The sequence below is a fragment of the Aphelocoma coerulescens genome, chromosome 3 (genome assembly GCF_041296385.1).
Source record: "Aphelocoma coerulescens isolate FSJ_1873_10779 chromosome 3, UR_Acoe_1.0, whole genome shotgun sequence".
Classification (NCBI taxonomy): domain Eukaryota; kingdom Metazoa; phylum Chordata; class Aves; order Passeriformes; family Corvidae; genus Aphelocoma; species Aphelocoma coerulescens.
Window position 1 is genome coordinate 64,717,974 of NC_091016.1, and position 144,179 is coordinate 64,862,152.

Consider the following 144,179-nt stretch of genomic DNA (forward strand, 5'->3'; position numbering starts at 1 on the left):
GCACTGAGACACTGCTGTCTGCCCCTATTTGTGTCTAAATGCACTGGTACAGGTGCCACAGCAGCGAGCACTCTGCCATCCATATGCGACTACGTAAGATGCAGGACAACAGTGATACCCAACTAAAAGGTTTCAAAGGTCAGATGTGTTCTGTTCAGATATGTGCTATGAGCTAACCATAGTGGGACTAACCCCTGCTATAATGCAGCATGGCTAAGGCAGCCTCGTCAGGACCACATTAATTTTTAAAATGCAATGTGCTGTTTTTGCTCCCACAAACTTAATTGTTACATGAAGAACATTGTTATAATTTAAAATTTTCTCTTCCTTTGGAGAAGGAAATAAGGAGGAAGTAAAATGAATCTGATTGGCTTTTGAATTCTGCTGTACAGAACAGCTGTGTGTTCAGCACAATATATCACACACAGCAAATCAAAGCCAGCTTAGACTCAACTTTTCTGCAGCTTTTTCCTCCAATACTTTTCCTGGATTACTAATTAATAGAGACTAGATGCCAAATACTTGGACATGGCCTTAAATCTGGGATGCAAAGAGCCTGATCTCCCTATTGTCCCAGGGGCTCAAGCAAATTGAATTTAGGCATCCCTTTTGATTTGCTAACATTTTGTATCTGCCCTCTAATCTGTTGTAAATAATAATACAAAGGAGAACAACGTTCAACCATACATATACCTTCCTCTCTAACATTTTTTGCCAAATATTCTAACCAGTGATCAGCAATGAGCAGGACTCCAATTAAAGACTTGCAGATACAGCATAAAAATAGAGAAAATAATGAGAAAAAAAATTTTAAATTTAGATCTTTATTATACAGGCCCAAAGCTGTGGTCACCATGCATTTACACTGTAAAGGGAATGATTTTGCTGAAAGGATCTCACTAAACAAGTGTAAAGAGACCACAGACTACAGCATTCCGAATAACTGACATTTTAATTTTTGAAAGAGCAAAAATAAATAAAGGAATGGCAAGTATGTCCTTTTCACATATGGTGGGGCATATTCATATTCCTTCTTTTCTATAGCTATTCAAGAGACAAAATTAGCAAATACAGCCCAAAAACACAGACCCTTCGTGTGATGCCTCAGCTAACTATTAGCTGTTTCTCTCTCCTTGGATATTAGATCAAACACACATTTAGATATGTGCATATGCCAAAAAAAGAAATGCAATGTGGGGTTTTTTGTATTTAATTTCTACTTCCTGCCTTTTCCTTCTCCTTTTAGGACACTAACAGGAAGTAATTGGAAACATCTAGTCAAATAAAAGCCCTAGAAGTTTTCCCTTCTAGTTTTTCATTATACTTTTATAATTTAAGGATTCATCACAAATTTTAAAAGGTTGAGGTGTCTTACAAGGAATTCATCATCTCTGGAATACAGACAGCCACAGTGAAGAGCTGCACATAGACTGCACACATAGTGTTATGTAAAAGTGGTTATCTTTAAAAAAACAAAACTTCTTTAAAAATCTGTAGATCAAAACAAAGCATGTCTTATTCCCTACAGGATTTTCTTGCCACCTGTTCTTCAATTATTTGCACTAGGAGATTCTACAAATGGTATTAGTTACAATATACAGTCCACTGTCATCTTCTGGTCCAGCAGAAGAACCTGTCTCTTCGATGGATGCAAAACTGTTCATCTGAGCAGATCATCCTCAACAGCACAAATATGGTCTAGAAACTCATAGAGTTTATTGCTTTAATTTATAAAATTAAACCTGCCCCAGACAGGTAATACTGGTGTGTAATATTGCCATCCCTGGGTTCTGTCAAAAACGGGGTACTGAGGTGCTCAGAGCCGTCTCAGAGCGCAGCGCTGGGATCCTTCTGGCACTCCAGACCCAAGATCGATGTGATGTGATGCGTGCTAGAACATGGGCGCACTTCTCACTTAGCTCTGCAGAGCCCGGGACATGGTAAGCTGCCAGAACTTCCTTCATCTTGCCTGTTGACAAAAGGAACAATAACTAGTCATCACTGGTTGCTGGAGTTGAATTCCAATTTTTAAAAAGCCCTATAAATGAGACTTTTTTTTTAGCCATGCAATAGCAAATGTTTCATTAAGAAAAGATCTGGGATAAATTTTACAGTCTCTCTGTTAGCCATACGATGCTTATGAGGGAGAAAAGCCTTATACTGTATAATTCCTAAAACATTACCCAGGATTAAACATACAATTATTTAAAAAATAAGTGTCCAGTACCGTACTACTTTGAAAACATCAATAAAATGTTATCCTTGTAAAAATTAATTTTGTATAGCAGATTTTCTGGACTAAAGTGCTGTATTGTCTCTCACACACACCGTACACAAGACACAGAGTAAACAATCTAGAGGATTAACAAACAATGAGTGAGAATCCAACAGGTTAATAAGTGGCCTATATGAGTCTGGTGTAGAACTATCTCTAACACATATTGGTCATGTTCATTATGTATTGATAACAACTATAAAACCTTCATAAATGACCCATTGAATGGGTTTCACAGAACCAATGGTCAAAACAGACCTCTACATTATCTGTTCTGATTTCCTGCCAATTATAATTTTTTCAGATAGTCCTCTGTGAAGTCCAGAGAAAATCAAACTTTTAGTATCACAGACTAAGATACAAAAGACCAAGAATATATCTCCAATACATATTTGCTGCAGAATATGTAGAAGGAGAGGCAAAGGTACCTCCAGAGGGTGATTCCTCCACTCCCTAGATAATCTCAAGAAGTCCATCTTTTTCCATGGACTGTGAGTAGGTTAAAGACCAACATTTCTTATGAGTATGAATGCGTTATATCCTACCACAGACATTTGACTATGTTCATATATTTATTGCACAAAGACCATTCACAAAGCCATCAGACCCTAGTAATTTTCAATCAGTACTGAATGGGCAAAATATAATTCTTCAATCTAATGTAAATACAAAAGCCATGCAATAAATTCCAGAACCAATGCTAGGTTTTTGGCTACATACCCTGAAATTTTCTGGAGCTATACAAATTACTTTTTTTATGTATAATTATTATTCTTATAATTATCACATAAACAGAAATCACTAAAGGAACAGAGGTAGCAGGTGATTTGAGAGATCGCTTTGCCCACCCTGACCAATACAATACCTGCTGATGTTTGTCTAACCTATTTTTAAACGTGAATGGTTGATGATTCCATTAATTCCCCCTATACTACCTATTCCAGGGCTCCACTTTCCCTTGATGCTTACATTTTTTCCTGATGTTTATACTAAATCATCCTTGTTGAGATCTAACCTATTACTGCTTTCCTCTACCAACAGCACACATGGCAGCTGAATTCTTTACTCTTCACAGCCACCCATTGCTACAAGGAGGTGTCTCTGATGACTTTGTTTTCTCCGCTCTACACTAAACAACACTTCAATCTTTCCTTGAAGGCCCACATGCTTTAGATCTTTGAGCCCAGACTGATCTCTTCTTGGATCCTACCTGAGCTGCAGTTCCTGCAAGTGGGGGAAGCTCTTCCACTGAGGCTTTACCGGTGCTGACTGAAGCAAAATAACTACATTTGATGCTTTGTTACTCCCCTTTCTAGAGCCTGGCCTTTGAAGTAGCACATCAACAGCACATGTTCAGCCTGGGACCGGGTCATTTGTACAGAAGTGCTGCTTGGCCAGTTTTTTCCCATCTGCAGCTGATTTGTTGAGCTCTATGTGCAGTTCTGCATTTGCTCTAATTTAACTGCTGGAAACCCCATAGTTTCTAGGGTGCTCCACTACTTCATCTTTACTTTCTTGTTTTCCATAGCCTTGCTTCCAACACACTTGTTCTGCTCTATGAATTTATTAAGTGTATGTTCTAACCTTTTATCCAAGCTGTCAGTGAGAATACTGAATATTACTGGAACAAGAGAACAACAATTTAAGAACTTCACTTAATGGTGTATCATTGAGAACTGCTGTTTGTATATGGTTTCCAAATAATTTCATGTATCATGTAATTTCATATAATTATCATGCAATGATAATTTATTCTAGCCCAGTTTCCCTAGCACACATAAGAATAATAACAACTGAAATGTTTTGCCATACAGCCTTGTTAAAATAAAGAAGCTAATATTAGCAAATATATAAGAAGAATTGTATAGACTTTGAAAATAGAAAAGATGGAGAAAAGATTTTGAGTGATAACAGTCTTGCTAACAATTGATTTCACATCTATATGGCTACTTTTGTGAAGTATGTGCTTTACTGAAATATTGTTCAGACTTAATGGAAGTCTTTCACAGCCTTTTAAAACTGAATTTTGCTCAATGAAATGCTCCACTGAGAAAACAACTGACACATACACTACAGTTTAGAAACAAATGAGTTGCACAACTTCACAAAACTCCAGGCTGCAAAATTACTGTTAATTGCTTATCTTAAAAAAGATATCATGATCAGAAACATACTGAACAAGACTGCTAAGACCAACAGGAATGGTCATATTGGGCTATGCAAAGAAAAAGTTACCATTTACATTAATCTTTATGGAGGTACAGGCCAATTTCACAAATACAGGAAGCACAGATTACTCTTCATAACCTAATCTGGGTTATTAGCAGACTTTTTCTACTGTTCACTCTATGATATATTTTGTTTGTGCCATCTGTGCTACTCAGAAAAGTGAAATAACTTGCTTCCCAAGGTGGAAACAGAGCCCCCAGTTCCTTCTGAACTGGAAGAATTGGAGGCCAGCAGAAGCTGAAATACAATAAAAAGCCCACCTTCAATTAACACAAAATTTGATTTTATATTTAGGGATATATCCCATTGGATTTCCAGTAAAAGAAAAGTGAGACTGACCTCCTCTGAAATATACATGGTGACAGAGAGACAGCCACATAAAGAGTGCACACAAATACTCCCACCTTTCTCCAGTGGAAAAGAAGGAAATAGGATAAAGGATGGGTGAGCCAGTCTGACCCAGGACTGCTCATTATGTACAGCCTGCTGTCTGACCAAGGCAGAGAAAGACTCCCACAAAAAACCTGCTTGTTACAGCAAGTCAAAAGTCCTGAAGCTGAGACAAAGCAGATGTCTGCCCCTTAATGAGAACAGATCTAGGGATTATAAATTATTGAGATTTAAGAGATTTTATCAATAATTTTAGACATACAGATACCAAAATTACTTTTGTCTTTTTGTCAAAAGGGCTAGGACTTCTGAGAGTCAAGATTTTGCTAACAGTGACAGGGAAAGAGACAAACTGTTCAATCAGAAGCATAACTGAAAGTCCAGGCAGCAGCTTGCTCAGGACCAGAAGAGCTGATACCTTGTTGACATGGAAAGATGTATCATGGTGACTCCTGTCTTAAAAGATCATCATTGTTCTCTTTGCAATCCATGGCAAACAAACCCATGATAAATGTCAGTATCCAACCAGAATTATCTGGAGCCACTCAGTGATGGCAGGAGAATTTGTGCCAGGCTCGTTTAAGTGCCTAACACAAGTGCCAGGAGCAGCCATGAGAGGTGTGTTGGTGTCCCACCCCCACTGCACAGCTCTCACTCTATACTAGAGGCAGAAGTCAGCTTAGCAGTGTAAATGTACTGCAAGAGTAAAGTGAGATGAGTCCCACACCTTTTTTTTCAAAAGGAGAAACAGGAGCCTGTATTTAAATAGTGAACGTTAGTGAGTTGGCTGATGGGGAAAATTAGTAACATTCAGTGTAATTAAGACTGCAGTTATCAAGTAGAGATTAATAGAAAGTGCAAAACTTCTTCATTTTAGCAAGCAGCATAAAACCTACATAATTTAACTGACTTTAAATTTCAGTGAAAGTTTATGGGTAGAGACTAGATTCCTCATAATGAAATACCTCAATCTGTTTGTTCCTTGAGGTCAGACGTCTTAAACTTTACATTACAGGAATGCTGATCATTGCAATACTTGAATTACATTATGAAGCCCTTGTCCCTGATGTTAGAGAAGCCTCTATCAGGATAATAATAATACTTGGAACATCATATGATGTTTTATATATTGTGCTGTCATACATGAAGAGGCAGTAGGAAATTTGAAAATTATGAGGGTGTTTTCTATGACTCAGCCTAAGGGGTCTTGGGGGAAAAAATTGCAGTGATGTTCAATATCTGAACTGCTATATTATTTCTGTATCTGTATACAAAAGATTCTTATACTTAATTGTTTAAACAAATTAAAAGACATATTAAGTATTAGAATATATCTGAGTCTTGATATCATAAAGTCACTGGGGATATAAGACTAAAGGGAAGTAACAATATGCTTAATTTAAACTATACTTAATTACAATGATAACAAAGTCTCTAAACTTTCAGAGGATTTATTTAGAAGTGTATTTTTAAATTAAAAAGAATCTGCTAAATTAACAATCACATGAAACAGTTTAAAAAAGTAGCATATAGTTTAAACACAAGCAGTGTGCCATTTAGAACAATTTAAAACCATTAGAAAAAAATCCTATGTAACACACTTTAAAAATGTGAAGAACTTTCAAGGCTTTTCTGCACTGAATATGGTGGTGTATGTAGTGTCAGTTAGAAATGAACACTCCAGTGGCACACTGCATTCTGTAGGTAAGACCTGATTAGTGTACCAAGTGATAATCCAGTTGCCAGTCCTCCAAAATAGGCTGGGATCAAGTAACTTTTTATGGGAGTGGGTGAGTTCTGGGCTGAAGGAAGAATTTGACAGCCTTGGAGCAGTTTCCCTGGTGTGTGACTGAAATGCCCGTACTGCACTGCACAAGACAACAAATGTAGTCCCCTCTGACCTTTTTACTTTCTTCTGTTCCTTTCAGGTAATCTATACCTGGTGTTTTTCACTCCATATGTATCTTCTGTCAGCAAGAATTCTGTAATCTGAACTATATCATTCTTGCAGCTGTGCAAACTTGGGCCACTTCAGTCCCTGGCTTTATAAAATCTAGCGTTATCAGCTCCAGAGAGCATCTTGTGAGCTCCACGATGTGATGTTTTTCTGCAAAACTCCTCCTTCTGAAGAGAGTTGTTCATGTATGAACAGGAGTTCAGTTTTAGTTCATTTTTGTATGCTCATAGATGCAAAGTAAAGGTGGAAAATGTGATTTTTAGGAGCTGATAGGCTCAGAAGGATCTGAGAAAAGCAGAAGATAAAAGGGATTTCTAGAGCCTTAATTTTAAGATTACACTATTTAAAAGCCAGTCTCATAATCTTGGAAGGCACAATTTTTAAATATTTGGCATTTGTATGACAAGAAACATCCAAATATACTGTCTTTCAGCTTTACTGGCTGATGCAGTTATCCTGCTCTTCCTTGCCACAATGGAGAGAAAGATTTAAGTTTGTTTGGGGGTATGTCTACACACTTACATGACTGAAACTTGGCCATGAGCCAACTCTTGACATACTTGCTAGAACACTTCATCTACATTCAAGCAAAACAGTGCTCATTGGTGTGGCTACAGAATGGCAGACGGTGTGAGCTGGAAACTGCAAACAACACTTCAAGGTGTCAATGAAGAACAGCCTTAATCTCTCCTCAGCTGAGCTTGACTGCGGGAATGCTTCTGGTTTGCTTCAAGGAAAAGGCACATCCATAACACAGCAGGGGCTGTTCAAGAGAACCCTTTTTGTATGCACTGAAGCTGTGAAGCTGTGAGGACAAGCTCAGGGTGGGGTGGTGCCAAAAGCTGGCAGGAATGGTGACAGCATCTCCACCACAGCCACACGTTCCGTGGGAGGGCTGGGAGCCGACAGTGTGACTGCTGCCACGCTGCATCAGTCCTGCAGGAGAAGCCTTAAAATAACCTGTACCTCTTCATCTTCCAGGAGGTGGGTCAGCCTACAGGTGCCCGTGGCTGATTCAGGGAGCTGTTTGCTGCCAGGTTCCAGAGAATGGAATTTGTCCCAAAGTGCTGTTTTTGCTGGGCTGTGAGCCAGCAGGAAGAGAGCGCTCAGCACCAGCACCTCTCTCACCCAAGAGGTAGGTTGGCTGTCGCTGCCTCCCAGCTGTGGGGCTGGTGTGTTCCTATACATGGGCATGCTGGGACAAAGCAAATAAAAAAGCCACTGCACAATCACTGAATATCAGCTGGAATTGGCTAACAAATTTTTGCCGCCAGGACATAGCAGCTCCCTGTACTGTCTCAAAGTAAGAACTCCTGGTTGGGCTTCAAGCAGCATGGAAGAAGAGAGATGAAACCCAAAAGCAGTACCCCTAGCTTGATATGGACTTGAAGCTCTTAAACCTCTCTGGGTGTTTGTCAGGGCTGCAAGACACTGATGGCTTGTGGCAATCCTGAGACAACCCAAACCCCCAGGATTTTTCTTCTTTCTCACAACTGAAGTCTCTTCATTTTTTACTGAATACCTATGAGCATCTGGTTCCTGACAGCAAACTCTGGAACAGGCAAAACAGTCCATAGTCCTTTACTATGTGGAATAGGAGAGGTACAAAATAGGGGAACAGGATACAGAAAGGTTGCATGCAGGCCTCTCCTATTCCTTTCCATTAACTGCATTAACTGGCCAAGCTCTATCCAATTTTTTTTTTTAACATCTTTTTGCTTACTGTTCCAGAAGTTCATTGCTCTGATGACTAGAATAATTTTTTCCTAATTTGAAGCCTACATTTTCATGAACAATTTATAACCCTGATGTTTGTGTTTACAATAAGGATATTTTCTCTTTTTTTGGGGGTGCACTACTTGGAGGTTCTTAGAGGGACTGTGTTCACAGTCTCTTTCCCAAGTTTTGATTTATTAGGTTAAGTCAACATCTGTTAGCATCCTCTTGCCTCTTGGCTTTCCTGTTCTTTCCCTAGCTTCTTCTGAGTGTCTTCCATTTTGATTTAAACTTACTGGAACATGAGTCTCAAGGCATAAGAGTGATAAGACTTTATCCTACACACTTCTGTTTAGCAGACTGGTTGACAGAGTCCCTTGGAAGGCAGTCGTGAAGAGCAAAGGAATTCAGGAAGGCTGGACATTCTAAAAGAAAGAAATCTTAAAGGTGCAGGAGCAGGCCATCCCCACATGTCAAAAGATGAACTGTCGGGAAAGAAGATAGGCTTGGCTGAACAGAGAGCTTTGGCTGGAATTCAGGAGAAAAGAAAAAGTTTATAACCCTTAGAAGAAGTGGCAGAGAACTCCAAATCACTACAGGGATCTTGTGAGATTATGCAGGGAAAAAATTAGAAGGGCCCAAACCCAACTAGAACTGACTAGAGCTATAAAAGACAATAAAAAATGCTTCTTAAGGAGAAACTCCATCTTTTACTGGATGTGGGGTGAAACATAGCAACAAAGTATGAGGAAAAGGCTGAGATTCTTAATGTCTTCTTTGCCTCAGTCTTTAATAGAAAGACCAGTGGTTCTTGGGGAACCCAGACTCCTGAGCTGCAAGACAGGGATAGGGAGCAGAATGAAGCCTCTGTAATCCAAGGGGGAATTGTTAGTTACCTGCTTGGGTTAGACAGACCCCAGTCTATGGGCTGGATGGGATCCATTCAAGGATACTGAAAGAGCTGGCAGAAGTGCTTATCAAGCCACTTTCCATAATTTATCACCAGTTCTGGTTTACCAGTGAGGTCTCAGATGGCTGGAAGTTGGCAAATGTGATGCCTGTCTACAAGAAGGGTCCAAAGGAGAATCCAGGGACCTAGAGGCTTGTCGGCCTGACCTTGGTCCTAGGGCAGGTCACAGACCAGGTCATCTTGAGTGCCATGACATGGTATGTGCAGGACAACCAGGGGATTAGGCCCAGCCACTGTGGCTTCATGAAAGGCAGGTCTTGCTTGACCAATTTGATCTCCTTCCATGACAAGATGCCCTGCTTAATGGATGAGGGAAAGTCTGTGCATATTGTCTACCTGGACTCTGGCACCATTTCACACAGCATTCTCATGGAGAAACTGGCTGCTCCTGGCTTGGGCAGGAGTTCTTGCACTGTTCACTGATTTAAAAACTAGCTGGATGGCTGGGCCCAGAGCAGTGGTGAATGGAGTTCATCCAGCTGGTGGCTGGTCATAAAAGGGTTCCCCAGGGCTCAGTGTTGGAGCCAGTCCTGTCTAATACCTTTACTGATGTTCTGGAGGAGGGGATCAAGCACATCCTCAGTCAGTTTGTACATGACATCAGGCTTGGTGGGAATGTTGATCTGCTGAAGGGCAGAAAGGCTCTCCAGAGGGATCTGGACAGGCTGGATCGATGGGCTGAGGCCAGTGGTATGAGGTTCAAGAAAGCCAAGTGTCACATCTTGCACTTGGGTCACAACAGCCCCTTGCAGAGCTACAGGCTGGGGCAGAGTGGCTGGGAAGTGGCCCAGGGCAAAAGGACCTGGGGTGCTGATTGACAGCAGCTGAACATGAGCCAGCTGTGCCCAGGTGGCCAAGAAGGCCAAAGGCATCCTGGCCTGTGTCAGAAATACTGTGGCCAGAAGAACCAGGGCAGTGATTGTCCCCCCTGTATGTGCCACTGGCGAGGCCACACCTCAAGTCCTGTATTCAGTTTTGGGAGTGAGTCCAAAGAAGGGCAACGGAGCTGGTGAAGGGTCTGGAGCATAAGTCCTGTGAGGAGTGGCTGAGGGAGCTGGAGGTGTTTAGCCAGGAGAAAAGGAGGCCCAGAGGGGACCTCATCATTCTCAACAATTCATTGAAAGGAGGTTGTAGCCAGGTGGGGTGAGTCTGGGCTCCGAAGTAACAAGCAACAGGACAAAAGGAAATGGCCTCAAGTTGTACCAGGGAAGGTTGAGACTAGATCTTAGGAAATTTTTTATTATGAAAAGGGTTGTCAAGCACTGGAACAGGCTTCCCAGTGAAGTAGTTGAGTCCTCATCCCTGGAGGTATTTAAAAGACATGTAGAACTCGTCCTTAGGGGCATGGTTTAGTGGTGGACTTGGCAATGCTGGGTTAATGGGTGGACTTGATGAACTTAAAGGCCTTTTTCCAACCTAAGTGATTCTATGATTCTATGATAAAGACACTGATAACTTCACTTTCTCTGCTGGAGTTACTTTGCTTGATATGTCCTAAGATAGTATTTCTCTTTTTTTTTTTTTTTACACAACTGCACCAATGGCTCAGAAGTACCTCACAACTATGAAACACACTTTTTTTTTCCCCCTCCCTTGTTTTGCTGTCTTCAAAAAGTAATTGCAGAAACTGTACTTATTTCATTGAATGCTTGACTTCATATTTGTACAACTAAATTTTATCCTGATCTTGCAGCATCTCCTTTGGATGAAAGGTACCCACCCATCTGCAGTTGCCTGCTAGGGTTTTGTCAATCTGCAGAATGAATTAGTTTCCTGTGTCCCTTCTGCTGTCTAAAAATTGTGTCTTCTTCCTGGGCTTAGCCATGCAACAGAGACCATTAGCCTGCTTTCCACATGCCCCTCACAGTTCTCACTTTACAGTGGAAATACTGTTTCCAATTGCTACAGTGCAGGAATTATGTCCCTGATGAATTAGAAATGCATGACTAGGCAGGACAGGTGAAGCTTACAACATGGAGCTTCTCTTAAAGATCCTAAAAATTGCTTGAAAATATCAGTCTACATTTAAATGCAATCATTTATACTTAGCTTTAATTAATGACTTACACAATCTTATTTTAGGTCCAAGTTATGATTTGTCATTACTTGTGGTTTCTCTGTGACCTCAGCTGCTATTGATCAGAAAGTCAGTAATTCCAGTCTGATTCTGTCTTGTTGGGCCTGTCACTAAAAATATTTTGGCAACTTAAATAGAATTTATAAATTATGTAAACAGAATGCTTCTTACTTCCATACTCTTGTTATTCAATAAATGTCTCTGTATTGATGGTAGATCAGTCCAGCATTAAATAAGCAGAAGATAATCTTCCTGTAGGTCATTTTGTTTCAGATCATTAACTCCATTTTCTAGTCAGCTGCCTCTCTGCAAATTCTAAAAACATTGATTCAATCTACATTGGTGTTACTGCTCGTTCACTTCAGTTATTCCAATCAAATGCCACAACATATAAAAAATGCCTCAGATAATCATTATGGGATGACAGAGCTCCAGAGCACTGCCAAGGCTCTTCCTGTTGAAGACTGCAGGCTGCTATGATGCCAGCTATGGTCTCCCAATGACTTACTATTAAATCCATCCTGGGGGGTTAACTGGATGAACTGTTAAACAGATTTTTTTTTTTTTTACATTCTCTCATATTACATTTTAGACATTTTGGCGTGCTTAAATCTGTCTCTTAAAAGAAAATTGTAATGGTCTTTCTTAAAAAAAACAATGGAAATCGTTCTGTATAAATAATTATCAGAATCAGCAAAAACCTATTATTTTACCAGCTACCAATCCCATCTTTCTTTTCTGAGCTACAGACCCAGGCACTCTCCATATCAAGAAACATCTCCATCACCATTATTCTTCTCCCTTAGCTCTGACAAAGACTGATCTGTTTTTCAACACTGGTAGTTGCATTCTCTTGATACCTCTGCTTTTAAAATGATCTCTTTTGCACATGTCCACTTGTAAAATTTTGTGACGTTTCAGAGTTATCAGGCATTCAATATTAGGCCCTTCAAAATTTGTAGTTTTCTCAAACATACTATTGTCAACAGACACTATTTTTTCCAAGAAATAGGGAAAAATATTCAACTTCAGTTGTGAAGAGACAGTATTCTTTTCTAAAAAAAGACAAGAGCTAGTGTCTGCTCCTTGGCTCCACCACAGACCACCCAATTTACAGAAAGTTATACATCCGATCCAGTCAGCTGGGGAATGCAGCCTGCTCTGGATGCCAAGGATCTCCGGAGAGCAACACAGCCAAATTCATATAATTCCTGTTCACCAAAGGATTTAAACCAGAAATATTCTTGCAAATTACTATAATATCTTCTTACTGTAACCACCACCATTTCTAAAGAGATCTGACATTAGAGAAATCATGAAATATATTAGCAAATTGTTTGAGACAGAGAAGATAGAGAAACTTCAGAGGATAGTTGGTTTCTGATCAGATTCAACTGTCAAGAATATTAAACTAAAAAGTAATCTGAAGATCCTTAATGCTATATTGAAGAAATATTCTGTTTCTTGTTTTGAACAAAAATTCATCACAAAGAAAAATTCTTTCACTGTAACTAAAGCTTTCAGTAGGCATTGCCATAGAAGGTATTGCAATAGAAGGTTTTTAAGATTTACTAAAAAGAACAATCTATTTCAATGCCAGGACAGTATTAAAAAAAACCCATAAGTAAAATATGGTAAATAACTTAGTATCTGTTAGGTTGAGTTCTTTGGCTCATATCACTAACAGAAAAATCTTGCTGTCATTATTTCATTAGTAATTCTGTTGTTATAAAATGAACAAGTATGTATTTTTTTTCTCTAATTGCAGAACATATTTCTTCAGTGATCCAAATACATGGGAAAATGTATGTACTGCAGAGAACAAATGCACCTGACCAGAAGTAAGTATGCACAATAAAATGGAGATAATTGAGTGAGAAGGCTTAATCAATCCATAGAAAACTTCATGCCCACAGATACTTTGATTATTGAATTCCTACATATGTTGGTATTAGATTGTTAAAATGCAATATTCACCTAAATGATATACTTACTATATTTCTTGTACAGTTACAGCCTAGGAAAATTGAGTCTGGTGCCTTTAAATACCATTTCTTTGGAGATTCCTAGGAATGTAGAGGACTTTGCAAATGTAAAGTTTTGGGGGTTCTTTTGCAAGTGCAGTGCTGCCAAATATTTTTAACACTAAATAAATGCTATTTCAGCTGCATTTGAGCAGTAATAGTGGTAGCTAATGGCCTATTCAGTTAATCATAGTTATTCAATCCTTGGAAATGCCTCAGAATATAATAAATGTTTTGTTTTCATTGTGGACTCTTAAATTACAGGCATTATGTAACACCCATGATATATAACCTATCTGAATGAATACAAACTGAACCCAAAATCACTCCCCTAAAGTATTTCTAGTATTTGGAACCTCCAAAGAAAGAAAAATGCTGCTGTTATCCACAGAGCTACTGAAATAGCACTAAAAGCAGGGCAAGAAATGGTTTTAAAGGAAGTTCTGGTTTAAATAAAATGTGGCTATTTGTCATCCATTTACAGAGGTCTGAAATAACTATTACAGAATATTTTTTAAACAAAGAAAATAAGAGACATGATCAAATAGCTGAACCACAGCAATTCTTCCCTAAAGGAAAAACGGGCTGCAGATGTAGGGTTTCAATCTGCCCCATAAGAGACAGATCAACCATAAAGTCTTCACTCTGAGACCAATGCTCTCTTTGTGTGTTGTACCAATATAAGATTTATCATCTTCACCTCTTTTTTACATTTATATGTTATATGTTGTAGAAATCCCTGCCAGTCTTAGCTCTGCTCTGTTCACTGCTCAGGAAAGATTATATGTATCATGCTGCACAGTGACAGCCTGTCCCAAGGGTATTATGAGACATATATATATCTCTCACAATATAACAGCTGGCTCTGTCTCATCACCTTGTGGTTGCCGTTATACTGATGAGGCACAGAATCCCCTGTAGTTTCTTCAGGAAGTATCTTCCAGATGTGTTTTAAAAAGCTGCAGAATATGTTTTAAAACAATGTTCAGCTTCTGAGGTCAAGCTGTGTTTTTCAGCTGCAATTGCTTTGCAGAAAGGATTAGATTAGTAGGTCATAAAAATATTCCCCCAGCTACTTCAAGGAGTGAAGACAACCTTTGAAACAGTCTTCTGTTGGCTTCCTGGATTAAAGAACTCCTCCATGAGAGCATACAAAAACTCAAAAGACTTTCAAAATTCGAATATGGACGAAGTTTGGTATCAAAACGTCTCTTTTATTTCTCCTGGAGAAAAAGATACTCAAGTATTTGCTGAAGAAGTAATTTGGCAGGCCATAAAAGACATAGGAGGGTGTTCTAGTTTCAACTTTAGTTTTGTAGAACTTTTTAGAATTTAGTGATGAAAAGGAAATCAAACCAAAGTGATTATAAAATGAGAGATTTCAGGATTCCTAGGAAGGAAAGAGCAGACCAGTGCCAGAGAACCACAGGGAATGCAGCCACAGCCAGCTCCAGAGACTTATCAAGGACACCCCCAGGCAAAGGCAATACAGAGGGGGAAAGAGTTCAAAAGAGAGGACTAGTTTACAGAAGGGCAGCACTAAAGCACAGCAGCAAATTAACCCAGTGCAGAGTAAGTGAGCAGTACTCTACACCAGGAGATAATTAACTACCTTAGAGCCCTAAAGGAGTAATTTAAGAGGTATTGGTAAGTACACCTGCTGGGAGAACTGCAAGGAATTCACCATGCAAACATTCAGGGAAAAGAACGATAGAGAAACATAAGAAAAATCCTGAAAATGTGTTAGAAAAAGAAATGCAGCACTGAACAACCTTGCTAGTTCAAAATAAACTTTGCATGTGAGAATACTGCTGCCATCACCCATAGCTCCGCAGAGATCAATTTAGCACCTAAGCACTGTCTTTGGTGGCTGAAATGTCAGTGGCCTCAGGTCATCATATGCTGGCACAGTGACAGGCAGAGAAAAGTCTGACTACATCCTACAACATAATTTCTGCATGTTATTAATCAGACAAAGGCCTTTCATGAGGTTTCTCAAAACAAGTGAGTTGTAATTGTGATGCCTTGTATATTTGACAATCTCATACTTTGGTGATAAAGGAGATTTGTTACATCTGATATGATATATTAAACTGGGTGAGGTTGCAAGCAGTTTACAAGATTGGGTTAGAACTCACCCTAATTGCAGTAATTTGGATAAACATTCTGAAATTAATGCATTAGATCCACAAAGAGAAGGGCAAATTACTATAGAAAGGTCTCCAAGGGAGTTACAGTGGTCTACAAGCAAACCCTAAGTCAGGACGCTATCCACTGGCAGAAGAGGGCAGCCTGATACATAGTCACAGTAATACTGTGTAAGTAAATCGAGCAATTATTTTTCCCCTACCAGCAGAGGTAAGGCCCTGACTGCATTACTGTATCCAGCTCTGCCTACTGGGCTGTTGAAGGATAGAGACAGTTGGAGGGAGTCCAGGTAAAAGCCACAAAAAATTGATAACAGATGTAGAAGAATGGAAGGTTGGAAGAAATAGATTGTTTAGTCTAGAAAGAGTGAAGACTAAGGGAAGACATGATAACATATTTAAAATATGTAAAAGTTTGTTATGAGAACAGGATGATAACTAATTGCTTTCCATGTTCATCATGCAGAAGACAAGACTTAGTATGCAGTTGTGGAGAAAAGCTTTCTAACACAAGGCCAGTCAGCCAGGCAGCAGGTTATCTACAGGTATTGCATGTAATGGCGTCACAAGCAACGATGGGAGCGGCTGAGAAAAACCCATGTGGAGATGAGGAGAGGTGTGCTTAGTTCTCCCTGAAAGCAGGCAAACAGCCCAGGTGTGAGATCCCATCCAGCCTCATGCTCAGCCACAGAAACCAGGCACAGATCGGAGCTTTCCATCAAAGAGACTGAATACTATGATGCAAACGATTGTCATTTGTTTCAAGATGCTTGCCAGGAAGGATGGAGCCTGTAGGACAAGGGACGAATCTCTCAAATCCATTTAGCTACCTAATTCAATTGGCTGGAAGTAGCAGAGAGCACCCACTCAGTCACCACTGGATACTCTTCTGTTTGTTTAACATGCTTATGCTCTGTCGTACCTTTACTCTACCTTTGCTGTCAATAGCCCTTTCCAGTGGTTTACAGGAGTATTTACAGGTATACGGGAGTGGTTTATCCAGAGGATTTAGGTATACATGCTGTGGGGCCACTGGAGGGATGAGTTAGTGAATGCTTTAAAAGCAATAGGCAGGGCTGAGGCTGCAGCAATGCAGGGACCAGGCTGGTCATCAGGGCTGTACCTAGAGAAGGCAAATGGCAAGCAGACAAAAAGGGGTGACACACCAAGAGCTTGCAGTGTGGAGATTCTCACTATGGCGACACAGCTAGTGCCCAGCAGTGCCAAATCTCTGCCAGGGAGGAAAAGCTGTGAAAGGCCACTGCACTGGCCCATCCCAGCCACTAATAGGGCCGCTATTCCCAGCTGGTTGAGCAAACAGGATCAAAAACCCCAGTATGACAGAGAGATGGAAAAATGGTTTTCAATACTGGAACACCCAGAGCGAGGCCCTCAAGTTTTACTGCCTTTAGAAGAGTCTGAGGAGTAGAGATTAGGGAAAAAGATAGTGAAAAGTCCTATCCCTCACAGAAGGGCAAGCCTGAGTGTGCAGACCCTCAAGTGGTTTGACTTGTACACTGGTGGATTCACAACAGGTCTCTTACTATTATTAATTTTTTTTTGTTAAGTAACACAGTATTTAACTGACATTAACTGGAATTTTCAAAACCAAAATCCTCATGTAAACTGGCAAGTGAGGCTCATTGATTCACAGAGGGAGACCCTGCATGGCCAGCAGGAACAGTTTGGGTGTGCTGGGTCTTGCACGCTGCTGCCAGGCCTGTCCATGGGTTTTCCCCTGTACTACAGTCAAACACCCTGTGCCTGATTACAGCAACCCTGGCATAAGGTGCCCTGCCTCTTCTTGAAGCTGCTCCTTCCAATGGAGCTAATCAATTTTCCAAACTACAGCGTGCACAGAGTGCAGAGCAAAACATTTCCACTTCTCATCTCTTAACCTTAAACAAAATTATCTATAAAAACAAACTACTCTCCATTAAAACAAAAAAGCGGAGAGCAAGGCAAACATAGCCAAAGGTCTGTTCTTATGCTTGATCACATATAAAGACTGGATAATATACTGTGTATGTTGGAACATTTTTCTTGCATGACAATGCAGACCATAACTATCATCCTGGCAAAATCATAATCATTGATAAATGGGATTAAACAGATCCTGTCAATTACTCAGTTGTTCTTTCTACTTTCCTGTCAAGCCTAATAGCTTTCTGAAAAACTTCCTCAGGTTAGAGTAAATAAAGGTCATACTTCAACCATTTTTAATGATGATTTGTATGATTTTCCTGGTATGATGTCAAAATCGCTGCATATTACATTAGCTTTTACTTATAAATGTAGAAAACTAATGAGACTAATGATTTACCAACATTCAGATTTGAATTTTTTTAATGATGCCTGCAGGGGAAAAAAAGTAAAAGAAATAGTACAATACGGACACAGAAATGTTTGTAATGCAACATCCTGGTTACTCTCTATTTATTTTCCAAATGTACTGAGGTAGCTTTAACATTTCATTGCCTAATGCCCTTTGAAATGAATTTAAATTTAATAGCTGTTTTCACCTCTAACTGCTTCAGTGGGGTGGGGGTGAGGGGGGGAAGGGGGAGGGAGCACCTGTAATTATAGAAATTACCAAGAAAGCAACATTCAAAAGAGTTATTTCCTTCTTTGATTCCACAGTCACTCCAGAGCCTCTGGAGACTGTATTGTAAGGATGACTCATGAAGTAAAATAAATCTGAAGGTGACTTCTCTATCAAATGATGTAACTAAGTGGGATATAATCAATTTCCACAAAATACTTGCTTTCCTTCATTTTGTAAGAATGCCCTATTGGGCATCTACTTAAGTGTCTCCACTGAATGGCAGCACCAGCTAAGTGCTATGAATGTAGTAGATATTCTCTTTCTGCTATGCATCATGCCATCTTTAGGTTGCTGCAAGTTGAACAGTTATTACAGACATTTATAGCAGCATAAACACTGAAGAAACTATGTTAACTAGGGACTGAGGATACTGAAGGATACTGAAAATAATTGTGAGCCTCCAAGGACAGAAGAGTTGTCTGTAACATCCTAATCACACGAAAGCATCCTTGTCATTATTAAACAGTTATTAAACTCTCCCTGAATGCACACAGGTTAACAGAAAAGGCATCACAAAACTTCCCATTACCAGTAGTAGCAGCAGGGCCCAAATCTGCTCCTAGCACTTCTGTTATGAAACCTATCACACTCAAAACAAGTAAAAGCAAGAATTGGAAAAAAAAAAAAGTAAATTCTATCACCCCTTTATGATAAATGGAGAATACTGAGACATAAAGCAATTTGTCCACTATCACACAAAGCCTACAGTAAGCCACATGAAATCTTAACTGCAGAGCACTCAATCCAACTTCCATTAAACTGTAATTAATATAATGGATCATATTCTTATGAATTAATGATTTATATGCGAGGGTGTCAGCACAGATAGAAATTCCTGATTCCCCTGGCTTTTCTGAAATTTTATCATTGATGTGTTTATATGAGAGGTCCAGATCCTCTCCAACAAGTAATAAACTGGGGACACATCTCATCTGGAATAAGAAATGCATAGCATGGAAACAGGAGCATGCTGGTCAAAATGCTCAGGTGATTAGATACAGTAAGAAGGAGAAAAATAAAGTTGCAATGAGACATCATGGAAGGTTTATGGAAGTTAATATTGTACTTTCCTCTGATCTCCACAAAACAAGCAGAAGAAAGAAGGCATTTACAGACAATCTGCAGGCACAATAATTGTCACCATAAAATTCCATATTTTGTGACTTTACTGGTTTATTTTACAAATATCCTAGCATGAGAACTTGAAGGATAAGGTAGCACATTTTTACAGCTGACCGTGATTCAAAAAGAATACAGCCTTTCTCAATATTGTACTTAACTATGACAAGTTAAAATCTCTGGACACAAAGTTAAGTCCTGGCTTAAGTGCCTTGAGAAATAAGGTGATGGTGTGGGCAGGAGCTGGGCAGTTCTAGAAAAGAAGGAAGCTTGAACATAAGAGATATTACACTGAGTGGGAAGAGACAGGATAATCCCAACATGAAAGACTATGGACATGCATATTTATAAGCACACACAGAATGCTTATTCAGTGTTATTCTAATCCTAGGTAGGTTGATTTCAGCACAATTACCAAGAACAATCAAACATTTTGATTCAAAATGTACATTACTTCCCAGGTGCAGTTACATTGGGATTTACACCCACCTGCTGGGGAACAATATTTGTGTCTTTGAGAACTCGTGCTTCTATACAGTGCACTGTTTCACACTCAGGATGAACATATGCCTCAAAGGAAGGGAATGATGGACTTGGGTAACCTCTGAGAATAAAATTATTATTTTACTTTTAGTACTGAAGGCCAGATTGCCATGTCTTATAATTGATTACTTTCCATAGTTATACAGTTATAAGCTAAAGAGACAAAATAAAGTCAGAACCATTTGTTTCCTGTGCAGAAAAAAAAAAGATTTTTCAGAAACCAGGAAATAAACTGGCACTTTCATTTCCTGCAAAACAAAAATAATCTATTATGGTAGAGGAGACCTATTTTGATGTGATGACACATTGATTTTTGAATGCAACTACAAGACAGCTTTATTTTGTATAGCAACTTCCATACAAAACATGTTTTTGTTTGAGCCTTATGTTTAAACAGTGCAGTAATTTAATAATACAGTTTCAATGCTCATATAAAATAAAAGCAAATAAGGAGACAAATTAAGGATGCATAGTTATTTACATCTATATCCTGACTGTCCAACAGAGACTTGATAGTGCTGTAAATTTTAGTCTGTTCAAAAGAGTCAAGCTAAAATATCATACTGGACTAAAAGCAGTCAGATACCTGGAAGACTGTAATTGAAACTTCAAGGATCTTGGTGACGAGATATTTACTCATATCTGGGCTCATGGACACTCATGTGCAGTTATTAAAATATGGTTTAATAATAAGTAATCTGTCTCAGTTAAAAGCTTGCAGCCTGGGAAACATGTTTCTTGAAAACCTAATTAAAAGCCAAAGAAGGTATCATATCTCACAGTGCTAATGAAAAATCTACTGTCTGCTTCTATCAAAAAAGTGAAGTGCCACTGAAAGCAAATGGGAGGAAGAAGAATCTCAATAAATTATCTGTGAAAGATATTGTACAGAATATTTCAGAGGATTAAACTCCTTTATGTGAATTATTTTGAAATTCTTGAAAGGTAACTAACTCCACCAAGTAAGAGCTTGGTGGTAGAAAGGTAGTTTCTGTGTAACATTTTCCTAGCTTTTAATATGAAACTTTGGGAAATCAACCCAGTTTCAAGAAATGTCAAGTTTTTAAAAATATTTGAATAACATTTCACATTCTAGGATAGAAAAAAATGGTTTCATTAGAAAAAACAGAATAATCTCACAAGCTCCTCTACCTTGAACTACAATGTCAGGAAAGAAAAACCTAGGAAACAGAAACATTAACTGAGCAAAAGGAAAAACTAAAGGCGTGTTTTAACATATTAGACTTTAAAACTTGTCACTGCTTTATCAATCGTGCTTACAATCAAGGAAGCAAATGATCACATTAACATAAGTGGTGTTACATTATTTTCTGTTTCTCCATTTTTGCCTTATTTCTTCCTTTTCCTTTAGGCACTAACACAATGATGCTCCCACATATGCTTTAAAAGCACATCCAGTTATTCTAAACAGACTAATAATATTTTATGTGTTTTGCTGGATTAGTATCTACATTTAAATTTCATAATAATCATAAAAAGGAGTGGTAAATCAATGGGGGAAGCAATTCAATCCACTTTTCAAAGTATTAATGAGAAATCAAAAGCATTTATTATTATAACAGTTAAAGCACTCCTGAGTGTGTAAATGAGCACTCTCACAGAGATTATCACAGAATATCCTGATTTGGAAGGGATCCATGAGGATCAGTGAGTCCAACTCTTAAGTGAATAGCCTGTACAAGGATCAAACCCATGACGCTGGTGTAATTAGCATCATACTCTGACCAACTGTGCTCATCTCAGGGTCTGATCATGTTTCCAACAGACATATTCCAGTGGATTATTTTTATGATTTCTCTTTTTGGCAGTGCTGCTGTTCAACCTCTTCAAATGTGTTTTGATCCTGAAGTCTGTCAAGGATGATATAAAAGGGTAGAAAAGAAAGCAGGAGAGCTTTAAATTACACACCACATTCAAATAAAGTTTAATTATTGCTTTCAGATGGTCACTATTGAGACCTTAGATACACAAAGCAAATGTGCAATCAATAGCTACCAAAGCAGCATCCATCTCATCTACTTACAAAGGAGACAAAAGGAAAAACATGCTATCTGCTCTGTAATAGTAGCATAATTTGAACTGTCAGGAATTTGTCATAAGTTTTCTTAAATCGACCTGCCCCCTGACAAGGAATGACATAATACTGTTGAATCTAGCTTTACTAGAAGAGAATCTAATCTATGCGTAAATACTTAATCTTTAAGTCTATTAATTTCTTAAGTTATTTTCCTATCTACCTGTTAATTATACCTGGGCAGCATATTTTTTTCTTATTACTAAAACTAACTGTAGACTCTCTTGAAATGAGTATGGATGGGTACTGCTTGTGAGTCAGAGGTGACTGCTTGGACTCGGCTCTCTGGTCAGTTTGAGGGGTGCCTTCCTCACCCTCTCAGGGAGCTGCTGAGCAGGATGAACATCTGCTCCTGACACCACAGTTGATGGTCTCATGTGCCACAGGAAATTACCAACTGCTTCATTTGACATCCAGGAATTTGGGAAACAGGTGAGGTAGACATCTTGCCAGTCCAGGGACAACTTCTATCATAACTCCACAGTGGTCTCCGAGTTAATGTAAGTTAGTGTCTCTAGCTGTGTCAGCATTGAATATTTAAGAATGTTTTAGAATAATTGTTTTAGGGATACAGAACATGCCTGGAGCAACAATGGGGAACCACAGTGCCCTGATAACCACAAAAACCTGAGTGAAGCAGACCCTTTTCTGTGTCGGTTCCTTTCATACTTTCACAAGAAAGCACAAATTTTCAGAATGACAGTGAAAATCAGGACCAATATATAGAAGACACACACAGCTCCTGCTCTCAAAATTTCACCCTATTTCTAGGCAGTAAAAGGTTTGCCATGTTGGAGGTTGAGAACTGGATACAACAATGAGTAATTTTGTTGACTACTTCCAAATGATACTATGATTTTTCCCAAGTCTCTCAGATTTTTATGAGCATCTTAAAAGAAAGCTAGGAGAGCTATAAAATAAAATCAGAAGCAGCAGTTTTTTCAAGGTTTGCTAAGTTGCCCAAAGAACTGTTTCTCAGCAGGATGAGTCTGAGGTTTTGTTTCAAGCAACTCCTTTGGGAGACGTCACCTTGCCTCATTAAAGGCATGCCCACTTGGAGATAAGAAACAGTAGAGTGGGTGGCCCATAACCTAGTAACATGAACATCTGGAAAAAAACTATTTTCTTGATACTTGAAGTATCTTTATTAAAGCTGACCTTTGGAAACAGATACTATTCACCCAGCAGTGTATCCTCCCCTGGAAGAGCCCAAGAAAGCCTGTACTTTGCTCTGACAGGAATGAGAGCGTTCTGTACCTGCATTTACTTGGCCAGCAAAGAGGTGGACAGAAGACTTCCTCGTCCCTTCCCACCCCATTGCTACGGCAACTTTCACACAGAGTCATGGAATATTCAGAGCTAGAAGGGACCCACAAGGATCAATGTGTCCAGGCCATTAAGTAAATGGCCAACAGAGGGATTGAATTCACGACCTTGGTGTTATCAGCACCATGCTCCAACTGCCTTTTCCCAGGACAGCCCATGAACCAAAGAAGGGTGGCAGCTGCTGAGCAGCCACATCCACAGCAGTGGCACAAGGTGCACAGGGTGCCCCTCCTGGTGCTGTGGCCTGACATGGGGGCCAGGAAACCTGGCAGGGAACCTGTCCACCATTATGCTGACACAGTGGCAGCATAAAACATGGAAAACTTAAAATTACCTTTAGAAAGACTGTTTAAATTGAAATTATTTTAATTTTTATCTTCAAGTTGTTTAAATCAGAAAAAAAGAGAGTATTTTGGTAATTTATTTAATCTAGTTTTCCATTTGTAATTTTTTTTTGGTTTTTTTTGTTTTTTTTTTTTTTTTCCTGTAGCTAGGTTTACTCTTACTAAAATGACCACCTAAACATTCTGATCTGGAATGAAATAGAACCATTATATTTTTTGATCAGAGAATATAGTATATCAATATAAATTTGTTTAGCAATGATATAGTTTAAAACATATTCAGATCTTGATTTCTTATAAAGAGAATTCTAGATATCACGTATCTTATTTTCAAAGTGACAATTTTTAGTTATCTTCAATTCTCACCCTTTGAGTCTATATGCAGTCATAATTTGCAAACAATATTTTGAAGACTTAATCCAATCTCCATTTGTTTTGTAGTCACTTATGCAATGAAACTTGTCTTTTGCTTTACATGTGCAACACAGTTTCCTTTGGTACACCCACAAGTATTCCTTCATCTGCCATGTGAACAGAGCAACTGTACAAAAGCCCATTCACCTCCTTATTGCCCTGACTCTGCTGTGGAGAGCAGCCTTCATGCTCCCATTATGAATGTGGCTGCTGTGTTTCTCCACCCAAGCTGTCTTTGAAGCCATCCCTCTTGCCACCTCTCCAGTTACTATTCACTGAACATTCAAATGAAGCCTCTCTTCCATCTCACCAGGAGCTGGATAGCCTGAGCTAGAAATCTGGAAGCTGGGAGACTTTCCCTTCTCTCTGCTGCGAGAGGAGTGCAGAACTGGAGCTCTTTACAGGCGAAGGGACCACGTGAGATTTACTGACATGCCCTCTGCAAGACGGTGGCCAGTTGATAAAGGAGTAGTAGAATCCAAGATGGACAAGTGACAACATGAGGTTATGAATGACACATGCTACCCCTGGCTCCACACACAGGGAGACTTGTCCAGAGGTTCGTGCTGGACCAGCTGCACTACCCTGATAAAGGTAATTCAAGCAGCAATCAAACAGTGTAACTTCTATGGGATCAAATCCAGGTATTGCTACATGGAAACCACTCTTTGACCCATCTTCACACAACCGATTCTAACAAGAGAAAAAGGACTTAGAGAAGTTTCTTTTTTTGCTGATATAAATAGAACTGAAAAAGACCCTCTTTCCTACTGTTTGGGACAAACTAGGATTTCTGTTAAGAGATGCAATGAAAAAATCTACTAGCTTGTTCTCTTTTTAAGCAACAGTTTTAAAAAACAGCTTATTGAACCTGTGTTTGATGAACCTCATGTCCATGTAAAAACTGAAAGGGCATTTATACTGTAAAAGCCCCAAAAGGTAAAAAACCAGATTTGCCTTTACTTCCTTCCTTTAATTCACAGTAAAGAACATAATTTAATCCATACTCTGTGTCTGCAGAGAATACTACAACCACATTGTCCTTGAACAGAGTGAAAAGATATTCACTGTAGTACAGGGAGAAAAAAACAGAAATGAAAACTTCAGAGAAGAACCAGGAAAGATTCTTAATAGAGAGATGAATAAGAAATTAGTCACTCATGAAGAAGGTTATCACATGAACATCTATAGCTTTCTGGGATTTCCTTTCACATTTTAACATTCTAAGGCTAAATCCCTGGCTTCCTCTCAATGTACTGAGTACAAATCAACATGAAAAAACCGAAATATAAAATCCAACTAGTGTACAACAGAGGGTGAAAACTACCCCCAGTGTGCATGTAAACACAGCAATTGTACAGAAAGCAGTGTCCTGAGGCACAAGAGTGAATTATTCTGAGAATTGTATTGAAGATATAAAGCACCTCACCTGTACAGGGCTTAATGCAGCAGCTCTCTGGTTTCCATAGAGCTGCACCACAGTGGGCTTGGAACAAACAGGCACGGCTACACATGTCCCGGGCACCCTCTGCTGGTTTCACAGCAGCAAGTCACCAGGCTTGGGAAACATATTGAATGAAGTGCAAGCAAAATCCAGGGAAGAAAAAACATCATAACTACAAGCAAGATTAAAAAAAGAGGTATTGAAATTTCTTTCAAAAATTAAAATAAATAAATACCTTTTTAGATTTCAAACTACAAAAAGAAAATTTATTATTGGGTAGTGTCCCTTGCTCAAAGGTATTCATTGCAGGTTGCAAATTACTGCTGCTAGGTTTCTACAGAACTTCTTAATAGTTACTTAAGTCTGCTTGCAGCTTTCAAAAATACTTTAAAGCATTTGGTTAGATCTCAGTTCTGTGTTCGTTTTCAAAAGTCAAATAGACTAAACATAGCATTTTAGCAAAGAAACTGGTCAGTGATTTTTTTTTCCCTTTAAAAAGTAAGTCAAGTATTTTCCTAACAGCCATCTCAGCTGTTTCTCCTTGTAGCTTCTGTCAAACTAAGAACGACACCCTAATCTCATAAAAAAAGCATTCAGCATTTCTTGCTTTCAAAATCACTTTTTTTCCCCTCTTACATAACTCTTACAAACATCATGGCTAGCAATAATTACTCCTTAGTTTACAAGACTCCTCCTGACTGTTGACAGGGTTACATGTGACCCTTCATGGTCTGCAAAACTGACAACAGAAACAAACAAAACTCACGTTTAAAATTACCAAAACCAAAAGCAAAACAAAATACCAAAGTATAATAGTGTTAGCCCTCAGCAGCAGCCAGCTAGTTAGGTACCAATTCTATATTATAACCAAGTGAAAACATATATAAATCCCAGTAAATTCACTTAATATCCCTCCTTCAGTTTCACCGTTCTTTAAAACCACTGTACTCTCCCTTTGGGCATTGCCGCCACTTTTGAAAACATTTTCAATCAGTACTAAACCACTAAAGAAAAGAATATAAAATCTCAGGTTTGCTGCATTAGTAACAAAATCAGCAAGTGCTAGAAAGTTTTTCAAATCATGCAACATTTGCACCTTTGTGAGAGGAGTTGCTACAGTGTTTAATTTTAAATTTCACAAAAAGAGGTTCTCTCAAAAGAAAAATCCTACAATACTCTGACATTTGACAACTTGCTACTTCCTATGGTTTTGGTTACAAAATTGTTCATCATTTTAGAATGCAGAATAAAATATTACATCAATAACCACAGGTAAGGTGATTGAGGTTCAAAGATCTCTCCTTTTCTTGCCCACAATTCACTCAGTCCCACTAGAGCAGATTTCCCAGTTCCTGTCCTGTTGTTTGGCTGCTCATTTTTGCATCCTCCTCTAAGTCCATTAGGTTGTGATACATTCAGATGGAAATAAATGCAGAAAACATACTTTTTGAGAGAAGAAAATTAATAAAGTACTAATGTATTTTTTCAAAGAGCACACTGTACACAGAATCAATGTACAGGTACACAGGATACAAAGAATAAAGATAAAAGATTAACGATTAAAAAAATATCAAATTTCTTATTCTGCAGTTTATACAGGCAGAAAATATGTGTTAATTTATAGAAATACCATGATCCAAGAAATATTTGTTAAATTTTCCACCACTAGAAACCAATAAAATTAATGGCACTCTGATGCACAGCATACCATCCTCACCACTATCCATGAGCAGGGGATTTGAACTCCTCCCACCATTTTTGCATTCATCAAGCTCTCTGTTATGCAGGAGAGAATGAAATAGAGTGGAAAAGCCATAGTGTTGTTTCCAAAGAAGCGACAGAAAAAGGCACATGTGAAAGGGAGCATTTGCTACATATCACAGACAACACCTAGCAATTCCTGTACTGGACAGGTGCCAGTGGGGTTTAGGGCTTTGCTTGGTATTTCAAGTGTTCAAAACAAACACGTCAGAAGTGGCCACCCTTCACAAAAGGCACAACCAGCTGCCGACCTTGCAATTCATGTCAGCTCCCTGAGCACCAGTACAGATGATAATTAACAAGGTGATCACCTCATCCAGCTGCTATTCTCGTCTTCCTAAATCCAGAGACTTGCTGCAAAGAAGTGTTCAAAAACTGGATAAGGTGTCCTGGAAAGGCAGGCTTATTCTTTTTGCATGCTCCTCTCACTACACACAACCTGAGAAGGTGCTCTTTGCAGAAAGTGCCAGTATGTTTTGGGGACACACTGGACTTTCTTAAAAAGGTGACAAAGTAGACTGCACTGGCAGCCTAGACACCACTGCTCTATGTAGGCAAGAAAAGTGTAGAGGAATAGTAAGAGTACATAGAAACTGTTCCTTCAAAACCCATCAAAACTTCACTTTCAGACTGGAAACCATGATATAGTAACCAGCTTTGAAACACTCACTGCAAAGAGCTTTTGCCAAAGGAAAGACATTAGGGTGAAAATAAAAATTGGGGAAGTATTTAATCACTCCAGTAGAGGTTTTGTGCCTAAAGAAAACACACTAAATTTCCTATTTCAATGTCTTTAGAAACGGATAACAGTGACATCTGAAGGATTCAAAAGAGCACCGCAGGAGACCCAAGAACATCCTTGTTAGGAACAGTGATGACAATGAGATGTAGCACGTTTGTGCTGGCTGTTTCCTAGCATGGTCAAGACTACATGAGGAATGGGAAAACAAATGCAGATGGTAAGGTGTATTTGAGGTATCAACCTACTGATAGTATTTTGGAAAGTCAGAACCATGAAAAGGCTCAGGATTAACTTCTGGCCTTTTCCCAGCAAGTGAGACCTTGAAGTAGGAACCACCTGCCTATAGTATCCTTAGATACAATTCTGTTCCAGAGCAATCCAAAAAAGCACTCACGGTGGTTTTATCATCTTTCATTTTTCTTGCTTGTAACTGGGTTCCCTTCAAGTAGAGCACCTGGTTCACAAATCTGATTTGGCAGTAACTATACTCAAAAACATACCAACTTTAAATACTTCTCCTACTTATAAATATTAACCATGTGACAAAGTTCAGTATAAAAAGACTATTTTGGAGCCTGCTGTAGTAGTATCACTATTGTGGCTCAGGTAGAAAAGACAATCTTGAACTCTGGCTGAGCAGGGGCCTTGTGTCTATATGGCTCAATACTATCCCACTCTCAAGGTGCCTGCCTGTGCACCTGGCAAGACACAGCAGTTTGCCTGGACTATTTGCACTCCCTGTGCTACCTCCCACCCTGAGATGAAAGGTTGTGGTCGGTGTTTTTTCCAGCCAAGTGTCAGGGTACTTAAGGTTTTGCCCATCACAGTTCACCAGCACATCATTTTTTATAGTATAAGACTGGGAACCTTGTATTCTCTCATAACAAAATCAACCACCAACAGGACTGAACCTTTCTTAAATATGCAACATTTTGTTTTGCTTTACTTTAAAAAAAATTAGACACCACACAGTGGGAAAAAATCTGGTGTAATCAACCAAATGTTTCAGAGCAAACTAAATTTAGAACCCCAATTTAATATTTAGATTTTTAAATACTCAACTGATTTTCAGAGATTATGTGCACTTAAATCTGTATGTGAACACCCCCGTATCTAACTCTGACTCCTTTGACACAGCAAAGGTGGAAGGCAAAACAAGTACGTGTCAGCTGTGGGAACACCTTAAGTGTAATATGTACAGCAAAAGGAAGAGTGAATACTGAAGTCTGTGTCTCATTTCATAGTGTAACCTGTAAATTCTCTAGCTAAGCTTTCAATAAGCTTCTGTAAAATAGCTATATAAACATACACTGAATAGTTCCACAATAATAAATTTTAATGTATTGCATGTTGTGGGCTATGTCGCTCAAGTCAATGCCAAACTGTTACTGTAAAACAGGATGTGCCATTTCAAAGCTGCATTCTAAGACACTTAATAGGTCCCAGTTTTGAAAAAAACAAACAAAAAAAAGTGAGACAAAAGAATAGTGATGAAATTTCTTGAGAAGGGCCACTAAGAAAATGTAATTTTCAAACAGCTGTTTTTTTAAAAAAAAGCCCAATCAGATGGTAAAACAAATCATGAATTAAAACCTTTCCAGTTCTTTGCAGACTTTATTCCTAAAAATGCTAAAAATATTTTAAAAATTGCTTAAGAGACCACTAGAACAAATTAATTCTTCAAGTTGGGAAAAGTGAAATTCTTCATGGCTTTCAGACAATTTGTTGGTTGGTTAAATTTCTTCACTCAGAATAAGAAAAATTAGAGTATTTGGTGACAAGGTTAAGAATGGAGAAGGAAAAATCAAGACTTTGGTATTCACTACTATGTACAAGTTGCATGGGACAGCTTCTGAGGCTGCCCTAGCTTGTGCACAACTTTTCCAGTTGCATATTAGAGACAGGATAATCTGCTAGGATGTGTGAAAAATGCCATTTTAGTTACATTCTTGAACATGCTAGAACCAGACTATCATGACAAATATATATAATTTTGAAAAAAATTTTATTTCTCTCTCTTTTTCTTTTTACATGTCATTCATTACTTCTATTCTGGTTAATACAGAAATATAAGAACTTTGCATGGAGAAGGAAATTTATTGAGGAGAGTTAGGCAGCACATTCTAAAATGAAATAAGAAAACTTTATTAACCTAGTGCATTCATTTCTTTTTAATCCTTTGAAGAAAAAAAATGCTATTTAAATAAAACATAAGCTTTCAAAAAAGCAGTATGCAGATGAAGAAAAGAAAGCTAGAGGACATCATGGATTTTGAACAAAGAACAGTGACCATGTATTAAAGGGCTGCTCTACATGCTACAGTGAAAAGATCTACTTAGAAAGTACAATTGTTTTGGGAGAGCCAGAAGATAAGACCAATGCATTTAAGTAGCTTTAATTTGCTCACTTTCTTTCACTCTATGAATTACCTAGCACACGACTAGACAAGTATAGTGCTTGCAATTTTTTTCAGACATTTCATACAATCTATTTCATCATACTCTTACAATACCAGTAAAATCTTTATAAGGGCTGCCTACTCATAAATACTTGCATAGGGAAGAGAATTTGAAAGGAAAAAAAGTTATACCCAAGAAGGCTTTGGGCTAAAAGCAGTAGAAAAATCAAGGAAAATAGAACCATATAATCTTCTATCACCTGCTCTTCTAAAGAAGAAACTGAGATATCCAAGACAAGCGTTTGAAATCCTGGACCTAATGAAACAGTCACCTCCCATGGGTAAGCAAGTGAGGCTGTGATACTGGTTTAGACTAAAGCAGCATTATTTTAAATTCTCTAGCAATAACATGAAAGAATGTAGTAACTTTAATCAAGAAAATGGTACTTTCTGCAGATAGCAGAAAGCAAGTGATACTGCAGCCAGCACTTGTTAAATTGGGATACTATTGTGACATCTACCCTTTCAGCTACCGAGATACTTAAAAGTAATCAGTCATTATCTCTGTACTAAGTAGACATTACTCAATAGTGATGTTTGAGATTGGTGATTCCCATGATTGGGTAACCTTCCCTTTTGCTTCTTCGATGGTTTTGCCCCAAACAGCATCACTCCCAGCTTCTCACTAGCATCTGTATTATAGTGATGCAATACATACAATGCACTACTTATTGAACAAGTTACACAGGCATTAATCAGAACATCCTCTAATCAGCATTCAGAGTGGAACCCCAAACAAGGGCAGTATTTGGACTGGGAGATAACAAACAAGGAACAAAATAATTTTGGATTTTACACTAACACCTCAGTTTAGCACATTCCCTGCAAGTGAGACAGCTCTTCATCATGCTTTTGGCTGGGTTCTAAAGTATTTACTACTTAAAGAAACCCAAACAGGTATATTAACATCTGTGTCAAGCTGTACCTCCAAGAACCTTGTAAGCTTACAAATATTTACACCTACCTGAGTTTTGTGGGGTTTATTTCTGTTGTTTGGACAGGGTGAAGGGGTATTCATTTTTAATTGAGGTATGAGCAATACTTAAGAAAAATGCTCAGGAGTACTTAAAATCTTTGGATGCTTGCTTGCTTGTTAATTAGTAAATATTTAATCAGAATGCATGCATTAAGTTCTACTGAATCTAAAAGAAGGGGTTATTCATGTTTTCTAACTGTATATTTTCCTCATTTCAAATTAGCCTAACAAGCTATTGCAGCTGAAAAAAACATCATCTATCCACTGGTTTACATACAGATCCAGTCTGTACAGTATTTTTGGTGTCTGCTAGAATACGCTATTTCATGCCACTTTCCCATTTTCCACAGTGCTCCTGATCATGAAATGATTATTGCAGGAACAAAGCATGTATGAAGTGTACACACAGAAACTACAGGCAGTATACACACAAAACTTAAGAACTGCACTTCAATATTTTGTAGAAATAACATTTATCCTAATCACTTCAAAGTTTTACATTCTAACAAAAATAATGGGTGCCTCACTATTTTATCAATTCATAGAAGTTCAACCCTCCAAGTTCATAATTTTAATATGGTGTTGCTAAATCAACATGGAATTTGAGAGATGCCATTGTTTTGCTTTTAATAAATAGCAAAGTTCCAAAACAATGAGCAATCATTTAAATTTGTTTTCAGTATTTTACTTTTAATCACAGACAGCTTTACCATTAGGGTCCTCAATAGTTAATGACCTACATTGATAGTCATATTGTACAAAAAATACGTGAGATTCAAGATAAAGTCTCAGGGTTGTCCTAGATTTAAACATCTCAGTGCTGTAACAGAATGACATAATTCAAAGGGATTTCTAACTTCCTGTAAGTGAAATTCTGTGACAGAACTGCCTGACAAAATAATGTAATACAAGCATGTGAAAAAGAAATGAAAATGAACTGGACAAACTACTACAACCTTCAGTAAACATTTTTAAAATTAAGTGTACACTTAGTATTTATGTATTTACACTACTGAAATTACAAAGATTTTCTGGAAGAAAATCACAGAACCCAAAATTACATTTCGAATTCTACAAAAATTTATTGATTTTCTCTATATTTTTGTCTGAAGTTTGAAATGGGTGGTCCTTTTCAAAAGGAAGAACAAGGCACACTTAAAAACTGCATTGCACTGCATTGCTGAATGAGATCTGATTACCTCAGAAACAGCATGAATCCAAAGTATTTTTTCCCTTGATCAACTGAAGTGGCAGTGACAGAGCTTCCTTTGACTAGACGAAGGTGAATAGATTTTTAGAAAGGACTTTATAAAGTGAGATTATTTCTACTTAATTCCTGGTGTTACCAAGAAAAACTACATTACTTACAATACAATCTCTATTTAGTGTGGAAGTGACATTCAGATCCAAAGTCCCTGCAACCATGGCTTAGGCGAATCCTACTAACCTACATCTGAGTTAACAATTCTATATCCATTTAACACTCTTCACCTAGTCACCTAGTAAGGATTTCTTGCACTGGCTTGCACACAATTACAATGTTCTAGTGTATGAATCAATATGGCTGTGAAGTTACCTGTGAAGTGTTTGAGAAACACATCAAGACATCTGCCTTAAAGAATCTGCTTTCTGCATTTCAACAGAAACCTTGGCACACGCTAATGGGAACACATATCCATTATGACACAGATGTGCATAGACAAAATCATTCAAGAGGAACTTTACAGCATTAAAACATTAAATCAGGGAGGAAAAGAATCTTCAACTAGCCTATTTACAAGTTAAAATGCTCTCTGACCATGTTAGTTTTTTGCAAAGCACAAAAATAGTCCCTTGTCTAAGGGCTTTAGTATGACTTCATTAGATAAGAAAATTTAAAATTAGCATTAGTGACTTAACTTTATAAGAAAAATGAGAGAGTACAGAATAAGATTAGCAAACCAGTGACACAACTAATATCACTGTTACTATGCAAGTGCTGAAGTGTGCATCTTAAACTCTCTGAGAGAGAAAACACATTCATCTGCAACTGTACAATGTATCTTAACAACCTCTTGATTTTTAAGTGCTTAGACTGCTAGAACTGCCTCCTCTCTAATCTTTGGTAGCAGAGCATCTAAAAGATACTAAGAATAGGATATTCTTTTCATCAAGTTTGTTCAAGATAGGAATAAAAGAATAATGGCAAATACAATTTTACAGCTTACCAACTTCAATGAAAACCCTATTAACAGACTCTCATCACTGACAAGAATCACTTTTCAGATCCTATATGGAAGTTATTACTCAGAGAAATGTCATGAATTTTCTTTTTAGTAGCTCTACCTGACTTTTCTTGACTATGAAATATCATGTACATATACTAATTGAATTATGTTTATGGTGCACCCAAAGAACGTGTACCAAATAAGTGAACATCATCTTTATGACAACCCTACAAGGAAAAACATAAGACTAGTAACAATTAAGGAAAGATGCTTTTGCCATTCTTGTTCAAATAAGCAGCTTCAAATCAAAAAACATCCTGCCTTTATGCCTTTTAAAACAATCTCTCATCTATACCAGTAAATGGCTTCACACTGCATGCCTGCTTGTGGAAGCTCAATACTTGAAAGGAAAATGTGGCTACTGCAAAATTCAAAAGAATCAGCAGTAGATGTCACAACAGGGAAAGATCCTTTAATTACCTGAAACAACAATAACAAAAAAGGGCAAGAAAGATTCTTTAATAACATGAATTAGTAACAAGAATTTGTCCAAGTTACTCTTGATGACTCCTGATATTCTTAATAGGCTTCAAAATTATAAAGCTGGAGTATGACTTTTTACAAGAGCATGTAGTGATAGAAGAAGGGGCAATGGCTTTAAACTGATGTGCAGCAGACTTAGATTAGATAGAAATTCTTTACTGTGAGGGTGGTGAGGCACTGGACCAGGCTGCCCAGAGAAGTTATGGATGCCCCATCCCTGGAAGTATTCAAGGCCAGGCTGGATGTGGTTTTGAACAACTTGGTGTAGTGGAACGTGCTAGCATGGGAGTTGGAACTCATTTTTAACCACTTGATGATTCTGACTGTTCAGCTCTCATTATCAAGCAACAAAAACGTCACCCTTATATTATTTTTAAAGACATTACTGAAGAGACAGAGAATGAAATTTAGGATCAATTTCTATCAGTTTAAAAGCAAATTACCCAGAGATGTGGGGTAGGGGAAAAAGTCAAGAGTACTTTCAGTTTGACCAGCAGAAAATACCCTTGCACATGGTCAAAACTGCTCCAACTGTATATTCAGAGACTTCTGCAATCAACTGGCTTATCTTATAAATACCTTCTACACATAAGTTCATTTAATAATTTTCCAACTGTGCTTAAGTAATGCCTGTGCATGCCACACTAAGGCTTGATTACAGTACTCCCATCTTGACTTACTCAGGCTAAAAGTTCCTTAACTTCAAAAAGTCATTTAAATCACTGAAGTGGCTCTAAGTATGGTACAGAGCTCTACTGAAGCAAAGGAATCTAACAGAATATATTCCCCTGAGTCTGTAATGAAAGGAAGTACCACATATAAAAAGAAAGCGTACCAGTATTTCACAGAAAAAGGCTTCAGCAAAGAAATCATGTCCTTATAGCAAACGAAGGCTACATTTCCTCTTTATGGATGGAGTGTTCTACTCAAGTGCACTACAGTGAAAGAACCACAGCCTGTTTAAAAAGGTAAATACATCTAACAACTTACTGATGCATAAAGTTTTCAAGTAAATGTATGTGCCTAAATACGTTGTGTTGCTTGCAAAGCTACCCGAAATGTTTTTCAATATATCTGTTACTTATGTGAATCATACATCAGCTTCTTCAGTTGCTAGAATCCACAACCTTTCATCACTACAGCAAGCTTTAAACAGGCGTAAGCCACAACTGCTACCCCAATGCCTGGACCCCATCTTCTTTCTGTCCCAATTTCACTCTCTCCTTTGCAAAAGCAGAAATTAAAAGTCACTCCCATGAATAACATCAAAGAATTGGTCTGGGTGTCAGGAGAGTTCCTTTGAGTGCACACGTTGGCTTATGATGGCATAATCTACAATAAAAAAAGGAAAGTCTTCACTCCAGCTCTGAAACATTTAAAACTTCCTACTGGTAAGAAAAAGAAACCAGACTGTTTTGCTAATATAAAGTCCCTTCAAATTTCTAAATATGGCTATTTTTGGTAATACATGTCTGCATGCTACATTAATTGAGAAATAGAATAGTTCTAGCTGTAAACATGATGCAACTGAAGACTGTACAACAAACTTTTATTCTACAAAAAGACAGTGTTTAGAAATTGATGATGTAACACATATGTACAGTAGCCAATTTATTCATGTTTGAAAGATATTAACAAAGATAATAGATTCATTAAATACATTGTTCTATAACACTACCAACCAAATTGTTTAAACAACTCTCACCTGGTAATTTACCTAAATCTTCATACTATGAGCAACTTGGCACACTGCCAGTCCCAGTTTAGAAGAACAACAAATTAACTTCTAGTTTCCAGGAGGTTTTAAACAAAGTGTTTAAAAAGTAAAGCTACTGCCAATATGTGTTTGATTGTAAGTATTTATTTCTGTGGTCTTTGACTGAAGCCCTTTCAAACTGAACATATTAAAATGAAATAAAACCCCTTAAGTTCATAAAATATCCTTAGAGCTATTTTGTGCTTTTGGACTCTCACACAATCAAATCTGCCTGACCAGAACACTACAAGTAGGTGATGCAGCAGCATCGGTCAAGTTCTTTGAGCCAGAGACTGCCCATGACAATACATTTACCTTAAACATTGCTCATCTCAACTCCCAAGACACGCTCTGGTAATAAACACATCAGCAAGGTCCATTACAAAGCAGTAGTTATTTAATGCATACCTAATGACTACTATTTGCACAATAGATAGCAATTCATTCAAGTCTGCTCTTTCCAAGGGCTACCTTCATCAAGCTGTTTACTACCCAGAATAAAAGTCCCTGGAACTGAAAAATTGAACCATAACACAGCATGAAAAAATACCCCACCTTCCAGAGGAAGAGGACAACACACACATGTGTAACTTGCTTCTAGGTTCAAAGGCATGCTAATACTTTACACTCATGTGATATTTTCATACTTTCACCCCTTTGAGGGAAGGGGAAATAAAACTTGCATGTTAATGCTTTAATGTTAAAGATCAAAATTCTAATCTGAGCTAAAAGTAGTTCTTTTACCAAAGGGGCATTCATGTAACAGAATCTACCCTTATTACCTTATTATGCAAGAGAAAAACAACTTTCTTAAAACTGAGTGAAAGGATGCTTTCAGACACAGAATTTTAACAAAACTTATTTTGAAAGAAGTTGGTGAAATGCACTTGAATGGAACAAACTGAAAATCTGACATCATCCTACAGCTTAATGTTTCACCAATTGAAAGGATACACAAGCAGCAAAGTAGGTGAAACAGGAGAGAATAGCACTACTAATTTACCTAAGCAGCCAATTCATCTCAACAATTTAAAAAGAGGCTCAACTTCAATGTTATTCCATCAAAGCACAACCCCCCAACTCTTATTTCTGTTAAAAACATGTAGGGTTTTTAGACCAACAACAGCTTTTTACTTTTCATGCAACATTTCTGAACTTTGAGTCATTAAAATCAATTAACCACAAAGTACTCAAACACTATCTATCCAGAACACCAAATATATTACAAAATAAGAAAATGCAAATATTCGCTTAAGTTTTGGCTTCATGCATATCTGCATTTTAAAAAGTAAGCTAGAATCCTACTGCATATTCTTACAGTATATATGTTCCACCTTCTAGAAGTAGTAAGAACATTGTAACAATGAGCATGAGCAGATAAATACAAACTTGACAGTACTGCAGTGAAGTAAGTTTTATCCTACTACCTAAAGAAGGTGAAAGGCAAATTTTCACAACCTAGTTTCATTTCAATTTTATTGAATTGCCTACAACATTCTGTGAGTGCTTGCACATACACAGGCACGCACAGAAAAAAGTGGTATCTACAAACAGTTTACACAGATATTTACATACATGTTATTTACATAAACTAATAGGACTGCATGATCTTTGATGTAAAAACCGTATGCTTCTTGCACATGTAACTGTTGCACTGGTTTTACAAAAGTAATATAAACCTTTTGCAACAACTGGCTAAGCACATATCATAGCTGATTCCAAGTTTTTAGAGCTTGCAGGTTTTTTAAAAAAATACAATACCTAAAACACTGTTATCAAACAAATATGCTTTATTGGCATCTAAAAACAAAATGCACCCAACATTAAAATGTACTTTTTCATTCTTTAAACCCACTGCAGTACGAGGAACAAATCACAAACACTTACTTTAGAGAAAACAGAGACTATAGTGTAGATTTTACAAAATCACTTTTAATCTCTGTGTTATGCTCCTTAAGTAACATGGGCCATTTTTTTTCTGCCAAATTGTAGGAACATAAAATATCACAGCTTTATCTATACTTTAAAATTCTGCAGCAGCCTAAAAACACGGACAAGATACACCAGCACCTGTTTTCAAGTATGACAATTTCGATAGCCAAACTAAGGGTAGTATCTAAAAATTCCATTTTCTTCCATAGGAAGTCTTTGTTTGACAAGCTGTTAATTTATCATTGTGAAATTAAAAGCAACTGGGGGCAAGTTTATGCTTTACCAAAGAAATAAAATAAAATTTTAAAAAAGAAAAAAAAAAAAAAAGCAAAAAAACGTTTACCTACCATGTTCAAATTAAGAACAGTGTTCTATACAAGTCAGTTGTACAGTTATTTAAGTGAAAGATGAACATGAACATCAGATTAACTTAATTCTGGCAGACAAAAGAGAACTGCTACGGTCCAGTCAGCCATTTATCTATTACAGAGAGATGACAACTTTACAAAAGGTATCTTTTACCTACTGAGTGATGATTATGTCCCCTCAGTTTCTGTGCTTTCTACCACTGGTTCACTCTCTATATCAGCTTCTGTGTCACTCTTCTCTTTGTTTATCTCGACGGAAGATGACAGTTTTTCATAAAGTTCTGGATCATCCTGCACCTGTGCAGTTGGTGGCTGACTTTCTGTCTCTGTATTTTCACCATTTACCTGGGGCATATTATCAGCTTTGCGTTGAGAAGTGGCCCCATCAAAATATTCAAAAACCCGTGGATGTGGAGGCGGGATCCAGTTGTTTGACATTCTGTCTCTTCCAAACCTGTTCCCATTAATTTCTCTGCAAAAATTAAAATCTCTGTCATCCCTATCCCTCTGTCTTTCCCAGGGTCTTCTGCGGTCATCAAAATCTCTGTGAGCATCTTGTTCAAATCCTCTATTCCAACTGGGACCACTTCTACTATCAAACCTATAGTTCACATGCCGAAACCTCTCTCTGTCTTCATGGAAGCCTTTAGGGCCACCATAAATAGGGAAGGCATGGTGCTCTCTTTCATCATAATCTCCTCTCTGTCCCCAGTGCTTGTCTGAATTGAAACCAAAATGCTCTCTTCGGCCAAGGTTATCTATACCTGGCCTTCCAAAATTTTCTCTCATGTCTATATGTGGTCTTGCAAAGTGCTCTCTTCCATCTACTGGAGGCCTTCCTATACCCTCTCTTGGATCAACTGGTGGTCGTCCAACAGAATCTCTGACATCCACTGGAGATGGTCTGTTAAGATTATCTCGGTTTTCCACTGGAGGAAAGCGATAATCTCTGTCTCCCTCCTGTTGAATGTTATCACCTCCAAGTGGTAGTAGTCTTTTCTCTGGATTAGAAGAAATGTTATCGATATTTTGTCTTCCTGGTGTTCCAAAAGGTCTTTCTGTTTGATTAAAAATATCTCCTGGAGGAAAAGGACCTCGAGGTGGTGGTGGGTGAAGAGATGGATCAAGGATTGCAGGAGGAGGAATACTACGCTGTGGTGGCATTCCTGGCTGCATTAATGGAAACCTTGGTCCAGGCGAATGGGGCATTAGGCCTGGACGGATATCTATAAGAGGCATTCCTGGCATTCTTTGATTACTGATATTTAAATGAGGCATGTTTGGAACTGCAGCTGGATGCTGCATTGCCAGAAGTCCAGAATTACTTGAAATATTTGGTGGTGGCACTCCCATAAGTCCAGAACTAGTTGAAACATTGGGTGGTGGCATTATGAGAAGCCCAGAGTTGCTTGAAACATTTGGTGGCTGAACTCCTGCCAGAACTCCTGAGCTGCTGGACACACTGGGTGGCTGCATTCCTGTCAGAAGGCCAGGGCTGCTTGAGACACTGGGTGGATGCACTCCAGCTAGAAGCCCTGAGCTACTTGAGACATTTGGTGGTGGCACTCCAGCCACAAGTCCAGAGCTACTTGAGGCATTAGTTGGCTGAATCCCGCCAGCAAGAGAAGAGCTACTGGAAACAGCAGGTAGCTGCATTCCTCCTGCAAGACCAGAATTGCTGGAAACAGTTGGTGGTTGCACTCCTCCTCCAAGACCAGAGTTGCTTGAAACACTGGGTGGCTGTACTCCCCCTGCAAGTCCAGAGCTACTTGAGACAGTGGGTGGTGGCCCTTCTCCAGAAAGCCCAGAATTGCTTGAGACACTGGGTGGCTGCACTCCTCCAACAAGTCCAGAGCTACTTGATACATCACTTTGCACTAAAATGCAGCAACAAGAAGAACAGTTAACAGAAAATACCAGTGTAACACACAGCATTCAAAACAAAATGCAGTTTAATCCATGTTTAGGTAATGCATGCAGTGAGGATACTGCTGACAAGGTCTGTTCTAGTTTCTATAATGAATATATATTACTTCAAACACACTGATGATACATAGACATTATGCCACAGAAATGAATGTCTCTACAAAGTAAAGACTGTACAGCAGCTTAGAAGTGACAAACCCCATTGCCATCACCCCATTTATGCCACGAAACTATTAAAATCTTTGATCGAATTCTATAGATATTACACAATCCTACTCTCTCCCGCTCCTTTCCATTGCTACTCGTGTAATAAAAATGCACTTTTAAGAAGTTTTCTAGTGGGTTACCAGACTCAGCTTTACTTCTTGAGACTGTGAGAAAAACACATTTGAGTATAAGCTGCTAGAAGTCAATGATCAGATGATGACAAAGATGGTTCTCATCACTTCCCCAAATTAAATATAGAATGATACCCTACCCAGGCCAAAACTTCCTACTCTGTAGTTACTAGTGCAATGGACTATGATTTGCAAAAATCTCTCAGGGTGTGATGCTTCCTATACACAATCATATCAGACAATAAAGACATTTCTTACCAGATCTATTGTTTTCACTAGAAGAAATCTGAAGGTCTGTAAGATGTGATCCTTTGTCATCTGATTCTGGTTTGTTGATTGGCAGGGGATTAAAAACACTTCCAGCAGATAAAGTTGGAGTAGCTAGATTGCTAGTAACTGTGCCAACTGGTAGAACGAGGCTAGTAAAAGGAACATCCTTCATCGTCTCTTGTGCAATTGGTAGTGGAGGCTGTACCAAAGCTGTAAAGAAATAACAGAAGTGTATCACAGTAATCATATACTGAACCCTTCAAATTTAGTTTGGTAGAAGTCAGCCAGGTAAATCAAAAGAAGTGAAATTAATTATCCTAACTGGTATATTTTTGGATAATAAATTTCTTATCCTCAATCAGCAATGTAATATTTAGGGGTTTTTTTCTAGAGATCCTGAGCTGCAGGCAAACCTAAGCAGTCTAACATATCTTTAAATGTTAAATGAATACAGTTAGAATGCTAAACTAAAATAAATTATTATATATTATCAGTGACTAAGACCAAATAACTCCAGTAACAGCTACATGTGTTAAAGAGGTCCAAATATTGAAGTATGCATACAAATAATTAAGAATTTGCCCTAACTTTTTTCAGTAACTCCACGTTAGGTATAATTTTTCACTCTATAAGCTCTGTAAGTCTTTTTCTCAACGCCTGCTTAAACCAGCTGAACAACAGCTTCTGTGTTTCTGTTTTCCATTACACAGGATTAACTTTCTTTTGATTAAATAACAAGGAGTATACAAACAAATTAAACTTTTCATCACACACAAACAATTGTTAGAGGAATCAAACTTACGTGTTGGAACAACTGGTGGGACAACAGGTGGTGGGACAACAGGTGGCGGGACAACAGGTGGAACTGGGGGAGGCATATAACCTGTATGGAAAAAAATGACAAGTAATTACATGAAGAGCAAACAAACTTTTGCAGTAAAAGACTGCCTGCATTATTTATTCCAAAAAGTTGCACCATGGAATACTAGCAAACAACAAATTAATAGGAAGAGGTAACAGTGGTTGTTGTGTTCAAAAACAACATCTCTTCATTAGAGATGATTGCAGGCGCATCTTTAAGTGATTTCGGCCAATAGTATCCAAAGAAGAAAAGCAAGAGTTTCAAACTTTTCAAAAGCAAGGAGATTGATTTTAAACATTTTTAAAGTTTAATTTTTAGCAAAGGTAAAAAGCTGTGATTCCTATTCTCATTGTATTCCTATTTACATTGGTAAAAATTACACCAAGTTAGAGATAAGTAATTTTAATCTAGTTTGAAATTTAAGACTCAAAGGTCAACTTGCTCAGACAGTAACCAGTAGCTGACAGAAAACTCAGATGTACACAGATGTACATGAACTACCTATGCTCACTACACACTGCATGTCGTTTTTACTGACTTACCTGGAGGTGGCTGTGAAGGGTTGAAACTTGCTCTCAGGAAGGGTGGAGGAGGAATTGGGCTATAACCAGGAGGAGGGACAGACATTGTGACAGGAAATGCAGGTGGAACCAAGCTAACAGCAGGCACAGCTGGAGCTACTGGAATCTTTTTTCATGGAAAGAAGAACAAGCAGCTTCAATACTTAACAGTATTCAAGGACATTAAAAAGGATAAACTGATTTAACTGCAACTCACATTAAGCACTAAATGTACCAAAAAGCTTTGTATATATTTCAAACACTCTGAAGAATTAGATTGCATTCTGAAATGGTACACCACAGGCAAACAAGGACACTGGAAGAATCCTATGTTATCTTTATTCTCAGATAGCAAAAAAGACAGTTTAACACTATCTCTTCAAGAGTAAAAATTTACCTATCGCAGAGGGGTGAATGCAGAAATGCAGAGAGAGAAAAGAAAGAAAAATGTAGACAGCGTAGCAATTTGAGAGCACTTTGAAAACAGTGATTCTAGTCTCACTAGAAAAACTTACGTATTTAAGAACAGTACTGAAAAATTAAGTTTAGTGTGTTTAATTATAAGGCTAATAATCATGATGAAATCCTGAAAATTACTTAATATTTCTCAAACTTGTTTGAGCTATGCATTTTGTTACAGTGCATCGTATTTACAATGATATAATTAGAAGCAGTATAAATGCACTATATACATGTATATTTAAATATATACTGATCACAGTGTACATTAGGAGACAGTTGAAATAAGACTGAAGACAGTATTCATGAGGAGGAAAAAGCTCAAAATTCAATTCAAGTAAATGCAATTATATTAACATTCATACAATTTTATGTCAGTTCAAGAACTGGAAATGTCTATACACGTTTGGAAAGATAAAACACTAATAATATAAATATAAAAACTTTTGTATTAAGCAACTGCATGAAACTAAAGATTATGATCAACCATGGCAAACGATTCTATTCAAAATATTTCAGAGATGAACACTGATGGATGCAGGACTTAAATAAAAAATATTTTATGCCTTAAACTCAGCAATAAAGTTTACCTGTATTGAATAAAAAGTCTGCCCACTTGTTCTGTGGGGCTTTTGCAAACAGACAATACCAACCTGCAGCATAGTGACTGGTTGTGTGTAAGCTTCTGTCTGTGTTGTAATAACGGTACTCTTATCAACTGCAGCACTCTGCGTCGTTTGAGTATTTTCTTTAGCAGCTTCTGAGCTTCTGGCTGTTTCCCACTCTTTAAAAATGATGTATTTCATTATAGAAAGATAATTAATGTGTTATTTTTATTTAAATATTAAAAAGCCTTCTTCCTTCTTAAACAATAAATTTGAATCTAGTATCTACATAGATTTATCACAAATAGCCCTCAAACTTATTATGAAAAGAGCAGAGTGCAATTATTTATTATTACGTATTTTAAAGAACATAAAATATCTTTATCTACCTGCAATGCTGTTTAATTATGCCTGTATACAAACTGATTTTTCAAAACATGCCAAGTTTTTTCACCAGTCATTCTGTTAACAATTTGCAATATAGAGTACGCTCCTGTTTTCTAAAAACTGCTGTAGCCAATATGTGTGTTATCACCTGGCAACTGTACAATGAGAAAGAATCCTCATGTAAACAAACCTCACCACAATCTCCATTTCTTCCATCTGCCCTCTCTTCAAAAAGTTTTGTACTTTAACTGTAACACAGTGCCTGTATTTCAGTAATGCTACATGTTTTAATTTTTGTCATTTATACTCATTTTCTCTTATATCAAGACTGTATTTGACCTGAGGAACACTGTCACTACTGTAAAAGTCTTAATCTACTGTTTATTTCGGTATAGTCCAGTCATTTGGTGTTAGATCTGTTTCAAGGAAATACAGTACAAGTAAATCTTTCATAAACCTAACAAGCTGTTCAATTGGATTTCAGAATAAGGTCTGATTGTTTTAGTACACAAAACAACCAGTACTTGTTTTTCTGTCACTCTGACTTTATGGAAAAAATACCATAAGGTTTTGCTAAGCTGTGCCTATCTGGACAAGTTCTAATTTCAACTTAAGTCTTATACCTGAATATAACACTTTCCTAATCACAAGCAGATAACAATTTCTACACAAATTAATATTTCACATATCAGTGCACAAAAAGTTCATAACTCTTAAAATATTAACTGGCCTAAACTAATTACCCTCTGTCACCAGTTCCTCATTGTCAAGACAATCAACAAGTTACTAATCTAAAAATACAGTCTAGATTTCATTATTACAGTGCCATTTATATTATAAACAAAGAGCTAGAAAAATTTATGTAAATGAAAAAAGAGTATGTATTTCCTAAATAATAAATTTTCTAAGAATTTGCAATTACCAAAACAAACACATTGTCTAACTATCAGAATTGTTAATGCCTGTACCTGTATTTACTGTTTCCTGGTCAATCATGCCACCTTCAGCAAAGCCCTCCAAATCATCCAATTTCACTTTCTCCCATGGAATATAGGAAACTCCCAGATCCACATCCCAGAATTGCTTGTATTCTGTTTTCACACCTTTATTCAAAGCCCAAGCAATCTGAAAATAAAACCCAATCAGACAATCTGGTTAAATGATATAACCTGGGAATAGAATATTTCAGATTATTTCCTTCAAGTGTCTGTCACTGCTTACATCAATCCTCAGTGTTTATTTATTAAATTTTTAACAATGTTTGGATTTTTAAATGAACCTGCAGGAAGTTTACTTAGCCTCTGCAACAGGTATGTGTGAGATTAATTACATCAGAAAGCTTAGATTTGTTCTACATTAATTCTAATATAAATATGGGGAAATTAAAATACAGTATTTCAAGGACTTACCCTAAAGCACCAAGAAGGCAGGAAAAAACCCCATAATATTTAATAAAATACTTAACTCTGAGAATACTAAAAAAATTTATATTAAGTGGCCCACATGGTCAGTTACAGGACTTAGGCTGTACGTACAGAAGTGATTGTCCAAGTGTTTCCTAAATATCAAGTCAATGTCATTTTTCTATCTTTCATAATGACTGTTAAAAGCTGCATTTTACACAGAGAGAAAGCAATTTACACCTTACTGCTTCACTCTTCTTCTCCACATTGTACATGTGAATGAACACCTACTAAAAGACAAATCACCATAGTAAAATTGTACTGTATTTCAAATAGACAGCATCCTTAGATTAAAATCACCTTACCTTAATAATTTTAGATCCAATTTTATAAGACCCAGAACTAAGTTTCTGAAGAGCACGATATGCATCTTGTCTATGTACCATACAGACATAAGCACATCCTCTTGGGGGGATCATCTATGGAAAAACAGCAGTGGTCTTAAAAAGTAGGAAAATCAGTACTTCAGATTATGTAACTACACTAACTGAATACTAATACTATAGGAGGAAAAGCTTACACTGTAAACAATTGCTACCTTAATCGGCCATATTAACAAGTTTGGGCATCAAGAAAACTTAAGAGTGATAATGGCAGGCTACTCCAGTTACAACATTTTCAAGAAGCAGCAGCAAGCTGAAGAATGTGTGTTATAAGTGATATGAAAGATTTGAACAACATGGAACAGACAAAAACTGGGAGCCACATTATGACAACTTCAGAAAAGCAGAGGTTGCTACCTCTTAAGCTCCAAATTCTCTGTGAACTGAGCATTAACCTTTCACAGAGGAGCAAAATAGTGATCAAAAGTATATTGCATTTTTGAACAGTAGAGTCCTCATTCCTGAAGGTGATTTTTTTTTAATGTTTTATTGTATGTATGTATACCATGTTTTATTTATTGTATGACATTGCATGTAATTTTTGCAAGCTTACATATTATGTATGACAATTGCTTGTATCAGTTTTAGTCAAAAATCTTGGTGTGCTTTTACACTGTTTAAATGCACTCAATAACGTGACAAACACAGGTAAGATGACAGATTGTAAACATATTTTATAAGAACTGCATTAGGATATACATTGTTACTCTAGGTACTTCAGCTTTGTGGAATGCGTAGGATGAACTATCTACAATATGGTTTGCCTTTGAAATATAACAGGCATTGGGACATTTATGGTCGTTACATTACTTTCCTTAATTGATAGTTCCTGCAAAACAAAATTAGGTTTAAATGTCTGTCTACAGGGTTTTTTTTTTAATTTCTGAAACTTTTTAAAAGATTCTGTAAAACCACAAAAAGTATTCCTTATTAACTACATATTTGAATATATTAACATGACAGGAGAACAGTAAAAGTATTATCTGAAATGAGTGAAATTGCACAAGAAGCATTCTAAAACTGCTGAAGCAAGAGGAAAACCCAGATTTCTCTCATGCAGATATGCTATTTTAGGAGAAAACCACTGTATCTTGAAGCTGAATTATATGCAACTGAAGTAATTCTCTAAACACCTAACTCTAAATAATGAGAACTGTATCTCCCAATTATAAGCATCTTTTTAACTGTCACATTTTAGAATAAACTTTTGTTTATAGTATAATTTCTTTTCTTCTAAATGTTTTATCGAAAAGGATTCTACTTAAGGAAACCTCTGTTTGGAAGGTAACCAAGAACAATGTGGATACACATCAGTAGGTGTCCTTAGGCTAAGGAAAAGTGATACCTGCGCCATGATACATCACTAAACCAGAACCCCCATAACCTTTTGATTAAACCCTGGTGTAAAAACTGCATAAATTGCTAGAGCTTAGGAAGGAGCTTTTTACCATTAAGTGTACTGTCTTCAGTGCTTCAAAACAGAGTAGATCAAAACCAGGTGGCAAATACCATGACCACAGTTTTTAAACTGTGATAAAAAAATCTCATAAATACAAATTTAAGCAGCTACAAGGAATTCAGAGGCATAAGCATGCTTAAGTTTCTAGTCTATAATTCCTGAAAAAGCATAGCAACATGCTTACTTACATTAATTGACTCTATTTGCCCAAATTCTTCAAACAAGTTCGTTAAATCCTGCTGCGTAGCCTTCTTGTCTACTTGACCTACCCAAAGAGTAGTACTGCAAACTGCCAAGAGACACATTCACATCAATCAAAATACTGAATGTTAGCTCTACAGCATGAATGTAAGAAGTTTTAAAATTACACAGAAATCACTGATAAAAACCTAAGAATAGTACATCTACTACTTACGGTATAGAGATTTAGTACATTAAGAAAAATGTTAAAGGGTTAAACAACAACAAACATATGCATTACAAGTGTTCATTCTTGTTTCATGTTCTTTTAAACAAAATAGTTGTTTTAATAGAAATAAAACCATAGAATTCTGTAGATTATCAGCTAAGGTAAACTGAACTATAAATTAATTCTGGAAAAAAACCCAAAACATTTCTCTTCTACTTTCCATTAAAAAACCCACGCCTTTAGGATTAAAGTCAATTTTAACAAAGTAAGTTTAATTTCTAACTGGCTGAAAGTGTATTACAGATGGAACTTAATACTGAAGTACTATACACTGCATTTTCACCTGAAAGAAACAACAACAATACTATTAATTTACCATGGGGAACAACCCAGAAAGATAAACTTATCTGTGGCCCATCAGGCTGAAGACATCCATGATACTTCTGATTCTTGTCAATTCCACCACAAGCCCAGATCCCTGCAACTGCCTTCCAAATGTCCACCATTGTCCAAGCCCAGATCCCTGCAACTGCCTTCCAAATGTCCACCATTGTCCTTGCCAAATACAAGCACTCACTGACATGAGCTAAGACTTCCTTCTCCCATATGTACATGGTTCCAAATTCCTCTGTCTCCCAAACATTGCCCAATCTATGTGTCCAACTTTGAGTTCTTGGCCTGCCCTATCCTTAACCAAGGAAGCATTCTTTCTTCATCATCATCTTGATACATCAAATCTTTTTCCTGTACCAATCCTGCTGCACCAAACTGGAAACCAGAGATGTGCACTCCTCTGTCAATTGACATTTTCTTTTGACATCAGTACCCTGCAGTGCTGAGAATGACCAGTCGTAAGAGTTCTTTTGGACAAAACGTGTTCCTTACATGCTTGTAGATATCCCTTTTGTATCTCATGGTGTTAAGCTCTACGAAAAAATTCTTCAGATCTCAGCAAGTAATAATAGTGGCTGTCACTGAACAAATACCATTAAGTAGAACACTTGTCAGGTGAATTACTTATTTATTTAATCATTTACCTCCCCTCTAAGTTTCCACACTTCACTCAGCCTTCTTAATATCTCCTTTACACTTCACAGGACCTCAAATACTGCTGCTGTTCATTAGGTTACGTTAAGTAACATCTCTGTTTCTCAGCTCCCAACTATTCTGATTATAGCTCCCTGTCTTGTGGACTACTGGGAGAAATCTACACCATAAAACCGATTTGCCTTTTTTCATGTGAAAAACCAGAGAAGAAGGAAAAAATGAAGCATCTAAACCGTAGTACAGTCCCCAGTTTAAAGTCACCTTGGAATTATGTAAAATACTAATGTGAAGAGAACAGAACACTTTCCTTTACAAAAATGAGTTGTGAGCTGCTTGTCAAATCAACAATATAGTTCTAAGACACAAGATAAATGCGAAACTACATCAGAAACAGGTTATAAACTATATAAACAAAGTTAAATTCTCAAAATATATCCCCTTTGATTTAAGCAACCGTGTGGAGGAAGTTGTTTTTCTCCTTACTACCTTCCTTTTTTTAAAGTATGTAAATTCTCTATGGAAATGCAGGTGTGCAGCAGCACCCTGCAGAAGCTGAAATCCCCTTGGTTTTTGAATACTTTCTTAAGATACCACCATTATGGTCTGTCTTACACTAGCAAATTCCACCTGCTTTGGCACTACATTCCCCTGAAAATCTATTAAAAAAACACTGTAAAGGTTTTAAAACATGGGCTTTTAAGATATCCATCAAAGTGTTCAAAGTGTGTACTACACACTTTAATGTTTTCCCAGTCTAACAATTTTCAGATCAGCTGCTGGATATCTTCAAATGTCCTGTTAAAAATGGCATTAAAGAGAAAGAAGACTGTAACTTAGAGACAGCCCTTGCTGCTCTCTGCTTAGAAGCAAAATCACTGGTGCAACAGTGTGAGTAAAAACATCAGTAGAATAGTATGACACTTGCTCTCGTCTACGATGACATGATGTACCTTTGTAAGTCGTAAGAAACATCAGAAATTAAATTTATAAATAAGTAGCCAACATAAATCTTGTTCTGTCAATGAAAACTAAGCCTTTTTCCCATTTAATCCTACATTATTAAAACACCAAGTAGGTGCCACTTACCGCTTAGTGTTTTTGACCGTATAGGAGGCAATCCCTTTTTCTGGCGTTCCTTTTCCCTTTCCCGAGCCCTTCTTTCACTGGAGTATGACCGAGATGACTTTCTCTTCCTTTCTCTTGATCTTGAGCGTGAACGCTTTCTGTGTTTCCGCTTACGAGAACCAGACCGTGATCTAGACCTTCGTTTCCTTGGTGACCTACAAAATACTTAATTTTAGTATGCTGTGTTTAAAAAAAAAAATACTCTTAGTTGTCCTTTAACTACAAACTTTAAGCACTACACGGATATTTCCATTATATTCACTAAAACTACTTCAGGAAATAAACTTAATGCCATTTGGGTGAGGAATAAAATGTACACCTTAAAACAAAACACATTCAAAATGTTCTATATTTCCACTACCTAATTCTCTGGCACAGAAAGCCTGCCCAGCTGGCTAGTGTTAGTTATTTCTGTAACCTAAACAGGTCTTAAAGAATTTCAGTTAAACCACAGATATGGCAAATGACCTGTCATACAGTCTGCATCTAACACACAAATACTTAATGAAAGCATCTTTTCATTGCCAAAAACTACTTATGACAATTTTGGAAAATACAGAATTGAGACTGACAATCACAAATTGCAAATTTTTTTCAGAAAACCTTCATTTACTTAATACAAGGTAATTACAGAACCTTGAACGAGATCTTGAACGAGTTCTTGATCTTGAACGAACAGCTGATTTCTTTTCTTCTTGTTCAAAAATCTCTTCTTCAGCAATATCCTGACCTTCATCTATATCCATGTCCTGAGATGAGACATAAAAGATGTTCAATAACACTTAATAAATATACTCACAATATATACAACTTGAAATCATGTTAGTATGTGTTTTCCTTTCAATTTCTGTAATAAAATTTTAAATAGTTTTACCTGTTGTTGAATATCCATTGAATCATCTACATTAGCTTCCACTTCTAAAAACTGCTGTTGACTGCTCCCTTGTGATGGTGATGCAGAGTGCTCTGAACCAAAATTTCCTTCTTGATTTTCCTCAGGGCTTGCCTAAATAAGTTAATAATATACCATAAAGCCCCTTACAATTACAAATGCTTACTGTCAAAATGTGATACTATATGAAAAAAATATTCCCACTTCTCATTAATATGAAAGCTGAACTGGATATCAATCCATTCCATTCCTTCTTTTATGGTATCATCTTTAAACACAAAACATTGAAATAATTAATATTCCTGATTATAAAAGATTAGTATCTATTTGCTGAATCAAAAAATCACAGTACACAGAATACACAAAGTACACAACTTACTGCTTAATTCAGCTGCTTCAAAACAAAAATTCACAGGACAAACTAGCCATATGTAGTGACCCTGAAAGATACCCACTTGTCCACCATCCATATGCATTAATAAATGTTATTTTGATACTAACATAATAAAAATATTTGCTATACCAATTGAACTAGTTAAAGAATTAACACTAGTCTGAACTTTCTACAGTGCACAGTTTCAGAGAGGCAATTTCTGAAATGGAGGAAGTTATGCCACTTATGTCAACATGGCAATTTCAAGAGACCTAACAAAATAAGCAGTTCTGAAAAAACACCAAAATTAAGGAATGTGGAATACTAAAGGTGTTGGTGACATGCTAGAGAAAAAACTGTAATTTGTGCATTGCCTGAAAGTACAGATTTGGAATAAATATCTCTAAGGTTAAAGATAAATTCAAGAACTAGAATAAATGAAATTAAAATATTAAGAAATTATATGAGAACAATTCTGATAAGTAATTTAAGATCTACAACCCATTAATGCAGGTAAACATTTCAGTGATCCTCACTACACTTTAACTTTTAATTAAACAAATCCTACCTGTTGTATCCACCCAGAGAACGACAGCAAGTTAGCAGAATGACTAGTAGTAACAATTTTATACTCCTATTTTTTAAACATATTATAACAAGTATGTAAAAAAATATTCTCCTATAATTCAGTTAATTTATTTGCCTTCTGGCAGTATATTTTGTCTCGTTTTCCTTATATTTAATTATTCTTCAACAACCTGTTTCTTGATATCAAGGCCTACATTTCTTGTTGCTCCTTCTGTTTTTATCTCTGTCCTCTCTTCCTATCCCTCTGCTCATCAGATGCCTAGTAATTTTGTTTTGTGCTTTATCTTTCCTTCTCTTTCTCTTTGATCTTTCTCAATGAAACTTACACATGGAATTAAAGAAAATATTACCAATAACGTGCTGCAGTCATTACAAAGTAGTTCCAGCAGAAGTTTGTATCTTTTAGCTCTTATTAAGGTGAAAAGAAAACTTTCTCTCCATACTGGCTAGACAAGAAGACTGGATCTGAAGGGAAAATCCTTCAGGTCTTGGAATAGAAAATCAAATAGTAAGGGGAGAGTCAAGTAAACATTCTTCCGATAAATGTATTGTAAACTTTGATTTTGCTTATTTTACAATAAGGTAGACATTCAATATTTTTATATTCAAATTAGACAATTACTTTTTGACATGACATATCAAAAGCTCCTCAAACAGATGCAGTCTTCAATGCTTTATTCCTTTACAACATTTTTAGTGTTTAAAGATGGAAATGGCTAGATATCCACCAACATCCAAAACTATTTAGTCTGCAGCTATGTTGTATATTCTTTTTCATTTACTACACTTAAATGAGAAATGAAAACAAAACAGTAAAATAAATTGGAATGGATTAGATTGCTCAGGGAGGTGGTGGGGTCACCAGCCCTGGTGGAGTTCAAGAGATATCTGGATGTGGGCTGGGTGATGTGGTTTAGTGGTTCAGGGGTTACAGTGGCAGTGCTGGTTGACAACTGGACTTGAAGATCTTAAGGTCTCTTCCAACCCTGACTATTCAATGGTTCTACAACTTTGCCTCTGCACAGCTTAAACTAAAATCTCCAGCAGATGTTTGTTAAGTTTGTGATCCCTTGTCTTTTCTTTCAATCTGAGATTCTTATTTTCCTGTGAAGCCAGATCCAAACACTCCACATGAAGTCCACTTTATACCTTGCCAGTATCAAGACAAAATACTTCTGTTCTGTTTCGTTTTGTTTTTTTAAATGGGATCAGGAGGGGAAAAGAACAGTTAAGTACTGAGGACTAACCTCAGTAGAAATAAGCCAAGTTACTTCAGCGTAGAGAAGACACAATTCATATAGTTAAGAAGGAACCTTGGGCTGTCTCAAGCACCAGTTCTTAATGAATCATTTCTCAGGAAATATATACCTGCATTCTTTAGCTCAGATTCTTCAACAGAATGAGACAATTATTAGTCAAGACATAAAACCTGGGGAAATTAAAGTTATCCATAGTCTCTATTCTGTCCTCCCTTCAGAGACAGGAGCATAATCCCTTCAGTGCTCACCTTATTCTTTCTGCTAGCATAGGAAAACTTTTTTTCCCCCCATATAAAGAGCTGAACAGCCAAAGCACAGTCATGTCTAACTCAGCTAATGAGTACTCCCTCCTAAGAGAAGCAAAATGTATACCCCACACATTTGGTTGTGGGTTTTTTTCTGCTTTAAGCACTTTTTTCCACTTATCCCACTTACTCTGCAAGCTTCTGTTACATGGTCAGCTAGTGACAAAGACTTTAATTATAAGAAAACTGTCAGTAACAACACAACTTTTTTTGTCCTGGTATATTTTGTTTTTAATCAGCGGAGAACATAAATTACTACAATGGCCACAAGATGGAGCTCCTACCTTTTGAGGCTGCTGCTGCTCCAAAAGCTGTTGTCTGAGATGTTCTAAATTTTGTTGCTGTAGCTGTTCAGCTAGTTGGTGAAAAAGTGAGTTGTTCACAGATTCTGGTACTAATGGCCTAAAATGAAATAATTTTAATTTTAAAAAAAAGCCTACCGTTTTTCTCTTGGTTTAAACAGTCAGTAAATAGGTCTTCACAACTGGGTTTCAAGTTTAACTAAAATGTAAAATAATGAGGACAATGGATCTAGTTCCACCTTCTAATAGTATCATTATACCATCAACTGTATAAATATAACTATAAAAAGCAAAGAACATGCTAACTTGAAGATAAAGTCATCAAAAATTCAGGCACACAGATTTACAGTAAAGTGTGTATGTTTAATTTAGTAAACTGTCTTTTCTCTTCGTACTGTTCTGGTGTACTTATGCCCTGAAATAAATATTTTCCTTACTTAATCCTAATGTTCAACTAACATCTTGCAAATTTTAGCATTTTCCGTAAGAAACATAGCTTGGTCTTACAATTGGGAAGAGGGAGTTTCCTTTTTAGGCTCTTCATTTTGTTCTGATTCTTCGCCAAAGTCAAACCTGTCCATCAGCTTCTAGGAGAAAACAAAGTAAGCATTACTGAACACTTCTTATATGTCCCTTTATGTATGTTTCCTTTTTAATAGGAAGATGCTCTTATTCTCAATTTAAGAAAAAACAAAAAAACTTTGGCAAATAACCTGAATAGAAAATCCAATGTCATACTGCTATTGCTATCAAACTCTTGAGTGCATCAAATCTTGCCCCAGCTTTGTTGAGCTCTGCTGCTACAAGTACATGTTCTTTCCACAGTAACTAAGAGCTACTTTGGAGTAAAGCTTAAATAAAGATTAATTTTATGTAATGGTACCTTTAATTAGAAGGAATTACTACGAAGAGGCCAACTATTCAATCCTTTGGTTATCAGCAAACTGCTCTGCTCATATCAAGAGAAGACCTACAGCTTGATTACTTCACAAAGAATTACTGTATTTTCACACACGTGTAATTTAGACAACCTGAATTCCTTCAAATATACTGCTCCTTGAAAACAACTTCTCACATAGTCTGCAAAAAAAATCAAAGCAAGCAGTTATCATGTAAGAGGAATAAGCCTTATAATCGATAAAAAGAAAGGTATCTGACAAGGAGAAAGAGGAAAACTTGAATAAACTTCCTGTTTTATCTGCAAAGATGTCTAAACTGGAGTTCTGCTTAAGTAAAAAAGTTTATCTATTAATTTTAAAAAGTCCGGAAGCATTTTAGTAGCACTTCACTTTCTTGAAGAGAAAACTAAGGAACAAGCATGAAGAAATACAACAGATGTTATTTGTCAGTGAGACTGCCTTTTTTCACTACGTAGTGATAGAGCCGTGCTACTAAAGCCATGTCCATGCATCTTTGCACACCTTGGAAGTCTTCTGAAAAGCAGAGCTAATGCTATACTACAAACCACCGTAACTTCTTCTCAAACCTTAATCTCAGAAGAAAAAAACCAAGAGGATGAGAACATAGGGCAGTCATTTTGAAATACTAAGGCAAAAACATCTTCAGCAGCAAGCTATGGTGATTCAGTAGCCCATTTTCTCTCAGGATGTTCTATTCACTCTCAATTACTGGAGTCCAGCAAGAAGAACAAAGCCTAAGCTAACTAGAAGACTGATCAATCAAGAATTTTTAGAACCACTTTTCCCAATACAATATTTATGAAAGCAGGACAGAAAATGTCTCTGAGAAAACACAGTAGAAACACAGACCATCAAGCTTATGTGAGACGGGATGTTAAAATCCCGAACAACTTTCACCATATATACCTAATCTATATAAAGCAAGGCGACTGCCTTTTTTGTTTGTATTGTTAGAATATTTTCCAGTGAAGCACTTATAAAATGCTGCTGCTCTGAAAAAAATCGTGCATTTTAAACAAATAACCTCAAACTTAAAACACTACTAATCATCATGTATCTTCCATCATGACAAAGTAGGAAGGAAAATAACAAAATATGTACTATTTATATATCTGAGAAAAGAAATAAATAGAAAATAATCAACAGTTCATGACTAACAAAACAAACATTTAGATTAACTGAGGCCAGAGAAAACCAGAGAACTTCTAGCCAAGACAGGTAAATGTCCAGCATGATTTTTGTTTACATTTGTTTAAAGTAACATCGTACATATTGAAAGGCAAAAATCTGAACTGAAAGATCTTGATTTTTACACAGTTTGTAAAAGAATACTCTCTACAATGAAGTAATAGGAATTAAATTAAATTCTAGGATATCAAGTTTAATGTCACACACACACACACGCAATATAAGAAACATAGAACCTTCCCTTTATGCTACATATGTTACTTTAATTAACTAAGAAGAAAATATGTTCCAAAAAAGCAGCAGAAAGAATTAAAGACATGAAAAAAGCTTTTTATTTGAAAGGAAACAAATTTTTTTGTAAGGATCAGGATATTCTGTTTGGAAATTAAAATAAAAAGAGTAGGGTAGATGCACAGGAAATGTTGATCAACTTTTTTTTACCATAACACAGGGATATGGTTCTGTAGCACGGTCAAAAACATGCACATTTGATGTTGCCAAAAGAATTTTCCACATAATGCATATTAATTTGCACAATTAAGTAACACAAGATAGTACAGAGACTGAAGAGCTTGAAAACAAAGGAATGGAAGAACTGTCAAATGTATAAGGAATAGGGTTTTTTAAAAAAAAGATAAACTTGATACTTATGCATTGATCAAAACTATTTTCCTGCATGGTTCATATTTTTTATGCAATTCACCAACATTGTGTCATGGAATGAAAACTGTGCTTCACTGTTTCCTTTGGATTAGAATACTAATAAATGTTTTTTTATCCTAAAAGCTGCCTCTTTTTTTATGTCTGTATATAAACATCTCATCAGAACGTGAATTCCTTTAATTTACTTCATTTACGCTGTGCAACATTCAAGGCAGCCATAGCTATGAGTACACCTATGCATGGAAATGCTGGAATTGAAGTCTGCAGAATAATGCCAAATTACAAAATACTTTCTGTATGTAAATATTATGGCACTCCCTATTAGCTGATGCATTCATTCCCTGGGACCACACCCTTCTTGAGTTGATGGTATAGCAGGAGTACAGGCCATTCTTTTCCTGACTTATTTTTACAGCTGCATTATTTTCAATAAGAAGAGATTATCTGAGTAAGAATAAAAAAGGTTGTTTTTCTTCTCCAACTTCCTTATTCTTAGTATTTATTCACTCCAGGACAATGCTACAGAGATTACATACTCACAAACTGTTTCTTCCAAAGATAATAGAACAATGTTTATTTATTTATTTAGTTAGTTATAATTCTTTGAGCAGAAGTTCATCCTTTTTTTTATGATAGGTATTATACTACTATGACTGCAATTGCCTGCATGGTTGTTACTACCTGGTATGCAATTACATTAGTTTTCTTAAATTTCTGCATTCTGGTTTTGTTTGTAGTTTGGTTTGGGGGTTTTTGGCTCTTTTTTCTTTTTTTTTGGAAATATAATTTCTGCATATTTTCCATTTATTACCTTGTAAGAAACAATTCTCACTGCAGTGTTACAAAGGGTGAGAAAACATATGTAACAATGGCTTACCTTTGCTAAATCAAGTCCATTACCATATTCAATAAACTTTATGGATCCCTCCCAACTCTAGATATTCTACTATGTGCCATTTAGTCCTAAACTAATATGCAACTAATATTTTCATTTACTCTACTCTATTCTGTCTAGACACTTTTTTTGTATTTTCAACATGTAAGCACTTTAATAGTATATTAATGTATTTTTAAAATGTTCAAAGTCAAACAATAAAATCCAGAAGAACTTCCCACATACATATATTTTAAAAATAAATACTTCTTCAAATTTCTATTATTCTACTTCTACCTTATTAAAAGAGACACTCTGTTCCAGTGGATTAAGCGTGTTAGCAGCAGCAGCGGCAGCTGTGAGTTGTGCCGTGAGGGCCTGTAACTGGACGACAAGACCGGCATCCAGGGCTTGAAGTAGTGAAGGCTGAGGTTTCTGCTGCTGTATCTGCAGTGTCTGTATCAACTGCTGAAGCTAAAAGAGAAAAGATAACAAATACATTGAACAAGAGGTTTTTTTAAGCAAAAAACAATACAAACAGACTTTTCCCCTTCCACTTAGTAAAAAAAAAAACCTCAGGAATGAAGTATCATCTAACCTATGGCTATTATTTTGTCTTAATTTGTTTTCATTTACATCAAATTTTTTTCCCACTTACTGGCTAATTTGTTTTCTGGGGCTGATAAGATAGGCAGATGCTTCTTCTTCCTAACTTGCTCTGACAGGTTGCATGATGATGCCAGTCACCACTCAGGATTTCCTGCTTTCTAGGGTTCCCCCTCTTCTGTTTCTCCAGTTTGATTCCTTTTGACCTGAAAAAAATCTGTTAGCCTACTCCAGCTTCCTAAGGGCCCACCTATATTAGGAGAATCTGTATCTTGTAACAGCATTTCTACAGAGAAAAGACCTCCTGCACCATGGCAAGCTCCACTTCAGGCCAATGCAACCTATTCATAGGGAGAGCTTGCACCAGTGTCTCTGCACAAGACACAAGCAAAATCTCACAGTGAAACTCAGGTTTGGGCTGATAGAATGCAATGCCCTTGCTATGTTAACAAAACATAAAAAGCAAATGTACAAACCAATCACCCGGTCTATCTTGATTGCCTTACTTCCTATCTTTCTTTACAAATCCCTATCTATACATAATCTTCTAGGAAGCTGTCCTAAAGAGGAAATCAAAGGCTTTTTCATGTGCAGATCAACTTATCTGTTGAATAGCGATGCTTCAACAAAATTTGCCTTAAGAAAAAATATTAACCCTATGGGAAGAAGCTCTCCTAAAGCACTGTGGAATTAGAGGAAGCAGTTCTTTGACATTCAAAGAGAGAAATCCCTGGAGCCTTATCTTCAGATATTTGTGGAAAAAAGGTTAAGCAAATCCAGGCAGTTCAAACTATGCTGACCTAAGTCCCTGATTACCCTTACATTCATATTCCAACTCCTTATAGTTCCCTACTGAACTCTTAGAGGGTTCAATCCATCCCTTCTTACTAGCCTCACTAGAAACTTCATAAACTTAAATTTCTTTTCTACAATGCATCAAAAATGTGTGACTCTTTTTCAAGATTGTTTTAAGAGTTACTTTCTGATAATGTGAAACAATTCTCCCTATTCTTTTAAAAACAATTATACAGATTTCTTATACAGCAGAGCCTCTGAAAAGGCTTCAATTGTTGTTCTACCTCAGCAAGAGCTTTCACTGATTGCTGCAATAGGCAAAGCTGAAGAGTTCCCCCACACCCCCCCATTTGGCTGATACAGCTGGTCCACCTTGTGCATTGCTCTCAGTAGGAAGGAATCAAACTGAAGAAGCAGAGATGGAGGCCCGCAAGTGGAAGAATCCTGGATGGGCACCATTCTTGCTGTTTTCACATTCTTGTTGGTCACATCTTTCTTAGTCTGCCCTCTCCTGTGTCTGGACTCTCAATTTACCCGCATGCATTCTCACCCATAAAACACAATTGTAGGATTAAATCAAGGTCTTTGGAGCTGTGGAGCTGGGGAGAGGCTGTAGCAGATGGAGTGGTTTGGAGAACAAGAATAAAAGAGATAGACAGCATGTAAGCAAGTATCATAGTCCATCTACCAATCCTATGTACATATTTATTGTGTAACCAGTCTGTCTCCACACTTCTGCTTAAGACTATTTTGACCTAAATAGCCAAATGTTATTTCTTCGTGATCTGCTGTCTTTAAAACCATAATTGCTTTGTCATCTTCACTTTTTTCTCTTGCTTCATTTTCTTTTTTTGTATTCTCTAAGCAACAAACTTTGAGTTACCTCACTGACTTTCCATGCATTTACCATTCTCATTTCATTTCTTTCCCTTGTTTAAGAGCTAGTCCACTATTCTTCCTCCGTATTTCACAAAGTATCCCAGAAACTCACTTTCCTTTGCTTTTCAGTTTCTTCCAGTGTAATCAGATGAAAGTATTCCCTCCACTTCGTTTATGAACAACTACAGATAACTCTGGTTAGCTAAATACTGTAAAACATTCTCACTAAGTAAAGTTCTTACTGCCAACACCAGAACTTTCACTGGCCGCTGCTTCTCATTCATATGTGTGTATTTTTGTTTAGTTTGCCAGCAGGTAAAACAACCTCAGTCCAAATAAAAAGCATAATGCAAAGTTATGCAGGTGCCATAGTTCTATCACAGATTGAAAAATTATGATCTACATTTTTACAGAAAGACAATTGTGTGTGACTGCGTTAAGAGGACAAGCGGTTCTTGTGATGCTGAACATCAAGACACTTTTTTGGAGTTGAGCATTTAAAAACTGAAGAACATAGTAACTTCCAAGTTCTTATTTTTGAATGCTGCAAAATGAAACCTATGTTTAGCTGATGGAAAGATAAAAAATTGAATCAACAGACAGTACAATTCCTGAAAAAGTTTGCTCCCATCCTGTAATTATGTACAATGTTTAGCTCCTCTTCAGGCTTCCAAAAGAAAAATGTGCTTTAACTTGCATACTATTTTATATCTGTATCCATGAAATATTATTGTTGCTCTTGATTTAATCATCTGCAATAGAGCCATACTTGTCATCGATATAGACATGTATTACAGACCATCTTATCTGAAATCACCTGAGACAGTTTTAAGGAACAAACAGGGTTGGCTACAAAAGGTAACATGGAGTTTTAACTGACCTGGAACTTACTTGTGATGAACAGCCTCATTGGACAGTTAACATGGATACTGGACACAAATCTAAGAGATACTCCTGAAAGCACTCCTTACCTGTACCTTAAAGACACAAAGTATCAGACAGTCTACAGTGTCTACAGTGTAACTGTCTACAAAATAGTTACCTGCTGGCCTTGAGGACTCTGTAAAATCTGTGCAACAGCAGCAAGGGTGTCTGTGTTAGCAATCTGGGATACCCAAGGATCAGGTAAACTCTGCGCCACATTGGCTGGGGTAACTGGAGTCACAGGTGTACCTAAAAAAGAGAAAAACCAATATGCCAAAATATTTTAACATCGAAACTTAAAAATAGTGTTAGAGAAGAAAAAAGCCTGCTGTTATTAAATACTGAGAAAGCACATCAATTGAAACTATTTTTCTGACATACACAGAGAGCACACAGAAATAACACAGACTCACATGAACATTCCTAAAGTAGCAGAATTACTTTGTATTAGTGTAGTTCACAGATCTTTTCATTATTGACCTATTGGGGCTACTAACAAAAACACTGATGAAGGCAAAATAAATAGGTTTCACACAGTATTCCAAAACATTCAGTGGAAACTACATATACCAAAAGATAATTGTTAGCGATCTACTCGTCTGCTAGTCTGAATCTCACTGGACTTACACTTTATCCCCAGGAGGAGTCTTAAGGATTCAACTAAAAATTTCAACCTACGTCAGCTGGATTCATGAGGACTGCTTGTTTTATTGCTTTTTCTCAAGAAAAACACAGACTAAATCAGCATTCTGATAATTAGTTTCATGCCATAATCCAGAAGAATCCTCTATACCTGCAAATACTTTTGCATTTATAGCTCAGAAGCAGAGATACATCAACGAATGCTAAATATGACTACATTACTGTTTTAAAAATCAATTTGCATCAGAATCTAAGAACACATTAGAGCAGACTTATGATTCCAACAATTTAATGAAGTCATACTAAATAAATAATACTGAGCTAGAAGATGCAGAAAAGGCACTCCAGGATTTGAAAATTTCACAGATTTGCTTTCCCCCTGAAAACGAAGGTGAATGTGTCCATCCCATTGCTTTTCAGCATGGGATCAGCTAAAGGTGGGTTTACTAAGGCAGGTGCCAAAAGCCATTCCTATCTGGCCAACTTCCCACATATCCCAACCTCGAAAGAAAAAATTTTGATGAAGTGACAAAGTTAAAAATCTATTTTCCTGCCATCTACCTACATAAGCAAGGCAGATGTTCAGAGTACAAAATGATTAAGTCCACATTTATCATAATGTTTTCCTGTTTCCCTGATCTTGATGATATCTGTAATATACTTCTTTCTAGCACTCAAGTGAGATACTTCAGCATGTTAACAGGCAACATACCAAAGCTGACAGAAGTGTTTTGATTCAAATTATGACTTCCATCTGGTTTTGTTTACCTGGCGTATTGTTGCTCATAGCAGCTGTAGTGCTGGGCAAGACAGGGGTCACAACGGGAGGAGGAATTCCTGCTGCCATATCCAAGAGAGGCTGAATAATTTCACTCTTGAACACATTATTCTTCTGCCATAAATTTAGCACTCTAACAATTTTACTCTAAAATGAAGAAAAGACAACAAAAGACCTGAGTCATACTTATTTTTCTTGTTGTTATTGATTATGGAATTCTTAGCTAGCAATGTTAATCTGTCTAGATAGAAGGACCTTTAGATTTGCAGACAGCAAGGACAGTTATACTGGATCACACCAAAGATGTCTGAACCATGAATCTGAGACTGACCCTAGGCAACAGCAAAGAGCTACTACACACAGGTGACAATGTTCTCTCAATCAAAAACATGCTTTTACTCTTGGAAGATGACATGGAAGGAAAATTATTTTAAGGAAGCATTTTAAAGCATGGCTAGTAATTAAAATAATTAATTACTAGTCTCCTAATTTTTTATAGTTAACATATATAAATGCGATTCTGTTCTGCCTATGAATCAAAATCATTTATGTGCACTGAAAAATGGGCATATACTAGTAAGACTGCTAAATACTTTTATTAGAAAAGCAGCTTAATATTTTGCAAGCTCATTTCTATTCTCATTTCCTCATGAAGTGAGGAATTTAAAAGTTTAAACTGGAACACAACTACCTGCCTATTGAAAATACATAGTAATACTAAAAAATGTGGATTGTGGGGAAGGAAAAAAAAATCAGAATTAAGACTTCACATAATTCCATTAGCTGTAACTCATTGTTCAGCTTAAATTTTCATTATATTTTTTTCTATTTCAATAGAAGCATTCTATTACATCATAAACAGATCACCATTTTCATCTGCTTCCAGACTTTTTTTTTTAATAAGCTTCACTTCCACCAAAAGGAAAGATTTTGCTTTATTTTGGAGAAAAAAGTGAGTTGTATTACAAACAGCAAGAAATTCTTCATAGGATCTGGTGTTTGCTTTCACAAAGATGGTTTAATTACTTGAATTCTATAAAACAAGAACATGAAGTACTTAGCCACAGTGCTCAAAACAAAGAAATAGAAGTCTGTTTGCCCAGAACTACAAGAGGATATTTAACTATAATATAGAGAAGTGCTGAACTTTCACTGCATGGAAAATGCAGTTTAGAGTTCCCTTAAAGAAATCTCTGATGGCTTCCACTCAGCATTACAGTATCTGAGCCTTTCTTCTTTGAAAGTCTGTTTAATAAGCAGTCCTTGACAAGTCCACCAGAGGCTCTAACTTCCCTCATTTCTCCAGAACAGAAATGTAAAACTGTTTCTGTGGCTCAGTATCTACCTGCACCTTGCACTTTCTCTGGGCCAGACAGAGGAATCAGTGAGGTGTTTTTGTTGTTACCTTAAATGAAATGTTACTGAATTTCTGCTTGATTTAAAAATAAATTCCACATTTGCTCATATAAAGAAGTTTATCCAACCAAAAAAATGCAGATCCTGACACATTTTCCTGCAGAGGTCCTAACTACTCTAAAAAGGCAGGAATCCTAGGATAACACAATGCCTGAACTTGCCTTAACCACCTTCCATGGATGGAAGACCTGATGGGTTTTCAGGTCTCTGGTTGAAAAAAAACACTGTAGGAAGGCACGTAACTATTCAAAATATAATTCTTCTCTTCCTGTAGCATCCTGTCTCACTTACTACTTTACTTAATGACTCTATCACACAAATTTCTGTGAAGACAAAGCCCTTAGCATTCCCCACTTTTTCATAGCTATTCAATAAGAAGAAATACTACCAATTTTACAACCAGGGACAAATACGAAGGAAGTTAAACTGCCTGCACTCTGCTATTTCCAGCCAATCTTTTAGAAACAGGATTTGGTAGCTATCTCAACTACTGGCATCCAAGGGAACAGCTGAACTATTGAGTCAAACTATTCAAGTTAAATCTTATTTAGCTGCTGGATGATCACAGAATCAAAGGGAAGACCACTTTCTCAAAACTCTAATCTCATGGAATGTATCTTTCCAATCCCTACACTAAGACAAGCAACATTAAGAAATACATACACAGGGCAAGTTTATAAGTAGGTCCCCACCAGCAAGTAGAAAGAGATCAGAATCTTTACTCTTTATAGATGATATGCTAAAGATTGTTTTAAGTAGAAAGATCTGTAAGTGGTTTACCTTGTCATCACCAGGACAACGGTACAAGTTCTGGAACGTGCTGATGATGTTATTGCTGAACCTTGGTGCAAATACATCCTTTTCTTGTCCAAACTGATGCCGGGACTGTCTCACAATGGAGTCAATGACATACAGACCAGGCACCTTGTACTCTGGTTTGCACTATAAAGAATGGTAATTTAAAATGAACATACGTGAAAAATAACCAGAATCATTAACGGCAGAGTAAATATGAACAATCCTCTCTAATTTTTAAATGGGTCCAACTACACTGAAATGTTCTCTTATTTAATAAATTGTCCTGGAAAATGAAACCTTCTCAAAAACATCTAACATTTAAACATCTAATGCTTAAATTATCACATCTGTATGCATTCCACAGGTATGTAAATGGTGTAAAATCAATTTCTTACTGCTAAAAAATTAACTATTTAAAATCTACCCATTAAAAAAATTAACACACAAACCACATATTCTTTTAAAATGCACACTCTATTTTCAGAGTACTGCATAAATAGTAATAGTACATTTAATGTACTTAATAGTACATTTGGACTAGCTGTAAATGTAATTCAAGATATTTTTGTCCTTCTTTAGCATCAAAGTAAACATTAAAGTTAAAATTTGTTTACGTTATTTTATATTGTATTTATATTGTTATATAAATTATTGTATTAGATTTATTATTATGTATTGTATTATTGTATTATTATTATATTAATATTATGTATTATAAATTATGTATTATATTTATTATATTTATATTGTTGTAATTAGGGTGTTGTATATCCTCCCCTGCAGAAGAAAAACATTTATGGGGACATCTGTTTGGCTGAGAATATACCAATGATATTTATTTTAGAACCCTGGAAAACTTGCATAATTTGCAAACAGCACGATATTTATAAAGCATGTCTGCTAACTAAAATACTAATTAGTTATGTAATTTTACTTTTTTAACAACTAATGCTAAAATCTTTGTCTTCTAATTGCAAAGTAGTTACACCACATTACTGCAACCAGTTTTAAGACAGAACGAAAAGTGGTCCAAAAATAGAATGAAGTCACCATCAGAATACATTATGTTATGGATTCACTTAATAAATATTCGGTGTACACAGTTATCACACACGGTACTATGGAAAACATGGGAAATTACACCCTTTTCCTCTCTATAAACAAATTATGCAACACACTAAGTTAATAATCTTTAATAAAGTGCCAAACACTTCAGAATATTAATTTTACTATGCCCTGGATACAAATGTTCTGTTTTGAAAAGTGTTGATTTGCTAACACTTGCAACCTTGAGAAAGCACTTCTTTAGTTTCTAGACACGGTTCAGCGTAATTAGGTATGGCATTCTTTATTTTTAAGAATGTGTGTGGAATACATGTGCATCATTAAACTTAAATTGGATATAATATGCTGTCTTCAGAAAATCACTTCAATGTATTGTAGCTTCTGAAATTTAATTTAAATTATTAAAAAGGAGTATTCTTCATACGGAACAGACAGATATACAACTTTTCACAATATTCAAATTAATAAAGCTCACAGATATTCAATAAGAAAACTCAGGAAATACATTAGGTGAAGTATTTTAAAACATAGCACATAAAGAAAGCAAAATATGATAATTAGTGTAATATAGATTATATTAAAAAGGCAATAAAATACAATTAAAAATTAAATAAAAAGAACACTGGGGCTGTGAACCCCCATATCCCTAATCTTAGATGGGATATGCTTTTACACACAAATATTTACTTATTTTCTGAGTGGGTAATCAATAAGGTAATTTGATTACTCAAAGAAATTAAGTCTGGCTCTCCAATGGAATCACCTCACATATATGAAACGTGATCATTTGACCCCCTAAAGTGATCTTCTGCCAGAGAATAAAACAGTCAACCAAAGTAACAAAAGACCAATGAGTTAAGTATCACAAAATGAAGAATGTCATGGGCAATTATTTCATCTGAAGTTTCAGTAACCTCATGAAATGAGGAAAGAAAATACTGGGGCTGTAAAGGATGAAGAGCAAACTAATTGAGATGGCATTGACATCACTCTGGTCAGGTCTACAACAGATTTTTATGAAAGATTCAGTCATCTTGAGCTTTAACTTGAAGTGACTGCTTTCAGAAAAATACCCAATTGTTCTCCAAACATACAATTTAAGTCCTTTAATATTAAATACCTAGCTATCATCTGCTTATCTCTCATTCTACTAAACCAAGAAGTTATTATTTAAAATTATTAATAAGTTGTACATTTCACTAAATTGTTCAATAAATAATTTAAAAACCCTCATCAAGACCACCAAAGGGAATCATCTAATCCAGAGTGATCATTAAGAAGGATATCAATAAGAATAGACATCTGCCTTCTCTAACCAGCAATGAACAGCGCAGAATTTCCTCATCGAGCAGTACTGCACACTGAAGGGCGTATGTGAAAGGTAACTCAATAGTTTTGGTAGCTTGTGGAAGGGTCATGAACAACCAGTCCCATTCCTGACAAACTGCCATTCTTCCATGCACAGGATAAAACTTCTCTTGTGCCTATGAATACTGAACTGCCAATCGCAGCCACTGCAACTAAAACGCAGTGTTTGGAACTCAGACAGTTCTGAACTAATTTCAGGATGTGGAACTGCAAAGTGCTACTTGTCAGAGATGGATAGGATGTATACCTGCTCTCCTCCTCCTGTGCTCACCTGTAGCATTGAGCAGGGACCAGAGGATAGTGATCCCTTTCTCAGAGATGGAAGAAGTCAGAGTCAGGGCCACAAAAGACAACTACCTGACAAAAAACTAGCAGTGTTCATAAAGTATACTACTAGTTTTTACTACTGCTTGAAACATATATGACTCTTTTTTTCACATAGGACTGATGTAAGAGTACCTAAATAATTCATTCAAAAATACTTCTGAGACAGATAAAAACACCAGGCTGAAGCTGAAAGCTGTTTACACTGTCTAGCCACTGGCAAAAGGCACTGCAGAGTACACTGAGCACCAAGGAATAAAAGTCAATGAGCAAGACAGCTTACTAACACAGAGCAATCCAGACTGCTTTGTAAAAAAGGATAGCAGAAAGAAAATTGCATCCAACATTGCAACACTAACAGCCTAACTTTTCTGGCTGGTTTTTCAAAACTAAAATGCAATTTAATAATAATTTACTGCTATTTACAAAAAAAAAGAAGAAATTCAGTACCAAAATAACCAACTGAACAATCAGGTACAACACAGATAAGCAGGGAAGACTCACAAATTTGAATCCATGCATTTCCAACTGGAAGCAAAATGTAGTTTTACCCAAGAATAATTAACTGTTGCAAGAAAAGAAAGTGCTATAAATTTCTTTGCTATTCAGAATCTTTAAATTAATATTACCATCTTCCCAAAAAGTAATTCTAGTCTAGCCAAAGAAATACTTTTTGTTTTAATTTACTTGCTAGAACCATCAACTGAAATACTGCATCTCCTGCTACAAAAAAGATGAGGCTGGAGGTCGTCTTCCCTTCAGCTTTAAAATCAATGGGAAAACCTGGCATAAAAGCAAAAGCAACTGTCACTAGCCAAACTGTCAATTGTTTTGCTGTTAGCTGTTCACTGACAGTCTCTTTTAACATTAAATAAATACAATACAGAAGCAGTCTTAAAACAGAATCAACAGTGACTCAGACCAAAGAACAAAATGAGAACAAAGTATTTGTCATTCTGCATGGGTTATGATCTGCTGCTGATTACTAGCAGAAATTGAATGTGACTAAAAATGGAAATAAACTAATATGTGCTAAAAATATTAATCCGTATGTGTACCTAAACCCCCACTTGACTGACTTACCTTTTGAATGAATTTCTCAACGCTCTGTACAACATGCTTGTAGAACTGAAAAATAAAATAGTATTTCAATAGAGGAGAAAATCTGAAGATGCATATACTTGTTCAAGTATGTTGATACATTGATAGCAAAACCAGAAGCAGAAACTTTGGATCATTAAACAGCAATCCAATACCTACAGGTAAACATGCAATCTTCCTTAAAACGCTTAACAACATACAATGTCAGTGTTTCTTCTTTTTCTTGAAGGTTTTTTACACTGGATGTTTTGAGTAGCAAGCTTACTTATTGAGAACTAGGAGAATAATATAATTGTTGCACCAAAACACATAGTTATTTCAGTAAGCACAACTGAAGACATTCACCTAATTTTACTAAACATGTAACTTCTCTGCCTTTCATTAATTAATAACATCTACTGAATACTTTTTCTTTAAAGTTGGCCTGTCTTTTGTGGAATTGCTTTTTAAATCTCACGTATAATCACAATGGCTCTAAATCATGACAGTAATTGAGATAACCACTCTACACAATTAAATGATGTTATTGAAATGATAGGAGTGGAAGTAAGATTTCCAAGCTGAGTACATGATAAAACATTTTGGTATCATTTAACTGCTTAATTAACAGAACCATCTATTATGATTTATTACTTGTTTAAGTTCAATACAAGTTCTCAGCGTTTTCACTATACAGCAACACACAGGCTTTAACTTACACAGACATACTTAAGAAAGCCACTGAATTTCACTCTTGAGTCATCAAATTGCTCTTTCCCACTTACACAAAACAACAATATAGGTATATGAAAATATATCTGCATTGTCAGCAAAGGAATGTAGATAGGAAGAGCATAAGTTTGGTTTGTCCTCTTTTCTACCTCTCCTGCTCTCACTGAGTTTCCATTTGCTTTAATGCTTAACACTAGTGGCATACTTCTTTCCTTGACCCTTTTTCAGTGACTTTTCTGCTGTGCCATTGTTGTTTGGCAATTAGTTTTACTTTGTGGCAGGAATCATCTTTAATAAGTGCACTAAGACTAGAACTTAAAAACAATTTGTATCCAAGCAACATGAAAACTGAAATCTATGAACAATATCCATGAAAAGCTATGCGAGGAATTTAGAAAAATGAACAGCTGTATTGATCCAAAGGCATGCATAAATTTTAGGGAGGGAGGAAGGGAGAGAGGGCAGAAGGATGGGTGAATTGTAGTTTTCTATTTATTCATCTGTTAACAGGCATGTCAGTGTCTCCTTTTTAAACTGAAAAAAAAACCCCTGTCTTTCAAATCTGATAGAAGAGTCAAATTTGTATAATTCTTTCTCACATATGACAACCAGCAAATGAAAGTCACACAACAAATTAAGCCTTCTGCTGCATTCCTGAAAATCCCCTATCACATTTGATTATAACTTGGAAATTGTAAACACAACAAGGGAGGTGGAAAGTTCTGAAGCAAATTCTTTAGACTATTCCACAAAATTATTTTGATATATATGAGAAATGTAAAAGAGGTCAAAATAAGTTAACTGATTTCTTACCTTTATAGCCTTGATTGCTGCCTTGGTGATCTGCGTCATTTTAGCTTTAGAAATGGGTGGCTTATAATCATTTAGCGAGTACAACTGCCAAAAAAAAAAAGAAAAAAAAAGTAATCAGAAATATAATCTGCAGTTATAAGCAGAACACATTATTTTTCCACAAGAAAACACCATTTTAAATTTTCACTGGATTTTATGTATTAAGCAAAAAAGGCATTCCCATTTAAGAAAAAAATTTTAAAAACCTCAACAACATATAATGTAAGATCCAAAATGCTTAAAAGAGGTCCCTATATAAACACCTAGCTTTACTAGCACTAAGTACTGGAGGCACTTCAGGTGAAGTTACAAAATAAATACGTACAACATACAAATACGGTAGCTCTTACTAAGTTTCCCAGAGCAAAGACATTAATATACTTGAATACCTTTATGGAAGCATAACAAAATCTTAACTTAGTATATTCATGATCATATGCCTGCTGAATCAAGTCTTTTCATTTTCCACTAAACAAACAAACAACAACAAAATCAAGCCCAGCGAGCACAAGCATGTAGCAATTTTGCCACTTAAAACAGATTGGTAATATATCAGAAGTATCAGAAATACTTAAGCAAAAATCCAGCTGTGTTCTCAATTTCAAACACAGCTTCTTAACTTCACTAATATCTAACCAGCAAACCAACCACAGCACACAGGTAGTGAAGTTTTGCAACGATGTTTTCTCCCTGGACGCAGTATTAACTCAATTCGTTTGACTGGTACATACATCTCCCAGCAGAAGCAATCCAGCATGACAAGTATTCATCAGAAATTTGCTACACAGGGAAACTTTACACTAACTTAATTCATAGCTACGACTGATGGGTGGTAATTAGAAACAACTTGTTCCCAAGGCTATTTACTTGCTGTGAAAATCTCCAATTATCCACAATATATGATTTTGAACAAAATGTTGCTCCTTTCTCCTGCAGGTCTAAGTGTTATAAGAGAAGGGACTGGCTGGTACTTGCTACTTTCAGACATAAAAAGACCAGACACAAAATGCCAAGCCAGATTCAAGGACATTCTTGACTTACATTTTATTTTTGTTTACAACATGTTTAGAAGCATGTTAGTTCAAAAATGGAGTTCTGATAAGGACCATCCATAAACGAAATTTTATTTCCTTCCTAGAACAGGAAGAATTGGAGTTCTTCCATAAAACACTAATTGAAACAGAAACAAAGCCCAAACCCCCTCTCCTCTCCCACATAGCCTGAGAAATGCAATATATTGAACCAAATTAATGCCCATACAGATATTTACAATATCTTTAACTTCCTAACATTTGCTATATTTGTGGCAAACTGCTAGATCAGAAAGCATAGTTCAGAATTGTTTATATTTAATAAAGCAAACTGTAAAACAGGATCACACAGTGGAAAGGATAAGACAATCTTAAATATAGGTCATGTTCCCCAAGTTGCTTATAATAATTTGTCACTGATGATAACAAGTAGATATTCTTTCTTCATATCCGAGTTTCCAAGAGACAAGGATTTGTTCTCCTTCCAAACATGAGGTGCTTATTTTTCTATACTTTCCTGTCAAAACCGGTTTTAACCAAAACTTCCTATAGCTGTCAAAACACAAAGTGAAAAAAATTGGTTTGTCCATGCATAAGTGTCTGTCTTCTCAGCTTGAAAGGATTTCCATTAAAACTGTAAAATTATAACCAGTTCACAGCTAGACATCCGCTCTTAAAACAACCGTTACTACTTCTCACTAATGCTAATAGTTGTTGCAAAATATTCTGATTTATTTATGTGCTGCTCACACAACAAAAACCAATACATTTCTAAAATGTAGATATATGAATGCTCTTCACCACCATGGGGGAAAGGGAGAAAAGAGGCAAAACCTCAAGAGTCTCAAACCAGTTTCTTCTCTGTTTTATGCCTCACTGTTCAGCTTCCAGTTACTCACAGGTAATTACCAAAATGTAATCACTCATCCTGGCTACTGTTTGGCTGGATGTTTTGCAACTACAGCTGAACTACTTCTGGGAACACTACAGCACCAGAAACTTTTTGTTTATATACTGTTTCTTAGCAGAGTCAGTTTGGGCACTCCTGGTCAGCATTCTCAAGCCCAAAACACTAATTAGTAAAAGCAAAACCAATTACAGGTATGTGTGTGATGTCAGCCTAGATTCAAGAAGCCACCTTGACAATCTAAAAGCAATCCCAGATGAGACTGGCACAGGAGCTCCTTCACCTACAACACACACAGCTGTAAGGAGGCAGAACCACTGACTCACATAGATAGTCACAGGGACCACAGCTGACCAGGCCATCAGCTTTGAAATAATCCAGGCTTTAATGGGGCAGTTCTAAGTATCAAGGAGGCCACTACACAGGACTGGGAAACAAGCAAGAGCTGCACACAACTGACACTGAGACATCAGCTGTGTGCAGTCAGGTATCTTAACACCACTTATCAGGAATATGCCAAAAGCCAAAAGGATAGCATGGGCGGTTGCTAACATCCCGTTACTTTACTCCAGGTAGCAAAGAGGCAAATTTAGCCTTAAGGACTGAACATCCAAGGGGGAAAGGTGGTGGTGGTAAGGAACCAATAAAAAGAGTTAAACTCAGTACTTCTGCAGAGAGAGGCTTTTTGGACAATGGATACACCTGTTACAGATTTTAACAGCTATTTAAAAAAACCCACAGATCCCAAATTTAGTACCTGGAAGAAGCCAAGAAAAGAAAACACTCTTCTAAATTATTTTTCTTTAATTGTCTTCAAGAAGCTTTTCATTTACTGTAAAACATTTCATTTTGAAAAGTTTATTCACTTGGAAAAACTGGTGATTGCCTTGACCCAGGTGCAGAAGGACCATGCAGTCAGCCTTGTTCAATACAGAGTTTGCATGGGCTCTCTCCTCAAGCCTGTCAGGCTCCTTCTGGATGCCATCCCTTCCCTCACATGTATCAAATGCACCTCAATGCTGAGGTTGCATCCAATCCCACTGTCTTAAGTCATCAAAAAAGATATTACACAGTATCTATCCCAGTGTGGACCCCTGAGGGACATCACTTCATACTGGTCTCCATTTGGACACTGTAGCCATTAACTACAACTCTTTGGATGCTGACATCCAGCCAGCTCTTTATCCACCAAACAGTCCTTCCATCAAAACCATTTTCTCTACTGCTAGGCTGACCAGAGAAGCAAGACCTGGCTGCCTCCCTAGTAATGAAAACTTCTAGTTTTGATCCAGCAGAGACGGTTTAGGACACTCGGAATTTGAAGAATAAGGAGTTAGACATACATGTATTATTTTTTAAATTTGTGCTTATATCCTAGGTCAATTTTTCCTGTATGCCCTTTTGTACAGATGTTTAGTTAAACCAGTTTGCTCTCATTAAATCCTGCTCTTAGTTTTGTAGGATGCTCACGCTCATTTGCAGAAGGTAACTGCTTGCCCTCACACAAAATAAGTCTTTAAATAAACCAGAAGACAAAAAAGGCAACACAGCTAAATAGCAAAGTCGAGGAAACTCTCTGAAGTAAAATTATACACTTCAGAAGATCAGTAATAATATTCAAAGGGGATGGGGAGGAGTGGGAGTGACCATAAAATCTGGCTAGTAATGTACATGCAAAAGACAGTGCAATCAAGTTTAAGAAACAAACAAGAGAAAGCATGAAAATCAGCACTTTTCAGAAGAGAGAAGGAATAGCAAATCTATTAAAGTGCTTCTCCAGGACAATCAGCACTTAGAGAAGGACTCATAGGAGATAAAGCCCTACAGCAAAAGAACGTTCCCCCCCCCCCCTTTTTTTTTTAGCTCTACATACTAAGGAAAAATTGATTCCACACCAGAATCCTCCTGAAGTGTGTTTACAAGAAGGTAAATTTCCACAATGTGAAAAATAATGAAGTATTAGAACAGAATTGAAGGATGAAAAACTTGGTAGCAGCTGTGATTCATGAACTCTCATTTAAAACAGTCTCAATCTTACAGCTCTGAAAGACAGGAAAAGCAACATGAATTTCTGACAAGGGTTCAAGGGAAGAACTAGGAAACAATGGATCAGTTAGGTTAAATGTTTGTACCAAAAAAAAAAAGCAAAAATTACTCGAAATAGAGGTATTAGTGGACACACAGAAAATTCCATGCAGCTGTTCTAAGGAAAAGACACATCTCAGCATACTGTTCTTCCCTGAAAGACTCTATAAGCACAGTGAGACCACCTGGACTACCAAAACACATTTACCAAAGATCTCTCACAAAAGGCTCCAGAGAAACCAAGCTGTCCTAAGCCGGCCCTTGCATAACAAAAAACCCAACCAATTACTCCTTAAATACAGCCAGCAAACAATTTGAATGAACAGTCATTTGGTGCATGGTAAAGGGAAGTCCCAATAGAGCCCACTTGTGCCTCCACTGTCACCTATATTCTGGTTAGGACAAAGTCAAACTGTCAAAAGCTGAAGAGGAACATCGGCGACACTACCGAGTAATCATCAGGCAGACAAATTCAGCACAAGTACACACACAGTGGACACTGGCTTTGAAGCTGGCTATTGCCATCCAGCAAAGAGATCTGGTGATACGTGAGAGATTGCATTGAAGATATCAACTCAAGAGTAAACCAGAAAAATCTCAGTAGTAAATGCAGTAAATGGACGTTCAGACTCACATTACTTAGGTGACGATACTAACCTACAGGGCACTCTCGACTCTATAATCTCCAAGGCTGGCATGAAATCATTAGAGATAACTAAAACTGTGGAGAAGCTTTTAAGCGAAGAACAAAGGTTCTTCAGCAGGTGAACAGGATTACTAAGGGGAGGCATACATCAATACAACCTCAGTAGTGAGGATCAGCTGGGAAGGATGGGACCTGAGGAGCAAACCACATGAGATGAGCAGGGAACAAGCAAGAGTCAGGCTGGTGGATGTGGTTCCAGACTGCCCACTGCGGTTGCCCTTAGCCTGGAAGGCCAGCTCTGGCATGCCTTAGAGGGAACTGACTCACCCCTGAACTGTTACCATGAATTTGCTAAGTCTGTGCCCTGATACCATGATGAAACACACCCACTCTTTTAAATAACTGTATAAATTACAGTCAGCTATCTGTACGTTAGTATAAAATGTAGCTCTCCATATAAAAGATCTTATTCAAATGAAGCTTGAGCCTTATCACATCAGGCAGCTGCATTTTTTTTGCAGTAGTAATACAGTTCATTTCAGAGGGTCGAAAGTGAAACACTGTAATCTTCAAGTGTCAGATGAAACCAGAAGTTTCAGAGGTTTTGAAACAGGCTAGTTCACATTTACAAGCTGGAAGAACAAAGAAAGGGAGCAGACAGAAACCTTTATGGAAACTTCAAATAAACATGCTTTAGAGCTGAGCTACCATATGATTCTGTGAATTACGAAGAAAATCTGTCACTTACTAGCCACTTGCTTCTTTTCTGAATAAAAATCAACTCATATGAAGCATTTGCTCAAAAAGACAAAAACTGATCAGTATCTTTAGATGTTTGATTACTACTGAAAGATATTTGACCACCGACTAAACCTGTTTTTTCTAGTTATCTTCCTAAGTTCCCTGTTGTAAAGATTTGCAAAATGAAAGTATTTGCACCATTTCTTATGTGAAAACCCAGTAAGTACAGACATTTGCTGTTGAAATCTGAGTCATTGCTGTGGAAAGCACCACAGTTTGTGGAGTCTCTTTAAAATGTACATTAAGAATTTCTCTCCAAACACTACACATCTATCACCTGCTGGTGATGTACGTACATAACAAAACCTAATTTAAAAACCACCTTAAAAGTTGATGGATCAATGTATTTTTCCTATTCATTTAGTAACTGATTTTGACCAGAAAAAGAATACACTTATCTCAATCAACCCAAAATTTATCTCCAATCTATCCTACTATCTAGGGAGAAGAAACAGCCTCCTGATATTTGCCCAGAAAAGTGCACTGCTCCAGTGATCTATGTATTCACCCAAGAGACACTCTGACACACTCTCCTAAGCAGTCACCACAACACAAACACATCTGGGAGAATGCTGCTTTAGTTAAGATGGAGTGACTTGGAATAAACTGAAAGGTTAAACCCTGATTAAAAAAACCCCAAAACTTCAAAACTGCAAATATCCATTAAAAATTTATACTAAGCTTTTTTTTGTACTGTCCATTCTTGAACTATGGCACATTACTCAGACAATTAAAGGTGAGACATTCCCCTTCTAAATGTAGATGGCATTATCACACAAAGATAAAGAAGGAACAAAGACTAAAATTCTACAGAATGGGGAGGGGGGGACAACGGAGGATGAGGCCCCTGTTATGTGTTACTCAATCAGTGACAAGTCACAAGGAGTCTGACTGTACTGGTAAGGTAAACCATTCTTAAAGTCTTAGCTCAGGTTTTGAAAAAACAAGTGTTAAATAGTTAAGTTAGAAAGAGCATTAATGCATGATTCCCATACGACCTTTTGGGAATAAGTTTATTTTCCTCTGAGAGAAAAAGCATAGCCAAAGTAAAGAGAATACTTTCAAGTTACTGTAAAAAATACCAGTGTTTTTTCCAAGTCAGCACACTTAATAGTAGCATACATTTGATTTCAATGCCAGCAAACATTTAATGATCTATCAGTTTATTCTAGAAAGCTGTGGACAAGACTCTATACTGCCTCAAGCATTCTAGATGACTGAACATGCTCAGCTCCAAATACATTGCCAACAATACAGGAAACTACAAAGTAAAAATGAACATTAATCTTCTCAACCCATTTATAGCTAAAGAAAACACCAGATTAAATTAAGAGTGAATTTGTGTGGGGGGAAGCTGTTTCACTGGTTTTCTGTGTGATGATTCTATCCAACCATGTCCTACACACACTGGCATTTTGATAATTAGGTAGGGGACAATCAGTAAACCTTTGATAGAAGTATGCATGTTTATTTAAATGCTGAATATAAATCACAGGAAAACCTTACAGGGAAGACCTGAATCTGAATGGCACTTCAGGGACAAAATGAGTCCACAAAGATATACTTACTACAAATCCTAATCTGTCTCAATGAAAGTAATTCCCAGCGTCATGTTCTTGCAAAGAATCAGATGACAGCCAAGTGTCCATGTAAAGCACATAACAGCTTATTACACAGGCAGCACTGGAAGTCTTAAAGATGATCAAAGTTGTAGTGTTAAAAGTGGATTCTAAGACTATTTCTAACCCTGTTTTGTTATTGTCTGAATTGTAAAAATATATGTTGCTCTAAGTTTGAATTGTTTGGTTGTTGTCTCCTTATTCCTCTTCCTTTTCTTTGTGCTAAGGCATGGTAGAAAATTCATTGCTTTCAGATGATGCCACCAGTTCAGAAAAAAACCTAACAGAAACAGCCTTCAACAGAGGATGTTAATGAAAGGTAACATGCAATTGTTCTTATAGTGATACTTTGTTTGCAGATTATTTTAGCCACCTGCAAACTACAGTTCAGTGATTCCTGAGAGAGCACCAGCTGGTATTTTCATAAAAATCTCTGAATTCCCTCCATATAGGGAATTCAAATCTATTTATTTTTCAGTACATGTAAACCTTCAGCATGTCCAACATCTTTTAGCAAAAGTGCACAGTTTAATCAAAACCTGTGCAAAGACACTCCCTTTTCTTGATTTGAACCTGTGCTCATTAGTGACACTGGATTTACTTAGCTTCTGCACTGGAAAGCAATGATTTGCCCCTTCTGTATCTCCAGTACAACAGACCCCTATACCCTCATCTTCCAGTCATCTCTGTTCTAGCCTGAAAAGAGTATTGATATTTAACAATTTCTTATCCAGACCTGTTCCATTTCTTTGACTCTTTTGTCCTCTGTAGATACAGTTCTGCCAACACGGTCTTATGAGGTACAAACCAGACAGCACATGGAGTAAGATAAAATGGTACAGGCAGTATAGTGAGCTTCTATTTCATTCCTACTAGTTTCCAGGACTCTTAACTGCTATTATGACTACTGCTGATCTTTAAACAGGCATTTCTATTTCAGTTGCAAGATTATATTAATTAACATATGATATAATTTCAGTGCCTATAAAGCCAGGGTTGCCTTTGTCATACTCTTTACCCAACCTGCACTACCACATTTAACTTTATGAAACTGCAGGCTGCCATCTAACAGTACAGCAACATCCTTTTGCAATCCCTTCAGTACCAACATCCTGCATAACTTAATACCATCAACAGACTTTTTGCCTCAGAAGACTCCATCATGAAAAAAGACAACAATTTATTTTTATATATGAACTTTTCCCCCATCACCCCTTTTAGCAGTCATCCATCAATGTAAGGATGCACTCTCCATTGCAATTCAACTTCTCAAACTTTTGGGAATGGATCTTCTCAACACTTTTTGGAAATCCAAGTAACACCATCTGATTCTTCCCTGCCCACATGCTTCCTAATTCTCTCAAAGAACTCTCACACATACATGACAAATTATTTTCTTACATAAAAGTCACAGCAGTTTTTCCTCATTTCATCATATTCACCTACATAATGTTTTAAACAAAATCAAATTCCTCTACTTACTTCTCATCACCTTCAACTGAGGCACCTTGTGTGTTCTTGCATTGGGTAAAAAATCCGAAAAAGCCTCAAGACTCAGATTTTAGTATCATATCCTAAAACAAGCACTCCTTCCATACCACTCTCACCGATGCACTCAATCAGTATTATCTGGAAATAGATGGGAAATTGTCCTCACAGTGATTTTGTGGTCAATGGGAAAAGTGTCCTTTCCTCACACACTTCCTTCAGAATTAAGAGGTTGAAGTGCAACAAGCTACATGGATTTCCTACAGAAATGTATACTATGTATCAGGACCAGGCTAGCAATGAAAGCCAGTTATATTCACAATTCTGTATTTTCCTCTATCTGATAAAACAATATAATGATTTGTACAGCAAAAAGTAACAATGGTGAGAGCTAAGACACTACATATAAGGCAATATTCCAGACTACATAAAGGTTAATAGCATTGTTAATACTCCTTTTTCCCAATATAATTTTAAATAAACCAAGTCCTATTTCCAAACTTAGGAGAAAAAAATACAGGCTTGCTTGAAGATCTTACGAGCTATATGAATTATATGTTGGAATTGGGGGGGAAATGCAAAATCAGGTAGATGCTATACATGAAACAGTGAATTTCTGCTCTGTATTTTTTTCTTTATTAGGAAAAGTGGTCTTTAAGAGAAGGCTTACTGAAAAGGAATTTACCCGCGTATTTCAAATTTTCATCATTCAGTAATGTAAACAATAGTTTTATCATTACAACCATCATTAAAGAAGTACTTAAACTGAAATCTGCTGTAAATACCTGAAAAAATCAAAACAGCTGTAGTTTACAAGGCAGTACTACATGATGCTAAGCTACAGCCTAAAGCTTCTCAAGTGAAAACCAGACATCATGCACACGAACTTACATCCCCCAAGGCCGGGCAGTTGCTTACAGAGCAAGTTACTACGGATACCCATGGAAGGCAATGGCACACTGCACTACTACAAAGCCCAGCACTTACTTCCAACGTCTTTCAGTGCCCTTATTTAATAGGCAAAAGAGCCAGACAGCTGTTCCTGAACCAAAATTTTGAATAAAAAATAGAAAAAAGTACTAACTTTATTAAAATTAAAAAAGCTTCATAAATAATATATCCTTTCTTTTTATACCTCTGCCATATCCTATAAAGACAAGAAAAGCAGCTAGGAAATAATTTTTCATATGATTTTGCCACTAGAAGGGTTGAAAGTTGTGAACAGCTCTAGTCTCATGTGATACAAGGGAACAGATATTCACACAGACAAATCTCTGTAACACTGATACAGCAGCTGAAAGAATAAACATTTTGATGCTGATATTCCAGGACTCAGCCCATCTCTTAAGTATGAGACTATGACCAGTGTGAGGGATATTAGTTACAAACCTCCCTACAGAAATATTTTTAAAGTCTTCTCTGGCTGCTACCAGGACATAACACTAAAAAGACATCAAATAATGACATGACACTGACCAGACATCATATATACTAACAAGTATCTGCAAGTTCAATGCAAAAAAACCCAAAATAGATATTTAGAAGTCAGCCAAACACATACTATTTTAATAAATTAGGGTAATTTCTTTCATATTTCAATGGCATTAAAATAAATCAAATCCAACTGTTTATACAGAAGTAGTCACTGAATTGCTTACCAAATATTAATATCACCACACTGTAAAGAACAAGAAAAGAGCATTGTCATTTATTGCTTTAAAGAAAAGGACACTTATCAACAAATTTCTATTAGGTACATTTCACATACTCTTCTGAAATTTAATTTCTTGGAAAAGTTGCTCAAATTGCATGCCCTCATCTCTCATTGAGTAGGATTTTAACTTGATGCTGGGTAGGACCTACCTATGAGAACTCTTATTTAAACCCTGTCAGCACTTTGTTACTCTCCGAGCTGCACATAAAATTAGGTTAAAATATACACCACAGATGTGCACGCAGGATGACCAGAATGACAGATGCTCCTTTCAGCAGAAGGTATTTCAGTTTGGAGAAAAAAAAAAAATTATATTCTTTCAGTAATCAACCAAGATGAGTTGCCAAAATCCAGCATTAAGAAAGTACAGAATGAGAGGACTGCAAAACAACAACTACTTCAAAACAATCATTTTCAAAAACAAAGTGCATGACACATGGTTTTAATTAACTAATTTAAAATAGTAGTCAATTTTCTTGATATCTAAGTGCATATTCCTTCAAAAAAAGTTTAAAAGCAACCAAGGACACTCACATGAAAAATTCAGCCCCTCCCTACACAGAAGCTGTATTATACAACACTGTTTATGTTTAAAAAGGACATTTAAATATTCATGCCAACCACTGTACAAGCAACTAAGTGAAGTAAGATGCAAAGGTAATACAGCAGTCCCTCCAGTCCATCACATACCAGCACACCAGAAGTCAGGTGTTACCACCACTACATTTGTGTACTGCTTCTCCTACTTCTCTAGGCTTAAGGAAACACAATTACGACTTTCAAGTTTACTGAACCCAAACACTTTGAGATGGAATGACAAAATTCCATTTTAGTTTTCACATATTTGAGCCACCAGCCCATTTACAATTTTCTTTAAACCCTCACCATTACTCCTTTCAAAGAGAGCTTCTAAGTTCTCTTGGTACAGTCTGCTTTGTACAAATATGAACATAAAACTGGAATTTAAAGAAACCACCTGGATTTGACTCCAGTCTCCTGAACTCCACACAACTGCAAAACAAATGCTTACTTCCAATAGTGTCTAGAACATACTCCACTTGCTCTTAGCCTTTTATAAGTCATAAAATACAATTCCCCTTTTTCTCTTCATAGTAACTTGGGGTGTTTACTGCATGGGAACAAAAAGCTTAGAAAGACCTAAATGGACCAAATAAAAGAGGTAGGTAAGAGTGAGCACTTCACCAATGCCTGAAATCCCAATAAGAGAAAGGAAGGATTGAACAAAAGATCAAGACAAAAGAGTACCACACATGAAAACAAGGAAAATAACAGGAGCATTTCACTTCATGCAATTTTCTCATCTTTCTTGCCATATGGCTAATTTCCATCATTAACATTTTATCATTATTATATAGATAATTCTAGATCACCAAGAGGAAAACTGATCAGCTTTTGTCCCAATGTCAGTCTCCACAGATTTCCAGACGTGAGCTTGGGGGCTGCCCACACTGGCGAAGTACCCTCTGACCTTGTTCCAATGCACTGGTTTGGTAAAGTGTGGCACAACATGGAGTTAAAAGCCTTAGAGAAGTCAAACTACAATCACGCCTCTCCAATTCTGAGATATGAAATATAGGAACAGATCTTAAACATTTTGAAAATCAGACTCACACATTTTCTCTGCCAACTGTTTTTAGAGCTCATGACAAGAACTGTCTTGTTGTGTTGATTTCAAAATATCTCCCTGGATGTAGTTTAAAACCCCTGCATTCACAATGAAACTTACTGATTTAAAATTTAAAAAATAAAATAATCACAGTTTGTATTGAATTTCTCCAACCAATATATTTGTCGTATAAATGGTCTTCATTTCCTGTTAAGTGCTAAAGTGCTCCATTCCACTCTTGTGAAAATTAAGAAGCAAGTGGTTACTACTGCATATCTGGTAACCAAGTTATGAAGATCAACATGTTACCTGAAGCTATTCCTTTTCATGCGAGTCATCTTTGTTTTATTAATACGTGCAGGAGATTTGGTATTCTGAAAGACTTTGATTTGATCAGGTCTTTCCACTGACTTCCAACAATCTGGTTAATTTATTCTAAGCTCTTTGGACTTTACCCTCTGAAAAAGCCAGAAACATTTAAAGTATGATTATTTCTCTTTCTAAAACTGCAATCACATCAGTAGCAAAATATTAGAATTGCATTTTTATCTATCGTACTAATTTCTATATTATGCACTGAGAGCCCATAAAGTCCTGCCACAAGGCCAACATTTTTAAACCAACCATTTTACAGTGAGAGCAGTTTACAGTATTTTCCACTTTAGAGAGAAAAAACAAACTATAGGATAACAGTGGTGGAAAGCAAAGAATGCACATAATTAATTCTACTTAAGTTTTTGAAAGTAACTAATAAATGCTGAAGATGGAGAACAAAAAACAATAAGGAACCCTTACCACTCAACTCTAAACTAATTACTTGGAAACACTGAACCCTAGACTGAACCGCACAAAATGACAGATATTCTGAATTACCTTTCCCAAAAATGCACGCTATTTCAATAATAAATTCCAATTCAAATATGTAAGATAGCTATTCACTTCTTTGCATAATGGCAGTGCACCTCGGTCAGCTGTTATAATTTTTTATAAAGCACTATTTACTTCAATCTTTCAAAACTAATGTTATATACAGTATCTTATAATAAACAAGCTCAAGGCTACCAAAATAGGTGGCTTCAACCTCTCAGGTGTTGTTACCCTCCACTGTTTTACTGCTCAGCCACTATCCACACAAACCACTCCTCTTTTCAGCTCTGCCACTCCTCTCTGGGGCACATCTTCTTTCGTGCCTTCATTTTAAATGGGAACCAGAACACTCTCTGCCAACCCTCAAAACCATCAACAGCAAACACATTAACAAAGATGCCAATCCTCACCTTCCACACATGTAGTTTAGTAAATGAAACACGTGCATTATATTTCTGAATGTCAAATCATCAGCCACCCACTCATATAACCAAAGACAGGAGAAAAGAACAACCTCATGCAAACAAAAACCATGCCCAGTAAAACCAGCTATGTAGGCAAACTCTTGCAAAAAGAAGTGGAAAGAAAATGGTCAGTTGTTGTATATCCATAGTGGTCACTTTTGTAGAAATGCCAGCTCACTTGCCAAAAGCCTAACAGCAGAAGCAGCAGGCTATTACAAGAAATACGCATTTCTGGTAGGGATAAATCTGATGGAGAGAGAGTCACGGTGACAGTGCACTCATTTCTTCTTACTTCTTCCAAATGTTAACAATTCATTTTAAAGTCTTTTTATAAAAATGTCTCCTCCTGATCAGTACATATGGCAAGAACAGGTAAAAATGAGTACTCGTACAGAAGTAGCTGGACATTGTGTTTTTGCCTTAAAGAACATGTACTCTTAAGTGTAGAAGCAGCTTTAGTTAATAAAATTACCTACCTGACTACTGCTGTTGGCAGTGCTCCTGAAGAAATACTGCAGAAAAACAGATCCAGAGAAGTGAAGAAATGGAAGAATAGAAATACACATGCAACTTATGAAAAGTTCAGAAACAAGAACCAGGACCAATATTGTTTTGAACTTTTTTCATTCAAAGCCAAGCTCACTGAAATCTGGATGCACATATGAACAGCCAATTATGCACCACTGTCCCAGGCCTCACAATGGAGTTACACCAGTGGTTGCTGAGGCCACGAATGTGGGCTCTTAACCAAGGCTGAAGGAGCCATTCAGGATGAATATTTTGGTGGCTGTCCAGAGGTAAAACGATGAACCAATTTTACGGACAAGAAAATAGAAGACTTCTTCCTAAGTGAAAAAGGATCAATATAAGAGTAATTTAAGTACCTCGGAGTACTTTAAGACCTGCCTTATCAAAAACTTTTGTTCTGAATGGTTTTTTTTCCCATAAGAAAGCCATCTGGATTACCAGACACTACTTCTACAACTGCCACAGGAAAATAGACTATTGTTCATAGAATGGTTTGGGTTGGAAGAGAATTTAAAGGTCATCTAGTTCCAACCCCCCTGCTATGGGAAAGGACACCTTCCACTAGCCCAGGTTGCTCTAAGTCCCATTCAACTTGGCCTGGAATGCTTCCAAGGATGGGGCATGACTAAAATAGTGGCAGACTCAAGTAAGACTTGTTAAGATAATTTCAAGTACTCTGTTAAAGATTGTGGCCCCAGGTATAATCTTGGTAAGCAGGTGACAATCAAAGGATCTAAAGTTATGAGAGTTAAGAAGGGTATTTGTTTAAACTGCAAAATGGCTCACTGCTTTCCAAATGAGTAGCAAATAGGATTGATACTTGTAACTATCCAGTTACAGCTCCAGAGTGTTTGCAGAACCTAGAGACCTACACAACCATTCCAGGCTCACAAGGATCTAATCTAGATCAGTTTAAGAACAAATTGAAAGTCTACGCATCTAAGACTGAAAACCTATCAATGTTTGTCCTATATTCCTTCACTAAAGAAATGAGGTTCTTGAGCAAGACATGCACCAAAATAAAACCAAACCCTAACATTTTGGGCCTTTAACACACACCTGCATGATCATGTCTTTACAAGGCCAGAAGTCAAGGTTCTATGGCTGGTGAAAATCTAAGGTCAGATCAGTCTTTAAAAGTGTGATATTAAAACTGCCAATATTTATTCAGCACACATGGAGACATTTAACCAGGTGAACATCAATTTACTATTTACTGTATCTTGAAGAGAAAAGGACTTCCTTTCCCTATACTCTTTAAAAAAATAGTTGAGAGCCAGAAAAGTTCAACTCTTGCTGGGAAACAACACAGTAAAATACTGACATTTCACTGATACTGCTCCTAATGTTCCTGACAGCAAACAGGAAACTAACAAATTCTTACATATTTTGTTGCATCTTAAGGGAATTCATATAAATATTCACTTTTTTTTCTCTGAGAAACACTACAGGATTATACAGCAAAATAAAATGGAAGACATTTTTCACATCCACCCCAGAGGTTAAGAATGAAAAACAGAAACAACTTTTCAGATGTATGAATGTCCACATGCAGATGCACATATCACTTCTTCTTCTGACAAAAGACAAAAGTAAACCAGAAGCTTACATCCCAATTTGCTACAATAAAATTTACAAGTATCAGACTGTAAATGGGGTATCAAATAAACAAAAGGAAGAAAGCTTTAAAATTATCACAGCTGCAGAATCCTTCAAATAGCAGAGGATATTAAAGTTACTCTTTTTTATGGCTAGTAAAACATAGTGACACAGAAAATAGATACAGGTTTTCTCATTGTCACAGCATAGTCAAAAAAAAAACCCTGCAGATGTTTCAGGTGCTTCGGCCAACATGAAACATGCAGCAGAATCCAAGAAAAGTATCTTGACAGGGAGTAGCTTATGTGTCTTTTCACTGCTCCTTAACATAACTGCTACTATCTACTTGCAATAATGAAAGCCTTGGCTGTTCATTTAAAAAAGCATCTCTTTTTTCCCCACTTTCCCCAGCTATTCGGCATCAATCTCTATTTAGCATCTTCATGAGGCATACCAGTTAGCTTTTTTTAGCATCAACTGGCATTCTTTCATGAAAAAAGCCGCCCCATTGACTCAGAATATGTGATTTAAATAAAGTAGTTGGAAATAGAATATTTGGTTTAGCCTTCTGTACTTTTATGCACCCATACTCCAATGCTTGGTATTTAAAATGTGGGTCATTTCCAAGGGTCACATTCCTGAAATTGCAGACCACTGAACTGTTCCTCACTACCCTTACAACATACCTTCCAAAGAATTGTCATGAAAAAGGTGGCCAAGATAAAACAAAGTGCAAATGACGTATACAGACAACAGCATTACCAGTAAATGATCAGCGTCTGCTATGTCCCTACCACTGATCAAATTTCTGAATGACAAGTGAACCCAAAAGTAGCAATAGGCACTTTATATATAATCTTACTTGACTCTTAAAACCATTATCCACACCAAAAGCTCAGTGTACTTTATGATGAACTATGCAAGGACAACCATTTTCATTGTCAGTAACAGATGAACACCAACCTAGCAATCCTGCAGAAGTTTTTATTATGACTCTCACACCGTAGAAGATATTTAGGGTAACAAGAGAAAAAACACAGGAACCCACATCACTTTAAACAAACTGTAATCACTGCCTTAACCTTACAGCACTTTATGTGCATCCTCATCTTTAAACACTTCAAGATGCAGGATATTCCAAGTCTTCACGATGACACTTGGTTTTCTATTCAACTCCCTTGTATATGAAAGTATCAGCACCCAACTGTACAGACAAGAGGAATTGAGCTTTTCATACAAGACACACTCAAGTGAACAAGGCATTTACGAAAAACACATGACTTTCTTGTTCCCAAGTTCCAAGGGACTAGCTTTGCCTTATTTTACCTTTTTTTAAATATACAATTGTCCTTTTCTCAATTGCCTCTACAATGTCATAATATACTGCCTTGCCTGACAAATACAAATACAGCTGGAATTTGTAGCACTGGATGCTAACAACTATTGTGCATTGGATTCAACAATGTAAATTCCAAATCCGGATATGCTATCTAACTCTCCTGAGTAAGTTTTACCATTACTAACCTTCTAAATGGCTGTAAATCAAAGATGCAAGTACCAGTATCAGCAACTCAAAATGAAAACAATATTCAATGATTTGACCAAAGCATGCATAGCTTAAGCAGGAGATATTTTTGCTTTGTTTTTAAAAAGAATGCAAAACCAAAGATATCAGTAAACACCATGAACAGCAAGACTTGATGAAGCTCATACAAGGAGAGACGTATACTTGTATGTAAGTAGAGATATTGATAAACATTAAATTATTAGAAACATTATGTTTAATTGAAACAGATCAGTGAATTACTATTGCAGCTTTAAAAAAAATAAGTATCTAAGTTGAATATGCTCTTTTCAAGATTTCTATTATTTAATTCTTACAGATGCAGTTATAATGGCTACACAAAGCAAACTTCAAATATTCAATTTGTGTTGTATTTAAAAATGAATTTGCAATCTCCGTTCCCCCTAAAATAAATTACAATCCTATGACTATTTATGTGGCTTTAAAACTATTTACATTTATTCTACATGATAACATAGAAATAAATTTTTAAATAATTAAATGTGTTTCAGAATTAAAACATCCACTGGTCTCCTTTTCCCACACTTCTCTGAACACAATTTTCACATTATAAAGTGAAAAATAATTTGGCTTGCCACTGCAAAATGGACAAGTATTGCTATGGAGTATAGCACCCAAAAGCAACTTCAAGTACAGTAACTGAAAGCAATGTGAGAATGGCCTGCTAGAGTTGATGATGACAGCAGGACTTTAACACTGAGCTGACTATATAACAAAAACTGAATTTTAATTACATACATCTGCAATTAAATCATTGTCATCTGAGCACTGGAACTGGGAGGACACACATGCTTGCATCTAGTCCATTTCAATTCCTCTTTAACCAAATACATTTTACAGAACATATAGAGAATTTGAAACATTTTCTTCTGTCAAGACCTGTTCTTGAATCTGATTTTGTGCTTTACTGAAAAAACTCAGGGCCTGAACTGAGGCCTGGAGGAAAATGACTCTGCAGTGGTAAGTCTTCATGATGCCAACTGTAGCAAATGATAAACTCTGTGTTACAAAACACTGCAAATTACCTTAGCACTATACTAAGTCAGCTGTATATTATTCCAATTTTCATTTGCCAAGCAGTTTTAATCAATTAGGAAAACGTCATGAAACTAATACTGAGCATGTTGTATTTAGGAACTTGATTATTTCTCAGCTTTAAATTTACCTTTCCCAAGACTTTAAATGTTAGGGCTAATTTTATATATACAACTAGTTACAGCACAGACAATGATACATATCATCACTAGACATTGAACAGATTTCCGCAATAGCCACCATTATTTCCAGTAGTTACTGTTCAAATAAAATTGAAATTCTTCTTTCTAATCAAATTAGTGACAAGCCTATTTTAAGTACTTCAATCCTGACAGCCATGTAGGATAGTTACAATACAAGATACTGCTCAGCTCACATACACTTTTGGAGTAAGCTATACTCCCTAGATGGACAGCTGCCTTTATCTTAGCTTCACTGCAGAATCCAAACACAACTCCTTCCTTTAAAAAAAATCCAACCAAACAAAAAAAAAAAAAATCAACCCCAGAAGTACCCAACCTGCAGACTTAAGTGTTAAAATGTATTGGAATGTTCTTTCTAAAGCGTCATCTGGTTTTCACCAGTAAGTTACATAAACTGTTGTAAAATTATTAACTGAATGCAAACTGCCTAAAAGAAAGTATGGTAAAAGTTTTAATAACATTTAGTCTGTCCCATCTGCTGCTAAACTTGATTTACATCTATTTCAAGCCAAAAAACTCTAAAACAGAACTCAGACATTGGTTCTGGAGCTTAACATGACCTTAAACATAATATAAACAAAGAACAGGATTTTACAAGTGAAGTAGCAATATTTTGTAAGTTAATCAAAACAATTTAGGAACAGCAATGTATAGACTCATACACTTTAGCTAATTTAAATATTTAGTGATCATTTCACAGTTTAAGTTGCAAGGTGTGGACAGGTAAGTTCAACCAGAGACAATGAAGGAAAGTTAAATTAAAGTCAAGTTCTGCACTGGGTACAGAGGTGTTAAGAGTGGCTAGTGATGACACTTGGGATTCCTTAACTGTAGCAAGTCTAGTACCATTTACTTCCAGGATCAGGGGTTTGTTTAGTCATGGCATCTTTAGAACCTTCCCATCACGGTAGCCCAGCATTCAAATACAAACACAGGTTATTATAGATGCTGTCTATTTATAGAACAGCGGATAAGCTGGTCAAAATGACACTGTCAGATATTCTGCATTTTCTTTCCCAACAACCTACTGTCTATCATTTTTTAAGCATTTAGAAAACTTAAGGCATAATCTAAAGCTTTCCTCTCCAGCACAGTTGCCACCTTAAGTCTCAGACTTAAGTGCTAAGCAAGTCAGTCAGAAGCTGTTTTTCAACACGAAGAGGAAGACTTCTGCTCCTACTGATAGGTAATAGAAAGAAAATGTTCTGAACAACTTAAGTTCTTCTGTTCTTGTGACCAGATTCTTCCTTTTCCCCACATAACAATATAGTACATACACCAATCAAATAATAAAATACGAATAAAAGTTTATAGTATTTATTTTTCTTCTAGTGGCCACAATGTGCTTTCTTCTGCTTAATAATTCAAATTCCATAAAGTGCAACACCTAGAACTGTACATCAGTAAGGGCTGTACAACTGCTCCTGAGTTACCGGAGAGTACCTGCTCATTTTGAAAACCTATCTTACCGTGCTTGTAGAAACAACAACATGGTTGCCATACTGTTCCACCACAGGTCAAATGAAACCGTATTACTTAAAATCATTAAAACCGTACTACATCCCTGCTGGGGCTAGCAAGAGGGCAGCTCGGAGCTTCAGCATGTGAGCAGTCCGTATAAGTATACATTGTAACCAGAGCTGATACTTTCTAAGGTCAACAGAAGTTAAAATCCACTTTGCAAGATGTAGGACTCGGTAAGAAAAATATGTATTTGTTTTTCTTGCTCGTACATTAACTTCAAAATATAAATGACACAAACTCTCACAATGAGAGCAACAAAGCAGAGTCGCCACAAGAACCATCTTGCAATAAAATAAACATTAACTCTCGGCACAAAAGAGAAGGCAGGTGCCGTATGAACACACCTCAGCCTATGTGTATGTATGTGTTCGTGGATGCCATAGCCCACTCTCTTCAGTGCAGGATCTGAGCTCTGCGCAGCATGAAAGGAATGTCTGCTTCCATCCTGACCACTGCGAATATACTACTCTCAAACAGGGAGACAAACCTCCGGCGCCTTTGTATTCCCTTCCCGAGATTTAAAGCTTAGCTGCACGAGGTGTTGAAGTGCGCGCTGGAGGGGTTCGGATACACAGGTAATTAGCCAGGAGGAAGGGGGTGCCAGGAGAGACGAGGGAAGGCGGGGAAGGCCACAGTCCCCGTGCCCGGCGAGCCTGGAACCCCCCTGCCGCCCAGCGCAGCCTCCTCGGCCGCTGCGTGAAGTTGGCCGGGCATCACCCGCCCCACCGTAGGCCAGGCGCAAGGAAGAGACCTCTTTCTCCTCCTCTTCCTCAGCCTCCTCACGCGTCCTCCTCTTCCCCCAGCCCGCCGCCAGATCTATTCTTCCCCTTCAGCCGCCCCCAGCCTCACGGCGGAAGGAGCTGGGGGGAGGGGGACGTCTCCATTACCCTCTCCACCCTCCCGCTTCCCAGGGACGGCGACAACGGCCCTTTCCCGCCCGACGCGGAGGGGGGAGCCCCGGACCGGCCTGCGGGAGAGCTCCCTCACCACCGCGACCCCCAATTCCCGCAGCCTCCCCGCTGCGAGGAGGGGGCAGGGAAGGCGCCGGGGCCCCGCCCGCTCCCCGGCCCCGAAGAGGGGAGGCCGCCGGGAAGGGGTTACACACCTCGCTGTTAAAGGCTTTCACAGCCTCCATGTCGCGGCGGAGGCGGGAGCCGGGCGGCTTCTCTCCGCTGATGGCGGCCGGGCCGGGCTGGGCCGGGCGGGGGCAAGTCTCGGTCCGTGCGTGCGTGCGCTCCTCGCTCAGGGGCCGCCCGGCCTCCTCTCCATGGCGGGTGGCGCAGGGGGCGGGCGCGGGGGGACGCGGGCCCCGCTCGTTTCCGTCTCCTCCTCGCCCCGCTTTCCGCCCGGCGGCGCCGGCGTTCCCTTCCCTCCCTCCTTCCCTCCCTCCCGCGCTGGGCTCCGGGCGGCCGCGCCGGCAGGAGATGGAGGAACAACGCGCGGCGGCTGCGGCGCGGGCGCCAATATGGCGGACACGCGGGGGCTCCTCGCAGCGCAGCGCCGGAGCGGCGCAGGCGGCTACAGCGCCGCCTGGCGGGCAGCGCCCGCACCCCCGCCCGCGCCACACGGGCGCTGCCGGGATGGCGGCGCGTCCGCCCCGCCCGCTCTGCTCCTCCTCCTTTTCCCCCCTCCTCCTCCTGAAACCGGCGGGAAGGAAGGGGTTACGGGAGAAAGGTGTTAAACGCCGCTGTGTTTCGTCACAGGGGGCAAATCCAGGAGTTCTTGGGACACCATTTTCGCCATTTCCGGGTCCCCGAACCATTCGCCTCCTCACGCCCCGTCTCCCCCCAGCAAGGCGCCGGCGAAACCGGGAACGGCATGCTGGCTTGAAAAAAAGCAACGGGAAAAATAACCAGCGGGACGTAGGAGGGGAAAAAAAAAATCATAATTAGATAAGCCCAAAAGCAATCAGTATAATTTATCAAGAGGAAAGGAGAAGACCCACACAATCGTAATGCAAGTCAATCACAAACCCCAGTGCACTTACTACATGAATGTTATATCGACACCAAAAAGTCTCCAAACCCAGCACCAGGCCTTAAAGCATTTCTGTTTGACTACCCAGGGTGTATAGCCAGGTTGTTTCAGATAGGGTGCACTTCCCCATGCCCCCACCACCATGCCAGACCGGTGGAGCACCTGCCTCTCCCTGAAGCACAAACACCCTGCTTAGCTGAGAAATCCCAGCAGGAGCAGCTCTATCAAGCAGGAGACCTTGCTTCCAGGACATAGATTTTTGTTCCCTCAAAACACAAAGTCACCACATGACTCACCTTTGACAGGAAGAGCCTCAAGGAGCTCAGAAGCACTGAAGATGAAACCTTAGGTTTGTCTTCAGCGGCTGCTTTCCCCCACTTGATTATGTTCTTTCAGCTCTACTGACACAGTAGAGATATGACAGCCCCCATCTGAATTGCATTTCATTATTTTCCAGTCACAACTTTAGGTCACGCTCTGGATCTATCCTGCTCTCACAAGCGACCCTCAGACCAGAGCTACAAAGGCTCTTCATAGACAGGGAAGGTCCCACTTGAGGCCTGAGTCAGTGACTTCAAAATGAAGTGGGCTTTATTCAACAAACAAGGTAACAGAAATTAAGGCAAGCCCAACATTGGAGGGAGACCTGGAATCATACAGCTCCATTCTTACAGAAACAAGAGAGATTACTAAGTCTTTGTACAAAAGGAATTGGAAGTTCCTCCTGTCTTACCCCCCCCCCCCAATAGGCTTACTCAAGAAAAAAGCCCATCTCTAGCAACCATGGTTGTTGCAGTATCAGGTCACCAAGAGGGTCAGTAAACAAGAGCAAATACCCTGTTAGGATGAGAGGACTGTGTCTGTTCAGACAATTAAAAAAAAAGGCCATGGGGTAGGGAGGACACCCAGTAGCATCCAATACCTGCAAAGTATAATGACTGAATTAGGCTTGGTGACATTTGAATGTTTTTAAACAATTGAGTGAGGCTCTTTGCAGGCCTCCTACACAGCAGGAGTTCAAAAGGTAGTTTTCATTTAAAGCAGGGGAGGTTCTGACAGCCCAAGAAAAGCCTTTTGCATTGTGAAAATGGCCAAGCAGTGGAGTAGGTTTTCCAGAGAGGCTGTGCAGTCTCTAGCCCTTTATGAAGTCCCATGGGATAAAGACCTTAGCAAGCTTCTCAGAGTTCACAGCATGACCCTGCTTTGAGCCAGAGATTGGACTAGACAAGCTCCCCAGCTCCCTTCTAAACTGAGTGGCACTGGTACTCTAGGAACTGCAGAGCTCAGTGCAACCTTCTGGCAGTCTCTCTTCACAGATGATTCAGGAGAAGCACACTATGCTTATGTTTCGCTCTTGGCTTTTGTTTGGTTTTTTTTTTCTTTGTTTGGTTTTTTTTTTGTTTGGTTTTTTTCCTGCGGAGTAAATAAAATATGAAGAGACAACTCTGTTCAAATTATTGTGAAGACTTTACAGGGTACTCATTGTACTACTAGAGTAACTGCTGTAACTATTTACCTTGTACTCCTCTGGAAAGCTTACTGAAGTACTGCAGTTACAAACAATCCTCCAGGATCTGGTAACTTTCCTTTTAGGTGAAATTGAAGCAAGCCTAGTATTCCCCAGTAAAATGGATGGAATAACACACTGCAGAAACTTTGCGAAAAAAGTTTTGAAATTGGGTTCAAAGGGATCACAAACTACCACTCAGTTGCTTTTCAGGAATATTTTTTTCTGGAAGCATAGAAGTTATTCCAATAAAGGAGGAACCAGAGAAGGAGGGGTAGGATTTTTACACTTAGAGATATATACGCAAAGCTTTGACCTCAAAAGCAGAGTCTGAATTTGTAACTAAGTGATTCCCCTCCCCCCACATTCAACCTGCTTTCGGTAGGTCTGTAATAAACATTTAAACAAGTACTTTTACCATTTAAAATATTGAGGTAGCAAAGCCTTTTAACAACCCTTTTTAATTCCAGCAGTAGAAAGAAGAAGAGCAGCACAGTACATCCTTGATCTGAGAAGGAGCCGGCTGTCATCCAAGAATGAGAAATAGGCTACAGAATGAATACTGAAAAATATCTCAGATTATATTTATATGGTCTAATTAAACAGACATACCAAACAATGTAACATCTAAACAGTGCTAGTGCAGAAACACTGGCTTATTTTGGGGCAAGGTGGCCTTGCCTCACAAGGCTGTCTAGTTCAGTGACTTGCCCTATCACTCCTAACACACCAAAGCTGGGAGATTTCGAATTGCACAGCAGAGTAAGTGCCAGCTTCCTGCACAGCACAAGCTTTCTGCAGTTCCAGTGCTCTGCACAACTGACCAAACTCATACCAGAAACATTAGTTTTGCAGATGAAATCCCGCTTATTTTCCAACATGTCAATGAATTATATGTAGGATTTGCAATGATGGGGCATGCTTCCCCTGTGGGTACAAACACCTAGGTTTGCAATTCTGAGAGAAAAGCAGGACTGAATAGATCTTTAGTCTGCCTTTACTTTTTTTTCCCATAAGAGAAAGTAAAATAGGTATGCTTGCTTTTTTTTATACTTCAGACATGTCCAAATAGAGACTCAATTGATCAAACAAGTGTCATACTGGCAAATGCCCTTAAGAAAGCTGTCATCCAAGTAAGCAGTTCCCTGTTTCCTCTCAGCAGAGGAAACTACGTGCAAGTGTCCAGAGGGAGAGCTGGTGTTCCAGTTGGCAGAGAACAGAGGAAAATAGATCTGTTATTAGTCACTTGTAGCTTCAGGTAAGAGGATGTCACTCAGTTTCCCTCATACTAACTCCACAATTTTTTTGAATGCACAGCTACAAGTCAGCCTCCATGCACCCTGCCCATTTCTACTTAATTTTTCAGTGCATTTTCAAGGACTATCTTACAGTTTTTACTGAACTTTAACTCATTTCTCCCCTCTGTCCTTCTTCACTAGCTCTACCTCATCTTCCTCTTTCATTTACATTTTCAGTTCTCTTTTACTATAACCATTGTAAAAGCTTAAACTCTAACTAAAAAGTATGGAAATAAATTTTCTGTTGAATTTTTCCTTATGTTTGTTACAGATATATGTTCACATAAGGGGCTTCTTTTCAAGTTTAAAAAATTTCAGAGGTTGAAAGAGAATTTTTGAATCATTTGTAACCACATGTTACTCATGATAGCCTGATAATTTGGAACTCTGGTTAGTTTACTACGCAGTTCCTTCTGGTCAAGCTTGACTGACTCTTGCACTTATCCAAGCATGATGGTGTCAGACTCTCTCAGCACGACACCACAGAAACAACCTCAAAACAACTTTATTGAAAAAGCAATTGGAGCTTTAATTTACAGGCCAGCTACTTCTCTCAGAGGCACACTCTATAAATCTCTGTTGATTTCAAAGCAAACTGCTTTAATCAGGAAAGGAGAACAAAGTCTTGGAAATTACCTTCAAGTAACATTTCTCAGACTTGCCCATAGGAGGTTTGGATAACCTGATGCAAAAGTGGGTTGGCACTACAAGTACACACCAACCTTGGCAGTTTTAATTAGCTTAGCCAGAAAGCATTTACTAATGTTTTCTTATTCTGTGTGGTGTTCTAATCCTGAAGCTTGAACTTTGTGGCATCCTGTTTATTGATTGTAGCATGCAATTACAAGGTAGAACAACCATTGTTTCCTACAGCTGCATAGTTACATTTAGTTCTGCTCCTAACAGGACAATTCTTTTAAAACACAGGTCAGACAATGGTTTTACAGTAGCAACTATACCATGCTTGCATCGTTTTAATGTAACAGCAGAACTACATGGTTAGAAAACCCATGCTTTCAGCTTGCAAATGCCATAGAAGACGTAAGAAATGTTTTATAGTAAATTGCAGCTGCAAACATATCCACTTTTTTTTTTTTTAAGGGAAACTCAAATTAATAAAAAAAAATTATGGTTTTTTTCATTAGATGTGTCTATAAAACATATATGTACTGAAATTGCCTTGAAGAATTCAATCCCAGCATAAAAAACCTTAAACTTTCTAAAATATACTTAACTACTTCAAGGAAAAGATTCAAGGATGGTTCATTAATAAATTTCAGACATTATAAACAGCAGAAGACTGCTTATTTGGGGTACTGCTGTTTGAGGAGGAACAAGCAAGCCTATGGTCCAAAACCTGAAGTAAGAACATTAGAGATGATTAACTCTTCTACTAAAAACAAGAAAAAAAGAAAAAAACCCTGTTTACTAGCTGTCTTTTTACATACAGGCTAACAGGAATGAGGGCAGACCTTAACCAGCAATTTGGATCACTCCTTCATATAAAGTTACTTTTTGTCTCCTGCTCATGCAGATCAAATTTCTGACTTGCATCAATAAGGCTGCAAAAGCAGAGTTATTTTTCCCATCCTGCTAACTCAGCATAACAAAACTGAGCACAATACACTAAGAATAATTTCCATAATTTCTCTTTACTGTCTCTAACAAATTACAGGAAAATGAGAAATTTTGGTTCAAGCTTTTATAATTTGCTTTGAGTTCAACAATTTAGATTTAGATCATCACATTCGTTATCTTAAAAATCTGCATAGACTTGAAATCAAAATTTTAGCCAATGCTTAAAATGATTTTTTCTATCAAAAGTAAGAATGTGCAATACCACAATAAAGATAATAAAATCAGTAGGCAGATCTCCTAGGCACAGGCCTTTGCCACAGATATATATGGAACTGAACAAATTTTTCTGCAGTGGTTGGTCCAGACTCACCACATGCACCTGTACTCTGATAGCTACTAAAGCCTCAATCTGCAGAGGACAAGAAATGAAGGAGTAGCCAAGGTTTATTTTATGCTGGTGAAGCCTAGCAGTCTTCAATGCCTAATTGACTACTGATAAAAAAACTTGAGGAAGGTATTCCACAGAGATGAAATATGCCTCCTATCACACTGATAGTTTTTTCATCACATTCAGCTGCTAAGCCTGATTTTTAGTTTCAGACCTTCTTTTCTATCAAGTTATGACCTCATTGCAGTCATATCATGTACACTTTTTTTTAATCTAAAGAGATGGAATTCTTTTGTCATCCATTGCATTTCAATAGAGAATAATTCCAGTTAGCAAAGTAAATTATTTCGTTACACTTTCTTCTTCTAGTAGATCTAGGACAGTAAGGCTCAGCTCATTAGCAATTCACACAGCAATAGGAGAGATACCAGAAGTCCATGGTGGTACAAACTATACAGAAAATCTGTTTTCTTTCCAAAACCATGCTTGTGACTTAGAAAAGAGCAGCTCAGTCAATGAAAGCTTTGCACTGGAAATGTTAAATGGGAACAAGCAGAACAGAGATGTTGCACATACACAAGGTGTGGGCCAGCATGAAAGTCCAAGGAATTTTAAATAACCACCACCTTACCCAGGGTGATAAGGAAAACCCTGGCAGAAAAAAAATAATTAGCTACTTACAACTGTTGCAGGAGAAACTTACACAGCTATGCTTTCTGTATACTTGTGTGCTCCCATTTCAATATGTTTACTGAAAATATATACTATAATGACAATATTTGCTATTTACACTATCAACTCTGTTTTATAATAGTTTATGTTCCTGGCATGGCAGTTAGCTTTTTCTATGAACCATTAGATTTCTCTCCAGATGCCCTAGAAAAAAAGATTACTCAGTTCAATTAAAGTGCATATGGTTAGGATAAAACAAGTAAAAGAAGTGATCTCTTGAGTGTAATGCTCAAATTCTACAAGAGGAAACATTGTCCTTCTTGAATGCTATTAGGCAACAACATCAGCATGCTTCAAGTAAGGCATGAGCACATGCTCACTAGTTTTAAAAAAGCCATTATTTAGACCATCTGCATGACTGACAAATCAGAACTGAATGAAAGGAATGATGGCAAATCCATTTCTTCCTCCTCCAAGAGTAAGACTTATCTGCGTAAGCTCACAAAGACAATACATTTAATAAATAAAATTGCACAGGAGATATTAAAAAAAAATGTCACAGGGTATGATGGTCAACCAGGTATTGCCCTCTATGGAAAGCATAGGCAGAAGAGAGTAAGCTGAATCTGCAGTCTAGCAGATGGTAGTGTGGCACACATGGAACTTGGCAGGAAGCAATAGAGACAGCCCGCTGTGTGGGCAGAATCCTTTGTCCACTAAAGTCTAGTGGCTAATAATTCCTCTTAATCCTTCACCTATCCAAAAAATTCAGGAGTCCACAGACACACACCCCCTTACTCTTTATTGTTTCTTGGCCAATAACTGGCACAAGACAGGAACTAACAAAAGTTATTCATAAACTCCATCCAGGGAGGGAAATGCTCACCACTTGAATATACTTCATTTTAACGCTCTTGAAGCTACAGTTTCCTAAAGACTGTGCTTGCCTGATCAGAAATTGTACAGAAATCACCCATCTGGTTAACCCTGACCACCACCTGCTTGTGAGCATTAAACTCAAGAATACTATAAAATAGTATTTGGAACAGCATGCTGGTTGCTGGTGCCTGAACTAGTGGAATGGCTGGGGATAGAGAGCAAAATGTTCATTACTGCCTCTGTAGGAACACTGGTATGGACTTCACAATACAGTCCAAACACCTCTGCTTGCTTTAGCTTTGCTACAGGACAACTTGTAATCCACCTAGCCTTTCTAAGTAAATACCTCTACTAACAAGGTATGCATTGCCATGCTTGATGTTCCTATATACACTCCACCTTTACCTCTCAGGCTTTTAACTTAGACTTCTTAAGAGCATTTATAGCCTAAATGGAAGATGAGAGGTATGTGGCCTATACAGCCTTTCAATTCGGCATGAAGCTATGATATACAGGTGAAAAATTACTGCTAAAAGGATGGAAACACTGAGAAACTTTATATGCACTTGTAATAAAACTCTAAGTGTAATAAAATATAAACTTTTTTATTTACTAAGCAATAACAGATCTTACATTGGTCAGAAGTTACAGGATAAGGTATTCAACAGCTCTTTATCAGCTTTCTTAAGACTTTGTGGCTGTAAGATCTGGATTGTTGACTCTTAGAGGAAATTATCTTGTCTGGCAGAAATCATCTTGTCCAGTCTGATGTGTTTTAGAGTGGTCACTGTCTTTAAGGGCAAGCCTTAAGAAATTAACTCTGCTATACCATGTTTTAGCTGGAAGACTGTTTTGCCTAGGTAACAACACCATGACAAGAACATGAACATCAAAGAACATTTTGTATCACCAAATCTGCTCTTGATGTGAACACATTAGGTGAAGAATTGCTCCCATTAATTCTGAGTAACACAAAAGATGCTAAATGAGGCATTCAAAAGCACAGTAGGCCACAGCAGAGACAAGCTTTGGATGTACTTGTGAAGCTTTCCAACTCAACAGCAAAGTGATGTTAAGAACAGTGCTTTAAAAACACATCTCCCCAGAATCCTCCCAGAACAAAATGTAAATAGTAAAGCTTATCTCTCCAGAGTAGAGCTCAGCTGCTGTTACAAGCCAGTTGAGACTTCTTAGTCTTTTGCTTACCTTGCAAAATTCACAGAACAAAATTATATCAGTTAAAACCTCTTACACAACCAGAAACATGTTATGTGCCCAACTGGGAAGAAAACCTTGACCAAACGGAGTATTAAGTTTGGTATGCATCTATTCAGGTATAATTAAATTGACAAGAAACTAACCTGTAATTTGCAAAAATATCAATCTCTTGGATGTCCAATCTAAAACCACTGTGAGGATGGTACAGAGATTAGTCAAATCCAAGAAGTAGACAAACAGCATAAAATAATAAAAAAGCTTAATGTATTAACTTTTTCCACATTTAAAAAAGTTTTCAAATGCAATCTTGTCTTGGTTTAGCTGTGTCACAATCCACATGGAAAGATGTACTAAGATTTATACTTGCGTCCTTCAAATAAAAGATACTGATAAAGTTGCTTCTGATAAAAACTCTCTGAGCCACAGTTTTCCTGGCATGCTGGCAGTGTTCACCAAATGCTTTACAAATGCATCCCTGAAGGAAAATTTGCACCAGCAGTTGCGCTTCACAGGTTAAATATCTGAAACCTCCCTACTGGCTCCTGACTTTTTGGGGACACAGCCTGTAGTGTCTTCTCAACTTTGTGTCGCTCTTCTTTACCAGCCAAACTTTTGTTCAAAAGCCTCATGGAGAAACAATTCTATGGAGCTTGATAAAGACGTCGTGAGCCATCAGCAACAGATATCTCAACTCGAACACTCGAAGCCTCAGACCGGCAGCTGAGCAACGCTGATGGCAGCTTCACAAGGGGAAAAGACGGTGGTAAGAGATCTTATTGCGTTTTCGCTCTGCACTTACAGCCCTGAAGGTTTTTTCTTCCCCTCCCTGCCCCAAAAGCCTATAAGCCAGTCCCGGTTCCCCGCGGAGGCAGACCTGCAGCCCCCGACAGCGAGCTCAGCGCTTTGCTCACAGCAGCGGTACGCATCGGGCGGTCCCCGTTACTCGGCGTTCAGGCCGCTGCTTCCAGCCGGCTGCCAAAGCCCCGCAGCCACGGCATTTTCCCGTGCTTTCCGCAGGCAGGAGAACCTTCTGGCCCCGGTGCCGCGGCATTTTCCCATGCCTTCGGCAGGCAGGAGACCATCCCGGCCCCGGTGCCGCGGCATTTTCCCATGCCTTCGGCAGGCAGGAGACCATCCCGGCCCCGGTGCCGCGGCATTTTCCCATGCCTTCGGCAGGCAGGAGACCATCCCGGCCCCGGTGCCGCGGCATTTTCCCATGCCTTCGGCAGGCAGGAGACCATCCCGGCCCCGGTGCCGCGGCATTTTCCCATGCCTTCGGCAGGCAGGAGACCATCCCGGCCCCGGTGCCGCGGCATTTTCCCATGCCTTCGGCAGGCAGGAGACCATCCCGGCCCCGGTGCCGCGGCAGCGCCGCCCGTCCGGCCCCGGAGCCGCTCCCGCGCCGCAATGGCGCCACCTGGCGGGGGCCTGGCTGGCCGGGAGCGGCGGGCCCGGGAGCGACGGCGGAAAGGGAAAGCGCCTTCCCTCGGGCAGCCGGGGCTGCCTTCACATCCCTCTTTCCTCTTCTTTTTTTGAGGGAAATACAGCTCCCTTCCCAGCCCGCGGCATTCCTTGTTTCCCTGCTCAAATAACCCCCCTACACGCGTACCACTGAGCGCAGTTTGGCCGCAGTCAGGAGCCAGCAGCTCCCCGCGGCGCCCGCTCCAAGTTCTTTGCAATAAAAATCTGGAAGCAGGCGAGTCCCTGCTCGCCCACAGGTGCTGACCGTCCTCTACTCCCGGCTCTTCCAAAAATCAGTGCATCCTCTCCAACAGCATGGCTGTAACAATACACCTGAAAAGAGCTGCCTTGTTCATTAGCCAATCTTTCTATCTCCCTCTACCATTTCCGACTTGTGGAAGTGATTTAAAAAAACAAACAAACAAAGCCCCACCACTATTCTGCTAACAACCTATATTAATAAGACATTGTCTTGCATGCTGCTATGCTAATTATATATGCCACATCAAAACCAAAGCCAGATTGTTAGCATATGATTTATGCTTCAGCTACAGTTTTTGTTGATTTTTATTCAGTTTAGGTACTCACCCCCAGTGTGCTTTGCATATTGAGAACCATAACTTGTGAACTCAGCTTTTGCCTATCAATTGCCGTGTTCAGAGCACTGCTGAAATAAATGCAAGTGGTGAACCACCTTTCTTAGAGATATCCTGCACTATCTCCTCCTAGTCATTTATGGAGAAATTATACACAGTGTGAGTAGATATGAAATGGGAACCTACCAGTTCATTAGTGCCTTTATAAACTCAATATTTTTATTTAATGCTTCAGTTTCCTCTTTTTCAAATTTTCTTGCACTCTGAGTAAATATGGTTCAGTCACAAACTACCTAAAGCCTAAGAAAATGACTGCCTCTTACACAACACACAGAGATGGGACTTCAGTCTTAATTTTGGCCTCTGAAAACTCCTAGTTCTAATCACTAGTGAATTTTCAGACTTCTTTATACAACTCTGAACCCCCTGATTTACCATCAGGTAGGGCTGTATTGGTAATACAATGTAACCAGGATGAGACTATACATGAATAAAGTGCATTATAACTGTAGGCATAAGGTCTGTCAGCTATAGCACCTGTATTTGCTTAACAGGTCTGAACAATCCTGTAATTAAAACACTAATTGTAATAAAGGGAACCCAGGCACTAGTCATTTCTGCCTGGTGGATTTTCTTCAAAGTGTGGCAAATGATGATCTAAGTACAAAAACAAAGCAAAACTCAAGTCCTCTCTATGTTCAGTACTCAACGAGTTGTAGTTGATGCTAGAAAAACTGGCAACAGTAATCAAAATAAAAGGAGAATCTTTAGTAACAAATGCTATGGCAGACAACAATAAAAAGGAAACAAGCCTATTTTCCTGTCCAAAAATACTCCCAAAATAATTGAGTTTACAGTTACATGTTCATGAACTAGTAAAAAGGTAATATATGGCATTTGTATCTTCTAGGCATGCTGAGTAACTGTAAGTGATAATTACTATAGGCCTGATTCCTGCATTCATAGAGGAATCAACTTTTGAAAGAGAAAAAGAAGTACAATATGTCCCTAACTCAACATGCTTTTCTTATACTAGAATGCTTTCTAAAACAGAACAAACAAACAAAAAAAAAGCAACCAAAAAAAAGCACTTAAGACAAAAATTTGGTCCTAGTAAGTCAGTACAGTAATTCTTCTCTAACATCAAATTGTCTGCCTGAGTTTGTGGATCTGAGCAATCCTCCAAAGTTTTACAGAAAGGAACAAAGTGTCATCCAATTATAGGATCAGACTGCATGACTGTAACTGATGTTGACAATTCCCTGGGATTTATCTTCAAATCTATTTGAAAAAAGGTTGGCTAGACTTGGAACACAAGGATTCAGTCATGAGCAAAGCTAAATTTCATGCTTCTGTTGCTAGTGAGACTAAAACAAGCAACAACTGTTCCTCTAATAAGGAAGGTACAATAAATGCTATTGTGCACAGTTTCTTTATCACAAGTTAGATGTAGTCCTTAAAATTTTGGTAAGTTGCCAGTGCCATCCTTCACACAGAGGTTACCTACCAAGAAATTAGTATTGAGTTTTCATCTGCTGTGACTTATTATATATTGTTCTTTCTCTAATACCTGAATTCGATATGAGCTTTGAGATTTGAGGGAGATCTGGAAAAAAGTGGAGAGAAGAAAATGCTACAGTAGAAAACCAAATTCAGAAAGCAGGTTAACACTTACTAGACTGTAGTTTAATACAAATAAACCAACACCATTTAAAAAATCATTATATTTATATCACTAATTCTGCATAATTTCTGTCCAGAGACCACTCCTGTGTAAGCTTTACTGCACCAAGTATAGGAATCAAAATAGCTTGCATGCATTTTACAGTTATTATTAACATGGTTTAATTCCATTTTCTTGAAAGAGTGGTGCATGGCTTTTTTAGGCATCATTACTAGTTATACACTTCCTCTCCAAAAACATGACTCTCAAAACCATAATGTAACACCTTACATTTCCAGGTTAGCCAAAGTCCTAATTTCACTTTAAACTGTACTGTTAATGCTAGGTTTTGTGGAGAAGAGAAATACTACACCAGTTTTTCCATGGAGGCATATAAGATAATTACATGGGGAACAAAAAGAGATGGATTTAATCTGTTCATAGCATAGGAACATAATTAAGAGTTCTTCCTCCTGAGCAAAATGCTTGACAAAATTGAGGTATAGAGTAAATGCTGCTTTAAGAATAAAGGTCTTGTTGTTTTAACCAAAACCTTAAACGAAAGTGGCACCTAAGAGGTAAAGTGCCCAATTCAGGATGATCACTTTGTTTCTGTTATGTGTCTATCCTTTTTCCTATTCTCTTATTGGGCAGTTCCCTAAAAAGGCTGAGCACTCACCTGAAAGAAAAGCCTCTCCTAGAATAGGTAAGAAAATGAATGCTAATTAATTAGCAGATTTAAATCACTGTACAAGGAGTGGGATTTATCCTGTTACACAGCATTTCCCTCCACTTAAATACAGTGGTATTTATCATGAAGTATGGGAAACCAGGGTAGAGTGCTCTGGTTGATTCCGAACAGAGGAATTCTAGTGCCCTGGTTCTAGAGAGGTAGACACCAGAAAATTGCAACACAGCCACATAATCATAAATACAGTTTACACAAAAAAGAAAAATAACATGTAGAAAAGCTTTTCCAGGACTACTTTTGTATTTGAAAGCTTTAATAAGGGCCTTTTTGAGTACCTGTTCAGCTACATCTTTCTTCATCCAGTCTATCACGTTAGTGCAAAGGCTTCCTCAGTGGAAGGCAGAATAAGTGAAAGAGTCAGAGTTTCCCTAGGCACAAGAAACAAGAGAGGAGCTCACACTCTGCCTGAGTTCCCATGAGAAAAAAAATACTTTTTTTCACTCTACATAATTTATGTGTACAGCAGTGCCTATGGAAGACAAATGCTTGTGTCCTGCTATTTTTTAAAAGAGAACAAAGAAAAAAAATCCACTCAACTCACTACCTTGACACCCAGAGCAGATGCAGCACTCTTCTTGCCTCAGACACAAGTTACTAACATCAACTGCTTCTTTGAAAACACACAGGCAGACTTAACTCAGGAGAAATAATTCCACCCTGATTATCTATCCAAGCCTTGGAGAGTTCTACTGGGCCACAAGTAAACATCTTTTGGCCTACTAGTTTATAACTCTGCATATTAAATGCTACTTGACCTTAGCATGGCAGACCCTAAGCCACATCTCTTGGAGTATGACTTGACACAAAGTTCAGCTTTTCCTGCCATGAGGTAAAAATCACTACAAGAGAGGAAAGAGCAAAATTAAATTGCTTTTTCATTTCAGTTCCCCTTGTTTTCTTGAGTTTGTACACTTGTGTTGGATTGCAAAATTAGCAAAGCTAATTACAAATTCTGTAACAGCTATAGAGTTAATAATAAAAGTATCAATGCTTTAAAAGTTCTTTAAAATTTAAGCACTTGAAACTCTTAGCATTTTTATATAGAAATGTTACAGTAGTTAAAATAGAAGCTCTTTTTTCATCACAATCAAAATACTTACTGAACATTTTACAGCTTAATTGTACTTATTATATAGGGAACAAAACAGTAGATTAAGTACTTAAACCACCTTGTTTTCCTGCTTGGCTTGTCTTCTAAGTGGCTGTGGGAATAAAACCCACCTTAAATAGCTAACTTAATCTTCTTGATGAGAATAAGATACAGGTGACAGAAACTTACTTAGGGTAGTTTATTGAGAGGAGGTGGTGTACATATTGTGAAGGGCAAGCTATGAGAAAAGGTTTTTATTACCTCATGTAAGGAGGCTAGAGGGGCTTGTTTGTTGTAGCATGGGGGTGGGCTGATTTGTTTGTTTGTATCTTTTCTCTTTTGCTAAAAATCAAAATTCTGATTCTGAAGTTTTGCAGCTAAGTGTTTCTGATATTCTTGCTCCTGTTAATAAAAGATATAGCTTGCCTACTTCTACTTGAAAGGTGTAATTAGTTCAGGGACAGAGGAAAACATGCTGTGGCTGTATTGAAGATTATGTTAGTCTGTAAGTCTTGTACAGAAAGAAAAAACAGTAATGCTTGAAGCTACTGTATTATTGTAGTCTTCCATGCTGTGCTGCTATGTAGTCTTCTTGCTTGTCACTGAACAAGATGGATGCTTTGCCTCAAAGCCTCACATAAAGAAATGAAGTAGCTTACAAAAATTGAGCATGTTAGAAAAATGAACAAGGAAAGCGAAGTGCTAGGATTGTCTAGGGTAAGAATTTGTATTCAAGTTAGAAAAAGAAAAAAACATTTGTGCTAATTAGTGAGCTATCTCTTATGTTTTTTAATCAGTTTGTGACCTCTGTAACAAGTAAAACATTCTGATTAGTACTTTCAAATTAGATTTCTGTAGGGACTTGATATAGTAGAGTAGGCTTGTATTGAAAAGTTCAGGGTTTTTTAGTAGCTTGCATTGCTCAAGCTGTTTGTGTGCTCTGTGTACTTGTCAAGTTCTGTCATTTCTAAAAGCTGAGATGGGACTGTCTGAAGTTGTATGTAATGAAACTTTCAGCCCTGAAGTTTATAGCAACATATAAGTTAAGACAAGTAAAAGCTACCTGAGAAAAACTTTCTTCCTGATGTAAAACAGAGCATTTTACATGGAATTATTGACCTGTTGTCAAAGGTGGCATTGTTTTTAACCTAACTGAATATTAGTGAATTCTATTACCTGTGAGATAATACTTCCTGGAGACTTCAGTTGTTTTTTGCTTTTTCTTTGAAGTCTCCCTGAAAATAGTGAAAGTGTGATGTAGAAAGTTATTAATATTTCTATAGAGGTATCTAGTTCATTACAATATAGGAGAAGTTTAGAGAAACTAGCTTAATTCAAGCAAAACTTGATATCTGTTGAAATACAGTTATAGTTCAGTTATGAAATGTAAGCTTAGTAGTAAAAAAAGAAGCTATATAGTCCTTGTTTCAGTTACCTGCTTTTTGGAACAGAGCTATGTGCTCTGAATTGTGCTATGTGCTATGAATTGCATGGCACACTCCTTGTAGGGTTTGAGATTTGTATATAGGCATTTGCAAAACCAGTGTTCTTCCCTTTTCACTGAAAATTTTTTATACCCAGGTTTGTCATCTTGAGAGCTGGTTTCTTTTTGTCATGGAGAGTAAGCTGTCTCCAAGAGTCATTCTAAGAGTAGTCGGACTTGGGCATTTAGTTACGAATCTTCACTTTTTCTTTGGTGTGTAGTTATCTCTTATGGGGATCAGGTTGCCCCCAGGACAGTGTATGGTGCAGGTGTCAGACCCCTGGTGTCATAAGCTTCAGGCTGCCCTGGGGTAGGGACCAGTGCTCAGGTAAGAGGCAGAGGTGGCTGTTGGACTTAGTTAGCCCTGTATAGCTGAGTCTTTTTGCCAAAGTCAAGCTGTCAGTGAAAATGCTATGTAATGCCTGCCTAATTTTTTCTATAACACTTAAGGCAGAGCACCTCCCCAACTCTTTTTCTGCCTGAGCTGCTGAGGGTCGATTAAGACAGTTTACTCGGAACAGGTCAGAATGAGTTTTCGGTCTTGGTTATCTGGAGATCCTCATCCAGTGACCCCGAAGACAGGGTGGCTGTTACACTTGTAAATCCAGTCCACCTTACTCTCAGTAAAATTTGTGTATTCAGTCTCTTAAAGGGCTTGCATGTAACTTGTGTTCTGTTCCTTTAAAATAAAACCAAGAAAATCCTGCTGAATAATGCCTATCTGATGGAGAAAAATGAGAGAACAGAACGAATCTTGACACGCACACTGTAAAAATCTGTTATAGGCCCCAATAGCGGTGCATGGGTGTGCTCCAGCTTGCTTTCCCTCCTCCAACTTTGGAAGTAGATAACCTTTATTTTGATACAATGTTACTGTGTTAGATGTGAAAAGGTCCCCTTGACATCACATGGCTAATTGGGGCTCCTCAGTGAATAGGATCTGGCCTTTTAGCTGTGTTCTGAATGCTCTATTGACTTGCTGACAGGAAGCCCTGTAGCGATAACAAAAGAAGAAATGATTCAGCAATCACCGGAAAGCCTCCCTTGATTTCACATCTGCTGGTCCATCTATTTCCATGCTGGTGGAGCTGCCTTCACATGAGTGCAAAGTCTCTCATTGTTCAGCACTTGTTTCCTCCATTTTTCTTCTTTCTTTTTCTTTTTACTTTAAAATGTTGCACTTTCCACATGCAGTATCAAAACCAAAATAAAACAGCTGCTAGAGTGATGGAGTGTCAAAAAGTATTAAATACTGCTGGTAGCAGCAGTAAATGAATATGTGAAGACAAAGTGCTGCATTATGAATGGCAGAGTGATTTCCAAAATTAACTGAAGAAAGTTCAAGGGATTAGGGTATTGTCTTACTGAACTGTGGCAGGCCATTATGTTTCTAGTGTGACTAGACTCCAGCCCTTTAATAGCAAAATCCCAAATCCAGCTTTAGATAAGTTGGTTTTGGTTTGTTACTGTAACAGAGGCAGCATTCAAAGTTTAAAATGCTTTTGCTTTGTATTACAGAACCCAATGTGCCTAAATAGGTAAGAAAAAATAAGGAGATTATTTTACTTAATAAAGAAAGTAATAAAGCTAGTTTTTCTGTTGACTCATGTTCCTTGTGAGGATACAGTGTATACCAGCATATTTAGCTCGACTAGGAAAATTCTTTCGCTGTATTTGAGCAATATATACACCAGGACATATTTTTACTTATTTGGATAAACTTAAAACACAGATGTTCTGGTCCAGATATTGGAATACAATCAAAATTAATAAATACATTAGGAAGTGCATAAATAGTAACAGTGGTCTAACCCAAATATGCTTATTTTAAAATGTGTCACACACCATAAGAGTTGCATGTCCTTGTTTTAATGCACTTCATAGCATAGGATCCTCCAAATTACTATATAATATCAAAACAGTTGTCCATATACTTTGTAATTTAATCTCCTAATTAAAGCAACAAGTTTGAGGTATCCCTGAAGTTGTTCTTTGCCCTACTGAAATCAGAGGGAAAGTACAATTTGCTCTGCCTGCTCACAGAGAACACTGTCTTCTTTCTGAAGCAGCTTATCTTTTCCACACTGTGCTTGGCTAACTCCTTGCACTCCGCCTTCTCTTCCAGCTCTTCTCTTTTTTCCAAGTGTCTGTGTTTTCTGTGATGCTGTATTACTGTATGGTTTCTGAGGTTTTTGTCTATGTGATTTAGGCCTCTGGATTAGTTTCCTTTCTGAGACAGGATGTAGGAAAGGTAAGAATTGTTTGCAGAGTCATTCTTATGATCTGGTGTGAGATCTTTCTGAAGGGTCAGGGAAAATCCTGGCAGACTATGTCCTTTTGCAGAGCTGGTGGGGATGCAGTTTTGTGTCAGAGGCACTGGAGCCCAGCCAAAGCACAGCAAATCTCTGGTTGATCTTGTCTGGGAGAACATAAAATGATTATATTCAAAATAACGAAAGTAAGTCATAACTTCAGGTCATACCTTTGGAAAATGGTTGTAGTTACATGCCACTGTCAGATTCTGCACAGATGGATGGAAGTAACCTGGGGAAGGGTAGAAGGCAAAACACTTTTCTCCATGGCCTGAACAAGATGGCAGTCCCTGAAAATATTTTCAGGGTTGATATGAAATATAGTGTTAAACTGGTGTTAATCTACAAGTGAAAACAGTGCCCATATACTCACTCCAAGACAGCAGTGTCACGTCCAGTTGTGATCATTAATGGAATTTTTCTGGAGAATGTCTATGGACCCAGAAGGCAGGAGGCATCTCCAGTGTGCTTTTGCTGTTCCCAGCAGAAGTCTTAAAATTGTTTGTTTTGAAGTGTTGTAGGAGTGCTTTAAAATTCTCACAAGAGTTTTATGGAGGAAAATGTGACTCAGGAACACAAACTCCTAGCTAAAGGGAGTGTCAAGCTTTAATTATGGCTTTCTCGCTGTGTATAAAAGGTCAATCTGTATCTTATGGAAAGTTGGAAGTAAAAATAATCATAAAAGCTTAGGAGAAGAGTAACAGAGAAGGGAGGGAAAAGGGAAAGAGCATGTATTGACAGAACAAGATGTTCCTTGTTGATGTGGAATTTAGCTGTGAAAATGAAATGGGCGTGTAAAGCACCATCTTTATCATGTAAGAACCTTAATTTGTCTTAGATATGAGAATGCATTAATTGATGTATTGTTTGTCCCATGCGCTGGTACCTACCAACAAAGAAAATGTACAAGTGCATTGTGTATGTGGAAAGGTGCTTTTTTGTGAAACAAGTGTAAATATTTACTTGTATAGGGGAGTATATATATATATAATAAAAATATATATTGCTGGAGATATAATCATAGAATGCATATAATTCTATTATCTATCTATCTATCTATCTATCTATCTATCTATCTATCTATCTATCTATCTATCTATCTATCTATATCTATAGATATATTAGTAGAATATATCCAGATCTGTGAGCATATAGATCTCTATATATCCTTACCTGAAGTTACGATTCCAGGAAAGACGTGTGCGGTCTGGGAGCCGCCGCTGGCCGGGGCTGAGCGCAGGCGGGCGCCCGGCGCTGGGGGGCAGCGCTGGTCCGCGGCTGCCCCGCTGGAACCTCCGGTGCTGGAAAAACTCGTGAATTTGGAGGGCTAACAGTGCGCCGAGGGGCTCCCTGTATCTGTAGGGCAGGCAAACGCAGCCCTAGGCAGATGCCCTGCGTGCTTCGCCCCTCTTTTTTATTTTAAATGTGCAGTCCTGTTTTCCGTGTGCATCCTCACGCACTCGAACCTGTTAGTGGAGCAGGGGGAGCTTGCAAGCTCTGGGCTGGGCTACGAGCAGTTCTGAGCCAACCAGTCTTCACGGCCCGTTTTTGCAGAGTTATGTCTCTGCCAGAAGACGATGGGACCCATGGAATCACAACAGTCCAGTCCCGCAGGCGCCCTAGAAGGCCTGGAGTGTGTGGATTGCACACACAGAAAAGTCAGGGGGGTCAGTCTGGTTGTCCCAGGGGGTAAAAGCATTGTCTGTGCCCAGTTCTCTATGGGAAATATGTGATTCCTGTATGTCTGTAGGAATACAGTGATTAGTTTTGTGCTTCTGCATGTTTCATCTTTACATGTCTAGCAGCCCTGTGAATGCTGAAGAGACCCACTACCTTCTGCTGGATTTGAAGGAGCAGTCTATTACAGGAAGTTGCACATTATGCTCTCATGGAAACATCTTTTTCCCCTCATACTGCTATTTTTTCCATTAATTCAAAGTGAAACTTGCAGCTCTTTTCTGACTATGTTAAGTATTAGCCAATGTGACAGAAGATGCATCCCATATAAAGGAAATTCTTGATCACTGAAAGTCCATTCTAAAAAAAGCTAAATATTTATTGAATGCTGCTCCTAACATGAACCTTCTAGCTGTCCTGGGACAAGAGGACAGCAAGCAGTGGTATATGTGTTCTATAAAACTGAATATGGCATCCAGCTTTTTTTCTGTCACTGAGGAGGCTCAAGGAAACACTGTACTTTTTTTTTTTAATTGCCTCTCTCAATGAATGTCTTCATTGATGACTTTGGTTTGTGCCACTGGGAAATAATAGTTTTCTCTTACCTGCTGTTGATGCTTTCTTTCTCTAGAATGCCCCATGGAAGCAGATTCCTTGAGCTTGTATTTGCTAACAAAGCACAGTGATTGCTTATGGACTTCACTTGGCTGTGTAAAGATTGCTCACAGTTCTAAGATTGCTGTGATCGAGCCATTTCTGTGTGGGTTTCTTACACTGTGACAAATAACATCTCTCACCCCTCTGAGTTTATAAATGTAGTTCTTATTCCCAAGTGGGAAAATGAGGCTGTGAATGAAGTGCATTTACTTGTTTTATTTTCTGATGGAAGAGGTATATAGTCCGTATTTATTTTTAGGGCATTAGAACTGCAAAACCAAGTGGTGAGTGTTTCCTTTGGTTTAGCAATAATGATAATATCTGGTTCCGATATCACGCTGTTGGATAATGTTATTTCCATTTCATACATAGGGAACTGAGCATAGAAAAGTAAAATGAGTTCCTGGAAAACACCCAAGAAGTACATGGTAGAAGTATTCTCAGTACTAGTAATCTGCTTTGTGCACAATGGTTCTCCTTCACTAAAACTGGAAGGATTTTCTTGGGAATGAAGAGGTCAAACACTCTGTGAGAAGCATTTAGAATGTAATGTAGCTCCAACTATCTGAAAAAAGAGTATAATTTTTGAAATGTAGTTAACTTAAACATTTTACCAGAAGATAATTCTATGTAATGGGGGAAAAGAGGGACCAGGAGATGAGAAGTTAAGGGAAGAAAGAAATATCAGTAAAAAAGTGAAATTGCTGTTACTGTATTGCTACAACTAAGGTGTTCAAAGGGTTTGTAGGCTTAATAGAACTAACCTGTTGAGGCTTCCTTGGCCTATTGAAAGAACAAAAAACTCAGACTAAAATACACCTTATAGATACATACAATTCCAGATTCTCATTATTCTTTACTTCCATAGTAAATGGGAAGATGGCCTGTCCCAAGTCTCCCTGCTGTAGGTGGTCCTTCAGCCACAGTGTATTCTGAAAGGCGAAAGACCCTATTTACAGGACAGGTGCCATAAAGCACATGCTTACCAGCCATGACTGAATAATGCTTTTGATCTTGGCCAGTCACATTTTTCCTCTGAACCTACAGGCCAGGGAAAGTGCCTTGTGATGCTGAAACTGCTTTTTGCAAAACATCAAACCTCCCACTTTGGACATCAGAAAACAGTCTTGCTTTGTCAGACTGAAAATAGAAATCTCTCTTATTCCATCATCATAATCTGATCTTGTGCCAATGGGTCACAGCAAGGGAGGTTGTCATTACAGTGCTCCCACTTTTCTTGTCCTCCTTCCCTTGTGACTCGGCATAGAATTCTCCAGGACCACTAGTCTACCCTTTTTTGTAGCCCTGCAAGAATTTTTCAGGGGTGCTGGTATTTCCTACAACACTTCATGCTCATGTTAGCCTGGGCCAGGCTAATCTGCCTTTTTGTACATCATGAGGTGCTTGCTCTGAGCATCCAGTAATCTCCATACTGTTGCAGGAGTAGACAGCCAGCTTTCTTCAAATGTTATTTCTACCTGTCTGTGGGCTGATATTTTTGGTATGGACACTAAAAAAAATAATAAGAGTCTGCAAAGAGATTCACATTATGGTTTGGCCTTAATTCTTTTGAGAAAGAAATGGATATGTCAAAGAGACTCAAATGACTCTCCAAAGAAGTACTCACTTGAGGGCAACAGAGGTTCAAGACTGCTTTGGGACTACGAAAAAGTATCAGTACTTCTGTCTCATGATCCTTCAGAAAGTGAAAATTATGCCAGTCCTGTGGGATTTAACAGTCAACTGGTTGATAATTAAAACCTTGAATAACACACAATGCCTATTCACTGAGAGAGTATGTAAAAGAGAAACTGAAATTTTATTTCCTTCTCATTGCTGTGATTAAAGTTGGGAGTTATCATTTGTTATGTTAGAGGCCTCCATTCCTTTCCTGTAATGGGTCATGTCATAAAGAAGACTTTGGTAAGTGGAAACTCTCCAATATTCCAGGATATTACAAGATGATGCTCAGAGATGCACATGAGACACTGAAGGCAAGAGGATGCAATTTCTAAAATTATTTCCTTTTGCAACAGGTCTTATCTATACTGTTATGGCCCATGTGCAACACTGGCAAGACTAAAGACAAATACTTTTCAAATGGACTTGGGTTGGAACACAGCTGCTTGGCTGTGCTCAGGCAACCAGGGAGTCTGCTGGTGTGCCTTAGTGACAGGGGATGGAAGGGAAAGGCTGCCCTGTGGTGTTACATGCTGGAAATTCATGGTAATGTTTGTGAGTTACTAACTGGAAAGGTATGTGCTGCTTTTCCAAGCAAATTGAGCTAGAGATCTATTGTAGCTATTTCTGGTGATCACATGAGTTTGCTGGTTTGTTTGCAATACATCATTATTTAAGAATGTAAAAAGATGGCTGTTCTGTTCATTTTAGGAATAATTTGTTTTTTACAATTTCAGTGTTATGTTTCCTATAAGCCTTTATTTTGACTGTCAGAATATAGTTGGAAAATAATGTTAGTCCCTTTGGTTTTCCAATGTTTCAAGCATTATTCAGCTCTAATAAAATCCTCTAATTTATAAATACCTTTGAAGAACCACTGCTGCATATGGAAAAAAAAAAAAGCTCGAGTTCTTAAAGACACAGTAAAGGGAGGTGTGTGGAGGTTTGGCAGATGACCTGTCTGATAGCAGACTGAATGTGAATTTTTGAAGGCGTAAACCAGTGCCAATATAAGCATACTTGGTTTTAGTTGGTCAGTGTACATACAAAATGCTTAAAACCTTAGTCGTAACTATTTGAATCAAAATATTGCAAACAGAGTTTTTAGCTTGAGAAGGATGGTTTGAAATCAGGTTTGATGAAGGAAGAGAAACTGTGGGCTAGAGGTGAGAGAAACCACTGGGGTGGGAGCAGGGTGGTGAAGGGAGGGAAGGGAGGGAAGTTGTGCCTGGCAGAAGACCGTAAGGAAGACTTTGACATTGCTGCTCAGAGGTCAGGGTGCTTAGAGGCTTATTTTGCCTGTAGGTGCACTAACACACTGAGCCCAGGTGACACAGAAGGGCTGGAGGTCCAAATGCAGTCAGCAGGATGTGCATGGACAGATTGTGCAGTGTCATAAGAGTGCTCCAATGCCTCTTGTGAAACAGATTTTTGAGCTGGTCAAGCATGTCCAAGACCTGTAACTGTGTTGGGTTAGTCTGTGGATGGAGAAGATGCAAGCATCATTTAAAGCCTTTTCTCCTTGTCTCAACTTCTAGTACAGCACTGATTCAGGCCAAAGAATCTACTGGATTTCATCCAGATTTCCCTTTTCTTAGGGCTATATTTACTAGAGTTCAAATAACAATGAAATGTGAACTGATTTTGTCAATCTGGCTTTTCTCTAGGTCTGAGACCTCTTCGTCTGCTTCTACTCCTATAATAAAGGGCCTTTTCCAAAAATGATGCAACTACAGGTCTGGCAAGCCAGGATGCTGCTAAAATCAGAGCATGTAGGAATTAGACCTCAGAATGGCAAAATTGCTGGCTCCTGGTCTGTGCTAAAGATCCAGCAATGGAGAGTTGTGGTATTCTTGCACTGGTATAAATCACTCTGGTTTATGGTTTATGTGCTCAGACCTTTGCATCCAGAATCTTCTCCAGAGCAGTGGTTGCCACTGGTGAGCTAGAAACACAGCCTAAATATATTCTGGCTCCCTGCTCTGGGCTAGCTTGGCCAGAGAGCAGCCAGAGTAATAATTCCAGTCCCTTCTCAAGGAAGGCTCCTTCTAAGCAACACCAAGTAGAACAGCTCAGTTGGAAGAGAGAAACAACAATTTTCTTGTTACTCAAGTACCAGCTCTGACCAACCAGCTGAGGAATACTTGGTGGTGTTTCAGCCTCTCCTGCCTACTAATGACCAAGCCCCTGGTCAACTCTGGAGGAACTCTGGAGGTGCCTTACTTATGTGAGTCTCTTTATGCTCCATGTAGCTGCTGAAATATGTGGGATGTGTACATGTGATGACCAATTTCCTGGAAGAAGAGGTGAAAAAAGTTAATATTATGAACAATGTGAGCTGGGTTGACAGCTCCTTTCTGAGCACATGGTGAATGTCCTGTGAGAATGTCTGAGCATTTGTAGGGTGTTTACATCCTCTTTCCTCTCCAACCAGCTTGCTAACTTGTTCAGAGCACTGAGATCATGTTACAAAACTGACTCTTGGGAACATTCAAGTTTGTGGAAATATCTTTAAATTCTCCTTCCCAGCCAGAATTTTCCAAACATAGTATCTGTTCTTTTTCTCCCTAATGTGTTTATGGCTTTTTGGAAGCTTGGGTTTTGGTTTTGTTTTGTTTTCCTGGTACTTGTATGATCTGAAGCAATGCAAAGGGAAGTTGCTTATTTGATTACCAAAATTTTAAAGAGTGCTGTGATATTCACAGAATTAATTATGGCCTTTGCAGGGTCTGAGGCATTAGTTAGAAGTCAGGGGGTTGGAGGTAATTGGCCTGCTATGGACTGCCAAAAACCTACTGGTGGGTTTTTCCCCTCAACAGTGGATACTTTTTAGCATCTATTAAAGGGAATAAATTGGAAGAGAAGCAGCATGGATTGAGGTGAGGCTTTTTTTTTTTACTTTTTATCAACATGTGAAATAGTGCCTTGGTAGAGGAACCAAAGGTTGTAACAATTTCTTTGATGAAGTGCAACATGTTCATGGTCACCAGTATCCTGCTCTTTTTGGTCTAAAAACTGCTGTCCAAACATGCTTATCTACTGAGCAAGTTCTGACCAGGCAAATGGATTTCTAAAGTGTATATAATTTGTATACAAGTGGGGAGGGTATTTGGAGAGGAACTAAGGATAGAAGAGGGTTTGTCTCAGAAGGGTTTTCCAGAATACTGGGTTTTCCAGGGTTTTTTGGAAGCTGAGGGTGCCAGAGAAAAGATGCTGGGCACACTGGCTGCCTCTGGTGTCCAGTCATGGGGAGCCCCACAAGGGTCTCTGTCTGGGACCTTCTGCTCTAGAGGCTGTGGATGCACAGCGCCAGCAGGCGGTAACTTTTCTAAAGTTAGAGTGACCTGTCTGACCAGTGATGTTTTCCTGCAAGATAAGTCAGCAGTGGATTTGTCTCTTGTCTTTTTTCTCTTGATGTTTTCATTGTTCTACTAATTAATACAATGAAGATTGATACATTGCTCTATTCTATTAGTTTATTTCTAGCTTTGAGTTCCTTAAGCCAGTATCATCTGCTTGCTGTACAAAAGCCAAAAAGGTAGGAAAACCTCTAATGGAAGGATGGGTTTGAGTTGATGGGCAGGTGATTTTCTGGGTTCTAAAAATGTTTTGTTTCATGGTTTTGACCAGAGTACTGCAGCATGTGGAAAACAAAGATAGTTTTTTTTGCACAGCAGCAACAGTGATAATGTAGTGTTGCTATCTGGAAGTATCACGTTTAGTTGGAATCCAGGTGAGAAATCTACTGTGCAAACTTCCTGCCAAAAAAACCTCAAGCCACCAGAAAGACCTTCCCTGGTTTCAGAAGTTTCCAGTTCAAATAGCTAAGACAGAAAGGAAGGCAGTCATTGAAGTGCCTTGGAATTGCTGTATGTACAAGAAAGTTTGCTTAAGCTATATACCAGTCTACCTCTTAAATGGCTAGAAAGATATAGAACCTCTAAACATGTATCAATCTATCCTTTCCATGTTTACGGGGCCTTTCTATGACCTGAAAATACTTTTCCATCAAAACAGACTGCTCTAGGGTGAGCATTCAATTACAACACCTGTGTCCAAAGAGCTTGTAAAAGCAACATTTCCTCATTCAGTTAGCATTGGATATGGCTGATGAAAGTGATAAGGAACCTCTGTGGCCAAGGAATAGGAATGGCTCCTTTATAGGAACATTTCCTGTATGGATGTTACGATCTGGTTTAAACCCAGAAAAGCAAAGAAGACTAAGTCTCTGTGCATAAACCAGAAAGAACTTAGAACGTTAAAAATATTCCCAGAAACGAGATTAAAACCAAACAATGTTAGATGTTGATTCCAAATAATTGATGTGTTTTATTTAATAGTAAAAGAGGCAAAGAGAAGGAAGAGAAAAGAAAGAAAGAAATGGAAAAAAGAAGTGTGCATGGTTGGGGAAACAGGGAGAGGTGTCAGGGATTAGGTGGAAGCAAATCACCCATGTGAGGATCCCAATGACATCTCGTTGCTCCCCTCCATCCGGTCTGCCGGTGGTGAGGGTCCCCCGTCGCCGCCGTGGCCACACCGCCACACGGCACCACACCACAAACCAAAGAGTACGGAATCCCATGGATTAATATACACTGTGGGCCAGGTGGGAACACCCACGTGTCTCCTCTTGCAGGGGCCAGCTTGGCACTGTCCCTTGCAACACTGAGGGTCTGTTGCATCATCTCTGGGGCTCTGGTGCAGGGTCTGGGCACCCCTTTGAGGGGGGCCCCTGTGATGGGCCATGTCACCCCCTCCTGCTGTGGATGAGCTTCCCCCTCCGGTGAGGACCCCTCAGCTGGGCTCCTCTGCACGGTGGAGGATGGGCAGTCACTGCACCTCTGACCAGAGGCCTTTCCAAGATACCCAAAGCCTCTCCTCCCCCCACCCTTTGGTGGAGGGTCTGTGAGAGCCTGGCAGCTGAAAGCCCTGGGGCTGTGGTCTCCACCTTGGAGGTGTCAAGCTTGTGCTCTGTGAATGTCCCCAGCCCTGAGTTGTTACTTTATCTTCATCAGTGAGCGGTGCAAGGCCTCAGTCAGGGCCCATCCAGAGTGCTGTAGTCTTCTCTGCAGCTCTTGTAATACAGTTTTAGAAGTCCTTTTAGAAAATGTTTAAGTCATAGACTGTAATATTTCAGTCTCTGACAATGAGGAAGAAAGAACAAGTATAAAACTGAGTTGCTGTGTCTGAAAGCACTATTATTTCTGTTGTTTTATGTTGTGTTTACCAGGAGTTGTCCAGAATATGAAAGGATGGAATTGTGTGGGCTCTAAAATCATGGTCAAAATTCAAGCAGAAGGCTAAGAATTATTTTGTTCCTTTTTTTTGGTACATGTAATGTTGCTTTCCCAGTCATCGTCACATGTTGGTGTGTATTTAACAATTCTTATCTGCTCTTAAGTTGGTTTGGGGGTAAGCAATCCAAAGTTGTAGAGATGCTGGCTCTGGTATTCATGCAGGAACACAGAACTGTTCATAATCCTTTTCCCTAACTACCTTCTCCTCAACATGGAAAGAAAGTATTCCAGACAATAGCTTCTGTGTTCTGTAAACACATCAAAGGTCATAAAATTATACAGTACTAACATTAGCTCTGGCTTTTCAGCCTTTGCTACTCTCATTTGACCCCATATGATTGCGTAAAAAGGTGAATGAATAGCTGTCTTCAGCATTAGCAGTGAGGAAAAAGTGAGTTTGAGCACTTCTGTAGCAGAAAAAACATTTTCTTTGTTGGTGTTACTGGCTTCGGAGAGTTTTGTTTGCTTTTTATGTTTCTCTGTCCTGCCAGCACTGAGGACAACTGTAATAGGCTTCTGCCTAGAGTATTACTTGAATGGTCAGAAAAAAAGACTTCTGTTACCTGTGGTTAGATACAGTTGTCTTAGCCCTTAGTTAAAGTTTGCATGCTCTGCTGTCTGGGGTCATTCACTGGACTGCGTAAGTGGCAAATATAGCAAGAATGGAGCATTTAGCAGAGTCTAAACTTTCAATGGCACAGGCTTGCCCCTTCCCACTCTGTTAGGCTTTTTATTCTGTAAAATGAAAGAAATTTGTGCTCTCTTTAAAATATTTGATGAGCTCTTTCAAGAGAGGCACTAAGTTACATGTCAGCAAACTGAAGTCAGGCCTATAAAACTGAGCTTTGTTTTCTTGTAGCATTTACTGATTTCCAGGCTCTGTGTATATCTGTCAAGGCTGGCAAGGCAGTGAGGACATCTGTTTCTGCAAATGAGCAGAAGGTGTATTTCATACTATGGTATCATATTTTTGCTGTAAGAGCTTTCAGGACACAGCTTCTGTGTGTTTAAGGTGGGTGGCAAACAATGTGAAAAATAGGGAGAGCTATTCATGCGGTTAAGTTACCCCCTCCTTCTCTCCTCTCTTGTTAGAAGTATCTTAACTACCCTCTTAAAAGAGCAGGTAATATGAAGGTGCTAACTTGCCCCAACCTATATAAAAGGATTTAGAGTTCTATAATCTCATTGTAAGTTGATGTGTTCAAGTGGGCCATTGGAAACAGCTGCATTCAAAATTGGCAATTAGCATTTTAAATCCTTGATTTCAGTAACTTTTGTTTGGAAATGTATGATCTAACATCTGCTGTTTTATTTTGGATTGAAAAGTTTGCCTTTTTAATCTTGTTTCCTCTGAGGATGCCACCCAGACCCCACTGCAGCCAACAGTAAAACCCTTATCTGGCATTAGTAAGAGCAGAACTGGACTCCCAGTGCTCTCTGCATCTTGCTTGCAGTACACAGTCAGCTTCTCAGCTTTTCAAAAGGTTGGTCTAACAGGAATAAATCTGAAAAGTCAACAGGTTTGGGGACCTCTTGCCTCAGCCAGGTACCTGGAGTCCCAGAGCCATAATTTAGGCAGTGGCTTAACCCCAGAGCTGCAGTCCAGGGCAATGGCAACAAGACTGCATCCCTCTCTGGGCAGCAGCATGTCCAGACCATGTCCTCCTCACATGGAGCTGCGGAGCCTGGGGCTCTCCTGAACATACATGAGGGTGAAGGTTGTCTCGCCATCCAGGCTGCTGCACAAAATGGGCAGGAGGGTCCTACTGTATGAGCATTTTTGCTATCAAACAGTGCAATTCTGCCCCATCTTGCCCCATTCCTTGCTCCTCTGGAGTCATGGAGAAAGAATGGCTTTGCTTAGGCTTGTCTTAAGCATTGCAGGATCTCGTTCCTTTCATTTGGCCAGGTACTCCTTTTGCATAAGTCTCACAGTTTTTTGAGTCCAGCTCTGTACTTCCGGCTTCATTCTTAATTCTGCCTTTGCTTTTGGACTGACTTGAAATCCCAGGCCATCCCATACTGCTGTTGTTATTTAAAGATGCAATTCCCCATGCCCTTAAAATTCTTCTAATTCTTTAGTTTTGCACTAAAAGCAATAATAGCTTAGAAAGAAAAACAAAAAGAGAGCACTTCATGTAATCCAAACTTTGGCTCCCCTGATCATTGGCTCCACTTTCACAGCTTGTGATGTCAACACAAGTCTTGAAGATTAAGAACTCATATCAAGTTTCACTGGCTGGCTTAAAGTTACCCTACTGGAAAATGCGGCAGACCTTTTTTCTCTCTGCCAAGTAAAATCTTAGGAAGTTTAATAAATAAATAAATAAATAAGGTCTGAAGAAAAGGCTTCTACTGAAACAAAATGGATGTGGGCCTTCAGAGCAAGCTGTACAGTCTTCTGGCCAGGACTTGTCAGCATACTACCTGCCCACCATCGGGAGTTCTGCTGTATCCCATGGTACAGCCACAGCCATCACTCCCTGCTGCTTAATCTAGATGTGGACTTCAGCTGCTCTGGGTCCTTGCCTAGCTGCTCTAGCTTTGCACTTTCTCCAAAGCTGGGATGTCTGTCGCAGTTTCTCTTTTCTGTCTTCTCCCCACAACATCAAACCAGAAAATCCAAGCTGCTACAATGTGTCTCCTTGGCTACTCCTGGGCTTTAATGTTTTGAAATGATTGGGACTGGGTGGAGAATTTGATTTCTCTGATTCCTCTAATTAAATAAGCTTAAATTTTTGAAGATCTACAAATGAGATTGTGATTAATTTTAATGCAGAATGGAAGCAGTGGTGTGTTTTTACTTACAATGTATTTGCATACATCCAACACAAGAACTTAAATTGTTTTTTCAAAGGAATGGTATTGTCAAAATACAAACTTTTTTGAAAGTCCTTCTGATGTGGTGAAAAATAGACCCAACCCTTGCTCTCATCTGCACTTAGCCCCACTGTGGTAAGCAAGCAAGGAAGCTCAGTATGGGTGTGTTTTGGCAGTGGCACCAAATCTCACACCTTTGCTATGCACTCACTATAAATCCCACAGATCGCTTGTTATCTGCTTGCTCCCATACCTCAGGACTAAAACTGAGGAAGGACTAATTTTAAAAGTGGTTGGAAATAAAGGATCCAGCTTCTGGGACTGGGCTCCTGCTTTCCCTCTCTGATCAGGCACTGGCTGACGCTCATGGAGGGGGCAGAGCCTTCATTTCGTGTTGTATTTGCATCAGATGAGGCAGTAATTTCTGTCTTAAATTTTCCATGGGAGCAAACTTTCACTTCATTAACACTGGCGTCATTAGGGGGATGGGGTAATTCACCGTGTGATCCAGACCTGGCTGTGACCTGCATGGGGCCATCCAGTGGCAGTGCTAATTAGTGCCTTAGTGCCACGTGAAAACTTCTCCGCCGTCCCTTTGGCTGAGGTCACGGCTAGTTTCGCATGAATCACTAAGCAGCCATTGCCTGGTAACTAATTTTGACCTCTAACTGCTTCAGCAAGACCTCCAACCCTGCTGCCGAGGATAAATGACATCCTGTTGTTATCTGTCCTCTGGGCAGCTGCTAAATTCCCACAGCAGCTTTGGTTTGCCCTCGCTGTGGAAGGATAGAGCTCCAGGCATTGCAGCATGTCCTTGAAATGAATGTGAATAACTACTGTGATTAGGGCAGGGACCCATCAGGCTGTGGTGGCAGAAGCTGAAGTTGGATCCTGGAAATATTTCTTCCTTTTTGGTCTAGTTTTTGGATGAAGGGGGAGAGGAGCTAGGAGCAGAAGTGCTGAAGCAAGGCTAACAGCTTTCTCCTGTTCCCAGGATACACAGCCAACACTTTAATGCATTCAATTCTGTCTCCCATCATTTGGTGTGACTGCAATTTACAGCACAGCACTGTGAGGAGCTGCAGGGGAAACACCTACGGTGAGGGATTGTTTGGAAATGCAGGGGAGGAGAGTAGTGTGTTTTGGCAGGGTGCAGACAGAGTTTACTCAGGAGATGTAGGAAAGCTAATTTAAACTCTGTTTATCTGCATTTTGTAGCTGAGCAAGGCCTTGTAGTTAGTGGTGGTAAGTGAGCTGGTACCTACAATGAGAAAGTATCTTCTTGCCAGGAATCCAGAATGTTCTCTAGTCTTGTTAAATTATAGTTTGGTGTCTATCTCTGTTGGGGTTCCTCCCCCCTGGCGTGGGGTCCTGGGAGGGACCCCAGGGTGCAGGCACAGCGTTTCCCTACTCCCTGGTCAGCCTCGTTCCCCATTGGTTGTTTTGTGTTCCCCTGCCCGGTGAGGACCCTCGGGTCCCGTGATTGCCTCAGTTCCTCAGCAGAGCCCCGGCCATGCGGCTGGAGAAATAAACATCTCTCTGAAAACATCTACCAAGAATCCGTCCTTATTTTTTTTTTCCCACGGGCCTTGCTGTATATACGTGTTGTAGGAATCCCCACTACAACAATCCTCAAGGGTTTTCTAGCTGTTTTCCTGGTGTTTACCGTATAAGACACTTGAGGCTGCCCCGGTTGCCTCAAGAACAGGGTCTGTGTGACCTGAGTGAGCTTTAGTGTGTGCAAGCATGTCCTGAGAGCATGTTCTGACTGCTGGTGTTTCACTGAAACCTGCCACCAGAGTCATCTTTGTCTGACCTGCTGACAACAGCTAAACTAAATGCTGTCTTCATTAAACTTTTGGGGAGCATATCGAGAAGAACAATGAGAAACTTTTTATTGGAAAAAAAAATCAATCAAACAAAACTCTCAAACCACCCAAACTTCAAAAAAAAGCCCCCCAAACCCAGTGTTAGTACAGAAATAAAAATTGCTCCTCTGGCACTGGTTCTTAAACATAATTGCTGTTACGAGTGGTCTCAACAAGGCAATATTCAGAACGCCTGCTTTTGAAATATTTCCTGAGGATATAGTCTCTATGCTGGTGGAGATTTAGTGGTGGGTGCTTTTTTTTTCTCAGGTGTTTAGCTTGAGTTTCCCCATGAGAAATCAACCCTTTTTCCACAGAAAGCTTCCGAATTGTACTAGGCAATTCAGTAGTAAGTCAAGGAAAGAAAATTAGGGAAGTGGAAATTCATAGTATCTTTTACAGACAGATTATCATAAAGGTATCCACACAGTTCAGTAAATCTGCATATCTAGCATTCAGGCTGTCAGGTTTCAGCTATGGGACTGTGCTTTACCCTGAGGTAGATGTTTATCTACTGCTAAAATGAGATGCGTAGGTTTGAACCTTTGCAGTGAAGCAGAAAATCAAAGCCCTTGACCATTTGCAGTCAGTAAAACTTACACGGCCCTGATTATAAGGGACCTATTCTGTGATTTGAGATATATTTCAGTTTGTGTTGATGCCTGACCTGCTTAAAATATTTTTTCCTCCTGGTTTCTGTATTTCACTGAAGTTGTGCTCTGTCCTTTGCTTTACAAACCATCACCGTATAACATTTAACAATTCCAAATTGATTAAGTCTAGTGAAGGATGAAGTGATCCCTATTTGTGTGTTTTTCTGAGGCACTGCTGACAAAAGCTATGTAAATGTAACACATGACTGCTGTTTATGGTAGATTAAGCTTGTTCAGTTTTCGTCGGTAATGTACCCAGTTTGCAAGTAAAATAAAAGGATTTCGTGATGGGGTTGTTTTTGTGATTTGTGTTAATAATTAACCTAATCTGACAAAAACTGTCTGACAAAAATAGTTAGACTGGACAGATATGTGGCAGAAGGCTCCACAGCAAGAAGAAGGTGACCTTTGGAAGTGAACAGCAAAGCCAATATGTTAACTAGCAAGCAGCCTATGTAGATTTTTTTTTTTTTTTACGGTGAAATACAGTTTAAACTGTCTCTTTTTCTCTTGTCCCTGTCAGCAGTAAGCTCCCATTTGCAGACCCCTCCAAGAACATAGCTCTGTGTGATAGCACCCAAACTATGTTATGCAATCAAATATTTATTACTACTGTTTATTATTAGAGAATTTCTGGACCCTGGGAAGAAAGCCCTGTAACAGCTTTGACCCATGGAATCACATTAAAATTTCTATGTTTTTGGGCTAATTTCACTTCTGTTTTACCTGTGTAGCTTCCTTTTAAGAGAGGTAAGCATCGTGTGAGAAATGGAAGCTACCGTGGTCAGTGTCTAGCAAGCTTGTGAGAGTAAACTAAGTGGGAAACCAGTCTGGATCTTGAAGCTACAATGTGAGTGGAAAAGAAAAGAGGATTCTGTGACTGATGGCACACAAATTGAGAGGAAAGGCAACGTGTGGAGGGATGTCTTGGATTTTTTGGCATTTAACAAATTCTCCTTGACCTGCCTTTGCATGTAGCCCTTTGTATACAAAAATTAATAAAAAAAGAAAAAGCTTATGTTCTTCATTATCAAGGGCAGTGCAAAATCCAAAAAAATTCGGGACTACAAAAACAAGGCAGATGAAGTTAGTGGGTGGTCTGTGTTCACTGAAACATCTTCTCAAGTGTCTGGACATTGAATTTTCTGTAATCACTCTCTCTTTATAAGCATATAACTGGGTGGGAAGGGAGTTGGGGAAAGAGAAAAGTAACAAATGCTATTTACTGAGACTATATGTTCCTACCAGTATTGATCTTAAAAAATAAAGACTTTTTTTACAGAAAGGAAACATGAATCAGTGTCTTGTTAAGAATCACATTGTTTATACTTTTATATTACAGTCCAGCCTTTTGTGTCACTGAATTTAATTTCAGTTTAAATTTTGCTTTTGTTTCTTATTTAAATGAAGCTCATTTTAAAAACTTCTGGTTCCTTTAAAAAATGCTGATCAATTCTAAGTGCTAAACCCATGGATACTTCATTTTTTTGTTGGCTAGAGGAGGCAGACTTTGCTTGCCTTTGGGTTTTGGGGAAATGCCTCCATATGTGGAGGCATAATGTGCATTTGCCAGTAGTGAAGGAGGCTTTTCAGAGGCAGAGTGATGGACAGCAGTGGTCAAAGCTTTTTAAGCTTTTTTTCTCTCTCTCATTGAAGAAGAACAATGAAACTTTTTTTAAAGGGACAGTTGAGAAAGCCATTGTGAACCCATTGCCTTCACTTTCTCTGCATAATAAATATAGTACTGAGATAATTTTCCTGTGCCAGGGATGGCTGTCCTTCCATGGGGTCACTGAGGAGTTCCCTCCCTACTGCCCACGGGTGCCAGGCCCTGTGCAAGATTATCTGGAGAGGCCTTTAGCAAATAGGTTTTAATCTGACTGCCAACCTGTGAGCCTCCTGAGCTTGAGTCTGGGTGCATCTGCTGGACACCTCTCCCTACAGTCATAGGAAAAGACCTGGTGAATATCTCCCTCCTGCTCCTCCATGGGGAAATTCCCTTGTGCTGCAGGCTGGGTGGGGGACAGCATGGTATTTTCTGTCATACATGCAGTCTGATGAGACAAGGAGATAAGCTCCTGAAGCGCACAGTTTCTGCCCACCCTGAGCGTTTTGGGGCAACCTCTACTGCATGAACTCCTCAGTAGATAGTACCATGCTTGTGGATACTATGCCACAATTCCAAACACCTGCTGTACTATATCACCATCTACATTATTGTTATGATCTTTTTTGACACTTTCTCAAGGAGTTATTCCTTATTTTTCACTTTTTAACACAGCAAGCTGAACTGTGAAGGTGAAATTGTATTGGGAGTATGTTTGTTCTAAGGTAATTGGATAGTGCTCTCTATTGCTGATAGCTGAGTCTGACTGCCTCGCAAAATCATGCTGTGAGAAGTTCCTCAGACAATGTAATTTTGTTTACTGTTTCTTCCAAAGCCAAGAGCCAGAATTTTTTTATGTCTACATCCTCTGTACTCCTCTTTCCCTCAGCTTACTGGATAAAGCTGAACTCAAGCAGAAAATCTGACTCTGCTTCACAGATGGGTGAGGTTTGTAGCAACTCTGACCTAATGCAGAAGCCAATTACGTTATTAAGTTGCCTCCTGAGATTGTTTTGTTACTAACTATTGCTACTATGTGCCACCTCAGAGCTGATGTAATTCAACTCTCAGACATTTTCGCACACTTTCCTGGTTGGGTTGTTTTTGGTTTTAGCAGCAACAAAAGCCCTTTTGTACATACCTCAGTGCAAAGCAACTTACAGGAATATGCCGTATGCTGTCCCTGTAGCTTAGTAACCCTCCCCATCAGTAGCAAGGCCATGTTCCACTTTGGAGACCATTTTCTCTGGGGGCTTGCTGAAGATGCAGAAGCAGCTTCCAATTGCTTTGGACTACCTTGTGTTATGTGCAGGGATGTGTCTACAGCCCATGTCCTTGCATATGTGCAGCAGTCCTGCTGCTTCTGAGAGAGCTGCTGCAAGCATAAAAGGAGACATTTTCTGCCTGGAGAGTTTTCCTTTGGAGAAAATATAATGGGTGAGGGAGGAACAATCCATATTCTTGATGTGGGACAGAGGTTATTACATCTGAGTAAAAATAAATTTAATTTTAGATGAACGTTTCATTCTTTGTAAAGGTTAAATGCCTCTTATGTTATTGATATCACACAGAATTTCAAAATTCAAATGCTTTTAAAGCATTGTTTGAGTGAATTATGAGCTGTGTTTTATGCCATGCATTATATAACAGCTAATGCAAAGTGTCCTACAATTTCTCAGGACCAAACAAATGGATGTGAAGCCTTGTATATAACTCTCCTCTTACCACGTGCAGGGTGTTGTAGAGTTGTTTGGATTTTTGAGGTTTTTGTTCTTTTGCTTTTTTGAGGTGTTTGCTCTTTGTTTTTCTCATTTGTTTTTTTTTAAACTAGTGGTGGTCTGCCCTTTTTATATTATACAGTTGCATGCAGTTTAAGTGTTCCTTCTTCAGTTTCGTGAAGGTGTCCTTTCTTGCATGATCTGTATCAGTACTCAGCCCTCTATATTACCAAAATGGTGCAAAAGGGTCTTAAGATGAGTGAAGACCAAAGAAAACAGCTGGACTCTACAACTCTTCCTTCTTTGCATGTTACTGACTATAAAAAATTGGGATTTATTTATAAAAACTTTAGGTGGATTCAAATTCAAACTAGTCTAAGTCCCAAAGCTGTGAATTTAATTGTAGGGTATATCCCTACAATTTATAGTAGAAGTTTAGATAACTGTAGAACTAAATTACTTTGTTTTCCACTGCTGTGGGTCTCTATTGTATTTGGCACAAGTTCAAACAGCCTTGTAGCATCCAGCATTTGCTGGATCATAAAGCAAGGACCCTCCCTAGGAACACAAATGGAATTTCTTTCCACCACTGCAGTGAGATTAATGACAGTTTTAGTAGGGTTTTTTCTCCCCCTTTGTCCTGTAAATCTGAGCTCTATTCTACTGAACTGCTTTTTAAAGAAAACAAACTAAAACCCAGGCTGCCTAAGTTCTCCTGAGGCACCGTTCAAGGGCCGGTGTTTTGCTCACCCCACAAACCTTTCAAGGCACTGAATTTTGGGCAGTTGTATACAGGATCAGGCATGCTGGCAGAGACTACTGGGGTTTGCAGTTGTAGGCGAAAGGGGCCACACATCAGCTGATGCTGCTGATGTGGTGATGGATTAGTGAAAAGAGAAAGGTTTGCATTGTGCTAAAAATGGAAGGATTAGCAGCTGCCCTTGTTGAGTCAGGCTAGAGAGAGGAGGATGAGGAGGACAGCAACATACTGTGACACTGGTCCCTATTAATTTGCTATCAGTGCCCTTCGCTACGACTAATCTCCCTCCCCTTTCTTCGATGAGAAAAATCTGGGAGGACTTCATATCAGAAAAAGAGAATTTTATTTGTTCTTTCCCCTTTCTTATGCTTTTTCTTATTTCTGTGCTTATTGCATTTTAAACTTTTCAAATATTTTTAATACAAAGTAATTTCCAGAGAGAAAAGAGTTGGAAGTGCTATCTTAACTGCACAGGCAGATCCCAGCCTGAAGTAACAACCAGAGATGGTTGTGCCTATGGGTTTATTAAATGCAGTAACATGTGGCAAGACAGTGTACTCTCACTGAGGTCTGTTCCTTCCGTGTGAGGTTTGAATTTAGATTCATCTCTAAAATTCATAAGCCATGGTATTTTCTTTTCATCTCCTCAAAAAAAAAAGTAAATTGGTTGCTCATGTTGATTTTCATCACCTAGTTTCTTAGGACTCCTATTTTGATGCAGTTCAGCAATTAAGAGCCTTATGTTTGGCACAAGATCTGTTTCATTTAACGTCATTGCTGATGGACTCTAGTAAAAGTCGAGAAGCTTTCTCAGGCATGTGCTGCCTCTTGCTGTCTGCTCTCCCCTCTGCCCAGAGCTGCCTCTCACACAGATTCATCAAGAGGTCACCTGCTGATGACTGTGTTGGAAGGGGCCTAAACAGTTGAACCTTAAACAGTTTCTGAGTAAGGCTCTGAGCTCGCTTCCTGGGATGTGAATGGGAGCAGCTGTGTGGCTGTGTAAATCACCCCTGCCTGCTCTGCCACCAGCCTGCAGACCCTGATCAGGTGGTGGGGTGTGCATTGTGGCTTACACTTCCCAAATCTACTGCAGCTCCTGGGGCCGTGCTTAGGTGCTTTACTGAGCTAGACTACTCTCCCTTCAAGTACTTCCCACATTTTGAATGCTATTTGGCCAAAATGAATTGTACCCCTGAAGGAAGTAGCTTTGCTTCAACCAGACACCTTTGATCTTAGCAGACAGCTCAGTCTAATTGTTGGAGTTGAGTGAAATTCCCCTTTCAGAGTTGCGTTGCAATCAGTGAATTCTCTCTGACAGATGAATCTAGAGTTAGGGTTCCTCTGTAGAAATGAGGACTAAAACAGGGGGTTTAAGTTATCTGACTGTCAAGTGGTGAGACAATGCAGTGGCCAGAGCACTCACAGGGCTCACTGTTTCTAACCCCCACAGCTCCCTACCAGGTCACCAGAACACAGAGTGTTCATGGGGACAGCAGCTTTGTTAAAAACCCAGAACTTCTACTAGGGGCAGAAAATTTGGCTTGTACTAACACTAGCTAATGATTTGTGGTATTTTTAAAAAGCAGAGAGCTTTGTGGATTAATATTAGATCTAACTATAGGCAGCTTTTACAAAGAGAAACCACGAGATTGCTAAAAAGTGTTGTATTTTGGTACAGCAGGACAAATTGATCTGGACAGCATTACATTAGCCAGTGTGCAACGTCTCCTGACACATCAGATTTCTTTGAATTTAAGGAAAAATACAAGCCTAAGTGCTCAAATTCTCAAAATGAAGTACTTAAATCAAATGCACTTGTTCATAAATTTATTTTATCCTGTATGGGTTAAGTTCCTGGGAGCTCTTCAGAAAACAGGGCCATTTTCTTCAATGTCTCACTGTGAATGGAATGCTTAATTTGGGTTAATCCAGTTGAAAAACATTGTCTTTACAAGACAGCTTGCTGATGTGAAGAAGTGGTCAAAGAAAGTAAAAGAAGCTTTTTTGAAAACAGCTTGATTTAAAAAAATACAGCAGAGGAGAATTTTAAAAAGTGCTGTTCAAAACAGATGATTCCTCTTGTTTGAAAGTAGAGTCTCCTTGCAGCAATTGGGTATGTACATGGCAAGTACTTGCCATGTGGGGTCTGCTCAGCCACATCTCTTTTGAGCAAGGACAGAGAAACATTTGAAGATGAGTACCCCATGTCACTTGTTAGAATCACGATTTGCTGCCTTATTTTGTGTCACATAATAATCTAGAATATTTGGGATCTCCAGCTGAGAGGAGGAAGAGGCACTGTGTGTACATGTACTGTTTAGAGAAAATGATAAGAACTTGCCAAGTAAGAAACCTTTTCACCATTTTTCTTCTCAGAAAGTTACTAGTGAAGTTAGGGCAGAAGGAGGCTAGGAAGAATTTGGCTATGTCTTGTTCCAGATTTTTCTTCTCCTTTGGGGAAACAAATCCATTTTAAAAGCAGAAGTTGGAAAGAAGGGAAGAGTTCACTTAATGTCTTACCTTTCTTTCTTTAGACTGCAAGAATGAGTTTTTCCCCATCTCCAAACATTGTTGCATGAGGCTGTCATTATGATGGGCACAGCTCAGAGCTGTAAAGGACATGCCTGAGAGAAAGCTGAAATTAATACTGTAAACCCACCAAACCTTAAAGAGTCTGAAGGGATCTCTGGTATTCCCTAGTTCAAACTCTCATACAGAGAGTAGGTCATGCCTTTAAACATCAGCTGAGGCTACTTCTGGACAAGATTTTGGCACCTTCTGTGTGGAGATTGCACAGGTGCTCTGGGTGCTTGTGCCAGGCCTCCAACACCTTCCTTGAGAGGAAAGTAAGGAATTTCTACAACACTGAGAGCAAACACACACTTGTAACAAGTATGTACCAGTCATCTTTATCTGCAAAGGTGAAGGTGATAGAGAAGATGACCTTTTTTTTGTTTTAAATCCCCAAAATACAAGAAGGTTTTGTAGCCTCAAAAAAAGGGTGAGATTCATTTGGAAAACTTCTTAGCTTGTTCTCATTGGAGTATTTATACCGTGTAACTTATTGAAATGTAACTTTTTTACATGGCAATATTACTGTGTTAGTTAAATGTGTGAGGGCAAAGAACATGTCAAGACTGTGAAGTTTTTCACATGCTGCTAAAGAATGGCTTAAAAGCATTGTAGACAAGGGATAAAATTCACTCTCATGCATATTAAATAAATATACTACTTAAACCACAGTCTATGGAGCTTGTTGAGGTACTCAAGTGGATATGATGTTAGGGCTACGAGACTCTTTGTTCAATGATGCCTTTAAATTAATCCACCTAGAAGCCAAAAGCAAAATCAGATAATTTCCTCTTTAGAGGGAGAACAATAATTGAGATCGCAAAGAGGTATACCGAGTTCTTTTTGCATCCTGCTATATACAATTTTCAGGAAGGTGACTTCAAGAATAAGTTTAACAGAAGAAGAAGAACAACAAAAGTTCTCCAGCTCTCAAGGTCAGTAACCTGAGTTGAGGGATGTAAGCCAAAAGAGGTCTTTCCAGGAGTTACCCATGGGATCTCAAATTCATTCCTTTCTCTGTTACAGCTCAAACCATTTTATCAAGTACTCCTGGTTGTTTTTGGTTTGGGTTTGCTTTTTTTTTAACAGCTCATAGCAGCTTAGCATCCCTGCTTCCCTTCCAAGGTACAACAGATTTCCTTCTCCCTGTGGAGAAAGAGCAAAGGAAAGAAGCCCTTCAGCATACACTCCTGATGTACACAAGCTCCTCCCCATGCTCTGACAGTTCCTCTCTCAGGCTGTGGGAGCAGCTGTTGCCAGCCTTCGTGCAGATGGCTGCATCCAGCTGGTGTCTGAGTATGTCAGGAGCTTATGCTAAGATTAATCGCTTTCTAACATTAATCACTTTCTACCCCTTTAAAATTCTAGAGAATTGTGCTGAATCCTGCTTCCACAACAACTGATGGAAGCTCTTTAATGCATGGGCCCAGCATGGCCTTCAGCTGGGCTGGTAGAACAGTGACATGGTTTCTCTAGGGCAGCAGGGGCCCCCGAACACCTGAGTATTTATGGCACTCTGTGAACTGTGTCTCGTCATGCTTGTTTTGGCTACCAGTGCCTTTCAAACAGCTCGAGTGCTTCTGCTGTACTGCTGAAAATGCTCATGACATCTTGCATTTCTGCTGACTTCAATGCAAAACTGGCCTTTTAAGCAAGTAAAAGACGATGTTAAAATCTACATTTTAATTCAAATTTGTTCCTGTATTATTTCAAGAATAGTTTGAAATATTTTGACATAACCTGAGATTTACCTGCTTCAAGAAATGCTGAAGATATGCTGGTGGCATTTTTTAAGTCCTCACAGTCATCTGAGAAAATATTCTGTATTTCTGTGTTCTAAAAAGTTTAGATATGACTTTTTTGAAAAATTGTACTTATGCACAGCCCAGGCTACAAAACTGCTGGGATTTCATGACATCTTCTTTCACAGTCAGAACTAAAATTTTGAACAACCTTCTTTGATAGATTGATAGCAACAAATTAAATTTTCAGCAATGGATCTCAATTCCTTCTTCTGCATACAGGTGCTATCTGTTAGGACTGCTAGGACATTGTGAACACAAAAGGCAATTTCTTTGTCAGGAAACAACTTTTCCTGAATAATTTATAGTTAACCTCATAACTGAACAAAGTATGAATCGTCCATTTAGTTTCAGTGACAGTGAGTCACTTCCCTTCCTTTTGCTGGCCATTCAACTGCAAAAGATAAGAAGATATCTTAAACTCTATGAAGTTTCCATTTTCTTATTAAACGGACTTGTGCTTGCCAATGATCTTTCAGCATTAACACTGGACGTGACTCCAGTCTCATGCCACTCTTGTGTTTTTAAATTTGTACTAAATTATCTCCAATACATAATAAAAACATTGTTTGAGAATAAATGCATTATTTTAAAAAACCCAACAATTTTAAATCTCATGCCATGCAAAAGACTTGCTTTTGCTTTAACTCCAGGAGCTGATAAAGCTACAGCAGTGATATATCTGTGTAAGTTTTCCATATGAGATACATAAGCATGTCTAAGTCCAGTTCGTACTCCTTTAGGGTAGATCACCCCCCTATCTTTCAAAGCCTCACTTTCCTTCTTCAGATAAATGTATTCTGCAGTTACTAGTAATCAAGTACTTTACTCCCAGACAAATGGAAGCAGGGAAAAAAAAGCACTAAGAATTCTGAAAACCCTCACAGTCTGTGGGCCCTTGACCAGACTCACAGATGACATTCAGTTAACTGCCACTGTACAGTGCTACAAAGGTGATGAACTTTTAAAGTGAGGTTACAAAATCTTCAGGAGAACAGCAGAAGATGCTATACCTCTGATGATAACACCAATTCTTCATTTTACTGACTTTTGACAACCAGCACTGGTGGTTGAACCCCTGAGCTCTGAACAGCCTTCTTTGAAACACAAACAAACAAAAGAATAGCGTTTGCACAGCATACTTGGCCTTGTCTTGCATTGCCTTTCATTTGTCTTTCAGAAAGCTCTGGACAAGCCCAGATCTGATTGAGTTCCCACTTCCAGCCCTCTGCATTTACCACACTCATAAAATCATAGAATCATTACAGTTGGATAAGACCTCTAAGACCATTGAGTCCAACCACTAGCCTAGCACCACCTTGTTCACCATTTCCCCAAGTGTCACATCCACATGCCTTTTGAGCACTTCCCTGGGCAACCCGTTCCAATGCCTGATCCCTCTTTCAGTCAGAAATTTTTCCTAATATCCAATCTAAACCTTCCCTGGCACAACTTGAAGCCATTTCCTCTGGTCTGGTCACTTGTTACTTGGGAGAAATGGTCAGCTCCCACTTGGCTACAGCTTCTTTTCAGGTATTGTAGAGAGTGATAAGGTCTCTCCTGAGCCTCCTTTCCTCCAGGCTAAACAACTTCCAGCTCCCTCAGCTGCTCTTCAAAGATCTTGTGCTCCAGACCCTTCACTGGCTTCCTTTCTCTTCTCTGGACATGCTCCAGTGCCTCAATATCTTTCTTTTGGGCCCAAAACTGAACACTGGCTTTGAGATGTGGCCTCACCAGTGCCAAGTACAAGGGAATGAAAGGCTACACCATTTCCTTGTGTTGTGCTCATGCAAAAATGATCACACCAAGCATGGTGGATTCTCTGCTCTGCAAGAAAGTTTCCTCTAGAAAACATGTCCTACTCATGCCTATGGGATAGGTTTATGTTGAAAATCTTTTTTCTAGCTTGGGACCATAGAAGGAGTGCAAACAGATTTCACCTTGTCTGGCTGAGATGTGCAATAAGTGTACTTTAGATAAAAATTTGAGAAAAAAGATGAAAGAACAGTGGAGGAAGAATGTGCAAATATGCTAGGGGCTTGATAGAGCTTGTGATCCCCTCCAAGTGTAATAACAAAAATCATCCTCTTTATTTCTGCACATTTGTGGTTAGAATTAAAGGAGTCTTTGATAGGAGTCAGGCTAAACTAAAGCTAGATATACCAGCTGCTTTATCAAAAGGCACCACATTAATGCTTTTCATTTATCAAAATACGTGCCATTGATACATGAAGTAGACAAATGTTAAACAGAAAGTCTGTATTATAAATACAGACAAGAAGTGTGTAGCCTTATATGTTACCAAAGACTCAAAGCTGGAGGTTGTTCTCTATTTGTACTAATGATCTATCTCAACACTGACATCCTTTCAAGAGAGCTTAGTTCAAATGCTGTTTGGGATATAGAGATGGTAGCTAACTCTAGTGAGCAATGCTACTGCAGGAATCTGGCTCAGATTCAGGTATGCAGGAACTTAAGATTGTTTATCCAAAAGCTTGAATCACCCTCACTTGCATCTGAGCAGTCTTGGCTGGCAATCAGTCAGGAAAGCAGAATTCTTCATCAGCACAATGCTAGAGGCAGGGATGTATTTTATGGAGAGGGAGGATGCAAGATATTGCTGAACTGGGAGGAAAGGAAGCTGTTGCTATGATGAAGGAATAGAAACAATCAAGTGACTTTGTCTTTGAAGATAACAGCATGACTGTGAACCTAGACATGTCTTCAGCCTGGGAAATGCTGTAGTTGCCCTTCTGGCAGCTTTATTAGTTTTACTGCTTACTTGTGTTCTTGGGAGTCTGTTCTCCCTAAGGTTGCTCGTCCCCCTGCAAATCACCAAGCAAAATTGTTGCTAAGGGGATAGAATTTGCGTGAATTCAGATGCCATTCAGATATGGAAAAAGAAATTAATATCTGATGTTTGCTGGGGTTAAAGTTACTTTGAACTATGGAGACTGCAAAACTGTAGAGCACCAAGTTCTGCAAAGTTCCTTGGCAGCCCAGGGACTGGATTTGCTGAGCACAGGGGTCAAAAGGCTTCAACAACATTTCTTTCTTTATTCTTTAGTAAAGGGGGGATTTGAGTAGGGGTCACAGTGTGGAAAGAGAGGTGAAGTATAAAAGAGGAGAGATACATTTGGGTTTCTAAACTGGAATTCAAGCATGCGACGTCTGTTTTGGCTCAGCTATTGACTTGTTGTGTGGCCTTGGACAGCCTGGTCTATAAAGTGGGGAGGGGAAACTGGTACAGGAACATCTGAGGATTAAAAGATGTTTACAGAGTGCTTTGTACTTGCATCATTTTATCCTTTCAAAGTGTTTATTATTTTGGGCTAGTCTCTTATGCCACTGTAATAGCACTGAACTGCCCTCAACCAGATCTGTTTCTTCACAAAAAACCCTCACATGTACATAAATAAGAAACAGCACTCTGCACAAGTTCTCACCAGTTATAAAAGCCTTAATATCATCTTGTAGGTATTCAGTGTTGAAAAAGATTGGAATCCCAAGGAGGAGAAAAACACTTATGGGATAGCTGTCTCATGAAGATTTTCTTATGACTGCATTTCTTAACTGCTCAGTTAAGGAAATATTCATTTGACTGAGACACATACCTTATGTATTGTTTTAACTCTCTGTCATTTTATTACATATTAATTTAGTGACATCTTTTGTGGCACGAAGTCCCACAAGTATATTAGAATGGATGTTTCTGAGCATCCAAGCCTTGCTTTTCTGGATGAGAATGGAGAGAAAGCAAGTGCTAGTAGATCATACTGCCTACAGGCATTGCTGTTCTTGTTCAAGAGACAAGAAGCCACATATTAATCATCGTTTCAGTGTGAAACTGCTAGCTGAAGTCAATTTCAGGATTTGTGCAGAATGATTCCCCTGAAGCCATTTGTCTCCATGGCCTGGTTGTGTTCTCTGGGAGACACTGGCTCTGTTGAGCCACTGAGGTAAGTTAACCTTTGAAGAGCATATGAAAGAGAGGAGGAAAACAATTCTGAAGTGATGCTGGTTATTGCTATTATGGTGAGCAAAATGTGATAAGTGAAGGGGCTGAAAAAATGCAGAGACAGATGTTGTCATAAATATACACTATGAATATTCAAGAAAAATGGGATTCAGTCATAAAGGAAAATATGAAAAATATGAACAGGAGGAAGATTGTGAGCAGTTGCACAAACATAGTCTATGACAGAAATTATACTGCAGGTACAGGAGATCACATTTGTTGCATGCATATATTGAAAGTCTGGAGTTCTATGTACAGTAGCTGTAAAGGAAACATTTCTGTGCTAGTTTAAATGGCTGATGGAGTTCAGGAGTTCAGGGGCTATAAATGTCTGAAAGTGGTAGCTAATATCTGCCACTGCTAATTACATCATACTACTATTTGCTTTAACAAAGCAGCTCTGAATACACAAGCAGTTGTGTGGCATGTGTTTCGGATGGCTGGAGCCCATGGTAGGTGTGTGGTACCTACTTGCACTTCACTAACTGCAGAACTGCAGGTACATTTTCAATAAGCTTGGGAAGCAAACTAGCAAGGTCAGGGAATGAACAGTTACACCTAGTTCCCATCATGGATTTTTCAGGTGTGGAGTCATGAGAAAAACCCTTTCAGACTCAAGTACCTTGGGCCAGAGACACACGTTCAATGTGATGTATACAGATAAGCAGTCTGATTTCCAGGAATGGCAAGAGGCACAGCAAACTACAGACATAGTGAGATTTGTGTAGCAATCAACAGCTCTGAAAACCAGGCCCCTGGTATTAAGTGCTTACCATCAGGCAGCTAATCTTGAAAATGTTGGCCAAATGCCACAAAACTGTGCTCCTTTTTGAAAACAGAATCTGGGGATTTTTTTTTTTTTAAACTCTAATCTGTAGTACCGGATCCTTGTAAGCAATCTCAGATATTTCCGCTATAACATTAATGATTAAGTCATTTACCAATGGAGAAATAGGTTGGCTTAGTTTTTCTCTCATTGCCCTTTTTTCTGAGGTCAAGGTTGAAACACTAGAGCTAAAATGATTACTAGAGGAAGAATGTTCTCTGCTTCTGCCTTTCCCCCTAAAAACCTCATAAGAGAAAGTTTCTCACTCTCTGTTCTCATTCCTGGGAGTTAGGCAGTTCTCCCCCCAAAATGCTTTTCAATTTGCTTGAAGTACTTCCCTTGTGCATTTTTATTTAGTGTCTGCGTACCGTTGGAATGAAATATTCTCACAGGTAGTTAATGCAGGTTGCAGGGTATGAAATCTTCATGGTCTAATGATATTCAAACACGGATTGAGTGAGATTATTACAAAGGAAGCATGGCACTTGTGCTGAAAAGTGCTGTTCAGTCGCAGTGTCTGTTACTCTTGTGGTATCTCAGACCACCCCATAACTTCTAAAGCCTTTTTCCACATTCAAAACATTTATTCAGGAGTAAATTGAAATGAGAATGGGATGGAGCATAGCATTCCCAGTAGATATATGTGTTGGGTTTCTCTAACGTGCTTTGTCATTTGACTGTTTCTTCCTGGCCAACAGGCTCTAGTAAAGTTTAAAAATTTGCTTCAAAGCTTTCTGCCAGTTCCAGGTGCCTTGGCATTTTTCAGCAGTACAATCACCTCGTTATTCATTGAAATGATTACAGAAGATTAACAGATTTATTAACTAAAGATTGACAGGAATGACAATGATTCTGTGGGAGAGCTATGGAATTTCATGTGGCAGAATTTAGACATGGAAACTGAAAATGACCATTTATTCACTTTCTTGACACATCCCATGGAGACCTTCTGAATCTTGATCTTGCCTGCAAACTGCTGAGATGCTCACCTATTACTTTTTAGCACTGCTGAGATGCTCACCTATTACTTTTTAGCACTGCTGCAGGCCTGATCAGCACTCTCACCACTGCAGAGAAAGAGATCCAGCTGATGTCTTTGCTGGAGAAGTATATTCTAATATATAGCATTAGCTGGGCTTAATGATCGAATAAGACTTAAAACCTATCAGGGTGTGCAATATTTTGTCTTAGCATGTGGCACTAAACCGCTCTGCAAAGCTAATTGCCTCTCTTTCCTTGTAGCTTTGAGTGCAGAAGCTCTAGTTTGATAAGAAATTCGAGGTATGCATACATGATGTTTGCCACCAGCTCAGTAATGTCAGCAATATCCTTGTCTTAGCAAAGCTCTGTGAAGACATTCTAGGCATGCTGTTCTCAGGGTCCTCAGCTTTCATTGCTCACAAATATCCACCACTTGGCAGAGTAGATCAGTTAGTGAAGAAAAAGGAATGAGGAGAACTGTTCTGGCCAATAAAAAAAGGAAACCTGCAAATGGAAGTCTCAAGGTCAGCCACCAAAACAATAACTTGAGCATTAATTCTTTGGGATCTCCTGTGAAAGCAGGAGGGCTGAAGGAAGGCACAGACTTCCTCTGCATGGCAGAGGGAGGAAAGCCCCCAGAGCCTTTCCCTTTCTTGCCTTGCATTTATTTTCTGTTGATCATCACAGGGGAAGCCCTTCATGGGCAAGGATGTTTTAGTGAAACAGGAAAAGAAATGCAGAAGCAAGTCCTGCCTGGACACCTCTCCTTTCAGAGCTGGCATTGCCCAAAGAAATCTGAGTGTAGCTTCTGACTTGCCAGCATACTAGAAACAGGTACACACTAGTATATAACCAGGAGCTATTTTTCTCAGCTGTTTTCTTCCCCCAAAGCATTTACCTCAGGGGCCCTACTTTGCTTCATCAGGCGGACTTCATGATAAAACGAGCCACTGTCTCCACATTCCTCTGACTACCACATAGTACATTTTTCTCAGACAGGTCCTTCTTTTCTATGCTTTATGTCCATTGTGGTTAACAATATTTTAGTCCCTGCTTGCTATTTATTTATTATTTATTGAAGTCTTACCCAGACAAAACAAGTCTGGGAATACCAGGCTGTTCTCAGATAGATAGGAGGTAGAAGGAAGTGCCAATATCTAGGGGTAATATAACAGGTTGAAGATGAGCACCTCATCCACATACTGCAAATGTAGAACCTCCAACAGGGAGCCTTACAACAGAACAGAAGGACCTGGGAATTGAGATAAATGGGAACACCCAAAGCCGTGAGGGAAAAAGGAGTTGCAAATGGGAGGTGCTTTGAGGCAGGACTGAGGACAGCAGGTTGGAGAAAAAACAGAACTGAAGTAGGGTTTAGGGAGCTGAAAAGAGGGCATACATTAAGCCAGCAAGAAGATTGAAATAGGATATATGGGGTGAGTGAGCTTAGGCCTGGGTGGGTTGGAGAAGGAAGAATGGAACAAATGGAGGAACACTGGAAAAAAAGGAGAACAAGGCTGAATATTCAGCTTGGGAAATACTAGGAGATTCTGAAGAAAGAGCAATGGTGATATTTGATCTCTTGGGCACTCTGGGGTATGAGAAGCTGGAGGGAGAATCTGCGAGACAGGAGCATTGCGACCAGCCTCTCTGGAATGTGAGGGACTTGCAGTTCAGGGGGGACCAAGGATACCCTGCCAAATTTCCCTTCAACTTCTGCTGTGATAGGAGAGGTATCCACTGAAGAGCTCTTCATGTGTTCTCTCAGTTACAGTGCTGCCCAACACTGTTCCCCTGAATGTTTCCTACTTTCATTGTGATGGATCCAATTAATTTTCAATCATGTAACATCCTTATGACTAGAAGAGTGCTGGCTTTCCTGTAAAGAGTTAGAGATACATTTTAGCTGCTAATTATGAAATATTATGTAATATAGTATGCACTATAATCCAAACATAGTTTAACTATACCATTTAGCAACTGGAAACAAAAAGAGACAGCAAAATATCCTTCATGTAGTGGAACAGAAATTCTCCTCCTTCCCCAGACTGCTTATATACAAGCAGTATATACAAGTATTATATATACCCCAAGACAGCAACCTAAGAAAGTTATAGAAGCAAATCTCTAGTTCACTGGAAATAAAATTGCAGGCAAATGCCCTAGAGAGATTTCTACAGATAAAACTGAGCCCATGGAAGCAGAAATTCCATTTTATAGGCATATGTGAAGCTGTATTGGGGTCAACTCCTACTCTGTGGAGAGACCACCTATTCTCCAAAGACACTACCTGGGGAAATATTGGCAATTAATATGGAACCTAGTTAGTTTTCTGCAAATTTTACCAGTTTTGATGAAGCCAGTATCACTCAGAGAAGAAAGTTTTGTCTTTTTTTTAAGAACATTTCCCTTCCCAAAGACTGGGAGCCCATCTCCTTACAGGAGTGGCAATGCTGTCTCTCTGTTCCAGAGGAATGAAGCTCACCCTGAAGGAGCAGTTTGGAACCCAGCTTCTGAACTCTGCCAGTGGTAGCTGGAATGCTGCTGAGGCAAATGCTCTGGCGAGCGCGTGGGCGAGCGCATTGTCTTCCTGCTACCACTCAGCCTGTAACCACTGTGTGTTCCTCTTTTTTTGCCTAATTTGTAGTCTCTTCACCTCAGGTTTGTTTGTACTGAGCAAGTCGATTTATTGCTTGTTCTTACTTTGCTTGCAGTTTGTTTGCATCCAGATTACACTAGGCTTACTGGCAAAGTATTCAAAATTTGTGATCTTCATATAATTAACTGATTCGTTAATATGTAGTTTGCTATCAGTTTACAAAATTTGACAGCGTAATTTTTTGATATCATGCAGGTCCCAATGGGGTGCTTTATACAGGTTCAGAATGTGCAAGAACTTGGCCTTATTTGGCTAAGCTCTTGAGTAGACTGTCATGTTAGTGGAATAAAGAAGTGTGATATATATTTTAAGTGGGGAGAATATTAATAATTCAACAGTAAGGGTCAACTCATCTTGCCAAGAAAAACCTACTGAAAAGGAAGTACACTGAGTTATAGTTATTTGCATTGTAGATAATAAAATCAATTATAGTTCCCAGCTGGAATCAAGCCTCTATATTTTGGCTTCTGTACAGCCCTGGAATAACCCTTCCAGTCACAGCAAGTTTCAGCCAAATAAAGACAAAGCTCAATTAGCAAAACAACACAAATTTGCAGGAGTATAGGCTTGAACAATAGGAGACTGATGTTTGGACATAGCTACGTATGGCATTTCAGTGACAATTAGAAGCTCTAATCATTTGGAGCAAACACATTTTGCAAATCTAATCATTTTGCAAACACAAAATTTTAACCCTTCTCAAAAGCCGTATCAAACAAAATCACTTGTTGGGCCCACTAGAAAGCATTGGCATAGGTTTGAGTCTTCGGTCTAGGTGAAATTGCCATCCCCCTAGGCTTTGTTGTAAATGTCATACTATCAGAATACTGTAAAAACCCCAGCTTTTGAAATCCAATTATTATGTGAAAATAACATTTTTCTTTTAAAAAAAAGGAAAGTCAGTAGCAAGGAGCACATGCTGGCAGGTGCTGAGGTAAAAGGGGATCAGACTGGCTTGAGGCAAAGGCAAATCAGGCTGTTGTGATGGCAGACTGATGGGTTGTTCTGCCTGGCAGAGAGCCCCAAAAGCCAGACTAACACTGCTATTGTCCCAGCAAAATACTGGGGGGTCTACAGTAGGAATAATGTCAAAAGGGTTAGCCCCACCTCCACACCTTCTGTGACAACAGGAGCAGCAATCTTGGCTTTCTGAGGGTCTACTCCTCTTTTCCTAATTTCCCTACATTTTCCTAGTTTCCCTATGTTTTCCATGTCTTTCACCATACCTCTTCTCCCTCCATAGAAGTAGCTTTGGTCCCTCCCACTTGGGGTTGCAATATTCGTGTTTGCCTACAGAACTGAAAATGCAGTTTTCTGTCCCAGATGAGGGAATTAACTTTTCTAGTGGATTGAGCTGAGAGGCCTTCACAGAATTTAGGAGTCCCAGAGCTGGCTGAAAACCAGTAGCCTCCTTTATGTAGATGAAAACACTGAGCGAGGATATCAACCTCCTCAGGCGAGACACCAAGCATTCATATATGTCACTGGTCTCCATGGAGATGGCAAAGTGGTACTTCTTGTACCACTGCTCGGTAGAAATAACCTGTATACACTTCTAATGGCTCTGATGGTCCAACCATCCCACACAGAGTCCTCAGGTCCTGGGAAAACCCAAGTATGTGTCACTAATGGGACAGAGGAATGTACCAGGAAAAGACAAAGAGAGAAATAACTTGTTCCTGTGGAAGTACATAGAACTGTGGTCAATTCTCTGAAGCAGTTAGTATTGACTTCATCTTTGTGAAACTTCTTGTTTTTTAGATTTTTACTTGATTTTATTTCAGCGCAAACCCAGCAAATTCTAAAAGGTGTCATCAGTGGAGTAGACAGAGGTTTTCTGCCTTCTTATGCCACCTGTCCCTGCCCATTGTGTAGTGTGCTGGTTTGCACCGTGCTGATTCTTTTGTACACGCCCTGTGTTGCTAACACCTGCAAAAGCTTCTTTTCTAGGACAATAATCCATGATGTAATCATGGATTGTTATTTTAATAACCCATTGACAGAAGAATAGAAACACCTCTTCATGCCTTTCTTTCTAGCTGGTAGAAGAAGACATAGTCTTCTCTTCAACTTCCCATCTTTTGAGCAGAGGAAACTTTTTTCTTCTCCTGCCTAAAGGATACAGCAAGAGGCCCCTTCTCCTTTCCTTACTGCAGTTGTGGTCATCCAGAAAGGTGACCTATTTTTGTCTCCCATTAAGGCAACATTTGGAAGACAGATGATCTTGGCTATCTCGTCCCACTTGGGGAAATCATATATGCTCCCAATTTCAGATTACATCTCAAGGCTTCAACTTTCCTGCTTGCCAGCAGGGTTAACTCAACAGGCCTAACTGGATTTGGCACATATACACCCTTTATCTCTGTTGTGACAGCAGTTAATTAAAGTGACTCAGAAAACAGCTTCTCCAAAACAAAGTTGTGTTTATTTGCCAAAGAAGTACCCAAAGAAGTGGCATAAAGAGCAAAGAGCCATAGCTTAGCTTGACCTGCTTGTAGGTCTGGCTCTGCCCCAGACTATAGGGCAGCCTACTACCTGCTACACCACCTGACTGCCCAGAGCTCCTCTCTGGTCACTGTTAGTGGCAGCTCATCCCTCCTCCTTGCCTAGCCAGCAACTTTAATCTGTAAAGTCCACTGTGATGTCAGCTCTTGGCCCAAAGAAGCACCAGCACTGTCTTGCTGAGAGAAGCAAGAATAGAAGAAGAGAGAAGCAAGAATTCTATTCCAGAAGCCTGGAATAGATCTCTTTTCTACAGAGACACTCACATTGCCCTTACTCACATTGTCTTTCTTACTTCGTTTCCATTAACAGTTTAATTGAACTTTAGTTTGGTTAGTTTGTATCTCAGTAAGTCTAAGACACTAGTGATGGGCAATGCCCTAATTCTGGGTGTTGGACTGCCACAATTTCAGCCGTCATTAATAAGCATAAGAACTGAAAACGAACATCCCATTTTGATTAGGAAGATGGAATGCCATTCCTAATCACTGCACAAATAAAACTGATCATAGTACAAAAAATACAGTTGCTTAAAGAAAACATACCATTTCCTCTGCATGAAGAAATTAGGTCTGGAAACTCATGGAGGTATTGCAGAAAGTGCTTTCATGATTGTAACTTCCACGCATTGCAAAGCAAGCAGGTCAGAGTCTGTGGCTTAAAATAAATAGGCCTGAGCTCACAAAAAAAAAAAAAGAAAAAAGCTTCATTAAGTTCCTCTTGCAATGCCTCCCTAGTCTTGTAAAGCTTTGGGACAGAAACCTGTAGGACCAACCCTTAGAAATATTTCTGGATTTATAAAAGAAAACAGTCTTGTCTTTTCTGCTCTGTTTATTCAGTATGATAACCAATTTTGATGTGTGAAGAAAGTAGAAACAGAAAGACAACAAATAAAGCAAGATCTTTCAGGTCACTGAGAAAGAAAGACTTTAAGCATATAGCAACTTACTGGTGATAGCACATTTGAGGTCCCAAGAAGATTTTTATGTTTTACAAATGATTGATGCCTGTTAATGAAATAATAAGTCATTAAGGAACTGTTTTCTTTGTCCTTCTCTTACACAGTTCCCTTGGATATTTGGCTCATAAATTTGTGGAGGGAATGCTTCACTCATATTAAAAACCTTACTTCATTTATTAAAAGGCAAAACAGGGTTAATTTTTTTTTAGCATTTGCCTTTTCATTCTTTTTATTGTTCTTGGCATATTTTCATTGCTTACACTTAAGGTTTTCAAGCATTAATGCCAGACCATGAAAGCAAATATTCTTTTTATATTCCAGTAGTTAAAAAAATCCAGTTTATTTACATCCTTTTGATTTTTTTTTTTTTTTCCAGTTTTGGGCACTGAGTGTATAAAAACCTGTATTTGTGTGTCTCAGGCATTTTAGTGCTCCTGATACAGTTATATATAGAGAGTATAATTCTGTATAATTCTGCACGCCCGCTATTAAAATAAACTTTGGTATTTGTGACATTCACAGTACTACTTTCCTCAAGTTGTGACACTGGGAATGCTTGAATCATGATACTATTTTTGGTCATACTTTCACCCCTGGTCCTTTAAAAGTCTGAAAACTCTTACTTTATTGAGGTATTAGGGGATGCTCAGAATCTCCTAGAGCCCAGTGGCAAGTAAAACCCACCAGGGACATGGTAACACTCTAAGAACAGATAAGTTTAAGAAGAAAAAAACCATTATGGAATAATAATTTTTGGCTGTGAAAGAGATTGCATACATTGACTTGTAGACAGCAATTGCTCTATACCAGGTTTACTGTAACTGGTTTGAACCTCAGAACTGTATTTGCTCATGGGGTAATGAAGCATATCACAGGATCATGGGCTAATTTCAGCTTTAGTTTCTGAAGCAAGACTTTAAGTAATTAGCTTCTCAGACCTGAAGTTTGTAGGTTTTGGAAAGCAATGTTTTAATCTATTTTTTACAGCTTGCTCTCCTACTAAAATGTAACTAAAGTTTGTACCCTAAGGGAACACTGTTGAACATTAGCTCCTGATTGCCTTCTAGTTCTAAAGAAATTATCTTCTAATAATACTATTTTTGCTGTTGTTCATGAATCTGCTGGCCTTTATGACCTGATGTAATTTGTCTGAGAACAAAATAATTCTTACCTGAACTGTGACATGGAAAGTG

At 38.5% G+C, this 144,179-nt stretch overlaps 1 protein-coding gene and 1 long non-coding RNA gene across 7 annotated transcripts; both read right to left on the reverse strand.

Moving 5' to 3' along the window:
* Positions 1–825: 825 nt before the first annotated feature.
* On the reverse strand, positions 826–104,246 carry SCAF8 (SR-related CTD associated factor 8). 6 transcript variants are annotated; one of them, XM_069010638.1, is made up of 22 exons: positions 104,215–104,232; positions 103,801–103,884; positions 103,321–103,413; positions 69,296–69,379; positions 67,754–67,798; positions 63,896–64,057; positions 61,690–61,846; positions 60,398–60,528; positions 57,373–57,549; positions 53,938–54,017; positions 53,413–53,530; positions 50,586–50,717; positions 50,348–50,460; positions 49,673–49,866; positions 47,319–47,419; positions 45,594–45,707; positions 44,794–44,950; positions 43,487–43,617; positions 42,357–42,501; positions 41,755–41,835; positions 40,941–41,162; positions 37,891–40,295 (listed from the first exon to the last, which is right to left on the reverse strand). In XM_069010638.1, the coding sequence occupies exons 3-22, from the start codon at positions 103,342–103,344 to the stop codon at positions 38,587–38,589; spliced, it is 4,077 nt and encodes a 1,358-aa protein (XP_068866739.1). In that variant the 5' UTR covers positions 103,345–103,413; positions 103,801–103,884; positions 104,215–104,232; the 3' UTR covers positions 37,891–38,586. The 6 variants fall into 6 exon arrangements, with proteins under 6 accessions (XP_068866735.1, XP_068866739.1, XP_068866738.1 ...); XM_069010634.1 differs by lacking the exons at positions 103,321–103,413; positions 103,801–103,884; positions 104,215–104,232 and adding exons at positions 826–1,969; positions 90,163–90,542 and having other exon boundaries at positions 38,573–40,295; XM_069010637.1 differs by lacking the exon at positions 103,801–103,884 and having other exon boundaries at positions 104,215–104,246.
* Positions 97,943–100,689, reverse strand: LOC138108245 (uncharacterized). The gene is made up of 2 exons (XR_011149917.1): positions 100,624–100,689; positions 97,943–99,314 (listed from the first exon to the last, which is right to left on the reverse strand). It is a non-coding gene; the product is annotated as an uncharacterized lncRNA (long non-coding RNA).
* Positions 104,247–144,179: the final 39,933 nt, after the last annotated feature.

What these genes read in the sequence shown, in the direction of transcription:
- SCAF8 (XM_069010634.1), bottom strand. Translation starts at nt 90,192, where the DNA reads ATGGAGGCTGTGAAAGCCTTTAACAGCGAG. An exon ending in AACCAGTCACTATGCTGCAG is followed by an intron (nt 42,502 to 43,486) that starts GTTGGTATTGTC and finishes CCATGAAAAAAG; the next exon opens with ATTCCAGTAGCTCCAGCTGT. An exon ending in CCCTTCACAGCCACCTCCAG is followed by an intron (nt 41,836 to 42,356) that starts GTAAGTCAGTAA and finishes TTTTCCATACAG; the next exon opens with GTTATATGCCTCCCCCAGTT.